The 125,661-nt window shown below is 39.7% G+C and overlaps 3 protein-coding genes across 6 annotated transcripts; 1 reads left to right on the top strand and 2 right to left on the bottom strand.

Annotated features, from left to right (window-relative positions):
- Positions 1–4,875: 4,875 nt before the first annotated feature.
- Positions 4,876–56,087, bottom strand: LOC124258292 (pre-mRNA-splicing factor SLU7-like). Of its 3 annotated transcripts, none has more exons than XM_046692363.1 (15): positions 56,062–56,087; positions 51,122–51,316; positions 50,454–50,604; positions 49,910–49,990; positions 49,375–49,542; positions 49,070–49,126; positions 48,210–48,326; positions 47,238–47,338; positions 45,735–45,802; positions 45,127–45,323; positions 44,022–44,126; positions 36,178–36,285; positions 35,602–35,664; positions 13,000–13,140; positions 4,876–5,575 (listed from the first exon to the last, which is right to left on the bottom strand). In XM_046692363.1, the coding sequence occupies exons 2-15, from the start codon at positions 51,292–51,294 to the stop codon at positions 5,402–5,404; spliced, it is 1,704 nt and encodes a 567-aa protein (XP_046548319.1). In that variant the 5' UTR covers positions 51,295–51,316; positions 56,062–56,087; the 3' UTR covers positions 4,876–5,401. The 3 variants fall into 3 exon arrangements, with proteins under 3 accessions (XP_046548319.1, XP_046548318.1, XP_046548320.1); XM_046692362.1 differs by lacking the exon at positions 56,062–56,087 and adding an exon at positions 55,788–55,942; XM_046692364.1 differs by lacking the exons at positions 4,876–5,575; positions 13,000–13,140; positions 35,602–35,664; positions 36,178–36,285; positions 56,062–56,087 and adding exons at positions 36,317–36,524; positions 55,788–55,942.
- Positions 56,088–59,425: 3,338 nt separating this feature from the next.
- Positions 59,426–78,964, top strand: LOC124258293 (nitric oxide-associated protein 1-like). Its single transcript, XM_046692365.1, has 8 exons — positions 59,426–59,476; positions 62,188–62,366; positions 71,008–71,243; positions 74,849–74,980; positions 75,777–75,893; positions 76,614–76,731; positions 77,247–77,258; positions 78,709–78,964. The coding sequence occupies exons 2-8, from the start codon at positions 62,189–62,191 to the stop codon at positions 78,876–78,878; spliced, it is 963 nt and encodes a 320-aa protein (XP_046548321.1). The 5' UTR covers positions 59,426–59,476; position 62,188; the 3' UTR covers positions 78,879–78,964.
- A 26,027-nt stretch (positions 78,965–104,991) lies between these two features.
- Positions 104,992–118,808, bottom strand: LOC124258333 (sphingolipid delta(4)-desaturase DES1-like). Of its 2 annotated transcripts, none has more exons than XM_046692422.1 (2): positions 118,717–118,808; positions 104,992–107,644 (listed from the first exon to the last, which is right to left on the bottom strand). In XM_046692422.1, exon 2 carries the CDS (start codon positions 107,618–107,620, stop codon positions 106,511–106,513), a length of 1,110 nt encoding a protein of 369 aa, XP_046548378.1. In that variant the 5' UTR covers positions 107,621–107,644; positions 118,717–118,808; the 3' UTR covers positions 104,992–106,510. The 2 variants fall into 2 exon arrangements, with proteins under 2 accessions (XP_046548378.1, XP_046548379.1); XM_046692423.1 differs by lacking the exon at positions 118,717–118,808 and adding an exon at positions 109,257–109,369.
- Between the last annotated feature and the right edge of the window lie 6,853 nt (positions 118,809–125,661).

The following is a 125,661-nucleotide window of genomic DNA, read 5'->3' as shown; positions in this document are numbered from 1 at the left end:
TTACGTAGATCGATGCTCATGCTGTTGATCACTGGATTGTCTAGTCCAGACTCGATTATTTACAGACCGCCGCCATATAGCTGGAATATTGCTAAGTGCTGCGTAAAACCAGGGAGAATAGAAACGCGCTGTAGATTATCCCTGGTAAAACTAAACTCACTCACTCCCATATACCCCATGCAAAACCCGGAACTCCATTGCACTTGCCGCCGAGGCTGTTGTGGGATGAAGGAAGTGATCTAAGATAAGTGAGGTGTAACGGGAACAACCATTTACCAGCATGGAACGGTCCTTGACCTTGCCCCTGTGGCGCTTTGAAGTCCAATAAATTCAGTGTGACAATGCCTGAGAATTGGATCCAATAACAAAGGACAGTTAGCTTTCAAGATTGCAGTCTTTTCGAAGGATTCGCTCTCATATTGTAAGATCAAACGAGATTATTTCTCTTCACTTCTTAATCGCTGTCACCTCAACACATTTACCAAGCAGTACATTAAGATCAAAAACACATAAGGAAAATCACTATGGCATTCTTTACCTCGACTAAACCTCAAACCTTTGAAAAAGAGCCAGAAGTGTGCAGATTTGCCGTTTAAATCATAATCATTTTGGAAAGTAGATTATATATTAACCCATCAATGATGAGAAAATCGCTGAGTGATCTCTGCTGTCTCATTTCATATCAACCTTCAATAATTTTGACACTATTCTGTCAGGATTCTTTTCAGCCTTTGACGCCTGATTTCATTGTGTTTTTCTGGATTTAAGCTGACTTGGTAAGGCAGTAACATGGATCCTGTGAGGGCAGTGAGTGAGTGAGGTTAGTTTTACTCCGCTTTTTAGCAAGATTCCGGCAATATCACCAGAACACGGGCTTCACACATTGTACCCATGTGGGGAATCGAACATGTGATGTTGATTTTAAGGGGGTCAGTAATTTTGTGCATAAAAATCTGAAAAAAATATCCTCTGTGTGTGTGTGTTTCATTGATTGTACATGACATGCAGGGATCACTTACTTTGTACAGACATTTGGGGGGCAGGGGGTCAGTCACATTGTACATGCTTCTTCATAAAAATCATCAACACCCTAATGGTCCCTAATTGCATACATACAAACATGTGTGTGTGCGTGTGTGTGCACGGACGCTTGCATGAGAGTTACTGCATTGATACTGTGCATCTTGCACTTTGAAAAATGCTATCATAAACGTTACATTCAACTTAATCTCGCTACAATCCATACAATAACAGCTTGGTCGCTGCCCTTCCAACTTTATTGGTATCAGGTGAGCTGCAGACCCTGTTGACACATCATCTGAACCTGTCCCTGTACAGCTGCTGACACCAACTATCTGTCTACAGTTTACTGCCTATATTACCATGGCTGAAACTCACAATGGCAAACAGATGGAGGCTTGTGTAGCTGACTTTCATTGCAAATTTAGAACCTTCATCCAGCATGTATACATGCTACCTGTGTAAATGAATACGTTTCCATTCCTCCCGCTAGAATAAATAACTTCAAGAATGACAATCAAAACTTTATACCTGACAAACATGTCATAACACACAGAAAGAGGATATCAAATATATGCTGGATAAAGTTCTATAGCACACGGGCATATACCTATCACACCTATCTCAACATACCACAAGTAACTGAACCTTTGTAAGTTTGTTTAATGCCATACTTCAATATTTAGGCTATATGACTGCAGTTTGTAAATAATCGGTCTGGACCTGAAACTCTAGTGACTGACATCAGGAGGGTCAGTCTATGCTGGGATACGATGACATAGGGGGATGATCCTTAAACACATGCCATCAATCTAATGTTCATTTATGTTAAGAGCAAACGTTAAGATAGTTTCATCTGTGAGAAACACGATTTTCACATTTGCAGTTCACATATACAAGCATACATTTTTTTTCCAGAATCAGGCCTATATGAAAACATAAATTGAAATGACTGGTTCATTACATTTTACCTTACTAATGGGTTCTTCCTGAGCTACACTGCATACAAACAGAACAAGTTCAGTAAACTATGGTTATAACAGACTCAATGGGACCACTAATTTACATTGGTTATAAAGTAGTATGTTTAGATCCCAGTTAGAATTGGTCTTCAGCAACCCATGCTTGTCGTAAGAGGTGACTAACGGGATCAGGTGGTCATGCTCGTGGACTTGGTTGACACTACCATGTATCCCAATTGTGTAGATCAATGCTCATGATGTTAATCACTGGATTGTGTGGTCAGATTTACAGACCCCCACCATATAGCTGGAATATTGTCGAGTGCGGCATTAAACAACAAACATACAATCAAGATTTCTTGTGGATGTGGAAAGGGTTTGTCTCTTCTATTTACATACCTTTTGAAAAAAAAGGTTTGTTATATCTGTCAGTTCTATATGGAGTTCGTTAGAAACATAGCTTACTGTACGTGGACACAATATCAGTCAGGGTGTGGCCAATGGATTCACATTCCTGTCACCTCTTGCAAATAGCACTGGGTCCTGTGGATCTATTCTGACCAGGAAACCCCAAGGATAAAGTAACAACCTTGACAACAACTAAGTACAGGTGAGCTAACACCAGAATGATAAACATGGCATCAACCACATCTGTGAACAACAGCTTATCATGAAAAACGAAAACCTGTCACAAATATAAAATTTTATTCACATTATATATACATCATATGTACATTCTCAGATGAAGTATTATGGACGCACATTGTGTTGACATGATACTGTATGACTAATATAATGAAATAACCATGAATTTTAAAACATGCTAGGAGTGCTGGCTTGACTCCAGCAGAGTAACAACATCATATGTTATGAAACAACTCTATTCTGTTCAAATTCTGTGACTAAAGAAACACAGATGAAACACAAATGACTTTTCCTGCAGCATCTGATTGAAACAAGAGTGACATGTTTGAAAACTGCTACTTGTGGAAGGTATAGTGGCTGTCTGAAGGTGAGTGCGTGAGTGAGTGAGTTTAGTTTAGTTTTACATCGCACTCAGCAATATTCCAGCTATTTGACGTCGGTCTGTAAAGAATTGAGTCTGGACCAGACAATCCAGTGATCAACAGTATGAGCATCGATCTACAAAATTTGGATACGATGACATGTGTCAACCAAGCCTGACCACCCGATCCCGTCAGTGTGGTCATGCTTGTTTTCATGCCCAAGTATCATTGCTCATAAAAAAAAACAATTGTTATTTTCTTGTACTGACTCTAATTTAGTGTCACATAGCTGGAACTTTGCTGAATGAAGCATAAACCAGTAGAGAAGAAACACAAAACAAACACTTCTTTGAGTGGCATTTTTAGAAGTGGAGAGTCAGATAAGGACAAACTTTATAGATGTACAACTTCTTTATACAGGTGTTGTGACGTTTTGATACAGATTCTTGTATCATATTTGCTTGGCAACAATACAAGAATCTGTATCAAAACATCACATCACCTGTATAAAGAAGTTGTTCATCCATAAAGTTTGCCCTTATAAAGGAAACACTTTCATGCTGTCATATATAATCAACACAATGGTCACGATATCATGGTTCAGAGCATATCCCGTTTAACAACTGAACACTGGAACAGTCAGGATCTAAACATTGGTTACAGGAACACAAAACAGAGGTGCTTATATCAGAGCATATCGTTTAACAACTGAACACTGGAACAGTCAGGATCTAAACATCTATTACAGGAACACAAAACAAGTTGGAGGTGACATTTCTTGGTTCAGAGCATATCCCGTTTAACAACTGAACACTGGAACAGTCAGGATCTAAACATCTATTACAGGAACACAAAACAAGTTGGAGGTGACATATCTTGGTTCAGAGCATATCCCGTTTAACAACTGAACACTGGAACAGTCAGGATCTAAACATCTATTACAGGAACACAAAACAAGTTGGAGGTGACATTTCTTGGTTCAGAGCATATCCCGTTTAACAACTGAACACTGGAACAGTCAGGATCTAAACATCTATTACAGGAACACAAAACAAATTGGAGGTGACATTCCTTGGCATTACAACAACATCAATGATGTTGCTGACATCCCTCCTGGCATAGAGGCTGGTTAATGTTCACCTGACATTCAAACATTGCCATTGTCAACAGCCCTGAAGCACCAGCAAGTATTTATAACCAAATCCAGTTGCCACGATTGTCAGTATGGCAGATGGTTCGCTTCAAGCAGGGAACTTTCAAGGGTTGCAAATCTTGTCATTTCAACCTCATAACATTCCTGGCTGTTATTTTCAAGGAGTATAAAGTGAGGCAAATTTAAGATCATTTGTGAAACTCTTACAACAAAACAACATTTGTTGTTAGGCCAACATGATCTGTTTTTGTGGCTTTGTCCAAGAATTGCTACAGTTAACAGCAAGGTAATTTTTTCATGGGTTGCATGCAGTGGTTACAAAGGTGGATAACTGCTGGGCAGTGGTATGTTTTCAATTTAGAAAAGTGTCACCTGCTTGCCATATGTCACTTGTTCAGAGAGCAGATGGTGTACAAAGGTATAAATTACTTTATTGACAGTTTTTCCTTGGAAGAACTTTGTGTTTAATATATTTAATTAGGAATAGAATTTCACAACCCGTTTGTTTGTTAAGGCTTTCAAACTCATTAACTTACAGTAAAGGGGTTACTTGACAGAAATATTGGTAAAGTAACATTTTTCATCTCTGTAGGCATTTCAAAGTGTATATTACATCAGAAATGTATCTTTATTGATGAAGTTGAAAACTTTAATGTTGTGACAGCTTTATATCGATCTCTAGATTCCCTTATATCTCCATTTACTACTTTCAGTCTGTAGCAAAAACACTGCCAAATGTCAGATGCTTTATTAAGTAATGTTGGTAACACCACTGACAAATCATGAAGCCATCTGAAGTTTACACACAGTGTATGCAGTTTTCAAAATTCAGTACCAACAATCTGAAATACATCCTAACAAAGTAAATTAATGGATGACATAAACATGGTTTAGTCACTAATAATTGTGCATTAGCATCACCAAAGTAAGAATTTATCAAAATAAAACCGATTCCCATCTACCCCTTATCCAACATCTGCATGACATCTCCTGCAACAGCTCCAACACTGTTCACACACCCCATTGTCAGGGATTCCTTTACATTCATGACAAGGTCCCCATGAAGCTGATCAGATCAGAAATACTGACACCTGCCAAGTCCTCCTGCAACAGCTCCAACACTGTTCACACACCCCATTGTCAGGGATTCCTTTACATTCATGACAAGGTCCCCATGAAGCTGATCAGATCAGAAATACTGACACCTGCTAAGTCCTTCTACAACAGATTCCTTTAAGCTACAACAAGTGCATTAGCAATCACAAGAATGCTGCCATGGGGTCCTCCTCTCGCTGCCTCTTCATCTTCCACGCCTCCAGCTCATCCTCTGTGGGAGCCTTTGCATCATACATGCTGTTGTAGGGCCGCTTCCGCTCATCCATGGCCAGCAGCCGATCCGCACTGCGCTGGTGCTCCATCTCACGTTGTAATGCCTGGAGACAAAGAATGAAAACTTACTGAGTGCACTTAAAACTCGGTCAAAGAATGTGCTGACTGGATTGGTGGTCCTTAGTCCAAGAGGCCTGCAGAAATAGAAGAGGGCTATCTAGCTGACTGAATTTGGGTTCTTTTGTCAAAAGACCACTAGAAATAACAGTTGACTGCTCAGCTTTAGGACAGTGACCTGGTAGATGTAAATATTGCTATCATGCCATGTTGGCAAGTGAGATTTTTAGAAGCCTGAAAAATTTCACCTAAAATACTCTACTAATGAAAACGACCAGCAAAGGGGCTATACCTGAGCTAAATTTGCTGAGGTGAGGAGTTTAAAAGTAAAGCCTTCTGTGATAGATGTTAGCAATGAGATATTTCATCTCCCAACAACAAAGCCAAATTTGCCCCGGGTATGAAGAGCAGTCAGCCTCTGGTACTGTGATGTGACCCACACATGAGAGTCACTGGGTTAACATCATAGATTTACTTGCAGTAAACTATAGACTCATATATTTCTTGGGGTTCCAGCCTCTGGTACTGTGATGTGACCCACACATGAGAGTCACTGGGTTAACATCATAGATTTACTTGCAGTAAACTATAGACTCATATATTTCTTGGGGTTCCAGCCTCTGGTACTGTGATGTGACCCACACATGAGAGTCACTGGGTTAACATCATAGATTTCACTACTTTGCAGTAAACTATAGACTCATATATTTCTTGGGGTTCCAGCCTCTGGTACTGTGATGTGACCCACACATGAGAGTCACTGGGTTAACATCATAGATTTACTTGCAGTAAACTATAGACTCATATATTTCTTGGGGTTCCAGCCTCTGGTACTGTGATGTGACCCACACATGAGAGTCACTGGGTTAACATCATAGATTTACTTGCAGTAAACTATAGACTCATATATTTCTTGGGGTTCCAGCCTACTGTGATGTACACTGGGTTAACATCATAGAGTCACATGCAGTAAACTATAGACCCACAGCCTCTGGTACTGTGATGTGACCCACACATGAGAGTCACATGCAGTAAACTAAAGACTCATATATTTCTTGGGGTTCCAGCCTCTGGTACTGTGATGTGACCCACACATGAGAGTCACTGGGTTAACATCATAGAGTCACATGCAGTAAACTATAGACTCATATATTTCTTGGGGTTCCAGCCTCTGGTACTGTGATGTGACCCACACATGAGAGTCACATGCAGTAAACTATAGACTCATATATTTCTTGGGGTTACAGCCTCTGGTACTGTGATGTGACCCACACATGAGAGTCACATGCAGTAAACTAAAGACTCATATATTTCTTGGGGTTCCAGCCTCTGGTACTGTGATGTGACCCACACATGAGAGTCACTGGGTTAACATCGTAGAGTCACCACACTATAGAGAGTCACTGTGGTTAACATCATAGAGTCACACTGTGATGTGGACCCACACATGAAGTCACTGGGTTAACATCATAGATTCACATGCAGTAAACTATAGACTCATATATTTCTTGGGGTTCCAGCCTCTGGTACTGTGATGTGACCCACACATGAGAGTCACTGGGTTAACATCATAGAGTCACATGCAGTAAACTATAGACTCATATATTTCTTGGGGTTCCAGCCTCTGGTACTGTGATGTGACCCACACAGTCACTGGAGTTAAGTCATACATGCACACACAGAAACTATAGACTCATATATTTCTTGGGGTTCCAGCCTCTGGTACTGTGATGTGACCCACACATGAGAGTCACATGCAGTAAACTATAGACTCATATATTTCTTGGGGTTCCAGCCTCTGGTACTGTGATGTGACCCACACATGAGAGTCACATGCAGTAAACTATAGACTCATATATTTCTTGGGGTTCCAGCCTCTGGTACTGTGATGTGACCCACACATGAGAGTCACATGCAGTAAACTATAGACTCATATATAGCAGCGTGATCTAATTGACATCTACAGCTGACAACAGCTGACATCAGCTGATACAGCTCCAGTCAGGTTAGTGTTGGAGAAGTGATGAAGGGCATTAACGTTACCACCTTGGAAGCACACAAGCCCTGCTGTCAAATCTAAAATCAACTCGGACAATTCTGGGTTTCAAACCCATAATTTAAAACTGACATGTCTACAGGGGAGGCAACTCTTCAAAGTGAATAGCCAAACAGATGCCTGCCATGCTCCTTCAGCAACACTGAGATTTCCATGGAAAGCAGGTCCATATATAGAACTTAACAACAGCATAGTCCCTCAGTGGTACTGACAACTATTGCAATCAGTTGCTTTAGAAAGGTATTAGATCTAAGCTGACAATGTAGCGAGATGTCAAACAATACAGAAGACTCCTCTTGACTCTGGGAAACCCAGAACAATCCATAGGCTGTCAATTTCAGCTTGGATGAGAATGTGTACTGTCACAACAGCCAAACTTGAAACTTAGGAACCGTTCATAATATATGGCTAAGGAGCGATGATGATGTTTATGGTGATGATGTTTATGGTGAAGCACACACAATGTGAATAACACACACACACTAAGATTTATGTACAGCGTAAAAGCCCCCTCCTTCATGTCTGTAAATCAATGACACCCACCTTGTATATGTGTACAAAATCCATGACCCCCACACACACACACCTCCCCAGAACATAATAGCTGACCTCCCCTTAAATCATCATCACCAACCCCCTTGCCATAAATAATGAATGATCCCTTAAATATATGTCAGATATGGGAAAGTAGAAGCCAAATGGTCAAATTAATTTTAGACAAAGTGATCATGTGACCTAGGAGGGGTACTTGACTGTACCTCAAAGAGGTTGCAAGAGGTGTACAGAAAAGATTGTCAGTCAGTCAATCAGTCAGTAGTAAACTATTGTGCACTTGGGCATGTTTTTCAACCAGTTTAACAAAGAAAATGTTTTGACTGAGTTGGACCCACATCTTTTTACACAAGAATACAGTACATTGCAGTTACTGAAGATATAAGGGGCAAATATAAGTTAACCTCACTACAACATCTCATCTAAGATGAGTCATCATTTCACCATGTGATACACCTGTTCAAAAATCAATATTGTGAAATTATATGTTTTATTTCAAGCATGACTGCACCTCAATGATCTTCTACATGGAATAAATTCTGTCATTGATATTCCTTAATTACACATAATATTTTGATTGTAATCCTTAAAAAATGCAAACTGTGCAATATTTATTTACAATGCACCTAGTACACAGAGGTGTAATGACGTGACATGATTTTTAACATCATGTTTGACATGTGACTCAGGGTCAGCTAGTACTTGTCTTATCAAAGTGAGTGAGTGAGTTTAGTTTCACGCCGCACTTAGCAATATTCTAGCTATATGGCGGCGGTCTGTAAATAATCGCGTCTGGACCAGACAATCCAGTGATCAACAGCATGAGCATCGATCTGTGCAATTGCGGAACCGATGACATGTGTCAACCAAGTCAGCGAGCCTGACCACCCGATCCCGTTAGTCGCCTCTTACAACAAGCATGGGCTACTGAAGATCAATATTCTAACCCGGACCTTCACGGGTGTCTTATCAAAGTAATACTGATTGTAAGGCATGGTAACAAGCACCATCTACGGAAGTCTTTTGGTATGAGATAGCCAGGGGAAGAAACCATTCGTTCTCCAGACAGATCACTCCAGACAGATACAGACAGATATACACTTGCAGAGATTTGAAAGTTAATGTTCTGTTATTATCATCCTATGAAATTATGCTGTGTTATGCCCTTTGTACCTATGGTAGAACACTGATGAGTATGGAAACTGTCATATGGCTTGTATGCCATTCTTGTGATTGCACTAAACTTCCACCCCATAAAACAGCTGGTCATTTCCAAGCTGTCAACCAAACACTAATTTCAAATGTGAAGTCTTATGAGGTCACACTCTAAGCTGCAATGATGTCAAGAAAATCTTCAACAGCGTGGGGGGTGATGATGATTTAAAGAGGAGAGGGGGAGGTAGGGGGGTCATCAATTTTGTACATTGAAATATTAAAAAATTATGCTCGAAAATAATGGGAAAGGAAGGGGGAGAGAGAGGGTAATTGAATTTGAACATGCCATGCAGGGGGGGGGGGCACTTAATTTGTGCATAAATATTAGGGGGGTCATTCACATTGTACATGCTTCTCCAAAATAATCATCATCACCCCCACAGCCATAAATTATGAATGGTCTCAAATGTGTTGACACAAAAGTAAAGCTACATTACAGATAAAGTTTGGCTCAGATAACTACATGTGAAAGGTCAATGTGTGTCGATGAAATTGTGCCAGATATGTCATATAGATCCATTCAATGCTATCTTGGTATAAACTTTACTTCATCATGTGTGAAAACAGCTGTCAGGCCAAATCTGAGGAACAAGACAACTCTGTTTCTGACCATTTAGAATCTGTGACGTCGTAAACATAGCATCAATGATTGAGAACCCAGTACTACATGTGTATAATCCCCTATATTTCAGGTTCACAACTCCCTTGAGTGCAGATTGAGCACACATATACATAAGGATTTGTTGGTTATGGTCATGTGAATATCAAATGTCAGACTCCAATTAAACCGGCTAACAACAACCCAGATAGCAAGTTCCACTTCATTTTCATCCAGTGACGCGATACTGACTCACACAGCATACACTAGAAGTGTGCGAGTTTAGTTTTATGCCAAATGAAGCAAAATTCCAGCTATATGGCATCGGTCTGTAAATAATCGAGTCTGGACCAGACAATCCAGTGATCAACATCATCAGCATCGTTCTACTCAATTGGTATTTAAGTCAGTGAGTCTGACCACCCGATCCTGTTAGTCACCTCTTACGACAAGCATGGGTGGTACTGAAGATCAGTTCTAACCCGGATCTTCACGGGTTCACACACTAGAATGTTTTACAAGTGATCTTAGTGTACACATGTTACACTATATGTTACATGAAAATTACACAACCCAACATAAATTACATAATGCGAACTGCAGTTTTATCGCCGCTTTTAGCAATACTTGCAATAAAAACAGGGGACAAAGAAGGTAAAAGGGGATAAATTCTTATTTTAAGTTATTTAGGGTATAAGTCTGTCTGATGTGTCAGAATTCACATGATAATCACTGCATATAAATATTTTAATTTGTGTCCACATTAGCGTGAGACAGATGTTGTATTGTTCATCTGTGGTTGCCAGCTTGTCCTATCTAAATAGAGAGGATTTGTGGAAACAGTTGTCCATTCATACACCATTAAGCTGTGCTTTCAACTGTGATGGAAAAACCATTATAGAGTAATGAAAGCTAATTATCAGTAGTATCTGATGAGATGCCAGTTATTTGATATATACAAATAAATGTGTTAGGAAAGGCATGATTTCACCATGAATCATGACTGTAAACATACACAAGGGAAAAGGGAATTATTCCTCCTACTCCTGATGAAAATGCTCTGCTGTTTTGAAGCCCGTCAAGTCAAGGTCCTTTTCATCATACAACACAGCAATATTCCAGCTATATGGTGGCGGTCTGTAAATAATCGAGTCTGGACCAGACAATCCAGTGATCAACAGCATGAGCATCGATCTGCGCAATTGGGAACCGATGACATGTGTCAACCAAGTCAGCGAGCCTGACCACCCGACCCCGTTAGTCGCCTCTTACGACAAGCATACCACCAAACTTCCAGGGATTATTGTGGTGAGCGATCTTAGGACTAGGATCAGTGATGATGATCCTAACTCCCAAAGTTTAACCTTGGCTTATGATCATCATAACACTTATTTTGCTTTGTAGTATGGAACCCTTGAGAAGGGCATCTTCTTCCCCTTCTAACACTGCAATGGACCAGAGAGAAAAGAGCTGACCAGTATCTTCAACTAGGTATTTGTCTTTAAACACAGGGGCGGTGGGGTAACCTAGTGGTTAAATCGTTCGTTCGTCATGTCGAAGACCTGGCTTCGATTCCTCACATGGGTACATTGTGTGAAGCCGATTTCTGGTGTCCCCAGTCGTGATATTGCTGGAATATTGCTAAAAGCAGCATAAAACTAAACTCACTCACTCAGTCAATTCTGGTATAATGTCCTTTAACTTTTCAGTGGTTGTTTTTTAAAAATATTTTATTAAGCAATTGGTGATGTTGGGTTTTTTCAAAATAACTTGAAAATCTTGAAAATTTGCTTTAAACACAAAGGTAATGTCATATCTCACAATCAGATTTCCTTTTTGAAGGGACAGCAGCACATTGTCAGTGTTGTATCAACATAATGTAATTTGATAAGTGTAACTGAGAAAGTAATGAGATCAACAACCCATGTCTTCTTTTGAAACACTTTAACATATGTTCACCGCCATGTTTAGATATCCTTCCATGATAAAACCAGTTTAAGACCAACAATGAATGACCTTCAATGTGCATCACACTATAAATGTTCAACATTTTGGAGCCACTCCATTCAGACATGCAAAAAGACATTGACATCATACTAGTTATTATTCAGAGTGAGTGAGTGAGTTTAGTTTAACGCGCACTCAGCAATATTCTAGCTATATGGCGGCGGTCTATAAATAATCAAGTCTGGACCAGACAATCCAGTGATCAAAAGATTCATTTTCAAATTTATTCAGAAAATACACAAAGTTAGGTGTTTATTCATGGGCTGCTCCTAAAGTATGTTGAGGACTGTGTATTGTTAGTAATCCAAGCCTAAATATGTTACTGACCACTGACGTTAAATGAGTTGATTTCTTTCAGATTTTTCAGTAATTTTTGCTCAAAGTTACTTCTTCAATATTTATCGAGAATTATTATTTAATGATGATCGATCTGTATGATCTATATCCAAAGCCAACCCTACCAGTGCATACATCATGCAAACATTTCCAATAATAAGGGGATGGTCTTCCGTTATTAAGTATTTAAATGAAATAATCACTATAAAGTGTAATACTCTTAAACATTTTGCAGAAACAGCATTTCAGAGAAAATGTCACACATGCATTACAAATGAATGATCTTCATCATTTGGGTGACCCCTGCCTTTTACTATTGGGCCACACACAAAGGATGACATCATGCCACACTTCCCTGACCAAGACTCAAGTACAACATCCTTGACCTTGACTCAAGTACAACATCCTCGACATATGATGAGCATTCCAAATATCTGACTTTGTGACCTTAATGGTAAATATGACTTTCAATATCAGAGACAAACATTCAAGAATATTCTGAACAGCTACCAAGCCCACTCACAAAACATGATGTCATTTTTTGGAACAGAAAAAAACAGAGACAATGGCATATATGCTTGTGGAAATAGGTTACAGTGCCCTCCCTCTGAAATCTTAAGATTGTCAGTACTTGTCAGACAACTCACCTTCTTCAACTTGTCTTCCTCATCCTCTGAGTCAGAGCTGCTGCCACTTGAACTGTGGTGCTTTTTGTGCTTCTTCTTTTTCTTCTTTTTTTCTTTCTTCTTCTTCTTCTTTTTCTTTTCAGACATTTTCTCTTGGTGTTCCTGTAAATACAGCGACTTTATAGTAACTGGTCATATTGAGTCAATTTATGTAAAATAAATAAAACAGAAGCAAAAAGGCAAAAGCAAAAAAACCTTTGTGATGAAAGTAAACTTAAAAGGGTCAGAATATAATCATGATGATCTATGTCTTATGACATACTTAGAAATATTCTCTATATAGTGACCCTTGACCTCCATTGACTTGGCATAGTGTTTCAGCTGATGTAGCTCTCATCATGTTTATGGTTGTTGTTGAATCTTACTGTGGTCTTGCATCTGACTGTTTCAAACAACAAGTAACCTGATGAGAATGGTCCCTAGGCTCTTTAAGGTGATAAAGTCTCCGTGGATTGTACACGTATGCTGTGATGTCAGCATCAACCGGAGATTATCAGACATAATCTGTTTCTGCAGCTGCATGCCTGCAGTCCACAACAACCTCCAGCAGACTGGAGTGAAGACATCTGCATCAGGCTGCCAGTGACGTGCTCCACCAAGCTGCCACATCTCACAGCCACACACTATGACCAAGTAGAATTCTCTCACGCAATGACAGATCAAGAGCAACCCACACTTCATATCTCTCAAATATATTTGTCAAGTCATTGTTAAAGGCAAGGACAGGTCCTTGTGGACTGGGTCCATTCTAGAATCCCTCATCAGAACAGAACAGCAACAGAAACCAGAAACTCTTATTGGGTACATTTAGGTCAGCTGAAAGTTGTGTGCAGTGAAATGTTCAGCAAACGAATCATGTTTGGCAGTTGTGAACCATTAAAGACTTTCATACTTATTTTCTGTGAAATGTTTCTTGTAAAAGGACAATCTTTCATAAACATAATGTTTGTTAACAGCGTTATGGAACAAATATTCATATAGAGCATCCTCAGATTTGGCAGAACCAAAGATGTACGTTCATGCATATACATCTTTGGGAGAACATTTTTTACTTTCATTTCTCTACATAGGAAAAAGTGGCTAGACTGCGGAAGGTCATTATGCAGAAAAGAAACAAGAACTTTCAGCTGGTAATTGTCCGTTACATAATGCTTCACCTTAATTCAGAGTAAATTCATTTAAAAATTATTCCTTAGGTGCAAAAAACACAACTCAGTTTTTCATTCTCTTGCCATGAACCAATCTGACACTTCATCATAATTACACTTCTATATATTTATACATGTATTTAGTTTTTTACATATTTATACATGTATTTAGTTCTTAATATATTAATACATGTATTTTAAGTTTTTAATACATTTTTACATATAAACATGTATTTAGTTTTTAATATGAAGACAAACAGTCATGACATCTGTGGCTGGCTTTGTTGTTCTGAAGAGAAATATTTTCAAAAGAGAAGGAAAGACTCATTCAGCGGCATGGGTGGGTGGGTGGGTGAGTGGGAGTGGGAGGAGTGAGGAGTGAGGAGTGAGTGAGTGAGTGAGGAGTGAGGAGTGAGGAGTGAGGAGTGGGTGAGTGAGTGAGTGAGAGAGTGAGTGAGTGAGTGAGTGGTGGAGTGGAGTGAGTGAGTGAGTGAGTGAGTGAGTGAGTGAGTGAGTGAGTTGGGTTTTACGCCGTTTTAGTAATATTCCAGCAATATCAAATATCCCAAATGATCAAAGAAATTCAAGAGCTTGGTGTCACACAATATTTCACCTCTCCCAAATCACCCAACTATGAAAATGCTACACCTCCATTGATCCAACATAATGGGGAAGGGACAGACAATGTAATCATGTCATGAGCAACATGTACCAATAGTCTTGTAAAGACTACACCAGGTATCATCTACCAGCTTACATTCCTTGGGCATGTTTCACAAAGAGGTTTTAGTACTAAGAAAGTCATAAGTCTGCTCTGAAGTCTATGAGTTACGATAGCTTTGTGAAACTGGTCCTGTCCGTCTGACTCAGCAACCCTGCTGCCCTCTCGCTGCCCCCAGGGATACACAACAATGGGAGATGCTACCACACACGGAGGATGTCAGATGTGGAGGCACAGAAAAATCAATGCTTTTCTTCACCATCAATCAAAGTGTCATATGATACATTCTGCCAGTAACCTTGATAAATTGCTAGCATCAGCAGAATAACTCAATATTTGTCTACTCTCTGCGTTACATAATTAATGTCATCTCCAACAGACTCCAACATTTATCTAAGCTTGTTACAATATGGAACTCGTTCCAAATCGTTTGTAGCTGTCTGTAAGTTAGGATCATCAGGAGTGCAGTAATGGTAAAATCATTCAGCAATCAAGTTAGTTTATGCTGCCACTGATAATTTCTCTTCTCTTCCTTCAGAGGAATCCTCAGAGGTCATGATTTATCACAACATGAGTAAGAAAATATTTCCTGTAGTTTTCTAATTTAACAGGAAGTCAGCAAGTGTTTTGGGGTGTTTTTTTGCTGTTTACTTGCCTTTCAGTTGCTAAACAACACTGTTTAACACTGAGATCACAAATCACCATTTAACTGTTCTAAGATCACTAAACAACACTGTTTAACACTGAGATCACAAATCACCATTTAACTGTTCTAAGATCACTAAACAACACTGTTTAACACTGAGATCACAAATCACCATTTAACTGTTCTAAGATCACTAAACAACACTGTTTAACACTGAGATCACAAATCACCATTTAACTGTTCTAAGATCACTAAACAACACTGTTTAACACTGAGATCACAAATCACCATTTAACTGTTCTAAGATCACTAAACAACACTGTTTCAAACCAAACATCAGTAACTAACTCTGAATTTTCCTGGAATTACCAAACAACACTGTATCGTCCTAATATCATCAAACAACATTGTAGTCCTAGCATAACCAAACAGCAATATACCAGTCCCTCCTGGAATCCGCGGTTGCAGAATAAATCATGGAAATTACCTTTTGATGCAAAAAATATCTGGTCAGCAGAAACCGATTTCATGCAGGATACCTGCAGAATTTGCCATTTTTCTGCTGCGGAATTTACTTATTTTGAAAGTTGAATCAAGATTGAATATCAAGCAAACCGAAAAGAAGAGGTAAATGTCAAAAGTATGATTGGTTACACAAAAACGAACATAGACATTTGTTATGACATTTTAAAAATATTCACGAATAAAGATGTTTTATTCATAGAGTAAGCTTTTCTTAAGCACCTTTCAATAATATTACTTGAATTTGACACTGCAATTATGTCCACAAAATCAAAGACGTATATACGTATGTGTATATACGTCTTTGACAAAATCAATCTTTTTGAAGATTAAAATGAATTCGGATTTCGTTTTAGTATTAAGTAGACTTTTACATGAAACAGGAAGTTGTTCGTCTGCAGCAACGTTAGAGCTAGAAAAGAAATCGTTGTGAATGATTGTTTGTAACTATTATTCAGTCACTCATTATGGATGAATTTGTGCACAAAGTTCCAAGTCAAACAGGCTCAAAGTTAGGAAATGTTGAGGCAAAGGCCAAAAGGTCTGTCTAAAGATTTGTATGAAGACAGTGGGAAGTGATTTGGTTGTGTTTGTAATGTCCTTCTTGATCACACACGTAAGAGTATTGTTTCTGATCATCTTTATCGTTTTTTGCAGGGTTTTTGTCAGGTTTTTAACTGCAGAAGTTTTGCAGAATTTTGAAAAATGGGATGCAGAATCTACTTAAATTTGCTGTTAATTCTTAAAAATCCGCTGCGGAATTGAGGAATGGATATACTGTCCTAGCATCACCAAACAGCAATATACTGTCCTAGAATCACCAAACAGCAATATACTGTCCTAGCATCACCAAACTTCAATATACTGTCCTAGCATCACCAAACAGCAATATACTGTCCTAGCATCACCAAACAGCAATATACTGTCCTAGCATCACCAAACAGCAATATACTGTCCTAGCATCACCAAACAGCAATATACTGTCCTAGCATCACCAAAGAGCAATATACTGTCCTAGCATCACCAAACAGCAATATACTGTCCTAGCATCACCAAACAGCAATATACTGTCCTAGCATCACCAAACAGCAATATACTGTCCTAGAATCACCAAACAGCAATATACTGTCCTAGCATCACCAAACAGCAATATACTGTCCTAGCATCACCAAACAGCAATATACTGTCCTAGCATCACCAAAGAGCAATATACTGTCCTAGCATCACCAAACAGCAATATACTGTCCTAGCATCACCAAACAGCAATATACTGTCCTAGCATCACCAAACAGCAATATACTGTCCTAGCATCACCAAACAACGCTGTATTGGTCTAGCACTACCAAACAATACTGTAATGTCTGAATTTCAGGCTGCATTAGGTGGAGATAAGCTCACCCTGTTTCTGTGATGACTAGAATAGGGATCTGTCAGCTCATAAAACATTTCCAATATGGAATCAAGCCATCATGATTATCGGCATAATATGTTGAAAGCAGCTCCTTTTGTGAGCACTCCACAGAATTCACCATACAGGCAAACAACAAAACTAGTCGTCTCTAATCATGATAATATACCTTTAACATAGCAGATTGCTTGGGGCAATATTTTGATGAACCACACATATTCTCACGTACACTGCACTTACTCCAAACTCATTTCCTCCCACCAAAACACAACAAAACAAGAGTTCATTTCGTACCTTGTTTCATCTGAACAAATATCCTGAACAAACAGGACTCAATCCTGCTTCCAGTAGGTCTCATGTTGCAGATGCACAGCTCACTGACTACCATGTCCCCAGTAACTCTCACACGAAAAATATTTTCAAATGTAAAGAAAACACTTGACATATTCCCATCTTTACACAACTATCCCTTGTTTGGAATTGGAAGAGCAATTACATGCTCTAATCAGCAGGGATATTGGTTCCAAGAATGCTGTTCAGAAACTTGTTTACAGTTTTTAGTGCATGCTGTCAATTTTCCAAACAATAATCAACTGTCCTCAGAAAAAATCAGAGTTGCTGGAATTTGTTTTCAATTATCACATTTGAGGAAAAGGAAATTAAAAGAATTAGAAATATTTCAGATACATGAAACAACTTGACAAATAATAGGTATTCCAATGGGTACTACTGGTTGGTGCTCCTCTCGAAAAAATATATTTCTGTATGCGAATGATTCAGAGTTGTGCACTGCTGTAATAAAATCTGAGGAAGGACATGTTACTGAATCATGTTTCCATAGATAAGCAAGTAATGGGAAGATGTATAAGTATCTTCACTTCATCTGTCTACCAGGGTTTGAAATCAAAGAAACATTACAGAAACCATATTCACTGTCCTGTAGGCAAGGTTTAAAAGAGGTATGAGTTTCTAATTGCAAAATGGATCATTCATTCAGAAATTACTCGGTTTACATTCAGAAGAATTTACAAAACATGACATGCTGCTTGGTCATTGTATGATCTTGACAAGATGTCTTCAGTCCTGGCTCTCTGGTACCTGCTTTGTTTACAACACTCAGGCCGCAACAAACCAGAACAAATATGTCATCAGAAGTCGGCAGTTTCAAATGACATGGTCAGTAGCCACTGAATTCAACATTGGTTCCCTGAGACATAGCTGGAGAAATGCGAGATAGAAATGAAAGCCAAAGACATAAGTCTTTGTTACCTAGTCGCGTGAGAAAAAGTTCCAATGGGCCTTTAGGCCCTGAACGTATCGAGGATATGTTTTGTTTTATTCCTTCTCAGCCTTTGTCCTTGAAGGGTGTACTGGATGATCCAGAATATGCATCAAGTTCAACATCACCAAAAGTGCTGTAAATGATGATGCAAGTAAGCAGAAAAGGATTTCTCTGGACTGAAATTGGGACCAATTTCCAAATGGCATGGTGTATTTATAATAAACTGCATTGTGTAGACCTAAATATTTCACACTGAAGCTCCAGGTGAGAACTGGTCTTAAGCAACCAATGCTTAGTGTTGACTTACAGCATCGGGTGGCCAAGTTTGTTGATTCGGTTGATGCATGTCATCATGTACCAAATATTTGAATGTTTGGTCAAAACTTTATCATTAATAGACAACCTTCATATACCTGGAATACTGCTGAGTACAGCATCAGACAATAAACAAACAAATAACTATAAAAGAAATGGTGTCTACAAGCGCTGATACACCAAGTTCATATTGAGTGATGACAACCTTTAGGGATATCAATCATTTGTCAGAAGACTCCCAGTGATATATCAGACGCATCTCAGGTATGAGGTCTTTAACACCTGTCATAAGCATATAGTTGAAGACCAGTTGCTGTTGTGTCAGAGCTCAAAGCAAGCATTTAAACAAACACACTGATCACTCCTCCTGACAGTGGCTACTTTAATACTGGTTATTATCAGTTTGTTCCAACTGAAGGTTAGGTACCAGGTTTGGGGATCGATCATTTCAGGTGGCAGGACACACTCTCTAGAATCAACTTCCACTGGAGTTAAAGGGGAAGTGTACACGATAAAATCACATTTATTCTTATGTAAAACAAAATGAAATTATTTAATATCAACATTTGAAATTATACACTCACTTTTCTTACAATGAAAGTATAACCCTCAAAATAAGTGCTGAAATGTTATGCAATCATGCGGTCCTTGTTTGCCGAGCTAAACAGGCCAGAGTTACCGCCCTTTGATGACGTAATTGGTGCCACTTGATTTTAGACTGGTCTCCAGTCTAGTCCCAAATCAAAAGATAATAATTCGGTGAGAAATTAAACACATGAAAAAAGTTTGTGAAAATACGAAAGAAGCATAAGAACTGAAAATGTAAGCAGCAGGACAGATTGATCGTGTGTATTTTCATTCATAACCTCACGTCAATGAAAATACCAAATATGTGTAACAATGTTGACGTACGTATGACATCAATATCGGGAAGCGACATTCCCAAAATGGCGTGTTCACTGACACGAGTACGCCGGATATTTTGACGGGAAATTTCATTGTTTCAAGCAACGTATATACATAAATGTGACATGTAAGTAGTCCGAAACATTCTGACAATCTGCTGGTTCTTATTTTCTTTTTGTTTTCATTGTGACCAAGGGAAATAGTCAGAAATGAGGAGAACTTCCATCGTCGGTGTGCGTGAATTTTTCATCAGTCATGGCGTCACGCTTTCAGAAACTATAATATGTTGTGATGAATCTCGGAAATCATTGGAATACACCTATTTTATTTAACTATCTCTTGCTACAATACCTTTCCCATGCATGGTCTAAAACTAATGAGCAAGTGTACGTAACAAAAGTAGGCGAACAGATACACAGAGTGAAATCTGAATTCGACTTTGTTTACATTTCAAACAAGTGGTCCTTTCCCAGTGCGGCATCTGATATATTTTGTTAGATTTCACTGAAACACTTGGTATTGGTGACAAAGACCATTTGTCATTTTATTTTTAACTGTATGAGGAATTCAGGGATTCGTGTAAGAGTACATGTGACGTGATTTTATAAACACTCTGCAATATGGCTGAAAATTCACTTTGACGTTAACTGTGTGTATTTCGTAATGTGTCAAAACTGGCCAGATTTACGATGCATGTTATTTTCAGTATATTTGCCTTAAATTGAGTGTATGATGTCAAAGAAAACAGAATTTCAAACAGAATTAAGAACCGACAATTGCATTTTTCGTCGTGATGTATTTGGATATGGTATCGATAGGTGGGAAGAGTGGAAGAGGTCACGATTTATGTAGGAATTAAGTAACAAACGTAGAATGCCGACACATTCACCGATGGCAAGCTAGATGTAGTGCATAAACATTTTAGTTTTTGTGAAAAACGATACTGTTGAAAGACTACCGACTCAGGTTGAATGTTGTTCAATTTGGTTAAGTGGTAACACTGTTTGTACAATGTATACGTTTTTTTCAAACTGCATCATCATCACAGTGTGGAACTGACCACATGCCAGCTGACGGCCAGGCAACAGCTGGATTAAAACAGTAGCCTGCGCATCAAGACACTATAACCACACCTATGCCTGCACCACATGAAATGGGTCTAACAACGTCATTCGTTTATCGGTCTGGCACCAATGACGTCATTTCCAATGTACATAAGCCATGGTGTGTTTATTGTGGACATAGAACTCTTGGTTAATGTGGAAAATGTGAATCGATATAGCGCGCAAAAAATAAATTAGTTACTTCTGATATCTGTACTGTTTGGGCTATAAAACAACTTGACAAACACTTTTTATGACGAAAAAGTGCTAGACAAAAACGTTAATTTTCGTGTAAACTTGCCCTTTAAGGACAATTAACATCCTGAAGATTTTCAAATCTAAACTGAAGACATACCTTTTTAAGAAAACATACAGTGTCTAACTTTTCATTCTTGAGTTGTTCGGAGAGCGCTACTGAGCAGTACTTTCGGACTGGAATTGGCGCTATATAAATGTTTTCATGATGATGATGATGATGATGAAGGATCACTATCAGTTCCTATATTTTTCTGTGTTTTCCAGAACCATACAAGAGACACTCACAGAGCAACTTGTCTTAAGTACATGACCCTAAATCAATCACAAACTGTCCAAATTATAATGTAAGTCCACAAAATTCAAAATCAAATCTAGTCTGCTAGAGAGAACATCCAAAACCTTTACAGAAGAACAGATGCCACATGGACAAAGCAACGAACACAGCTTATTTGTTTCATCACTTGACTGAACATAAAATGGAACTTTCTGCTCGTCTGAAGAAATCAAAACATAAGGAACAGACATTGTAGGAGCCAACTAGTACTAATGTCTTTCCCCTCAACACATGATATATGCTGTAGTGATGACCGGTTGAACTAAGATGGTGTATTAATGCTGATACCAGCATGCAGCCAGTTCTGTCTATCTGGCAGAATTTGATTACTCTGCCGGCTGCAAATGGTGTCACTCAATATATGGTGGTCACTCAATACAGGATGTCTGAAGATGCCCTGATGATCCAGACATAATGGACCAAGCATTACATGTCAGCCGCACAGATGGAAAGATGAGCATGACAAGACTTGGAAGACACTCATCAAAGAGTGAATGGCCAATCCACAGCCCTTCAAGACATCCAAAGTGATGCTAATTTAGGATTTGTTGGATAATATGCTCAGTAGACTTGTTGAAAGCTTTTTGTGTCACACAATGACCTTTGTTTGTTAGTATTGTGTTTAACGCCGCGCTCAGCAATATTTCCAGCTGTATTGCATCGGTCTGTAAATAATCGAGTCTGGACCTGACAATCCAGTGACCAACAGCATGGGATACGATGACATGTGTCAACAATATCAACGAGCCTCACCACCTGACCGCGTTAGTCGCCTCTTAAGACAAGCATGAGTTGCTGAAGACCAATTCTAACCCTCATCTTCGCAGGTCTCACATAATCAGCAGTTTTTACCTACCAAATGGAAAGAATGTAAGTTTCCATCTTTATTTGATGGCTCATCATGTGAGGCTGTAGATTGAGGCGGTGCTCAAGTGGTCCCCAAAACAACAGAGGCACCATAATTGATGACTGACTGACTGAGTTTGGTTTTACGCTGCTTTTAGCAATATTCCAGCAACATCACGACAGGGGACACCAGAAATGGGCTTCACACATTGTACCCATGTGGGGATTCGAACCCGGGTCTTCGGCGTGACGAGCCAACGCTTTAACCACTAAGCTACCCCACTGCCTCCTAGACCTACTTTTCGATGTCACATGCAAACATACTGTTACAAATCGATTTATGACGACATTAAACTTTTGTGGATAACAATTTCCTGTTCAGTGTCCAGTTTTGTACATTGAATTGTGAATGTACAAAGATGCCCTGACCTTACAACATGTGTAAGAACAGTTTACATAACAAAGAAATGTTATCCATATAAGTTTTATCTCTTCATGTTCTGACGAGTTCTAAATGCCTAAGATCAGGTTGATTAACTTTCACTTATAACATAGTCAAAATGCATAGGTTCTTGGACAGAAACACACACTAGAACTTCTAAACATCACCTTTTTATATGTTTTGTATTATTCTTCCCTGTTACACAACAACAGCTCGACCAATGACCTCAAGGATAATGTGGAACAGGAAGGAAGATGGCTCTTTATCCACACATACAGCTTCCGTCTGTCGCCATTATCAAGGCAATGGCAGACAACACCCTCCATTACTCGTGCATACTCTAGAAACTATCATCATATCATCTCCTTCAGTGGAAAATGCAAGCTGGCATTCGTTCTCATCTACAGCACTCAACTGTTCTTTTGATGGTCTACACAGAGACTGAGATGTTAAAAGGCTTTGTGATGCAGTCATTGCCGTTTCCTATTCTTTGGCACTCATATCAATATTCAATAATGTAAGATTATTAGTTTCCAAACTTCTGACCTGTGAAATAACCCATTTGCTCTAAATATGCGGTTTCCTTTAACATCGGCTCATATTTTCATATAAAAATCAATAAAACAAACAGCAAATGTCCTGAGTTTATCTATGCTATTATAACGGTTGTTGGTAAGGAGGTGCTAGACAACTGCAGGCAGAGGTAAGTAGGTTTGTTGATGTAACCATGGTAACCATTGTAGTGTCCAGGTCAGTTCTATTTCTCAGCAATAAAGCGGGACTTCAACAGCCTGGAAACTGCATGTAGACATCAGGAAAAAATATTCTACGTTTATAATATACAATTTCATATTAGCCTGGACACTCCATAATGTGGACATCAGGATAAAACGGCTAGCTTTATAATAAACCATTTCCTATTGGCATGGACACTCTGCAATGTAGACATCAGGAAAAAACGGCTGCCTTTATAAAAAACAATTTCCTGTTAGCCTGGACACTCCATAATGTGGACATCAGCAGCATCTTTATAAAGTATTTGAATGGATTCACTTGCTTGACAATGGTGTTAGTACCTACACCAAAATGTCACACTCATTGCAATAAAGAAGTTGACTATCCATAGAACTTGGTTTTCTTTCATCTTTCTTTCTAAAATGCCTCTCGAACCACATACTTGAATGGCAGTTAGAAGTGATACACATAAAGGTAAAAGTTTGTGGAGTTTTTCTTACTCCTTCATCATGTAAATGCAAACTAGGAAGCAGATAGCGTATACGTTATCTCTGAAACAACAGTGGTAAGATAACAATGAATGCAAACTAGGAAGCAGATAGCGTAGTATACGTATCTCTGAAACAACAGTGGTAAGATAACAATGGTTACTCCTTCATCACGTAAATGCAAACTAGGAAGCAGATAGCGTATACGTATCTCTGAAACAACAGTGGTAAGATAACAATGAATGCAAACTAGGAAGCAGATAGCGTATACGTTATCTCTGAAACAACAGTGGTAAGATAACAATGAATGAAAACTAGGAAGCAGATAGCGTATACGTATCTCTGAAACAACAGTGGTAAGATAACAATGAATGAAAACTAGGAAGCAGATAGCGTATACGTTATCTCTGAAACAACAGTGGTAAGATAACAATGAATGAAAACTAGGAAGCAGATAGCGTATATGTTATCTCTGAAACAACAGTGGTAAGATAACAATGAATGCAAACTAGGAAGCAGATAGCGTATACATATCTCTGAAACAACAGTGGTAAGATAACAATGAATGCAAACTAGGAAGCAGATAGCGTATACGTTATCTCTGAAACAACAGTGGTAAGATAACAATGAATGAAAACTAGGAAGCAGATAGCGTATACGTATCTCTGAAACAACAGTGGTAAGATAACAATGAATGAAAACTAGGAAGCAGATAGCGTATACGTATCTCTGAAACAACAGTGGTAAGATAACAATGGTGGAGACTTCGCAAAGGAAGCCAACAGTTAATTGGCGCTGAATGGTAATAGTGGACAAATAGAAGCCTGGAGTTAATCCAGGTGTAAACAGTACTGATAGGTAATTAGGCACTGATAGGTAATGGACAAAGGGAGGGCAAGAGGGATAACAGCATTCATTGGTAATATAGTGAAGAAATAGAAGCTAGCACAGATAATTAAATCAATAAGACTTGAGCTGTTGGTGCCTCTGCCATTGGAGTGCAAAAGGGTTTTCATAGTATTGTCGCTGGACAAAGTGGCATCTGGCTTTGTTTTTCATGAGGTGGGAAATCTGATTGCAGACAGGTACTGTGAATGGTGATTCTGATGGGTGATCGGGCAGTTTTGGGTTTTAGTTTTATAGAGTATGTGGGCAGGGTAATTGTGGAGTAAAGTGAAGGTTTTTCTCCTTCCTGCAACCTTTATAATACACAATTTCCCATTATTCTGGACATTCTGCAATGTGGACATCAGGTAAAAACTGATACCTTTATAATACACAATGCCACATAGCCTGGAAACACCACTATGTGGACATTCGCAGCAAACAGATACCTTTATAATACACAAGCCTGGAAACACCACTATGTGAAACACCACTATGTGGACATTCACAGCAACAAACAGATACCTTTATAACAAACAGATACCTTTATAATATACACAATGCCACATAGCACTATGTGGAAACACCACACAATGCCACATGTGGACACCACTATGTGGACATTAAGAACAAACAGATACCTTTATAATACACACATATGCCACATAAGCCTGGAAACACCACTATGTGGACATTATGTGGCACGCAACAAACAGATACCTTTATAATACACAATGCCACATAGCCTGGAAACACCACTATGTGGACATTCGCAACAAACAGATACCTTTATAATACACAATGCCACATAGCCTGGAAACACCACTATGTGGACATTCGCAACAAACAGATACCTTTATAATACACAATGCCACATAGCCTGGAAACACCACTATGTGGACATTCGCAACAAACAGATACCTTTATAATAATGCCACATAGCCTTTAGGAAACACCACTAGCCTGAAACACCACTATGTGGACATTCGCAACAAACAGATACCTTTATAATACACAATGCCACATAAGCCTGGAAACACCACTATGTGGATACATTACACAATGCCACATAAGCCTGGAAACACCACTATGTGGACATATCTAACAAACAGATACCTTTATAAAATGCCACATAGCCTTGAAACACCACTATGTGGACAATCGCAACAAACAGATACCTTTATAATACACAATGCCACATAGCCTGGAAACACCACTATGTGGACATTCGCAACAAACAGATACCTTTATAATACACAATGCCACATAAGCCTGGAAACACCACTATGTGGACATTCGCAACAAACAGATACCTTTATAATACACAATGCCACATAGCCTGGAAACACCACTATGTGGACATTCGCGAACAAACAGATACCTTTATAATACAAACAGAAACACCACTTTATAACAAACAGATACCCACATAAGCCACTATGTGGAAACAGATACCTTTATAATACACAATGCCACATAGCCTGGAAACACCACTATGTGGACATTACACAATGCCATAACAAACATTCATAACAAACAGATACCTTTATAATACACAATGCCACATAAGCCTGGAAACACCACAATGCCACATAAGCCTGGACACTATTAACAAACAGATATAACAAACAGATACCTAATTATAATGGAAACACAATGCCAAACAGATACCATATGCCACTGGAAACACCACTATGTGGACATTCGCGAACAAACAGATACCTTTATAATCACAATGCCAAACAGATACCACTATAATAACAAACACACAATGCCACATGTAAGCCAAACAGATGGAAACACAATGCCACATAAGCCTGGAAACACCACTATGTGTTACGTCACTCTCAGCAATATTTGGTCTGTAAATATTCAAGTCTTTGGCCAGGCAATCCAGTGATCAACAGCATGAGCATCGATCTACGCAATTGGGATACAATGACATGTGTCAACAAGTCAGCGGGCCTGACCACCCGATCCCGTTAGTCAACTCTTACGACAAGCATGGGTAACTGAAAATCAATTCTAACCCGGATCTTCACGGGTTTCACCTTCAGATTTATCCAAACAACTAAACTAATTCCCCTGGTATATGGGAGTCATATCTTAATGGATTAACTAAACGGGACTAGATACCTAAGCCAGCTTGCCAAACATATTCAGACCCAATGAGTATTTATTGATCTCACGACTAAATATTCAAAGCAATTCAAAACATGAGACAAACATGTGTAGCGTTACTGCATTCATCAGCTAGCATACTACCCTTTCAAGCAGAACGTTATGATGTTTATACACATTTCCAGCAGGGTATTATCAATATTTACAGTAATTTACTTGCAAATGACCAAAACAAATTGATACAGATTTTCTTGTATGCAATTACTGTGAAGAGGACTCATTTGAATGTTCATTCATATCAAGCAGTTCAGTCAACCATCATGACAGCATGTGTTCCATATTCAACAAAAACACTATCAAGCAATGAGTTAATCAACGAACAGTCATCACTTAACTATTTTGATGTATTTAACAACAATTTGACACTTTAGAGAAACCAAGGGTCTCAACTCCACATAGAGTACTGCAGCGTTTTCAAGTAACTTTGACGACCGAGTCACTCATTCCCTGATGAGAATACAGACAAAAGTGACAGTCAAAGAAACTGACTGACTGTCATCTGAAATATGCTGACGTTTTCTTAGAGTAGTTCCTGTCATAACTTTATATATAATCAAAAACATCACACTGTTTTATTTCTAAATTAATGTGAACTCCTGAAGATGAGCACCAGGTCGAGCTTAGGCGATTTATAGAATAATCGGTTAATCGATCGGTGCGATTATCGATGGGCTCGGGGCACTAACTGATATTCATAAAAAAAGGAAACATCAAATTAAACTTTAGAAAGTATGCTTCTTATTGTTATGTTTGTTAAATCGAGACAACTGATGCAGTTTCCTGAAAAACTGCAATGTTAACAACATACTCGTGTCTCAAGAGGAAGTATCCATGATTGTTGTTTTTATCAGTGCCTGTTTTATTTGCACATGTCATGATTGTGTCCCGTAATTGGCCACATGATTTTTGTGTTGGGGTTCACAATTACAATTGATAATTGATTACTGAGCTCTGACTATTGATCTCCATATTGCGAGTGATAACCAGCACTACTACCAGTTACGTAGGAATGTTTTAAAATCTAGGTAAATAGGATGATAATAAAGAGAAATACTAGACTGGGGGCATGATCAAAGTACATGGCATAACTATTACAACAAAGAAGACAAAGTCATCAATATCCCCTTAATGGCAAAATACTCTTCATGATTATGTCTACGAGTTATGATTATGTCAAATATTTAGGTGTGTATATAGAAATATTTAGGTGTGTATATAGAAAAGTGGAAGGAGAGTATTGAAAGGTTTTTAAAGTTCTGCTCCAGAAAGCAGCACTATCACCAATTTCAGTCAAACTTGTTGCCATGGAAATGCCAAAAATATTTTATTCAAAATTCCAAAACTACCAAAAGGCACCAGTACACCACTAGACCAATCTATGTGCCAAGTTTGGTGAAGAAATATTGAACGGTTTTAGAGTTCTGCTCCGGAAAAGAGCACTACTACAATTTCAGGCTAAGTCAAACTTGTTGCCATGGAAACGCCAAAAATATTTTATTCAGAATTCCAAAACTACCAAAAGGCACCAGTACACCACCAGATCTATCTATGTGCCAAGTTTGGTGAAGAAATAGTGAACAGTTTTAGAGTTCTGCTCCGGAAAAGAGCACTACCACAATTTCAGGCTAAGTCAAACTTGTTGCCATGGAAACGCCAAAAATATTTTATTCAGAATTCCAAAACTACCAAAAGGCACCAGTACACCACCAGATCTATCTATGTGCCAAGTTTGGTGAAGAAATAGTGAACAGTTTTAGAGTTCTGCTCCGGAAAAGAGCACTACCACAATTTCAGGCTAAGTCAAACTTGTTGCCATGGAAACGTCAAAAATATTTTATTCAGAATTCCAAAACTACCAAAAGGCACCAGTACACCACCAGATCTATCTATGTGCCAAGTTTGGTGAAGAAATATTGAACGGTTTTAGAGTTCTGCTCCGGAAAAGAGCACTACCACCAATTTCAGTCTAAGTCAAACTTGTTGCCATGGAAACGCCAAAAATATTTTATTCAGAATTCCAAAACTACCAAAAGGCACCAGTACACCACCAGATCTATCCATGTACCAAGTTTGGTGAAGAAATATTGAACGGTTTTAGAGTTCTGCTCCGGAAAAGAGCACTACCACAATTTCAGGCTAAGTCAAACTTGTTGCCATGGAAACGCCAAAAATATTTTATTCAGAATTCAAAACTATCAAAAGGCACCAGTACACCACCAGATCTATCTATGTGCCAAGTTTGGTGAAGAAATATTGAACGGTTTTAGAGTTCTGCTCCGGAAAAGAGCACTACCACCAATTTCAGTCTAAGTGGAACTTGTTGCCACGGAAACGCCAAAAATATTTTATTCAGAATTCCAAAACTACCAAAAGGCACCAGTACACCACCAGATCCATATATGTGCCAAGTTTGGTGAAGAAATATTGAACGGTTTTAGAGTTCTGCTCCGGAAAAGACAAATGTGCACGGACGGACGGACTGGACGGACGGACGCACGGACTGACGGACGGACGCACGGACGGAGTCCATTTTAATACCCCCCGCAAAACGCGTTGCGGGGGATAAAAATGAGAGTTGCCAAATGAATGAGCCTGTATTTCAGTGTGAGTGCGTGAGTGACTTTGGTTTAACGCCTCTATTAGCAATATTCACCAGAAATGGGCTTCACATTGTACCCACGTGAGGAATCGAACCCAGGTCTTCGGCTGACGATGGTCTTCAGTGGGATGGAGAAATGAAACCTCAAAAACACCTTACACAACACAATAAGTCACCATACACACACAACTCAGGCAGCCACACTCAAGTAACACATGAAGTACCAGTTGTGGTAGTACAGCACAATGATATCCAGCCTGTAATTACATCATGATATCCAGCCTGTAATTACATCATGATATCCAGCCTGTAATTACATCATGATATCCAGCCTGTAATTACATCATGATATCCAGCCTGTAATTACATCATGATATCCAGCCTGTAATTACAACATGATATCCAGCCTGTAATTACATCATGATATCCAGCCTGTAATTACAACATGATATCCAGCCTGTAATTACATCATGATATCCAGCCTGTAATTACATCATGATATCAGCAGCCTGTATATACATCATGATATCCAGCCTGTAATTACATCATGATATCCAGCCTGTAATTACATCATGATATCCAGCCTGTAATTACATCATGATATCCAGCCTGTAATTACATCATGATATCCAGCCTGTAATTACATCATGATATCCAGCCTGTAATTACATCATGATATCCAGCCTGTAATTACATCATGATATCCAGCCTGTAATTACATCATGATATCCAGCCTGTAATTACATCATGATATCAGCCTGTAATTACATCATGATATCCAGCCTGTAATTACATACATGATATCCAGCCTGTAATTACATCATGATATCCAGCCTGTAATTACATCATGATATCCAGCCTGTAATTACAACATGATATCCAGCCTAATTACATCATGATACATCATGATATCCAGCCTGTAATTACATCATGATATCCAGCCTGTAATTACATCATGATATCCAGCCTGTAATTACATCATGATATCCAGCCTGTAATTACATCATGATATCAGCCTGTAATTACATCATGATATCAGCCAGCCTGTAATTACATCATGATATCCAGCCTGTAATTACATCAATTAGCCTGTAATTACATCATGATATCCAGCCTGTGTAATTACATAATTACATCATGATATCCAGCCTGTAATTACATCATGATATCCAGCCTGTAATTGTAATCATGATATCCAGCCTGTAATTACATCATGATACAGCCTGTAATTGATATATCCAGCCTGTAATTACATCATGATATCCAGCCTGTAATTACATCATGATATCCAGCCTGTAATTACATCATGATATCCAGCCTGTAATTACATGATATCCAGCCTGTAATTACATCATGATATCCAGCCTGTAATTACAACATGATATCAGCCTGTAATTACATCATGATATCCAGCCTGTAATTACATCATGATATCCAGCCTGTAATTACATCATGATATCCAGCCTGTAATTACATCATGATATCCAGCCTGTAATTACAACATGATATCAAGCCTGTAATTACATCATGATATCCAGCCTGTAATTACATCATATCCAGCCTGTAATTACAACATAATATCCAGATGTAAGAACAACATCATCACATCCAGGATACAAGTACCACATCATGATATCCAGCCTGTAATTACATCATGATATCCAGCCTGTAATTACATCATGATATCCAGATGCAAGAACAACATCATCACATCCAGGATACAAGTACCACATCATGATATCCATGATATTCATCCGGCAAGACCCAATCCCATGACCCATGTTGAAGAACTGCGCCAGCAATGGAGAGTGGTTGTCCCGACTTTCAACATGTACCATCAGAAGGAGGTTGCGGGTTACTGGTCAAAGGGTACATCATCCAATCAGACATCCCTTCCTCACAGATAGGCACAGGCAGGAACGTCTGGAGTGGTCCAGGCTACCAAAAAGCTGAACTTGTGGACACATTACCAACAGTCATTGCCACAAATGGAGTCATCAAAAAGAGGCATGTGACCAGGAGATGATCACTGGAACTTGTAGCCTTGATCAAACAAGTAGGTGTTTAGCTGGGATTTGAAAGAAGAGACAGTGGTAGCAGTTTTATAGTACCTGGAAGCCAGGTCCAATTAGACGCAGCTGTGAGAGAAAAAATCTCCAAAAGTAGAAGATTAAAATCTGTGAACATAGAAGAGATGTTGATCTTGTGAGTGGCGGGTTCTGTGAGGACAGCAGACTGGTAGTTCTCCCAGGTATGATGGTATAATATGGTTGTTACACTTGTAAACCATGAAAAGGATCTTGAAATCAACACGTGAAGCAACTGGAAGCCAATGGAGTTCTCTTAGAAGTGGTCAAGTATGAGCAAATGTAGACTATCTAAATATAATCCTGGCTGCTGTATTTTGAATTGCTCGGAGTCTGTTTATTTGTTCTTTTGTTACATTGGCCATGAATCTATTACAGTAGTCAATATGAGAGATGACAAAAGTAGCATCAGCCTCACACATGAATCTTGTGTCAGGTATAATGGCCATAGTTTTCCAATATTATGGAGATGGTAAAAAGCTGTTTGGCACACTCGGGTCAAGTGGTGTTTCATGCTGAGCTGCTGATCAAATATCACCCCCAAGTTTTTCATATTGTAAGACAATTGTTTAACTATAATTGCCAGTGGTTAAGGTAATTGAAACCTGTACAATTCTGAAGTCTTCTTTCAGGGCCGATCACAATAAATTCTGTGTTATCTTGGTTGAGCTTAAGCATGTGTGATGTCATCATCCAGTAGGATACACATCTGAGTCATCACACGTGAAACTGACATAGAACTGATTGTCACCAGCATACTGATGCTGTCTCAGGCCTTGCAGCAGCAACACGACCAAGTGACCTTGTGTGTAGTTTAAACGAGATTGGTCCCAATACTGAACCTTGGGGTACAACTTTCTCCAGCTCAGAGGCAGGCAATCTTGAAGAGTTGACAGCAATACTCTGGAACCTCTCAGACAGAAATGAACCAGGCAAGTGCAATGTCACTGATGCTCAGTTCCTGTTCAAGAGTTGTTAACAGTATCTTGTGGTCAACTGTCAAAAGTCTAACAAAACTAGAGCTGAAATCTGTCCTTGGTCAGCAGATGTTAGGATGTCATTGGTGATTCCAACAATGCTGTCTCAGATACTGTGCCCAATCCTTGGTCAGCAGATGTTAGGATGTCTTTGGTGATTCCAACAATGCTGTCTCAGATACTGTGCCCAATCCTTGGTCAACAGATGTTAGGATGTCATTGGTGATTCCAACAATGCTGTCTCAGATACTGTGCCCAATCCTTGGTCAGTAGATGTTAGGATGTCATTGGTGATTCCAACAATGCTGTCTCGGATACTCTGCCCAATCCTTGGTCAACAGATGTGAGGATGTCATTCAGGATTCCAACAATGCTGTCTCAGATACTGTGCCCAATCCTTGGTCAGCAGATGTTAGGATGTCATTGGTGATTCCAACAATGCTGTTTCAGATACTGTGCCCAATCCTGTAAGCTAATTGGTATTCCTCATACACTGTTTCTGGTCAGCTGTTCCTGAAGACGAGTGGCAACTGCTTTCTGTTGTAGCTTCGATAGAAATGTTCGGCTTCATACAGGCCTATAGTTGTTCAATGTGTTCCTGTCTAGTCCCGCCTCCTCCAGCTGGGTCCTAACTATGGTATATTTAAACAACCTTGGCACTTCACCAGATTGCAGTGACACATTCATGAGACTGGTAATAAATGGCAGCAAAGATTCAATACATTTTAATTTCAACTGCATGGTTTTGTATTATCAGCGTAAAATATTATACAGCTATCATTTCAAAACGTGGAATGTGGTTTTCAAAGCATATGCAGCAACAATATATGTAGTATGTCAGGGGTTGATTAATGCTCATGTGTATATTTTGAAGGCTGAATGTCTCATCGCAGTCATTTAGAAAAACATCCCTCACTTTCTGCCTTGATTTTGTAATCATTACGAATACACAAAAGCATGTTCTTGAGAGAACCATTTGAAGATAGTAAAGTATCTCTGCCTCATTATTTAATGTGGTGACACTACACTTTATAGCATATTGTTTCTTGTGTTTAAAAGATGCCATTAAATGGCACAATGACAAAATAAGTATAAACACTGAGAATCTATATGAAATGATTTTCCTCTGAAATCACAATGCATCAACTTGCCATAAATGCCATGTGACTCTGGCACATAAACCTTGTGTTGACAGCTGAGCTAAACAAGCTAACATATACTTTGTTAGTGGTCTTAGCTGTTGCCTTTTGCAAAGATTCCATCAGCCAATCACTGTTTACAAAGCTTAAAATCAGTCAGTATTGATGCTAAACAAGTGTTGGCCACTGATGTGGTAATGTTCCCTGCCGCAAAAAATGGAATATCTATATTTACTATTTATTATTTTTTGGTCACATACAAGATGCCTGAAATGACTGGTGTCTGCATAATCACCCAATGTAGGCTGTCAACATAATTGAAAACATTGGGTGCAATGTTTTATGAGATATCGCGTTTAAATAAATTTGAAATGTGGTCAAAGTGTCGTGGTGACCATGAAGAGAAGGTCACCCAAATCATTGAAGATAATTGAAGATAAGATCAAGGTCACCCAAATCAACTGGTGTCTGTGTAATCCCCCAATGTAGGCTGTCACCAAATTTGAAGATATTGGATACAACAGTGCATGTGATATCATGTTAACAAGAGTTTGAAAAGTGGTCAAAGTGTCTTGGTGACCTTGAAGATAAGGTCAAGGTCACCCAAATCAACTGGTGTCTGCGTAATCCCCCAATGTAGGCTGTCACCACATTTGAAGACATTGGGTACAACAGTTCATGAGATATCGCGTTAACAAGAATCGGGACGTACGTATGTATGGACGTACGTACGGACACCGCTGAATACATAGTCCCACGTTAAAGAAGAATGTATTGATAGTAAAATGGAGGATGCAACTCTTTATCATATTTGGTTTGTCATACTAGTACACAAGAAGTTGAGATGTGAAAAACAAGTGCTGATGCACAAAGCACTGCTTAGGATCCGCCCTTCAGACATGGGTACCCGTGAAGATCCGGGTTAGAATTATCTTCAGTAACCCATGCTTGTCTTAAGAGGTCGAATAAAAGGATCAGGTGGTCAGGTTCGCTGGCTTGGTTGACATATGTCATCGGTTCCCATTTGCGCAGATCAATGCTCATGCTGTTGATCACTGGATTGTCTGGTCAAGGCTCAATTATTTACAGACTGCCGCCATATAGCTGGAATATTGCTGTGTGCGGCGTAAAACTAAACTCACTCACTCACTTCAGACAAGGGTATTACAACATGGATGACAGTTGTATAACTGAGCCACTGTTTTACCATGTAACAATTACAGCAGTGTCTACCATCTCTCAGTATCATGCTGTATTGAGTGTTGGTACTCGTCATTCATAACAATGTCTCTTTGTAGGACTTCTGAAAATCTCTGACTCACGCATGTTAGACTGATGTGATGAAAACCATTGACCATTCTATTTCATCCCCATCCCATGTTGCTGCTGTTTGTACCTGGGAAATCCCAGTGATGTCATTGGGAAACAATGCATATTTTATTTCCAATCTCCAAGACAAATGAGACCAGAGGTGACTGTTTTCATCTAGTGTACACACCAACAGAGTTTCACAGCAAGGAAACTGCAGAAGAAATCCTTACCTCAACAAGTGACTTTGGTGGTTCCTCCATTTGCCCATTCTCTATCGCTATCAAACCACCCATCTAAAAAACAAACAAAATTAGGATGAGCATATATTGTAATAGTATTCAATGGTGTTTTCGATATCACAATGTTGGCAGCAATAATTTGTCGGCCATGTCACACAGAGACCTTGTTCAGTAAAAACATGATAATCTCAAGTATCAACTTCATCCATGTCAATTCAAAGAAAACTGAAACATGGAGAAGTAGTAATGTCCTTACACTTTACAGACATTTCTCAAAGTCATTATTCAGATGATGGTTTGGATTACAAAGGTTTGGTTGTACATTAGAGAGTGGGTAAGTTTCTTACTGTGACAACTTATTCCACAATAAACTAATCATTGTTTGAAATCAAGGATGAAGTCCAGAGATCCATGTCATCATCCTTACTGTTACAAATGACTGAATTGAGAGGTATGTGGACACAACCATCAAGCCACAATTCCAGTAGCTCCCATGACTCCCTATCATTTCTCCCTTGCTATGTGACTAGGTCACGATAACGATTGTTTGTGGAACATGAAACAGACCTGATCTAACTCTTTGCCTGCCTCCCCTGTACAATAAGACTCCTTGATGACAGCGTGACAGCACCGGAAGCCCCATTGGCCGTCTCGCCAGTACGACCCCCACACACTCTGAAACAAAGGTCAAGGTCACAACTATGAAGCCATTCAAACACGGCGGCAACTCATTGATGACAGCGGGACATCACCGGAAGCCACATTGGCCGTCTCGCCAGTATGACCCCCACACACTCTGAAACAAAGGTCAAGGTCACAACTAGGAAGCCATTCAAACATGGCGACTCATTGATGACAGCGGGACAGCACCGGAAGCCCCATTGGCCATCTCGCCAGTACGACCCCCACACACTCTGAAACAAATGTCAAGGTCACAACTAGGAAGCCATTCAAACATGGCGACTCTTTGATGACACAAGACAGCACCGGAAGCCCCATTGGCCATCTCGCCAGTACGACCCCCACACACTCTGAAACAAATGTCAAGGTCACAACTAGGAAGCCATTCAAACATGGCGACTCTTTGATAAGCATAATTTCTTATTTGTGACAGCACCGGAAGCCTCACTTACATCTATAAAGCCTTTCAAACATGTCAAATCCTCGCCCCCATGACAAGTGGACTTTTCATCACGCATGAATACTTTTGAAGGACATAAGGACATATACATAAGGAGTTCTTTTCGTCAATCACAAATTCGCTGTTTGATTGAACATTCTTTAAACTAGGCACGTTTAGTTTTCACAGAATCACATTTCATCTATTGTGTCAGCACCTCATCACATTCCAGGGTGTTGGCATGCTTCTCTCACAGCTGGGACTTCTCTAAGTGATCAATATGGCATGACACTCGAGAATTACGTAATTAATAGAACTCGGGAAAGAAAATCTGTAATTCGCCGTCACGAGTTGGTTATTGTTTTTATTACCCATATCAGTTTTCGATCTAAAAAGAGCTAAAATGAAAACAGCAGCTTCTCTATAAGGACACCCGTGATGTGGGGAATCCCCATATCCCTACACGTGTGATGCAGCTTCATTTCCAATAATTTCATCGCATTACCTCTATCTTAAACGGGTGTATTACGTGAGTCTAAATAGTCCTTTAAAATTTGTTTAACTAACTTAACTCTATAGTTTGTTAAATAGGATTACATATGTGTTTTCTGTACTTCTGAATTTTGTATTAATAAATGCAAACAAAACATATGTTATCACATTTGTGAGTGAGTAACATAGGGCTGGACAACATGATCATGCAGGAATAATCTACAACAAAGTTTCAAAGGTCAACTCAGAAATTGGTTTTATTGGATTGTCAAACTTTTGATCGTCAATAAAAGAAATGACAAGTTTGAAGAAACCGCAAATATTGAAAATTTTATAATAAATTGTATATTTATATACTTATCCTATCTCATGGTATGCACCTCTTCTCTTCTTTACGACCATGTGTGGAAACGTGCTGTAGGCTAAGTTGAATCAAATCTTGCTGGCCTCTGACCCGCCCTGACCTCTGCCCCCACTCCGACATCAGCACCTGTCAATCATCTCTGTAAGCTTGGAGCTCGCTCAGATGATCATGTGACTACCTGTGCCTGTCATTCTCGTCTTGGAGTTTCTAGTAATCTGTGATGTGGGGCAGGTCGGGTGGGTCCTATCGCGTGAGATAGGATATGTATATAAATATACAATTTATAATAAAATTTTCAAATTTTTAAACTATCTCACGGTATGCACAATCCCACGGTTGGTAGGCAGGTCGCAGATTACCCCGTTACTACCACCAGAAAAAACGCATAACCCAAGAAGGCCAGGAGAAAGCACCAACTCCCGATATGCAAACTCCAACCTGAGATGGGTTTCTTCATGTAACCCCTTGGCTTACACAACACAAAAACTCTAGGGAGTGGGTGCTCCTGAATTAATGTGGTTTTCTGCCGCAACTTTTGACAAGCAAAAGGATGCAGTTTGGCAAGTAGGCCCCGCCGGCCCACGATTTATCTGGTGACCCCAGTGAATTAAAGTCGGGGACCTTAATCTGGCCAGTCCCTGCTTCGAAACTACCCCCCACAGACACACGCTGGAAGGCGGTGAAAGAGGGAATAGTTCGGATGCTCAACTAGTTTAACGTTCAGTACCAATCTCCCTAACGTACCAAAGGTGAGAAAGGACTCAGGAGCAGAACGCTTCAAAAACCATGTAGGTAATCGGAAATCAACACTTAACTGACGAGGTGGAGGCAGTAGACAATGGAATGAACAATTTCTTACGCAATCTGCGGCGATCCTGTGAGGCTACGTAAATCCTTAATGCACGCACCGGGCATAAGGACAGATCCTCAGTGTCATCTGGGCCCAAGATAGTGGACAACGGCTGAATCGTGAATGTGCGATCCGGCTGTCCTAGTAACTGATTCTTGGCGAGAAAATCCCACCGCAAACCAAGGAAAACTTTGGCATGTCTTTCAAACCTTACCCGAGAAACATCAAGAGCATGCAATCAGAAATACGAGAAGCCGTAGCCAAGGCCAATAGAAAGAAGGTCATGTTGTAAATCTTTCTCCTCCAAAGGTTCATAATCAGCTGACGTGAGATGAGCAAGTACAACGGAAAGATCCCAAGCTGGAGGCCGGAACTTCTGAGATTGGTCAGCCAGTTTGTAAGACCGGAGGTGAGACTGGAATTCAGGGACAGTGGACACCTTCACACCTGAGGCAGCTGCAATAACCGTGTTAAGAGCCGCCAGATAGGTAGATAGTGTGGAACCTTTGAGTTTTCTGGAGGTTCGGAGATGCTGAAGGTACTCTGCCACCATCTGCGGGGACGCTGTAGTGGGGGATGAGACGCCCCTCTTCCTGCAATACGCTTCGAAATTCTTCCATTTGTCATTGTAGAGTGACCTCGTAGAAGTACGATGCGCTGTAGTAATGGCAGGAGCCACCCGTTTAGAATAGCCCTTCGCCGTTAAAGACTGATGTAGATGCGCCAAGCGTGCAGATGGAGCGTCACCGGGGACCAATGTAGCTGGTCGGAGTGCGGATGTACCAGGAGATCGGGACCCGAACGAAGAGGCAGAACGCGGTATCTGGTTGGCTAGGTCTTGAAAGTTTACTGACCAACTTCTGGCCGGCCAATAGGTCGCGACCGAAAGCAGAGTCATCCCCTGAGTTGCACACAGTTTCACTAATATACGAGGAAGAAGGGCCACTGGTGGAAACGCATAAGCGTTCAGGTCCTCTCGACGGAATGGCTAGAGCATCGAGGTCCCAAGCCAGAGGGTCAGGAATCGGTGACACAAACCAAGGCAGCTGATGGTTGAATCGGGTGGCGAAGAGATCTACTGTCGGAGTCGTCAACGGAAGGCCAAAGGTCTGGAACACCTGAGGATGCAATTTCCATGCCGTTGGAGAGGGACGACTTGGTCGGGACAGAGAATCTGCGATGACATTCTACACCCCCGGAATGTAGGTGGCTCGTACAAAGATGTGGAGAGAGTCCACCAGATCGAAGAACCGTTGGGTCCACTGCAGCAGTTGAGTAGACCCCGTGGACTCCATCCTGTTGATATGCCAAACCACAGCTGCGTGATCGGTCATCCTGCAGTGACTGATTGAATGCAGAACGTTGATGTGACGAAGGCGCGATCGATGGGAGACCACCACCCTGCCGATGAGAAGATAAGCTTCAAACACTATCTCCTCTTGGCGGTGAAGGAAACAGGTGATAGGCTTTGATACCCGTGTGAACAGCCAGGGAGGACACGCTACTGATAGTGGGTGCCCTCGAAGACAAACCGAAGGAACTTGCGAAGAGCCGGAAAAATTGGGATGTGAAGGTACTCATCCTGGATATCGAGACTGACCATGTAGTCCTGTGAACAGCCGGCTTGATGATTGTTGAGAAGAGCCACCGACACCATCCTGGATATCAACACTGAAGTGCTTGATGATTGTTGAGAAGAGCCACCGACACCATACGAAAGTGAGGCGGGGGTTGTAGAACCATTTTATGGAAAACCTTCACATTGAAAATTAGTCTCAACTTGTCCATAAGATTGGCAAATAGAACCCCGGGTCGGTCGGAGCCAGGCCCAGGGCTCGATCGCAAGTTTCTGAAGGAGAGTGTTGATTGTGGAGCGTAGAACAGCCGTCTGAGATACAATACTTTTGAGTAGCCAAGTACCAAAACAGCACTGAAGAAGTGCTGAATGTAGGAGGTTCGTGGCATGGAGATGTCAGGAACGTACACATCGTACACAGAGTGATGAAGGCCATATAAACAGTGATTGTAGGAACGTATAGTTCGCCAAATGAAGTGTTGGTCCACCAGATGGAGTGAGAAAGTTAGTAGATACGATGCATGGGATCGCCAGTCTACCGGAACATTTGTAAAGTTGATGGAATGGCAAAGGTAAAAAAGTCTCTCATGGACCAATCAAATTGCAGCATTTGATTCATCTCAGATTCCTGCGATGTGACGTCACTGGTGTTGCAGGAAAAAGATCCTTGTAAAATCTTGTGCAGTCGTTGATTTCTTCATCAACACTCGGCCTTGTCCGTAATCTCCCAGAGTTGCACGAGTGAACACGTGTACAGCAGACTGAGTGGAAAACGTGCGAAAGATTTCGCCGCATAATACCGATGTAAGTAGACTGTCTCCCTGGCTATTGTCATTGTTTCCTTCTTCACTGAAGATAATGTAATCGTCATCTTAACAGATGATCAGCTGAAGTTCATACTTGCTTAACGCTGTTACTTGTAGACTATAGTCATCGGTCTCAATGAAGCGCCGTAAATACCCAATTGTGTTGAATACATAAAGGTTCTTGTAGAGCTACAAGTTCATCTACGACTCCCATTGCAGAACTTATACATCAGCGTGCTTGACTCTTGTGAGGAAGGGGACAGCTTGACAGTTATCACTGGCCTAGCTCAATACTGAAGCCAGTGAACTATGAGGAAGCACCGAACCGGAACACCATGAGTAAGCGCTGAACCGGCAGCCCCATAAGTGAGTGTTGAACCAGGAACCCCATGAGTAAGCGTTGAACCGGTAATACTGAAGGTAAGCGCTGAACCAGGAAGAGTGCTGAACTAAAAGCACCATGATGAAGCGCCGATCCGGGAAAACCGGAGGTAAGCGCCGATCTGGGAGCACCGGTAATAAGCGCCGAACTGGGAACACCAGTAGTAAGCATCGATCCGGGAACACTGGGAGGAAGCGCCGATCCGGGAACACCGGGAGGAAACGCCTATCCGGGAACACCGAGAGGAAGCGCCTATCCCGGAACACCGGTAAGAAGCGCCGGACTGGGAACACCGGTAAGAAGCGCCGGACTGGGAACACCAGTAGTAAGCACCGATCCGGGAACACCAGTTGTAAGCGCCGATCCGGGAACACCGGTAAAAAGCGCCAAACTGGGAACACCAGTAGAAAGCACCGATCCAGGAACACTGGGAGGAAACGCCGATCCGGGAACACCGGGAGGAAGCGCCGATCCGGGAACACCGGTAACAAGTGCCATTCCGGAGAAAGCGCCGATCTGGAACCACCAGTAGTAAGTGCCGATCCGGATATACCAGTTGTAAGCGCCGATCCGGGCACACCGGTAATAAGCGCCGAACCGAGACCACCAGTAATAAACGCCGATCTGGGACCATCGGTAGTAAGAGCCGATCTGTGACCCCCAGTAGAGAGCGCCGATCCGGGAACACCGGGAGAAAGCGCCAACCGGGAGTACTAGTAGTAAGCGCCGAATTGGACACAAGCGGCGCTCTGAAAGACATCACTTGATCGGCAACAAGCGGCGCTCTCACCGATATCTGCCTGAAAGGAAACGACGCTTGTGAGGCAAGTGGTGCACTAGAATAAAGTGGTGGTCTAGAAGCAAGTGACACATTCGACTGAGACACAGAATGCGAATCATACGAAGTAACAACCACCGTAGACAGATGAGGTTGTGGAGAGGACGTAGACAACACAACAACCCTAGATGGAGACGAGTCTTCCAACGTGATGGGGTTAAGGCCACGCGGTTGGAACAGTTGTCGTAAGTTCTCACTGAGGTAAGAATCAGACGCCTCCCCTAAGAAATCTTCAGTAGGAGACGGGGACCTCGACCGACGGACTGCCAAAGTCTACGACGTTCGGCCGCCTTGGGACGGACCCTCCGATAGTTGACGGCGATCTCGATCGGATAATCGTCTACCAGCCACCCGGCGATATGCCGAGAAATCATCATCATTGAGATCCTTACAAAAAGTACAACGACGCGACAATTCACATGTGCCTAAACAGTCTACACACAAGGCATGTGGATCCGCCGCCGAAAAATTACTGTTGCATTTATCACAATGCTTTTGTTTCTTAGAACTACTGCGATTAGACTTTCCCATAGTTGAAGAATAAACGCAAACAAACTTTCTATAGACAAGCACACGTCCACACGACGTAGCGACAAGAAAGAGAATGACAGGCACAGGTAGTAACATGATCATCTGAGCGAGCTCCATGCATACAGAGATGATTGACAGGTGCTGATGTCGGAGTGAGGGCAAAGGTCAGGGCGGGTCAGAGGCCAGCAAGATTTGATTCAACTTAGCCTACAGCACGTTTCCACACATGGTCGTAGAAGAAGAGAAGAGGTGCATACCATGAGATAGGATAAGTTTAAAAATTTTGAATCTCAAGTTCAGGTCAAATCGGCACTTGTGACAGTCTCAGGCACAACCTTGGAACTTGCATCTCACCTTGCTCAGTTCTCACAACAAATACACTGAACATGTTCAGTGGCTGAACAATATCTACAACTCTTCCCAACATGCTGCCATCAACCTTCACTTTTATCAGCAATAGGGATGACGCCATGTTTGTTTACATCGACAACACACCAACACTCCGGCACAGTGATGACTCAACACAACAGCAGACGTATCGTATTGACTTTTGCAACATTGTATTTTTGAATTTCTATAACTGTTATTTCCAAATGTTTACCTGAAATAGTGATGCATTTACAAATAAACAAAATTAAATGTTTAGTGAGTAATTAGTTTTTGTTTTCATTGTTTTTAACCGATGTTTATTTTCTGAAACAGCCAATCAACATTCACTAAAATGTGTAACCTCCCGTAGGGACTTACAGGAAAAATACTACACTGTGTCCTCCTTCCCATATGGTCCCATGCACCCTTTCAAAACACAGTATGACGAACTTATTATCCTTAAGATTTATTTATTTAGCTTATCTTTAAAAACAAACATTGAACAGAAACTAATGAATGCTCATAAAGGGAGACAACTTATGATGGTGCAGTATATGATAAAAAGATCAAATTTCATTTTTGTTAAACAACAAGTAAAATACAGAAGCATTATATTGCTTTTATATTTTTATTGACACAAACAAATAAGAAATTATGGCCCATCCTTGGTGTTCACATTTTTTTCCAAAAGCCATTGCCTGAGAATCAATATTTTACATTTTGTTAAGCCTAAAGTTTACTGAAGAGTGGAAAAAAACATTGGTAATTCATTCACAATAACATCTGTAACACATACAGATAAATCCATAGCTCAAGTATTGTGGGATTTCAACATCAGGAGAGAACTTGAAATTCAAATAAGTACTTACACATCCTGAAGCATTCTAACTGATCCTGTAAAACATGTCCAAACCTGAAACTTCTGGTAACCATGGTAACATAATCTCTCTCACTTTGGACAGTTCACTTTGCCACTGAAAACATGAGTGCAATTTGTCTGTTACCGTATTGTTTATATTGAGTGCATCTTTCTAGTATGTACACAAGATGCCACTGACGACATGACAGCTACAGCCTACTTACTGTGTGATTATTTATGTAGATATCTTCCTCGTATCTCGACTTGACCTTGGCCCGCTCCATGCCCTTGATAACTGTTCCGTGTCGAGAGTATTCCACATAGTCCTCCTGTTGGTGACAAACAGTGAATGAGTGAGGGAGTTGGGTTTTCATTGGGTACACTTGTAGTGTGTGTGTGGCATTGGAGTGCTGGGGACGATTCCAGATCTCCATAGGACATGTGATGTGTTGTCAAGGTTGTATATCGCCATGAATCACATGCATCACAGTCATTATACACAAACAACATTTGTAATCTGTACTTTACATGTTTTGGAATTGGTAGGGAAGGGTTTCATATTATACACAATGAGGCACAGTAATTTCCAACTTGGATAAATATGGTAATGCTTTAATCTGGAACATAAAACATTCATGCATGAGGCAGTGCTATACATGCTATACCTGATAGTTCCTTTCCTATGCTATACACGCTATACACAATAACGTCCTCTGCTATACTAGCTGTATGTGATAACAGTTACCTACTTATGCTTTACATGTTATACCTGACAGCTACTTTCCTATGCTATACATGCTATACACAATAACTGTCCTATGCTATACACAATACTGACTGACTGACTGAGTTTGGTTTTACGCCGCTTTTAGCAATATTCCAGCAATATCACGGCGGGGGACAACAGAAATGGGCTTAACACATTGTGCCCATGTGGGGAATCGAACCCGGGTCTTCGCCGTGACGAGACAACGCTTTAACCACTCGGCGACCCCACCGGCCCCTATACACAATAACTGTCCTCTGCTATACTAGATGTATGTGATAACAGTTACCTACTTATGCTTTACATGTTATACCTGACAGCTACTTTCCTATGCTATACATGCTATACACAATAACTGTCCTATGCTATACTAGTTGTATGTGATAACAGTTACCTACTTATGCTTTACATGTTACACCTGACAGCTACTTTCCTATGCTATACATGCTATACACAATAACTGTCCTATGCTATACATGCTATACACAATACCTGTCCTATGCTATACACGCTATACACAATAACTGTCCTATGCTATACATGCTATTCGAAGGAGCACAGACCGTCTGGGCCAGCAGGAGTTGTTTAGGTGGTGCCTCCAGATGCTCCTGTCCCCCGTACTTGTCGATGATGCTGTCCTTGGCTGACTGCTTGTAGTCCTCCTTGCGAGTAGAGTATTCCTTGTGCAGCAGCTCCAGCTTTGTGGGATCGGCCTGCAGATGGACATCCGTCCCGCGCTCAAACGCCTCCCACGCAAACACTGGGCATCAAGGCAAGAAAGTTGAAGGGACTTCAAGTCATAATACTATATGATTATACCCTGGGGACACTGAGCATCATGGCAAGGAAGTTGTAGGGAGTTCAAGACAATTATCTTAATGCATTGTTCATTTCAAAGTCAACCAAACTTACTGATAAACATGTTTACATTATTCTGCATTCTTTAAACTGAAATGTTTAAGGTATCAATCCATCTTCATTACAAGGAAATAATAGGACATTAGTGTGATTCATATCCAGTCTGTATCATGCTGAAACAAGAGAAAATATGGAAGAGATTAAACTGATGACTAATGTGTTTGACCTGATATTTTAACTATTCATACAATCCAGGTATCTTATAGCAGCTGATAACTCAAAGTAGAACTTGCACCACACATCAGCTACTCACTCTGCTGTTTTGCCATATCGTGCGCATCTCCCGTCCCCCTCACAAAGTTGTCCCCTCCATATAGAGCACTGTAAGTAGAACATCTGTATAAGTTAAGCTCTCCACATAGCAATACCCGGCCCCCTCAAAAAGTTGTCCCCTCAATATGGAGCACTGTATGGAGAGCATCTGTATAAGTTTAGCTCTCCACATTGCAATATCCATCCTCCTCACAAAGTTGTCCCCTCTATATGGAGCACTATCAGTAGAACATCTGTATAAGTTTAGCTCTCCACATAGCAATACCCATCCCCCTCACAAGTTTGTCCCCTCAATATGGAGCACTGTCAGTAGAACATCTGTATAAGTTTAGCTTTCCACATTGCAATATCCATCCCCCTCACAAAGTTGTCCCCTCAATATGGAGCACTATCAGTAGAACATCTGTATAAGTTTAGCTCTCCACATAGCAATACCCATCCCCCTCACAAGATTGTCCCCTCAATATGGAGCACTGTCAGTAGAACATCTGTATAAGTTAAGCTCTCCACATTGCAATATCCATCCCCCTCACAAAGTTGTCCCCTCTATATGGAGCACTGTCAGTAGAACATCTGTATAAGTTTAGGTCTCCACATAGCAATACCCATCCCCCTCACAAGATTGTCCCCTCCATATAGAGCACTATAAGGAGAGCATCTGTATAAGTTTAGCTCTCCACATAGCAATACCCATCCCCCTCACAAAGTTGTCCCCTCTATATAGAGCACTGTCAGTAGAACATCTGTATAAGTTTAGCTCTCCACATAGCAATACCGTCGTCCCCCTCACAAAGTTGTCCCCTCCATATAGAGCACTATAAGGAGAGCATCTGTATAAGTTTAGCTCTCCACATGGCAACACTTTCTGTGATGAGACAACTCCTCCATTTTCCAGGGAAATGGGCACAGGATGTAGTAATCAGCAATATATTGTGTATGACTGACCATACATCATTAAAACGATTATATTGATTTCATGTATACTACATGGGTATTACCCATAGGATGAAAATGAATCATTCTTCAATTTCAAATCATTATATTTGCAGCAGAAGGTGAAATGATACCATCCTTCGACTTTATACCTTGCATATATATTTTGTATCAACCTCTTAGAACGAATATCCTTTCAAGACAGATGCTAGTATGCTAGTTTGGTTTCATAGCTATTGTCACTGATAATTTGATGTTTTGTTTGTTTGTTGTTAAATGCCACATTCAGCACTATTCCAGCCATATGGCGGCAGCTTATAAATAATCCAGTCTGGACCAGACGGTGCAGTGATAAATATGATGAGCATCAAACTATGTAATTGGGATATGATGACATGTGTAGATAATTTTATGTAAAATATGACCTAACATATGTACTGCTTTCAAAATCATTTCCAGTAAGTCAACAGTCGCCTGAATGTAAATGACCTTTTGTTGCTCATGATGACAGCTGATATGGAGACAAGCCAAATGTACATCACAGACTTACTCTTGTCCATCACTCCCAGCATTCATCCTATATGGGTTCTCTCTCATGGATCGGGTCTTTGGATCATAATACGCTGAATTGGGGTCCAAGTTGTACAAATACTGCAATGAGTAAACAGTCAGTATGACCTCACCAGAGGAACAAGTGAGTGAATTTAGTTTTACGCCGCACTCAGCAATATTCCAGCTATATGGTGGCAGTCTGTAAACAAGAGTCATCAGAAGATGACAAATTCCCGGCCCCCACAAATTTGGAAGAACAAATCATCTCACAGCTACTCAAAGTCCAACTTGATTTTTTGGACTAAGTCACAAATCGTTTCCATGGAAATCAGGAAAAGTATAAATGTCAAAAATCTGCAAATAGCAAAAGGCACTACTTCAAGATCTCTTTGATATATCTGCTAAGTCTTGTAGAAAGGCAAGGAACGATTATCGAGTTGTACTCCAGAAACAAAGCCTGCCACTCCCTTTTAAGACTAAGTCCATAAGCGTTTCCATGGAAACCAAGAAAAATAAAAATGACAAAAATCTGCAAATAGCAAAAGGCACCACTTTATGTTCTGTTTGATATATATACTAATTTTTGTTGAAAAATATTGAACGTTTTTTGAGTTATGCTCCGAAAACAAAATGATCACGGACGGACCGACAGACGAGGCGTCGACTATATCCCCCCGCATTACATGCCAGGGGGATAATAATTGAGTTTCGAGCAGATAATCCAGTGATCAACAGTATGAGCATTGATCTACGCAATTGGGATACGATGGCAGATGTCAACCAAGTCAGTTAGCCTGACCACCTGATTCTGTTAGTTGCCTCTTACGATAAGCATGGGTCACTGAAGATCAATTCTAACCCGGATCTGCACGGGTTACAATTTCAGATTTTTCCAAACAACTAAACTAACTAAACAACTATAGATACACAATTACTCCTCCTTTCATGACAGGGGTACCAAGGGTCTTACCTTGGCAGTGTCCTCTCTGATACGTAAGTTGCGGACTGTGATTCTCTGCTTGGTTTCAAACTTCTGACCTGGCATGTCCATTTCCTCTGCATACTTGTCTTCATTGTCACCTCCGTCCTGCAAGTGGAACTCACATGTCAAATACATGCAGTGGAATCTGGCTAAACACAAGCTGCATCTTGTATGGTTTGAAAATCTGAGTCCAGCAAGAGTTATATCCCTTAGTATCCAACTCATTCAACTCACAGGACATGTATGATTACAGATATGTTTGATGTATGCATTGTTCATGAATGTAGTGTGTATGTGTGTACTGTACATAATATCCATTCACTAGGTGAATGGTCGTAGCCCTAACAACCTCGATATTATTACCCGGAAAACCCAAGCTGCCTGTGAGGCGCTAGAAGGTTAATACCCAGATAGCATTCGGATGTTGGCCCAACGTTGGCAATGTTGGCAAAACCATTGCCAACGTTGGCCCAACGTCTGAATGCTATCTGGGTAGTCACATGACTTATCCCACCAGGTACCCATTCTCTGCTGGGTGAACACAGGCAATTTTCAACAAACTTACTTGCCTGAGGTCAGACCATGAGTATAACATGTGCTTTGTTGTGGGGCAGGATTGAAGACCTAGAAACTCTCAGGAGTCACGATGCCAAACACAGTCACCTATCCAAGGATGTTGCTTAACCACAACTGATTGTCATCTGAGCTGTATACACAGGACCACAGACACCACCACATGCACTGAACATGCATGTAGTGTGTGTGAGTGTGTTGTACATGAACGTTGTGTGTATTTAAATACAATATATATTGGTGATTGTTGGAAGGAAGACACTTTTTCCACTTACTTCTTTGTCATGCATAATGGACTCATCCAGCTTCTGCTCTTTCAGGACACGTTTGGCCTGAAGCAACACAAAATAACCAGTCAGGGATTCCTTTAATTCAAATCATTATTAAACTGATGACACATGTAAGAAAGTATCTGTGAACTCTACAAAACACCCATCACTCTCCTCAGCTCCACTCACGTATTCTTCATCTATAAATAACTGTTCAAAACCTCCAGTTAACACCGGAAGTTCCAGCGACATGTCTGGGCTTTACACACACAAATCTGAAATCCTGAATGATGATACCAGTGTATACAAACCTCCTCAATTTTGTCAAACTCTGTGATCAGTTTGTGCTGATGTTCCATAAGGTCAGTTCCATTCCAGCGATCACGTTTGCCATCGTAGTCATGAGACAGACAGACCTGTATGTACTCATCAGGAGCGATTTTCTCTCCTGTAAACTTGGCACCAACTTTGCGTGGTCTCTGAAAATGGAAGCAGATTAGGAATTCTTAACCATAGTCAGTATTAGTTTCAGGAATGTCCTCATGTTTTGGGTTTTGACATTCATAACAGTGAAAGTATGCACATTCAACTTGAGCTCCTTGTATGCAAAGCACAAATTGTTACCCCAGTCAAAGGGTCAATGTACACTGAAACTGCACTTTCAAAACCCTGGTATTTGCACAATTGAAGCTGTATGTTAAAGACGAGAAGGTTCAACATTATCATATCCTTCTTGCCCAAGGAATTCCCACCTGCTGACCATGTTGAAAAACACAGGCTTTGGTGAGTGCAAGGAGCCCCAGAACTTCTACAAACAGCATGTTCCAACTCTGTACACAAACATACCTCCAGACAGTCCTTCTTCTTGTGTGTCATGGCCCCGCAGTTCTCGCAGGCACCTTTTCTAAACTTTGTTGCAACAGAACCCTGAATACCAAGACAATCAAATAGTACTTCTAGCACACATATTGAATCAGAATGCAATAGATTTGTATTTCAATAGCATATATCCGGAACCATTCAATGATCCTATACCATACTTTATTTCAACTTAGGCAGTAGGTTTCTACTGACATGCTAACAACATAAGAATTAACATGATTAATGTTTTCCAATTCCTAACCTTTATAATCATTCCAAGATACCTTTTTTTTATTTATTTCAGGCTTATACAAAACTACCTGCATCATCGACAATAGGTCCATATACTGAAGATGATAAATACCTTTCTCCTTTCCAGTCACTTGCTAATTTCTGTATCATGCTTGGTATTTTCTAATCTTTAGAAGATACATTATAAGGACTTGAGAATAATACACTCTCTGTGTCATGGGAATGTTGCACCCATTAAACTCAAAGATGAATGGAGAATCTCAGAAACAGTATCTACCTCTTTCAATCCTCTCTTTTGCCATTCCTCCTTCATAGAGGACTCATTTGTCACCTCTCCCTGTTGTCGTTGATGTCTGAGAGTGGGAGCATTGGCACCAAAGTACCAGGGAGCCTGCATGATGTACTGTGGAATGTGCGGGTTGATGTCTCTGAGAAACACATTATTATGATTATTTCAACTACCATACACAATGCAATCAAACACATGCTAAAGAATACAAATAACTTAGATATCAAGGATATCACAAGTTTGATGATGAATTCACTCTCTGTTTGCCCACAAAAAGACATTAAGCTGCATCGGCCAATAAAAAGTGAGACATATATGCACGTGTCTTTTTCACCCCCATCATGGTGAGGTTATAACACAAAATATGATGGATGTCAACTTCTTCTTTATTGCATGCCGTTAAAGGGCTCTTGCTTGCTCCTTCATCACATTCACCTGACAAAGGGACAAGCAAAAGCTCAGACACATTGAGCATACAATAAAGAACTTGACATCCATAATATTTTGTCTTATGCTGATTTCCAACTTCTGCATGCCTCTCATGTACCTCATGATGAGACTAATGCTGATACACACACACACACAAAATAGAACAATCTGTCTGGAATGTTCACAAGCTTAAAGTTTATGCGTGCTGCATATAGGGAGATGCTTACTTTCCCTCTTCATCCTGCATGGCAGGAGCTGTTCCAGCCTTCCTCATCTCCTCCAGTTCCTTCATCTTCTTCCAATCCTCTCGTGATTGTTTCTTTGGCTCCCCCTCTACCGACATCTCGGACTTGACCAGTTTCGTTACCACCGATGGTGGGGCATTAACTTGGAACGACATGGTCACACTAATGTGGTAAGTACTGTAAGGTAATAATATTAACAATTATTAACAATTGATAATGATGAACAAAATGAGCTACTGATTTTAATCAAACCTAAACATGCTAAAGGCATATCCAACAAAGATGAATTGCCATTTGTTATTCACAGATATGTAAGCAAGCATTAATTGTATTCAGTTCTGTATATACTGTAGAATCACTGATGATATTTGTATGTACTTGTACTTAACTACTGAGGTCACTCTTGCCATATTCGTAAGTGTATTTGATTTGTTTTTGGGGCCTGTAAAATCAGATGAGGCAACATGACATGATTTGGTAATGGTCAAAACTACGTTTCTGTAACAGGAGTTTTCAAAATCCTTACAACATGAATGAAAATGAGTATACCGTTGTTCAAACATGGGGATATGGGATTATATTTATAGGGTCTACATAACAAAAATGTCATGTAACAGTGCGGTCATCATAACCTTTCTGTGAACATGGTTAACTATTGACCCATACAATGAGTTGATCACATTTAGTGTAGAGAATTTTGTTGTCCAATAATTTTCTTCATAACGTCACTGTTTACTCTCATTTTAACAGGCAGGTTTGCCTTACACAGATATTGCAAATACTAGGATGAAACCTGTCTTTTATAAGTTAGGGATATGCTTTACAATTGTTCAGGTCACAACCAAAACAACAAGAATGTTCTAAGCGTCCAAAAAAACTATAATGCGATAATATATTAAAATCTTTGACCCCCACAGAGTTGGAAAATTTATGTTCTTTCAGTCTGTCAATCACAGATTTTGGGCCCCAGATTTCTCGTTCCAAGAAAAAAGGAGATTTGAAAATTCAGATTTCCAACAGTGTCCATTGACAAATTACGGGATACACCCGAACCGGACCCAAGCCGAAGCGGCCCCTGGATATTTAACCCAATCCGGCCCCTGGATATTTAACCCAAACCAGCCCTGGGTTAATTTATGGTAACGATGGTTCGGTGGTAATTATGTTTAATGGATAAAGATTACGATATATATTTTCTTTTATATAAAACATAGACATAATTGACAATGACAATACAGACAGATAAAGATTTCAATCAATTTATTATATATATACAGATATAAAGATTTCAATTAATTTATTATATATATATACAGACATAAAGATTTCAATTAAGCTTTGATGGCGCAAGAATTGGACACGTTATCCATGATGAACAATTTATGAATCATGTCCTTCAGATAATGTCTCTTATAAGATTATACGCAAGGTGAAGATAACAGTATACGGTACTTTTGACATTGAGTGAACGCAGTCAGTGTCAAGTAAAAGCATACTCTTAAGTCAACATATAAATTAATTCGCCTACGATAATCCGTTCAAAGAAATATTAAAACAACACATTCACTTCAATCACTCAGTGAGACGTGCGTAAAATAACAGTTTAGTTTTGGAGCTGAAGAATGTTTTAGTTTTCATAATGTTAGCAGCATACACTCTGTGAAAGGTGGTTAATGTGTGTTGAAAATATTAACAAATGTTCCACACATGGAAACATGCGAAAATATGAAGGACAACATTATTATTTGTGAATTCGTTACTGGAAACTTTGGCATAACAAAGGTGAAACGTGAACTCATTATATTGGATTTATGTGCTATTCTTATATTGGATTAATGTGTCAATTCTGTGGATACGATACAACGAAATGTAAGTACACGTTTTATTAGAGTTTAACATAGTATCGTTTTGCAATTGATCTTTTAGATTCTTAAAAGGATGACATGTACATAAAAGTCCTCTACCACGGGATCTCCGTGAACAGCAGCACTTGCATGTTCACTCGCCTCTCAACGACACTAATATTCGCAAATATATTTTCAAAAATCGATATTACATGTAAAGACATACGCCATGATACGGTATGAATAATAATCCTTTAACATAAATGACGAAAACAGGGAGTACTGCACTTTACCGGGCGCACTTTTTCAGATTAATTAGCGCTGCTGGTTGAAATATTTACTTCTCGGGGCTGGTTTGGGTCAAATATCAGGGGCCGGTTCGGGGGTAATTCCAAATTACAGTATCACAGTGAGCATGCAGACAGCGAATTTGTATGGGTTGTAGTCAAAAGGGCCGAAAGACAAAAGGGCCGAAAAAAAAGAGTCAAAAGGGCCAAGGCTAAAAGTCAAATAGGCCGAAATGAAAAGTCAAAAAGGCCGAAAAAAGGGCCGAAAATAAAATAAAATTTAATACATGATAATTTAATAAATTACGTAGTAAAATAGTATGAATAGTGTTTAGTTTGTTGTTTTTGTTTATTTTCAATGGAATTTGAACATGAGACTCAATGTCATGACAAATCCGTGTGGGATGTTTGTTTTTTGTTGTTGCTGTCGACTCAGTGTCTTAACTAATGAACTCACTTCAATTGACAACATGGTATATAACCTGCTTCCCAACATACAACATTCACAACACTAGCCATGGCTGTCCAGTGTGCACAGTGCCCTAAGACTATAAGAAGAAATCAGCATGCCTTAGCGTGTGATCAATGTCAGTCATGGACACACAGGATTTGTGGGACAGGGATGACTCGTGTCGGCTACCTAGACTTATGCAGAAGTGGAGAAGAATTTAATTTCTTGTGTCATTTATGCAAGACATCTATTCCTAACTTCACTCTCCAGTTCGATTCTTCAATAGATGCTCCATCCGTTGCTTTCGATGACACTCTTGAAGTTTAGGAAGTGTAAGTATATTTAACATCATAATATATAACATATAACTTAATGCCGATCAAACAATTATATATATTATATATTTTCAAGTTTATGAATTTTAATAACAACATTTTCTGTTGACATAACAGATCAATGGAGGAGGATATTCTTGCGGAGGAGCGGGAGGTGGAAGATCCTCCATACACGTTGGTATCGGACGGCTCACAGAAATCAAAACCCAAGCTGGTAGACAGGAATGGACTCACCTACGTAATAAAGGTATTGTTACATCTTAACCCTATTATATCAACCATACTATACCTGGATATTTCTATATTTAATGTTATTGTTTTTGACGTTATATTAACGTTATATTATTACATCTTTCAGGAGGTCACTCAGAATAAGATTTACTACAGATGTAGCAAACGTCCCTGTAAGGCAACTGTTGCCGAGACCAATTCAACAGGAGACAGAGTGCCAGGCATACATAACCACAGCCACACAGCAGAGGCAGGCAAAATTGTTTCAGTCGTAGTAAAGGGGTCAGGTGAGTAGTACTTTCTATTGATTGATTCCTGATTAGGATTAGTTAAATTGTCAATTGAACATCCTTAATTGTTAATTGGTAGATGTTAACGAATTGAATTGATTCTTAATTGGATCAATCAACCTTGTTGTTATAGGTGAAGAGGACTGCAACGCAAGACCTGTTTAAGTCTGCCAGGTCAATAGCTGAGGATGTCACCAGCGATATGTTAGATCCAATACTGCCATCCGGGAGCAGAGACAACCCTGAATATTTAGCTCAGACGCCAACAGGTGTAGAGAAAAACCTCGACCAAAGAATCCGAAGATTTGGAATTTGAATTTGAAAGTCATACGAAGATGCTCCACGCCCCTACCCCGTCCACCCCAAGTCCGATGCATTATGATGGATTTGAAGCTGCCACATGGAAGGTATTTGATCGACTCCTCCCCGATGTCAAGCTACGCGGCCTTGTTTTCCATCTTACACAAGCCATCTGGCGACATTGCCAGGAACACATTCATTCATTCGTATAAGCATCATATTCATATAGCCACAGTTTTCAAAGTCATCTTCTGTTCCTATTCTTGTCTTGAGAGCGTCGTCACAGAAGCTGGTTGATCTCTGTGACTACATGGAGCGACAGTGGATGAGTCACTCCATCTTCACAGTGGTCAGTTGGTGTGTATTCAACCAGTCAGTCCGCACCAATTATGAAATTGTGTGAATTATGAATTAATGAACTTGTGTGAATTATGAATGAATGAACTTGTGTAAATTATGAATGAATGAACTTGTGTAAATTATGAATGAATGAACTTGTGTAAATTATGAACGAATGAACTTGTGTAAATTGCCATAATGTTATTTTTGTTAATTATGTGTTGATTAAATATATGTATTGCCATTACATGAAAACTTGGCTACATGCTTTATTATTGTTATGCTGATATTATGCCACATGTGTCAATAAATAATGTAAAACCTTTCTAAACTTTTTTTCTATTCGGCCCATTCGACTTTCACCTCGGCCCTTTTGACTTTCACCTCGGCCCTTTTGACTTTTTCCATCGGCCCTTTTGACTAGGCACTTCTCGGCCCTTTTGTCCTTCGGCCCTTTTGACTAGTTCCCATTTGTATCATCGTGTTATGTGTTTTCGGAAACTGATTTACGTCTACGATGTTTTGCACTATCGGTTCTGCTACAGGAAACATAAAGAGCAAACTACTACACCTCTTCGAGGATATCTGGTCCAACTGAATCCTTGTTTATCTTGTGTCAACAATAGGCTTACAGAATATGAGTAAAATCGTCTTCACATCGTTTTTCGTGCGACTGATTACAAAAACCGGAAGTAAACATCAGATAGTGCTTCTATCAATGAACAACAGTAATATTTTCTGCTTACTAAGTTATTCGAATTTTGAAAATATTTCAAAAGCTACAAATGTCTTTTATCATAGTCCTCTTATTTCCGGCATATAAATATTTTTTATGCATATATTACATTTCTCATTACTTTGATGTGGTTGTACGGGATGTGTGGTGGCCCCTGAGCTCGAAGGGGAGGTAACTCTCAACACGTGCAAGAACATTGAAACAGTATGATGTTTTATTTGAAGCTTTGTCAAACTGTCATGCCTTTTTTCGTCAGAAAAAGTCTTCAAATTCAATCACTGAATAAAAGGGCATTTTCATATTCTCGGCTTGTGTGTGAAAGAAAAGAAAAAAGAGATACGAAGCAACAAAAGTTGTCTGAGAAGCGGCAGTACAATGACAGTAATATTGACAAACATTCAGTGCCAGTGGCCGTACAAATGCTGGCGAATAAATTTCATTTGGATTCTAAACCTGAAGGTATTGAGAAAAGAACTGTAAGTCCACAGAAGGAACTTAAAAACGTGTTGGTAGAATTATCTTGGGACGCAGAAGCATCTCTGAACAAAGCTAACTATGAAACGTCAACAAATGACATTGTTGATGAGGACGTCGATGAGATTGATGAAATGGTTGATGATGGATATTATGTTGAAACAATAACCCTGGAAGATGATAGCATTGAATCAACAAACAGAAAGAAGACAAAGAGACAAGTGAGAATCTCTGGCCACCCAGATCCATCAGTGCCCAAGAGTGACATTCCCTGCTCTGGATGTGGAGCTGACCTTCATTGTCAAGACAGCATAATTCCTGGATACATGCCAAGTGAAAAATTTAAGACACTGACGAGGAATGAGCTAAAGCAGTCAGTGTGTCAGAGGTGCCATTTGATGACACACCACGAATTATGTTTGAATGTCAAAGTTGATGCACATGATTACCCACAAATTATATCAAAAATCAGACAAGAAAGGGGTTTAGTTATTGTTATAGTTGATCTTATGGATATTACAAATAGTATATTTCCTAATCTTCTGAAATATATCGGAAGAAATAGGCCATTATATATTGTTGGTAACAAAGTTGACCTGATTCCTAAAGACCAAGCAGGATATTTAAGGTCTGTTAGACAGACATTATTTGCAGAATGTGAAAAGGCTGGACTCAACTATAAAGGGAGTAACATAAAGCATGTGTGCCTTGTCAGTGCCAAAACTGGATATGGAATAGAGGAACTTGTGACGAAGCTGATGCAGGATTGGAAACGACAAGGTATGTTACCATGGTAATGTGCACTGAGTAGTGATGAGTTCTTCTTGTCTCTGACATATTGTATTAGTGAGTGAGTGAGTTTATTTTTACGCCGCTATCAGCAATATTCCAGCTATATGGCAGTGGTCTGTAAATAATCGTGTCTGATCCAGACAATCCAGTGATCAACAGCATAAGCATTGATCTACTCAATTGGGAACCGATGACATGTGTCAACCCAGTCAGCGAGCCTGACCACCCGATCCTGTTAGTCGCCTCTTACGACAAGCATGGGTTAGTGCAGATCAATTCTAACCCAGATTTTCATGGGTCATATTGTATTAGACTGACATGACATCACGCAAGCAAACATTGTAAGCATGCTGAATATGTTTTATAATGTTTTGAATGTCAGTTCAAAATATATACTTTTGCAAGATACATTTTCAGACGGTCCCTGGGACTGAGAGTCACACAATTTTCCAGCCCATGGTGAATTTTACCTGTAGATAAAATTGTAACTACCAGTTAACATGAACACTTCCTTCCTCACAGACAGGCACAGGCAGTAAGTCTGGCATGGTGCAGGCCCTGAGAAAACCTCTAACTGAATACATGGTGTAGGGTTCATTTGTCTGATGAAAATACATATGGAGATGTTGCTACTAGGCATATCACCAGGAGATGATCCATGCAGCTGAACCCTTTGGTGGTGGTTCAGCGACACTATGGGGTTGGGTTTCATTTGACTGAAAGGGAGATCTCATTGCAGTACCTGGAATACTCAATGGTCAGTGTTCTCAATAGGACGTGCCGGGTACCACCATCAGGACTGACTGACTGACTGAATTTGGTTTTACGCCGCTTTACTTTAAGCAATATTCCAGCAACATCACGGCGGGGGACACCAGAAATGGGCTTAACAAATTGTACCCATGTGGACATTCGAACCTGGGCCTTCAGCGTGACGAGCGAATGCTTTAACCACTAGGCTACCCCACCGCCCGCCACTATCAGGACACCTTTTGATAACCCATCCCCTTGCCAGATGGTCAATATTCATGTATTATTGCTAGACTTCACCTCGAGCCATTATTGCCCATTTGTAGAACATCATTAAAACATTACCATGGCACACAAGGAGCCCGAATATGAACCCTATCAACATGTTTGGGGCTATCTTGGATGCCAAGTTCAAGCTAGAAATCCTCCAAATCTGCAGGAATTGGGAAACACCCATTCAATGGGAAACATGGGAAATGACGGAAGATTCGATGCTGAAAATTCAATGTATAGGGAGGAGAAAGACAGATGTTATCTGTGGCTCACCAGTGGTGGCTCATAAAATAACAATCATTATGTAAGAACTGTCTGACAATCAGATTGATGGTGCAGTCATGGTATACATACTTTCTGTCATTGATGACAGTCAGGGTTTTGTGTTTTCCTCTAAGATTGCAGACTGCCTCCGTGGTGTAGTGGTTAGAGCGTCCGCCTGGAGAGCGGAAGGTCGCGGGTTCGATCCCAGACCGCGTCATACCAAAAGACGTTAAAATATGGTACTTGTTGGTCCCTGCCTGGCACTTGGCATTAATGGGTACAGCAAGGACTGGTCTGCTCGGAGTCAGTATAATGTGTCTGAGTGGGGTATTCATGCTTCACTGTGGCATGGTATCTCAGTGGGCTAGCACTATAAAACCAGCTTCAGTCTGGCTAGTACAAGCAGTCGCACATACACATACACACGCATGCACGTCGTCATATGAGCGAAATATTCTCAAGCACGACGTTGAACCAAATTTCACCTCACCTCACCTCGTGTATATTATTATTTTGGCTTTGATTAACTTTGGTTTCTGATCCAATCAACTGGCACAATGTATTAATGATTCAGCAGAGACGATGGGGTAGCCTAGTGGTAGAAGCGTTCTCTCATCACACCAAAGACCCAGGTTCGAGTCCCCACATGGGTACGATGTTTGAAATCCATCTCTGGTGTCCCCTGCCGTGTTATTGCTGGAATATTGCTAAACACAGCATAAACCTCACTCACTCACTCACTTGATCACTCACTCACTCACTTGATCACTCACTCACTCCAATCAACTGGAAATTGGTATTTTGTCCAGAGATTTCTTGTTTTGGTTTTAGCGTCGAGTCATGCATGGACTAATTAAAGAACCACTAAACTTTGTTTTTTGTTACATCTTTAACCATTACATATGAAAGATTTGTCAGTCTGACTACTGCAAGGATCGGTCGAGACATCATCCAGCGTGCCACCATCTCAGAACACCAAATCTCCCTATTCAATTTAATAAAACTTGTATTCAGAATCAATTTAAGCTGTTTAAACTTTTGTTTTGTTATAACCATTACATATGAAAGATTTGTGGTTAGTCTTATTAAAAGTGGCCATTAAAAGTGGCCAAAAGTCGCCTGCTTCCCTCTCACCGCCAACGAAACCACAGACAGGTTACGAACTCTGTCGCCAGAGCACTGCAGTGACGCCATATGAGGAACGATTTTCAGTTAGTTGTATAGAAAATGTGTAGCACGCTCATCATTTTGATGATTTTCGACATCAATAATCTATTACATGCCGAATCGCTGCTTTGTCGTCAATTGCTCCTAGGGTCGGGCGATGGTGTCCCCATGCACAGATTTCCACAGGACCCCGCAGCAGTTCGTGCTAAATGGGTTATGTTTGTGAGTGCGGTTTAGCGCTGTGGAAGCCTGAAACGATATCTTACTTGTGTTCAGATCGCTTCACGGAAGTTAAAGAATCAAAACTACTTACTAGTTGTAGTAAAATATGCATATGATTGATGACCATAAAGATTTTCTATGACACAACTTGTAACATAACGATTTCTTCCTCGAAGTGAGGTTGTGGTCGAAATAACAATAATATTGTAAGTAGTATTATATTTGACACCCACCTCGCTGCCACGAGAAATTGTTATGATATACGCTATGTCATGCAAAATCCTATTATTATCAATAAAATACATATTTTATTACCAGTAGAAAGTAGTTTTGATTTTGTAACTCGGGTGAAAACAAACCTAAATACCATTTATCCTCAGACTGGCGGATGTTCTCACAGGGCCGCCATTTTAAAAATAAAAAATCTGTTAGAATTAATGAGATTATAGTTTGTTTTCATCAAGTTAGAAAATCAAGACTACTTTCTACTCGTTGTTAAATATGTATTGGAATCATAACCAAACGGATTTTGCATGACACAACTTATAACATAACGATTTCTTCCACGGAAGCGCAGGTGGGGGTCAAGTCACAATACTGCGCGCGATAAATTTCTTGCTACATTCCCATGGTTAATGTCCACTCACCAGTATGTAGATACTAGTCAATGTGCTGCCTTTATATTTGGTCTTATAATCCTAATTAGTTTATTATCACACTTGTATGCATTTTGAAACTAAATAAAAGCAGACGATCTGCTGATACTTATAGTGAATTTATAACAGAACTGTAATATCTAGACATTTTATAGTTTGCCAATGTGAATCATAATTCGCACACACACCCTAGTGCATGTTGTCTGTCTCATTACACTTCACGGCGAAAACAATGATTCTGTTGAATGCTACGACAAATGAATAAAACAAAATGCAAATATTAAAATTAAAACAGATTAAAGTTATAGGAACAATATCAGGCCATTACCTTGTTCGAGGAATGTATCCATCAATATCCACAAAACTGTTCCAAATGATGTGTCTTTTAACAGTTTAATATACGAAAAAGTGATAAATCTTTTCAGGTATTGGTGTATAGTCTCATTGGTCACCCAAGATAGCACACCTGGCAACTAATTGCATAATGTCCGCCTTTCTTTAAAAACAGTAATTTAGTTAGCCAATAATGGGCAATCAATCAATGTATTGCCGGTTAATCCTTTGAAAGAAGGACGTTGTTTTTACGCAGACACCGACACGACAGAGTGTATTCAGTATAGATTAGTAAATCTACATACATAAACACTACCTTTGACAATTCCGCTGTGTAAGATAAAAGTAATTAATCAATCAGCGTGTTATCGGTTAATCCTTTGATCGATGTTTATAATGTTGAATATTTACTCCAGACACAAGAAATGCCAAATGGGAACCTTTGTCGGTAATCTAAGTGTGTTACCACTAATTATACCTGTTATAAATTCATTAACTGACCATCAAGTGAATGATGACAAATAACATGTGTAGGTTTATACCACCTAACACGGGTTACAACGAGGGAGTATTAATTGCTGTATTGCATGTGAAAACTTATGGGCCGACACTGTTTTGAGAATACAAACAGATTTTTACATGACATGATTAAATATCGAGGTAAAACAACACAGAAATGGGATCAATTTGGATCAGTCATTATACAAATAGGGCCTAACGACACCAATCGATTTTGACAGAATCGCCTATGAAAACAAGTTGTAACTCGAAACTAGGCAAAGCAGGAGACAAAATTAAATGACAGTAGATTGTGAGAACATATAGCTTTCATTTTCCACAACAATTGTCACGATTTCAGGTTTATACAAGCCTGTAAACACGATAATTTACCCCCTAAAATGTAGATGAATTCTGCATCGGCTCTCAAAGCTATTCCCTCATATGACGCCACAGAGGCGCCGCCTGATTGGTTGAAATTTCGCTCATGGGTGAGAATTGTGCACTGTTGTCAAAAAGGTCGATTTAAGTCAATTAAAGGTCGAAATGAGTAGTTTTAATGACGGGTTTCATTTATAACGATGCCAGTTAGTGATTTATGTATTTGTACCCCTAGGGTTTATGTGACCTTTAATGCATTGAAAGCATTCATGGAACACACTGAATCATTTGGTTTCATCATTAGTCATATGTCAGTTGTACTTTCAAGCTTTAGGATTCACCTTCTATTTTGTAGCAACGTGGGTATGTGGGTAAGTTCTCAGTTTGTCCTCATTCTGCAGTCATCACCTTACATGTATTGTGGAAATGTCTTCAGGAACAACTCTGAATCTCTTGAAGTTCCCCAGTATCCAGCCTGATGGGTGGCGAATCCATAAACGTTTACAGAGGATGCAACAGACCAGGTCAGAGCATGAGGAAGAGATGAAACTGCAGAGGACCAAATTGAACGAGAAGGGTCTGCCGAAATATGCCACACTCAAAGGTCAGGATATTTATTCTACATTTTTCTTTCCTAGACAAGGGGCAAGACCATACAAAATGCCATGCCGATTTTGTGTACATGGACTGTCTAGCATAATGAATTTGCTTCTACTCATCATCTATATCACATTTATAACTTCGTTTGACGTGTTGGAGAATTTCATCGTAATAATAGCATGCTTGTAATGCGCTGTTCTCCATGTACAACATGCTCAAAGCGCAAGACATAGAAGTACATACAAACAGACTATAGCAGAGAATAAAACATTAGAGAGATACATGGAAACAATGCAATGAATTATCGTTTACACTCATAAGCTAATCTGAAAAAGTGCGTCTTTAGTAAAGATTTAAAATTAGAAAGTTCTGTACAGTCACGTAGATATTGAGGTAGTTGATTCCAGGCTGTAGAGGCTGCATACGAAAAGGACCTTTCACCATACGTAGAAGTCCTAACAGTGGGGATAACGAGGAAACGTTTAACCTGTGAACGGAGAGAGCGACATGGGCGGTGCTGTGTGAGGGACTTGGCCAGATACGAAGGGGCAGATCCAGACAGACAGCGGAAAGTGAGGCACAGAAGCTTGAATTGAATCCTATAGTGAATGGGCAGCCAGTGTAAAGAATGTAGGAGTTTCAGAGCATCATCAGATTTTACGTGACTGGGTCACTATCGTGCAGCAGCGTTTTGCACATGCTGAAGTTTCCTTATCTGTGTCTTAGTGGCACCAGCGAGAAGGGAGTTACAGTAATCAATCCTGTTCATAACTAGAGACAGGACAAGAGTGGTGGCAGATTCGGTGGTGAGATATGGTCGGATATGTCCAATAGTACGCAACTGAGCAAAGCAGCTCTGGACTAGATGGGAAACGTGATCATCCAGTGACACATCTGAGTCGATAATCACACCAAGGTCTTTGACCTTGTCAGCGATTTGGATGTTTGTATTATCAAACCTAAAACATGTAAGACCACACTGTGATCTCCTTTTCTGTGGCCCTAGGACAATGCATTCCGTCTTGTCACTATTCAGTTTTAGCAGAGTCAGGTCTTAGACCGCCACCAACTTTGAACATGAACGCTAGTGACTTGAGTAATGAATTCAAGTTGTGGATGGAATCTTACAAATTGTTTGAAATAGCCAGTGGAGTTGATGAAAAAGAAGATAAAGTGAGAAGAGCAACGTTACTTCATTGTTTGGGACTTCCATGTCAACATATACCTGGTGAAAAGACTCTTATGCTTCAACTGTAACTAGGTTGGAGGGTTATTTCATTCCCAAGAGGAACATTGTTGCTGAACGTTACAGATTTAGGTCTAGAGCACAGAGTTCTGATGAAAGCATTGATATTTATGTGACAGATTTACGTGAACTTGCTAAAACATGTGAGTTTGGTACTTTGAGTGATGAAATGCTTCGTGATCAGATAGTTGAAAAGTGTTATTCCAAACATTTGCGAGAGAAACTTTTATTACAAGATAATTTGACTTTGGAGTCAACTTTGAAGATAGCTAGATTATATTAGATGGCTATGGAGAATTCCAAAACATTTTGTGGAAATTTAACTACTGTGAATAAGGTTAAGGTGTCTTCGCAGCCTGCTAAACCATTCCAGTGCTATAGATGTGGTTATTCTGATCATCATCCATCTGAATGTGGATCTATTGGTGCAACTTGTCTATCTTGTAAAAAGAAAGGTCATTTAGCTAGAGTGTGCAAAAGTAGAAAGTGTAAGAAGCCTGAGGCTAGTGTTTCTGTTTCACACAGGTCTAGAGGTAGAGGAAAGACTTAATCTAAGCAGCATGGTTACAAGCCAAGGTTAAATTCAGTCTCGTAGAGGATGGTGATTCTGATTCATTTTCTGAATATGCAGAGTTTGTACACTATCTTGACTCAGATTGTTCAACTACTATTGATGTAAATGAATGTAACATAACCATGTATGTTGATTCTGGATCACTGAACAGCATTATTTCTTCAACAACTTATGATAAGTGTTTCAAACATTTTCCTTTGTCGAGAACTGCTAAAATGTTCAAAGGATATGGACAGTCCAAACCATTGAACTGTTTGGGATATTTTGTTGCTACACTCAGACATAGTGGTAAAGAAGTTTCTGACAGAATCTATGTTATGTCTGGTAATGACGTGTCATTACTGGGAAGAAAATCATGTTTGGATCTTGGTGTGATAAGCATTAACACTGTTCATTCACCTGTTGATATTGACTATCTGTTTGATGAATATGAAGATGTGTTTGATGGTATAGGTATGATCAAGGGTTTTACTCATACTATCAAGGTAGATGAATCTGTTCCTCCAGTTACTCAACCTTTGCGTCGTTTGTCACATTCTATGGTTGAAGCTGTGAATTCAGGATTGGATCTAATGTTGGATGATGACATTATAGAACAGGTTCATGGTGCTACACCTTGGGTATCTAACATTCATTGTGTACCAAAGCCCAATTCATCAGAGATAAGGGTGTGTTGTGATCTTCACGAGGTGAACAAAGCAGTTGTTAGGGAGAGATTTCCAATTCCTACGATTGATGATACACTTCATGCTTTGAAATCGGCTAAGTACTATGCTAAGTTGGATTGTAAGCGAGGGTTTTGGCTAATTGAACTTGCTGAAAATTCCAGAGACATTACCAGTTTTGTTACTCATAGAGGATGTTACAGATTCAAGAGATTACCATTAGGTTTGAACTCAGCATCAGAGGCTTATCAGAAAGCTATGACTTATGTTTTTCAAGGTATAGAAGGTCTTGAGAAATACATTGATGATTTGATCTGTTATGCAGAAACATTGGATGAACTAGTTCTGAGATTAAGAAAGATTTTTCAGAGGTGTAGAGACTACAATCTGAGGTTGAATAAATCAAAGTGTAAACTTGGACTAACAGAGATTGAAGTGTTAGGACATGTTGTATCACCTTCAGGAATTAAGCCTAATCCAAAGAAAGTACAAGCAGTAGAATTAGCTTCCCCACCAATGAATGTGTCAGAACTTAGATCATTTCTTGGTACGTGCAACTATCTCATGAAGTTTGTGCCTAATTTTACAGAATTATGTGAGCCATTGAGAAAGTTGACTAGAGCTAGTATTCCGTGGAAGTGGGATGCTCATGTTGAAACTGCATTCAATGCTTTGAAGAAAGCTATTAGTAAAAGTGCTTCTTTAGCATACTATGATTTGAATGATACTACAGTTCTCATTACTGATGCTAGTCCAGTTGGTCTTGGGTCTACAGTGAAGCCTCGTTAATCCGGACGGTAGTGTTTCTCAGTAAATTCGTCCGGATTGCGAATAGTCCGGACTACTGAATCAAGACCCAAGTTGCTTCCCTAACTATTACAAAAACGACACGAATCTGGATAAAACAAATAAGCATTTAATGTAAAGCTTAATTCATCACATCAGTAATTTTACCGAGTGACATCCGCATGTTGATCCGACGTGTCTGATCACGTCCTTCCTCAGCACAGGTGAGGTAATGTCTAACAAGCGATCTATTGTAGTATGCCTTGAATGTCCGAACTATTCCTGCATCCATCGGTTGTGTATGAGACGTGGTATTTGATCACATTTTGCAAAGTTAGCGAAGCACACTTGTGACTTGCAGCATTGTCGTAAAGCAAAATCACTTTAAGTCCACGTGACCGCATCTGTCTGTCTGCCTTTGTATTGTGGTGTCAATCAAAGTGTAAATGTACAGCATCTTCAGTCGGGAGCTTTTAATGTCTAATTAAAACAACAACCCAGTTGGCCAGTTAATTAAGTAAACATCGCCAGGAGGTGTTGTTACGGTTCGTGAACACGACTGACAGCATCCGGACTGTGAAGCAATTTACTGTTTATTTTACTGATTGGTGACAGCTACTTACCGTCCGGTTCCGGAAACCGAATTTCCGGATTATCAAGGCAAATTATATAGGCATAGATTGGTAACAAGCTGAAATCGTCCGGGAGGCGAGACATCCGGATTATCGGAGTCCGGACTAACGGGGCTTCACTGTATATTGTTACAAGAACAGTCAAGTGGTCCCTTGAAACCGATAGCTTTTGCAAGTCGTTCTCTCACTGAAACAGAGAGGAGGTATTCACAGATTGAACGTGAAGCGTTAGGATGTGTTTGGTCAGTTGAACATTTTCACAAATATCTGTAGGGTAGGAAGTTTGTTTTGCAAACTGATCATCGTCCTTTGATTCATATGTTGACTCAACAGAAAACTGTACAGTTACCTCCACGCATTCAGAGATTTGCTTGGAAATTGCAAGGGTATGATTTTGACATTGTTCATATTCCTGGCAAGAGTAATATTGCTGACTTTTTGTCTAGACAACCTTTGTCATCAAAGAAATCTGAAAATGTTGCAGATCTTTATGTCAGGTCTGTGGTTGATACATGTATTTTGGATTTGAATTCAGTTTCACTGAATGAGTTGAGAGATGCTACTTTGCATGATTCAGAGCTTGTAAAAGTAGGGAATTCAGTTGATTCTGGAATTTGGAATTGTGAAAGTGAATATTTTAGATACAAAGATGAACTCTCTATGTTTGAATCATTATTGTTGAGAGGAGAAAGAATAATTGTGCCAACTGTGTTGAGAAAGAAAATTCTGGACATTGCACATTTTCACAAATATCTGTAGGGTAGGAAGTTTGTTTTGCAAACTGATCATCGTCCTTTGATTCATATGTTGACTCAACAGAAAACTGTACAGTTACCTCCACGCATTCAGAGATTTGCTTGGAAATTGCAAGGGTATGATTTTGACATTGTTCATATTCCTGGCAAGAGTAATATTGCTGACTTTTTGTCTAGACAACCTTTGTCATCAAAGAAATCTGAAAATGTTGCAGATCTTTATGTCAGGTCTGTGGTTGATACATGTACAGTGTACTCTGTCAATACCGGCATCAGTCGGGACCAAATAAAAATGCCGGTTTTGACAGAGTGCCGGTTTAGCTAGGTCCGCTTATGACGCCTGCGCTAATTAAAATTATAAACTATTTTTCGCAATGTTATTGAAAACAACGATTCTTGTTTATGCTTCAGCAGCGGGTCTACAATAGCATTGTCAAAGAGCAAAGTAACGATGTTTCAAACATCGAGGAAATCATTAAATAAATTGAAATCAACAATAACATTCATAAAAGTTGTCAAACGTGCATATAAAATTACTATTTCCATACTTTTGTGCGATCATGCAATGTAAGTCAAGTCACTGACAAGTTACATCTCGGCTTTCACCGCCTCCGTCTTGACGCCCGGACACGATGCTTAATGTGAAAATATATGCTTGAAGCATTGATGTCATAAGCCGTAACCTAGCACGATATGTCCAATATGTTCCATAATTTTTCGCTTACAGGACGGTATCCATTTCCATAATATGATTGGCTGCTTAGGTCACGTGTCTGATTTTGACCAATCACGAGCCTTCTAAGCAGAGTATAGTGAAAAAGCGTCGTTAGAAACCAATCTTTATCCAATAAAATCGCTTCTTACAAATGTGAAAATACTCGCAAGAGTACAGTGATATTGTTGATGTTCAGAGCTTTAAACGATACCGCCATCAAACGATTAAGCCTCTATGTAAGTGACACGCGTTACACTCACTAATTAACAAGAAACTGATTGACACTTCCGCTTCTGAATAATCTCGAGTCAATAATTGCGAATCAACAAAATGTAAACACTTGCTTGTTTATACAGTCAAACTGCCCACTACATGTATTAATTACTCAGGGTAAGTGTTACATTACCACTCACTGATTAACAAGATACTGATTAACACTTCCCGTTTCTGAATAATCTCGAGTCACAGTTTTAATTGTGTTGTTACATCATTTGGACCTAATTGCATCAAAGGGTTACGCCGTCTTTCATGTGCCGGTTTTTACAGATTGGTTTTTATAACAACTTGTTCGTTGGGACTGAAAAACAATGCCGATATCCTGAATAGACAGATGCCGATGTTTACAGAAGTTTCTAAATGATAATAACGTGCATTTCTGCCGGGACTGAAACTTTGTGCCGATGTAGACAGAGTGCCGGTGTTTACAGAGGCCGGTATTGACAGAGTCCACTGTATTTTGGATTTGAATTCAGTTTCACTGAATGAGTTGAGAGATGCTACTTTGCATGATTCAGAGCTTGTAAAAGTAGGGAATTCAGTTGATTCTGGAATTTGGAATTGTGAAAGTGAATATTTTAGATACAAAGATGAACTCTCTATGTTTGAATCATTATTGTTGAGAGGAGAAAGAATAATTGTGCCAACTGTGTTGAGAAAGAAAATTCTGGACATTGCACATGAAACTCATCAAGGAATAGTCAGGACAAAACAGTTTCTACGAGCAAGATTCTTCTGGCCGAAGATGGATTCAGATGTTGAACATTTAATCAATAACTGTACATTATGTGTATTGAATCAAAAGCTACAGGATGATACTCCGTTACAACCTGTTGAACAAGCGCCTGAAGTTTGATCGAAGATTGCCATTGACATTGTAGGACCTATTGGATCAGACTATTTATTAACTGTGATTGACTTTTATTCGTCATATCCGTCAAGCAGTTGTGATTAGAGACATTACATCATCTTCAGTGATTGAGAAGCTTGAAAGAATATTTTCAGAGCATGGATTTCCTGAAAGCATTGTTACTGACAATGGCCGACAGTTTGTTAGTTCAGAGTTTTGTAAATATCTGAAGATGGCAGGTATTTCACACATCAGATCTTCACCATATTTTCCTAAAAGTAACGGGAAAATTGAACGTTTTCACAGATGCCTTAAGAAATCTTTCAGAACTGCAACCAGTGATGGAAAGGATTGGAAAGTACAACTTCCAAGAATTCTGCAAACTTACAGAGCTACAACTCATTGTGCAAGTGGAGAAACTCCAGCTATGTTATTTCTTAACAGGGACATTAAAACAAAATTACCTGTGTTGAAATCTACAAAGGTTGATCCTTTATTATCTAGGAAATTGGAGTATGCAGAGAAAATGAAGACCTATGCTGACGAGAAACGTCATGTAAAACATCATACATTTGATGTGGGCGATATTGTGTACGTAGCAAACATTGTGCATGGAAAGTTAGAACCGACATTCAACAATGTGAGACATGTTATCTTGCATAAGAAACAGAGAGACTGTTTCCAGATTGTTAATTGCAACACTGGAGTGATCACTGTCAGAAATGTGAAATATCTTAGACACGTCCCATGTATGGAAGGTTATTCAGAGATATTAGAAGAAACCATCCAGGAACTGGTGCCTCGAGCTCCGAATATACATGTGACACTACCTGCTCCAGAGCAACCTAAACCTGTTGACGCTGGACATGGTGAGACAGAACATTCAGATGTTGGTCCAGAAGTACCAATATCGAACGATCTTTAGGTTAGAGAACCACGACGTTCGCAGAGAATCAGAAAACAACCTGAAGGATTTCAGGACTATGTCTTGAAATGAACTTTGAACTGTCATCGAATATATCTGAATGACTGAGAGCATTGAGAACTAGGATACTCTTAAACTGTCTGTATAATATGTATATAATATATCAGGAAATCAATTCTTTGATATTGGGCTGGTGTTATTTGATATTGCATTATTTCGTAAATATCTTGTCATTGGTGAATTGAATGTTTGGTATTATTTGATATTACATTATTTCGTAAATATCTTGTCATTGGTGAATTGAATGAAAGTATGTTCACTGTATCAGGTATCTAGTAAGCGTAAACAAATATGTATATTAATACAACAATAATTGATAAGCTCTACAAATGTTATATATTTTCATATTAACATTTCACAGTTGTTGAGAGAATGATTAGAACCAACTCGTTTGTGAAACGTGTGAATGATTAAACATGGGAGGAATGTAGCGTAGTGATATTATACATCATGTGATGTAATGCGCATGTTCGTGGCAAACCGGATGCTCTGGCACTGGGGAAGTAAAAGGCATATCGTAAACACTTAGTTGTGTCGTCTCTCCTCCTAGGAACAGCAAGTCATGCAGTGAAGGACCCAGAACACTACATACACCCTGTCCAACTGAAAGATTAACATTATAAGAATGATTATATTGTGATAACTATCATTTAGCATGTAACATGATGTTGATACAGACTTTATGATCAGATGAAAATATTATTTGAGTCATTTTGTCAGATTTGGGTGGCAGTGTGTTTACTCCAACTATAACAAGGTGTGTTGCATCATAGAGATACTGTAAATACTTGGTTAATGGCTTGTTTTTAAGATAAAGCTGGCTTTTATGAGTCTGCAAGATGTTTTACAGTTGTTCATATGATCAGAGAGAAAACAATGTTTCATGTACAAGATGTTTTACAGTTGTTCATATGATCAGAGAGAAAACAATGTTTCATGTACAAGATGTTTTACAGTTGTTCATATGATCAGAGAGAAAACAATGTTTCATGTACAAAATGTTTTACAGTTGTTCATATGATCAGAGAGAAAACAATGTTTCATTTAATTTGAGGATATATACGTTCTCAACAATTCAAACCTTCAAATATATGTTGTTGCTCAAACTATTGTACTTAAAATATTTTTATCCAATTCTCAATTCCAAACCTTTATGTGTAGGTTACCGTGGCCTGACTGATTTCCGTGCAGACCGAGAAGTGAAGAAGAAAGAGGAAGACATGGGTTACGAAGGTCAAGAACTTGTTAGCTTCTCAATGTCAAGGTCAGGAAACCTACAGGAACTGTCTGGACTCGGAGAAAACAGAGAAAGACCATTCCGTGACATGTCTGTGCTTGGGAAGTTGTCACAGAGCAGATGGACGTATGACACACCAGGTGTGGTCAATCAGCAACAGGTGGGTCACAATGGTGAAGGGTCAAATGCAAATTCCTCAGCTAACATTTCCAAATTCATTACTTGGAGGCTGAAATTCTGCAAAACGCTTGACTGGTTTGTGAGTTTATTTGCCAGATTGATGATTATTGATACCTTTGTCCAACTATTAACATGGAATGAATGGATCATGTTTGCCTTCTGGGTTTATCAGGGTTTTAGAAGAATTAACATTCGCCTGGACTATCAAATCATTAACAGAGACATACAAGAATTAACATTTGCCCGGACTATCATATCATTAACAGAGACATACAAGAATTAACATTCGCCTGGACTATCAAATCATTAACAGAGAAATACATGAATTAACATTCGCCTGGACTATCAAATCATTAACAGAGACATACAAGAATTAACATTCGCCCGGACTATCAAATCATTAACAGAGACATACATGAATTAACATTCGCCTGGACTATCAAATCATTAACAGAGACATACATGAATTAACATTCGCCCGGACTATCAAATCATTAACAGAGAAATACATGAATTAACATTCGCCTGGACTATCAAATCATTAACAGAGAAATACATGAATTAACATTCGCCCGGACTATCAAATCATTAACAGAGAAATACAAGAATTAACATTCGCCTGGACTATCAAATCATTAACAGAGACATACATGAATTAACATTTGCCCGGACTATCAAATCATTAACAGAGAAATACAAGAATTAACATTCGCCTGGACTATCAAATCATTAACAGAGAAATACATGAATTAACATTTGCCTGGACTATCAAATCATTAACAGAGACATACATGAATTAACATTCGCCCGGACTATCAAATCATTAACAGAGAAATACAAGAATTAACATTCGCCTGGACTATCAAATCATTAACAGAGACATACAAGAATTAACTTTCGCCCGGACTATCAAATCATTAACAGAGAAATTCATGAATTAACATTCGCCCGGACTATCAAATCATTAACAGAGACATACATGAATTAACATTCGCCGTGACTATCAAATCATTAACAGAGACATACATGAATTAACATTCGCCCGGACTATCAAATCATTAACAGAGACATACATGAATTAACATTCGCCCTGACTATCAAATCATTAACAGAGAAATACAAGAATTAACATTTGCCTGGACTATCAAATCATTAACAGAGACATACAAGAATTAACATTCGCCCGGACTATCAAATCATTAACAGAGAAATTCATGAATTAACATTCGCCCGGACTATCAAATCATTAACAGAGAAATACAAGAATTAACATTCGCCCGGACTATCAAATCATTCACAGAGAAATACAAGAATTAACATTCGCCTGGACTATCAAATCATTAACAGAGACATACATGAATTAACATTCGCCCGGACTATCAAATCATTAACAGAGAAATACAAGAATTAACATTCGCCCGGACTATCAAATCATTAACAGAGAAATACATGAATTAACATTCGCCTGGACTATCAAATCATTAACAGAGAAATACATGAATTAACATTTGCCCGGACTATCAAATCATTAACAGAGAAATACATGAATTAACATTCGCCCGGACTATCAAATCATTAACAGAGACATACATGAATTAACATTCGCCTGGACTATCAAATCATTAACAGAGAAATACATGAATTAACATTTGCCCGGACTATCAAATCATTAACAGAGAAATACAAGAATTAACATTCACCTGGACTATCAAATCATTAACAGAGAAATACAAGAATTAACATTAAGTTATACAGGAATGGATATGTGTCATGAGTCTTTGTGTCCATGTTATTAGCAGCTTGTTTTAAGGCCAGCCAGTCACAGTCAAGGGAGATAACTCTGTGTGCCTTAAGAAGATTGTAATGTTCTTCCCCAAAGATTATCAGTTTGACACACAAACAGCTGATTTCTGCCCGGACACCCTTTGGTGAAGATAGGCAATCTTGCGTCCTAGAAACAATGTTTTATCAGTTTGACACACAAACAGCTGATTAGGCACTGATTAGAGGGTGTCCTCTCGGACACCTCTGCAGACACCTTTGGTGAAGATTATGGCCTGTTTGTTTTTTGCATATCTTGCTCCAACTTTTCTTCATTAACTTCAGCCGTATACCGTGACTCAGGAAACAATGTTAGTGTCAGCCCAAAAGAGATTTAGGTGGTGAGAAAAATCATTTATCATTTTGAACCTTGAACTTTAATTAGGCACCCTGATTGAGACCCATAGTTCACCTTCTTTTGACTCTTTGTTGCTGTTTGGGTTCCCAAATGGGAGATAACCATTGAGAGCAATTCATTTTGACTCTTTGTTGCTTTTTGGGTTCCCATGGGAACATGGTTCTCTGTTGTTTTTTTGTTTTATTTAGAAACTGCACTTGCAAACTTCACATCCAGTGTAAAATGATGCTACTTGTTACTAAGAGCAGGGTATGAAACTCAAAAAACTTTCAGCCAGAGCACAGGGCTGGTTAGATGTAAAAATTGCCAGCTCTGACCGAAACTGACCTGCCCACAAAAGAAATACTAATAATATATACATGTCTAAATTTTAACCTGACCGTCGGGCAGGTGAGTTTTCAAATCTGGCAGTCCATGTTATAAATACCCCGTCCCAGGCAGTCGGGCAGGCAGGTATTTCGAACGCTGCTAAGAGATGACTAATATATCATGAACATTAACTTTCTGGAGTCTTCAAGAAATATTCTGTCATAATGTTTCAGTAAGTGAAGTGAGTTTTCTAAGAATTAAACATGTTTTCAGGCCCTGACAACTTCTAAGATATGTTCCATCGTCAAGTGTTTAAAACACTAAACAGTAGTTCCAAAATTGTTTGTGTTCGATTATGAGAAAATGTGATTGATTACTTGGTCGTTTGGTTACTGTGACCAATCTTTGATTATTTCAATTCGGAACACCACTACCTAGTAGATACATATTTACCTGAGTGAGTTTTATCCCCCCAGCATATAATGTGTCCGTATGTCTGTAATCAGTTTGTTTCCACAGTGTAACTAAAACAAGGTTCAATATCTTTCAACAATAATTGGTAAATATATCAAACAACCTAAACTGATGCCTTCTGCAGTTTGCAAGTGCTTGGAATGTTTACTTTTCTCAATTTCCATGGGAACAATTTGGACTTAGTTTCAAAAGGGAGGGTGGGCACCGTTTTCAGAAGGAGTACTTGAAAACCGTTCAATATCTTTCAAGAAAACATTTGAACCATCTGGGATATTTCTAAGTAATGGTATCTGATGCTCATACAATTGTAATATGCGTGGTTCTCAGTAAACTACCAGTGACAGCTGAGTTAAGCTAACGTAGTATTTAGGAACATGGTGTTGAATCAACCTTTCTTGGACTTTGCGTTGTGTACTTGTACCAGAAATAGGCTTCACACATTGTACCAATGTGGGGACAGGGTCTTGGGCGTGACGAGCAAACACTGACAACTAATTAGACCGAGTGTTGGACTGGCATGTTGGAGCCATAGAACAGTACCCTTTAATAAAGTTGTCTCTCAATATGAAGTTAAAGCATGGTGGATGTATTGTTCTCCTGTTTTATCTCCCCCTGACCTGTAGATCCTGAACCTGCTGACCCCCGAGGAGTTGAAGGTCGTCCTACACAAGGTGGTCTCGGCACCTCGCGTGTTTGTGCTGAAGCAGTCTCAGACGCTCTTTGTATCAGGCCTGGGCAGGATTGACTATTGTCAGGTTAGAAACGCATCTTGTTCTATGTAAATCAAACCTCTCTTATGCAGATACTTATACATGAATTTTCAGATTACTGAAAATCTTCTCCACTGACAAGAATTACCTCCCCTACCTGATTTCTATGGATTCCTTAAACCCCCCTATTGTATGAAGTATATGACGTTTTCAGATTATTGTGTCCAGCTGCAAAATGTTATGACATCCCTTCAGATGATAACAAACTTACTCCATAAAATTTGCGATAAACAATCACAAGACATGCATTTCCTGTTCTGCATGGCATTGTATTGTATGCAGGAATGGATGCATTTTCCTCAAAATTTATTTAGTTGTAGTTGAAGTTTAATGTGCATATTTCTTTATTATATCTGATTTTGTGAGATTTCATCACTCAATATTATATAGTTTTACAAACTGACAATCCACAAGGTCTTGATTGTAATGATTGATTGAACTCACCATGTATATCAGGAGCTAGTGGTTCTGTGTTAGAACTCTTAAGTGAACACTAAGAGCTTGAAAAGAAAATACCAGCTTGTAGTGTTGCTTGATTGTTCCCTTTCACATCCAGTAAAATCTTATGTCAAGTATGAATGTCTTTTGAACAAAGTCAATATTTAGAAGGCATGTTTTAATGCATCCAAATAAAGTCCAGTTTTAGAAACATGTACATGAAACATGGGTGTTTGCAGAGCCAGGAGTTCCTTAACTTTTACTTTTTATTTTCATTAAAGTTTCTGTGTGTTTGAACTTGTGTGTACAGTGTTCACATCATAAGCTGCTGTGGATGTTCCAGGGCGAGCGGTCAATATTCCTGACGGTGCACAGCTCCCCAGACCTCCCTGTTCACGTGAAGGACACAATCGATGCGGACAGCTTCTATGAAGAGAGGATCGGGACTAAAGCTTTCGCTGTAAGTGTTCCTGAGTCTTCTCCCGTGAAGATCCGGGTTAGAATTGATCTTCAGTAACCCATGCTTGTCGTACGAGGCAACTACGGCATGAAGTGGTCAGGCTTGCTGACGTGGTTGACACATGTCATCGATTCCCAAATGCATAGATTGATGTTCATGATGTTGATCACTGGATGGTCTGGTCTAGACTCGGTTATTTATAGACCACCTCCATATAGCTGGAGTATTGCTGAGTGCAGCGTGAAACTAACTCACTCACTCACTCACTCCTGAATCTCCTTCAGCCAGTGAGGTCAGTTTGTGCTTTAATCAAACCTGTCTTCATTACCCCCATATTCCTGAGTTTTGTTTGTGTGTAATCACTGAAGGCCAAAGCTGTGCACACCCATGTCCCCTTATCTGGCGATAATCATGACTGGGGAACATCTGCTATGCTGGTTACAGCCCCCCTGGAAATACAGTTACCAATTAACTCCTGCAGTTTTACCTTCACAGATATACTTGGCGAGGAAACAATAGATAAACAAAATTTCCTTGTGTACTATGAATGTTCTACTTCGAGGCATTTTTCAGGAAATATAGTTCTTGTAGCTGACAAGAGGGTTAGAAACAAAGCATGTGAATAGTGACATTGTCCTTTCTCAAGTTTTTGTATTTTCTGATCTGACTAGAAGTGGGTTTTGTGAAAGGAATGATAGGATTAGCATTATATGCCACCAGGTGCCAGCACCTGACAGTGATTGGATGGAACGCATACCAGCTCTGATTGGACAAGAGTTCATTATGACAGGAATTGGATGGGATACAGCTGTTGCCGACCTGCAGCTCTCATCTCTTGGTAAGAGCTGTGACGTGGCAGGGATTATGTGAATATAGGGCCCTGAAGTAGGTCACGGCACTTTGCGAGACTTTAGTACTTCCAGTGACAAACAACATTTCATACCTTTTCGAATGCTCTCATGGTTGTCACTTGACAGTAAGGAACCGATAATCCTTGCAGGAATAACACATTTCTGATTTAACCGTCCCCAAATTAGCCAACTATTAAGACTGTCAACACCTGCCAAGCATGGATGTACACTTGGTTCGGCCTAGTAAAGTCATATTTGGCAGTCGCGTAATTTGGAACTTCAACTGCTTCTTGTATATATGCTTGTCACTGGTAATCTTGTACCGGAAGTAAGCTGGGTCCTGTCTCGTATATTGCAAGTTGGTGCACTCAATGGAAGCCAGGAACCAGCTTAGTACCAGAAGTAGAGCCTCTTACAGAGACTAACAGGCCCTATTTCAGACTGGGTGTCTGTGCTTGTTGTATGTTTCAGGCTGGGTGTCTATGATGGTTGTGTATTTCAGGCTGGGTGTCTGTGATGGTTGTATATTTAAGGCTGGGTGTCTGTCATGGTTGTATGTTTCAGGCTGGGTGTCTGTGATGGTTGTATGTTTCAGGCTTGGGTGTCTGTCAGGCTTGGGTGTCTGTGATTTCCAGGCTGGGTGTCTGTGATGGTTGTATATTTCAGACTGGGTGTCTGTGATGGTTGTATATTTCAGGCTGGGTGTCTGTGCTGGTTGTATGTTTCAGGCTTGGGTGTCTGTGCTGGTTGTATGTTTCAGACTGGGTGTCTGTGATGGTTGTATGTTTCAGGCTGGGTGTCTGTGATGGTTGTATATTTCAGGCTGGGTGTCTGTGATGGTTGTATGTTTCAGGCTGGGTGTCTGTGATGGTTGTATATTTCAGGCTGGGTGTCTGTGATGGTTGTATATTTCAGGCTGGGTGTCTGTGATGGTTGTATATTTCAGGCTGGGTGTCTGTGATGGTTGTATATTTAAGGCTGGGTGTCTGTGATGGTTGTATATTTCAGGCTGTGTCTGTGATGGTTGTGATGGTTGTCTGTGATGGTTGTTGTTTCAGGCTGGGTGTCTGTGATGGTTGTATATTTCAGGCTGGGTGTCTGTGATGGTTGTATATTTCAGGCTGGGTGTCTGTGATGGTTGTATATTTCAGGCTGGGTGTCTGTGATGGTTGTATATTTCAGGCTGGGTGTCTGTGATGGTTGTATGTATATTTCAGGCTGGGTGTCTGTGATGGTTGTATGTTTCAGGCTGGGTGTCTGTGATGGTTGTATATTTCAGGCTGGGTGTCTGTGATGGTTGTATATGTTTCAGGCTGGGTGTATATTTCAGGTGGGTGTCTGTGATGGCTGTATTTCAGGCTGGGTGTCTGTGATGGTTGTATATTTCAGGCTGGGTGTCTGTGATGGTTGTATATTTCAGGCTGGGTGTCTGTGATGGTTGTATATTTCAGGCTGGGTGTCTGTGATGGTTGTATATTTCAGGCTGGGTGTCTGTGATGGTTGTATATTTCAGGCTGGGTGTCTGTGATGGTTGTATGTTTCAGGCTGGAGTGTCTGTGATGGTTGTATATTTCCAGGCTGGGTGTCTGTGATGGTTGTATATTTCAGGCTGGGCTGATGTCTGTGATGGTTGTATATTTCAGGCTGGGTGTCTGTGATGGTGTGTGGTTGTATTTCAGGCTGGGTGTCTGTGATGGTTGTATATTTCAGGCTGGGTGTCTGTGTATATTTCAGGCTGGGTGGTTGTATGGTTTTCAGGCTGGGTGTCTGTGCTGGATGTATGGTTGTATTTTTCAGGCTGGGTGTCTGTGTGATGTATATTTCAGGTATGTTTGAGGCTGGGTGTCTGTGGTGGTTGTATATTTCAGGCTGGGTGTCAGGCTGGGTGATGGTTGTGTGTTTCAGGCTGGGTGTCTGTAATGGTTGTACATTTCAGGCTGGACATGGAGGTGTGTCTGCAAGCATAATGGCCCACAGGGACATGGAGGTGAGACTGCAAGCATATACCCCTGGTGGGCGTGGCTGCCACATAAGGATACCAGCTCTCCTCCCCAACGTCCTGGCTTTCAGAGGGAAGAGGACTAGGAAGTCAAGTCCAGCATATTCCACCAGGAAGCTCAAGTTCCCAGGATAGACATCAACTTTACGTGAACAAAAGAGTAGTGGCAGCATTGTTTTGTATATAAATAAAAATGTCTGAGGAACAGGTCTCAAGCAAAACACGGATTTTGACATTTTTTTTGTTGACTTAAAGCTAAAAGAAAATACATAAAAGATAATGGTCAACAGGTCTAGAGGATTAGAGGGTTTGTTTTATATTCCTCCTTCGGTTCTTCGCTAGAAATATATTTATTAGCAGAACAGTGGTTAGTCACGTCACTAATTTTGGTCCTCACTGGTCATTTGATTAGAGCGATGGTGACACAGTACAATGTAATCTGCAACATTTGATTGAAGCGATGGTGACACAGTACACTGTAATCTGCAACATTTGATTGAAGCGATGGTGACACAGTACACTGTAATCTGCAACATTTGATTGAAGTGATGGTGACACAGTACACTGTAATCTGCAACATTTGATTGAAGTGATGGTGACACTGTAATCTGCAACATTTATTGAACTGTAATCTGCAACATTTGATTGAAGCGATGGTGACACAGTACACTGTAATCTAGCTGCAACATTTGATTGAAGTGATGGTGACACAGTACACTGTAATCTGCAACATTTGATTGAAGTGATGGTGACACAGTACACTGTAATCTGCAACATTTGATTGAAGCGATGGTGACACAGTACACTGTAATCTGCAACATTTGATTGAAGCGATGGTGACACAGTACACTGTAATCTAGCTGCAACATCTGGTTCAAGCGATGGTGACACAGTACACTGTAATCTGCAACATTTGATTGAAGCGATGGTGACACAGTACACTGTAGTCTGCAACATTTGATTGAAGCGATGGTGACTCAGTACACTGTAATCTGCAAAATTTGATTGAAGCGATGGTGACTCAGTACACTGTAATCTGCAACATTTGATAGAAGCGATGGTGACGCAGTACACTGTAATCTGCAACATCCCACGTCATTGCAGATATTTCTCACTTGGTCATTTTTTTTATACAAAAGCAGTTACCGACATGAGTTTAGAATGAGCATGTAACATTTTTAGTCTGATCGATCTCCGACACACCTGCATCTTTATTGCCTGGCTACACCTTGAGAGAACAAGCTGTGATCAAACCAACAATGTCTTTGTATTCAAACTTTGAATGTTCATGATGTGGAAAGTGAAAGTGAGAAATGAAACAGCTACTGAATAGAGAAACGTACCTGGGGTACACATCTGTAGTACCCGTGCCTACACCGTACCCTTGAGCGTCGTTAGGCATATTACAATCACGAAATGAGCATTTTCATGCCGTTAATGTCAATGAGAATCATTATTGGCTCCAAAATATTATAAGAGATATCTCATAAAAGTATTTAATTCATAAAAGTCAGCGTGAAATGTATGTAAACAGCTAGTGAGATAGGGGAGGCCACTTTACTGTTGACAGGAATAAGTGTAACGTTAAGATTGGTGGCCACTTTACTGTAGACGGGAACAAGTGTAACGTTAAGATTGGTGGCCACTTCACTGTAGACGGGAACAAGTGTAACGTTAAGATTGGTGGCCACTTTACTGTAGACGGGAACAAGTGTAACGTTAAGTTTGGTGGCCATTTTACTGTAGACGGGAACAAGTGTAACGTTAAGATTGGGGGCCACTTTACTGTAGACGGGAACAAGTGTAACGTTAAGATTGGTGGCCACTTTACTGTAGACGGGAACAAGTGTAACGTTAAGATTGGGAGCCACTTTACTGTTGACAGGAATAAGTGTAACGTTAAGATTGGTGGCCACTTTACTGTAGACGGGAACAAGTGTAACGTTAAGATTGGTGGCCACTTTACTGTAGACGGGAACAAGTGTAACGTTAAGATTGGTGGCCACTTTACTGTAGACGGGAACTAGTGTAACGTTAAGATTGGTGGCCACTTTACTGTAGACGGGAACAAGTGTAACGTTAAGATTGGTGGCCACTTTACTGTAGACGGGAACAAGTGTAACGTTAAGATTGGTGGCCACTTTACTGTAGACGGGAACATGTGTATCGTTAAGATGACAGCGACGTGACTGGGAGAGAGTGCTCTTTACAGATGAACCGTTCAGTCGCTTGACGCATGCCATCGTATCCCAGTTGCGTAGATCGATGCTCATGATGTTGATCACTGGGTTGTCTGGTCCAGACTCGATTATTTACAGACCGCCACGACAAAGCTGGAATATTGCTGAGTGCGGCGTAAATCTAAACTCACTCACTCTAGCCATCCCTCGTCTCCTCCTCAAACTGACAATCAAGCATCAACTTATTAGCATTGGATTCCTCTGCCATTCCCCATGGAGAGCTTGTTTCCATTCTTCGTTTTGAACAGGAGCTCAAACTCGAACTTGTCGTATAAGATGTTCCTCAATATGTTCAATGGAGTTTATATCGAGGCTCCTTGCGGGTCATGGTACATTTTCGATGGCATTGTTCTCAAAATGGCAATGTCGGGTCGAGAACGGCGAGGCTTAGCGTTATCATTCATGATTATCGGACGATTGGCAAGGTTTTCAAAATGTGGCGCCATATGCATCCAGTACGTTGACCATTGTGTGTACTGTAATGAGATCCAACTTGCAACCATACGAAACGCAACCCTATGCCATCACTGATCTCCACCAAAGGGTTCAGCTGCTTGGATCATCCCCTATCGAGACGACGTCTCCATACGCGACAAGAGCCTTGGGTAACGTGTAGAAGATAGCGACTTATATCAGACCAATGAACCCTGCGCCATTTCCTAAAGTTGCAGTTTCTTGGAGTTTGCACCACGCCCGAAATTTGTTCCTATCCGTGAGGAAGGGACGCCTGATTGGGCGATGTGCCCTCCGACCCGCAGCCCGTAGAATCCTTATAAGTTTTAAAGAAGGTTATAATCACTGCTCGACTTATTTCTTAATGTAAACTGTCACATTCTACAGGGTGTTACTACAAGTCGTATGTTACAAGTTGTTACTACAAGTCGTATGGTACAAGTTGTTACTACAGGTCATATGCTACAAGGTGTTCCTACAGGTCGTATTCTACAAGGTATTACTACAAGTCGTATTCTGCAGGGTGTTCCTTAATGGTATTACTACAAGTCGTATTCTACAGGGTGTTACTACAAGTGGTATTCTACAGGGTGTTCCTTAAAGGTATTACTACAAGTCGTATGTTACAAGTTGTTACTACAAGTCGTATTCTACAAGGTATTACTACAAGTCGTATTCTGCAGGGTGTTCCTTAATGGTATTACTACACGTCGTATTCTACAGGGTGTTACTACAAGTGGTATTCTACAGGGTGTTCCTTAAAGGTATTACTACAAGTCGTATGTTACAAGTTGTTACTACAAGTCGTATGTTACAAGTTGTTACTACAAGTCGTATTCTGCAGGGTGTTCCTTAAAGGTATTACTACAAGTCGTATGTTACAAGTTGTTACTACAAGTCGTATTCTACAGGGTGTTACTACAAGTGGTATTCTGCAGGGTGTTCCTTAAAGGTATTACTACAAGTCGTATGTTACAAGTTGTTACTACAAGTCGTATGGTACAAGTTGTTACTACAGGTCATATGCTACAAGGTGTTCCTACAGGTCGTATTCTACAAGGTATTACTACAAGTCGTATTCTGCAGGGTGTTCCTTAATGGTATTACTACAAGTCGTATTCTACAGGGTGTTACTACAAGTGGTATTCTACAGGGTGTTCCTTAAAGGTATTACTACAAGTCGTATGTTACAAGTTGTTACTACAAGTCGTATTCTACAAGGTATTACTACAAGTCGTATTCTGCAGGGTGTTCCTTAATGGTATTACTACAAGTCGTATGCTACAGGGTGTTACTACAAGTGGTATTCTACAGGGTGTTCCTTAAAGGTATTACTACAAGTCGTACTACAAGTACAAGTTGTTACTACAAGTCGTATGCTACAAGTTGTTACTACAAGTCGTATGCTACAAGGTGTTCCTTAAAGGTATTAGGGTGTTCCTTAATGGTATTACTACCAGTCGTATGTTACAAGTTGTTACTAGAAGTCGTATGTTACAAGTTGTTACTACAAGTCGTATTCTACAGGGTGTTACTACAAGTGGTATTCTGCAGGGTGTTCCGTAAAGGTATTACTACAAGTCGTATGTTACAAGTTGTTACTACAAGTCGTATTCTACAGGATGTTACTACAAGTCGTATTCTGCAGGGTGTTCCTTAAAGGTATTACTACAAGTCGTATGTTACAAGTTATTACTACAAGTCGTATGCTACAAGTTGTTACCACAAGTCGTATGGTACAAGTTGTTACTGCAAGTCGTATGCTACAATTCGTATGCTACAAGTTGTTACTATATGTGATATGCTACAAGTTGTTACTACAAGTCGTATGCTACAAGGTGTTACTACAAGTCGTATGCTACAAGGTGTTACTAGAAGTCGTATGCTGCAAGGTGTTACTAGAAATCATATGCTACAAGTCGTATGATACAAGGTGTTACTACAAGTTATATGCTACAAGGTGTTACTACAAGTCGTATGCTACAAGGTGTTACTACAAGTCGTATGCTACAAGGTGTTACTACAAGTTATATGCTACAAGGTGTTACTACAAGTCGTATGCTACAAGGTGTTACTACAAGTCGTATGCTACAAGGTGTTACTACAAGTCGTATGCTACAAGGTGTTACTACAAGTCGTATGCTACAAGGTGTTACTACAAGTCGCACCGTGAGAATGCCTTAGCAGTAAGAGAAAATCCCACTTACTGACAGACGAGGGAATGATATACAAATTGCAAACAAGTCATATCTTAAACTCATATGGCTTGAAAATCCTAATGAGCAACAAAGTAAAAACAACTGGTGGATTGTACATACTTGGATTATACAAGATCTTCATTACAGTTCATGAAAGATACCTTCACCATTGTGATCCTGCCAACACGCTATCACCAGTATTAATTAGAGTGGTGGAATCCTCGAATTCACAGCTGGCATCACACTCCAATACATTGGAACATGGTACACAAGCATTCAGGCTTTTGTCCGGCCGTGCACATACCTAGTATTATATATACCCCTTATTAGGTACCCCTAATGAACGCTATCAAATGTCGTATGGTATGTTTCTGGGCTTGACTCCTATCTGGCTAAGAACAAAAACTGTGTCAAGAAGTTTATACCAAACGTTATATAAAGAAGCCTGCATACACAATGGCAACCCAAACTGGATAAAATCTGTGGAAGCCATTTTGAATGAAACTGGCTATAACCTTTATTGGCTAAGACAACAAGCTGTCTTTCCCAAAGAAATTAAAACTATTATCGTCTTATGGTTGCATGATATAGCAACTCAAACATGTCTCGTAGAGAGTTCGAATTCTTCTAAGGGTACCACTTATCGCGTTTTCAAAACTGAACCAAAACGTTTTTCACAGATATCCCTTTCTCCTCGGCTGTTAAATTTCTCTTGTTTACAACTTCCTGTCTTCCTTTTACCTATAAACGTAGGTAGGTGGCACAAAATTCCACCCGAAGAAAGAATGTGTAACTCTGCGACACGTGTGATGTTGGGATCAATTTCATAACATTTTTCTCAGCCCTTTCTTCAAACATCATCGGACAACTTATATCCCAAACCATTATGTTAAAAACATCAACTGTAAACGAATTAGTGTTTAAAAAAACTATGTATATTGTTAATGCCATCATGAAAACTGTACAATCTTCCATGTAAGCCATCCCGCCATCCCATGTATTCTCAACTGTTAGTATATTTGTATCTCGGCGTACCTGAGCGTAAAAAAAGTTCTGTTCTGTTCTGTCAATCACAGAAGCCTTTGTCGGGTACTCACTGGACTTGTTGGATCAAATGTTGCTCCATACTGAATGGAAATCCAATATGATGCTATAGGAAATCAATTACAATCTGCTAGGGACAGGTTGTAACACTTATTCTGTGACATCTGGCTCACAGAATCAATGCAATCAATCTGACCTACATTTCAAAGTTGGCTCGGCTATGATGAACCATCTACAAGTTCATTCTCAAATATCTACTGTATCTGAGAACGGTGGGGCCTTATGGTCTATGCGGTCGTTCGTCACACCGAAAACCCGGGTACCATTTCTGGTACTGGAATATTGCTAAAAGTGACGCAAAACTAAACTCCCACTAAAAGCTCATATTAAGTTATGTAAATATGTAGCACTGTCTTACATGTTAAAGGATGTCTTGCATGCAATACTAGCCCCATGATTCCATCCAAACCTCTTCTTGACATGGCTGATACCACCAGAAACATTCATCAGGACCATTCTTACTTCATCAAGTGATATAACGAGTGGCATGGATGATATACTTGCCACATTGATGATATACTCGAGACGTGGATGATATACTTGTATCATGAATGGTATACCAATGCCTGAGTGATATACTATATATAGCCGATCTTTGCTGTTACATTTATGATGCAATTTCTGATACGGATAATTTATCATATCCTCTGACATGGATGATATACTTTGTCACACTGATGATATACTGTGTGACACGGATGATATAATGTGTGACGTCATATATCGGCATCAGTGATGTATGGATGATGTAATTGCTGCATTGATAACATACCAGAAACATGGTTGATATACTTGTTGCGTGGAAGATATACTATGAGATAAAAAAAATTTAAAATGTGATATGAATCATATACTTGTAGCAGGGACGATACACTGTATGTGTCACGTGAATGTTATTCTGTGTGGCGTAGCTGATATATTCTGTGACAGAAATAATATACCGTCTGAAATGGATGATATACCTCTCTCAGGCTTGTAAAGGTACTTTCATACACGGCTAAGACCTCGTCAGTGACAATATATACCTTAACGCCGGGTGTTTTTTGGTCTTTCGATCCCCTGTGGCTGACTTCATCTCTCGCCTGGAAAATGCAATTGTCATTTGGCAATAGTCCAACAACTGTTTGTATAAGCCCTGACATCATCCGTAGTTTTGCGGAAGCTAGCACGATTATTCCGCAAAACAAGCGCCGATGTGCAAAAGCACGATGCGGAAGAATCTGTGACTGTTTCCAAATTCTCCCGATGTCCTTTTACCGCCATCTCTACTATATCAAAGTAATACATTTATTGACATGTTTCCATCAAATAAAACATTTCCTGTTTTAAACAAGGAAACGTAGCATGAGGACAAGTCAACTAGGATATATTGTTTATTACTTATTCACGTCCGGGTCTTTCATATTCGTGACCGACTGGCGTTATTCCGGGAGCAAAGGGGCTTGTAACGCAAAAAAAACAGGCATCAAGGTATATACTGTCACTGACAGGGTCTTAACACTATTTATTATACAGGCATTCTTTTAATCATTCCATAACGAATCACGAATTACACGTTTTTCTTTTTTTCATATCCCTGAATAAAATATAATCCACTATTTCGGTATTCGTCTTTCATGTATCATCAGCGGGTGATGCATCAGTTTCTCGTTCTTAGTTTAAGCCTCTGGCATGCGAACACATATTTATCATTCAGTAATTCCAAGATAAGTAATAACATGCTATTGGCCCAAAGTCCCAGAATAGACACAGACCGTCACATCGCTTCTCTATATTTGTAAGTGAGTGAGTGAGTGAGTTTAGTTTTACACCGCGCTCAGCAATATTCCAGCTATATTGCGGCGGCCTGTAAATAATCGAGTCTGGACCAGACAATCCAGTGTTCAACAGCATAAGCATCAATCTGCGCAATTCGGAACCGATGACATGTGTCAACCAAGTCAGTCAGCCTGACTATCCGATCCCGTTAGTCGCCTCTTACGACAAACATGGGTTACTGAAGACCAATATTCTAACCCGGACCTTCACGGGTCTCTATATTTTTAAGAGTCCTTAAATGTAAGCTGTATCCTCACACACTGCTTTAATCTGGGTTACAACAGGATTCGACACACCTTAAATACCTTTCCTCGAGACGAGGATTGTTTTTTTATAAATGTAATAAAATTGCACCTCCAAAAGATATGTTATAGCTTTCAAAATATACGTTTTTGACTTTGAGCTTACGTGATTGAAAGCCATCTCCTGACTTGCCTATCCGCCCCCTCAGAAGAAACATTCCACCAATAAAACTAACATGCTTGTCCACACTGATAATGACATCTGGTTTATTGAACGGTTCGAGTCCGATTTATATTTTCGTCTGAAATGGCTACTGTTTAGTCATCAATATCCATGCCAAAACATTGGAATATCAGTGCAAGCAGCAACTATTGAGAATGAATACACAATGACATTCAAAAAGTGGTGAAATGTAATATGTGTTATATTTGGTATTACACTTTCTCAGTAAAGTACAAGTTCTAGTTCTTATGTTAGGTTGAACCCACACTCTCAGAATCAGGCACCTAGTCGCCAGTACACAAGGTCGGCGATCTAACCCACTCAGCCAGCGAGACTTCACTTAGAAAGAGTAATGTGAAGTGGCTGCATTTGCTAACATTGTACACTGCATATCCAGGTGAGCTACAGTGCCGCTAAAAGTGTCGGTAAGTGATGCATATGCATATATTGATATGCAGACCCAGCCATGTGTAGATCCACGAGTCGGTTTACTACAACAGCGTGACATGTATCACACTGACATGGCCTTGGCCTCTCCCGTCCCGCCTATGCACGGATGCTTGTTTTGTTTTCCGTTCAACGCCGCTCTCAGCAATAATCGATCTCTGTAACAGCGTCCTATAAATAATCAAATCTGCACTGGACGGTCCAGTGATTGACATCACAGACATGTATCTACACAACATAGTTCGATTACTTCAACCAAGACCACGGGGTGCAAGTATGCATAATATCCACGTTAAAGAATAGGAGTTAATCTAGTTTGTTTGTTTGTTTGTTTGCGGGTTAAGCCAAACTCAACAATAGTCAAGCTTTTGTGATAGCGGTCTGGAGAGAATTGATTCTGGACCAGATAAACCGTGTCAGTGGGTTACATTATTAGCATCGATCTGTCGTGGTAGGATGACACACCATTTAACTCAGGGATCAACATGGTCAGTTTCATTATTACTTACTTTATTGCACATTTACGATCTGCAAATTTAGACATATATTTAAGTGATATTTAATTTTCTGTATCTATTTGACAAATTTCGCCTTTACGTGATAATCGAAAAGTTTACTGCCTGTAGAAAATGCACAAATTGGGTCAACTTACAACGCCCCGACGCACTGCACTGCACAGGCATGTCACAGTGTCCTTAAAGATACAACAACGCTAGGTATGCTGCGTTGACGGTATTAAACCACCGACATTCCACTATCCAGGGAGAAGCTCGAAATGGACAGACATATACATGTGTGTACCTTCCGAGAGACAAGGTATCCCTTGACAATGGGAATATATTGGTGGTATCTTCTAACGATTAAGATATGTTCTTAGGAATAACAAAAAAAAAACGCTATAATCATGACCTTCAAATCTTTGAAATTGCCTTAATTATTCATATGTATGAGCGAGATTGATCTTATGTGATATGCACGTCAGGTTAATGTGGGAAAGTCTGAAGAGACTCACGGTTAATCTGGGATTCGAACACACGATCAGCGGATCTACACACGACACATATATGTACGGTGAATCAAGCGCAGGCTACGTGAGATCTGGCATTCTACTCAGATATCTAGGAGCGCCGAGATCCCAAACGCATACTTCTCGATACAATCCATGGTGTGAAGATAGGACGTACTCCTGGAACTGAAGGCGTAGAGTGAAGTCTGATATATGCCAGATAACACTATGACGTCTACTTGTCATTAAATGACTGTAAGATAGACAATACCATGACGTCTACACATCATGTAATAAATGTAAGATAGACAATACCATGACGTCCACATGTCATTAAAATGAACTTAAGATAGACAATACCATGACGTCCTCGTGTCATTAAATGAATATAAGATAGACAATACCATGGCGTCTACGTGTTATTGAATATATGCACGCCAGACAATACCATGACGTCAACATGTCGTTAAATGAATGTACGATAGATAATACCATGACGTCTACATGTCATTAAATTAATATAAGATAGACAATACCATGATGTCTACGTGTCATTGAATATATGCACGCCAGACAATACCATGACGTGTACTATCATTAAATTAATATAAGATAGACAATACCATGACGTCTACATATCATTAAATTAATATAAGATAGACAATACCATGACGTCTACATATCATTAAATTAATATAAGATAGACAATACCATGACGTCTACGTATCATTAAATTAATATAAGATAGACAATACTATGACGTCTACATATCATTAAATTAATATAAGATAGACAATACCATGACGTCTACATATCATTAAATTAATAAAAAGATAGACAATACCATGACGTCTACTATCATTAAATGAATATAAGAGAGACAATACCATGACGTCTACGTGTCATTAAATTAATATTAGATAGACAATACCATGACGTCTACTATAATTAAATTAATATAAGATAGACAATACCATGACGTCTACGTATCATTAAATTAATATAAGATAGACAATACCATGAGGTCTACTATCATTAAATTAATATAAGATAGACAATACCATGACGTCTACGTGTCATTAAATTAATATAAGATAGACAATACCATGACGTCTACTATCATTAAATTAATATAAGATAGACAATACCATGACGTCTACGTATCATTAAATCAATATAAGATAGACAATACCATGACGTCTACTATCATTAAATGAATATAAGATAGACAATACCATGACGTCTACGTATCATTAAATTAATATAAGATAGACAATACCATGACGTCTACTATCATTAAATAAATATAAGATAGACAATACCATGACGTCTACTATCATTAAATTAATATAAGATAGACAATACCATGACGTCTACATATCATTAAATTAATAAAAAGATAGACAATACCATGACGTCTACATATCATTAAATTAATATAAGATAGACAATACCTTGACGTCTACTATCATTAAATTAATATAAGATAGACAATACCATGACGTCTACGTATCATTAAATTAATATAAGATAGACAATACCATGATGTCTACTATAATTAAATTAATATAAGATAGACAATACCATGACGCCTACGTATCATTAAATCAATATAAGATAGACAATACCATGACGTCTACGTGTCATTAAATATATGCACGCCAGACAATACCATGAGGTCTACTATCATTAAATTAATATAAGATAGACAATACCATGACGTCTACGTGTCATTAAATATATGCACGCCAGACAATACAATGACGTCTACTATCATTACATTAATATAAGATGGTAATACCATGACGTCTACGTGTCATTAAATATATGCACGCCAGACAATACCATGACGTCTACTATCATTACATTAAAACAAGATAAACAATACCATGACGTCTACGTGTCATTAAATATATGCACGCCAGACAATACCATGACGTCTACTATCATTACATTAAAACAAGATAGACAATACCATGACGTCTACGTGTCATTAAATATATGCACGCCAGACAATACCACGACGTCTACTATCATTACATTAATATAAGATAGACACTTGGTCCTCGTCAACAGTAACGTCATCGCCAGTCACACTTTTAGACTTGTTCGCCTGTTTACCATAAAGTGACCATCATTCTCAAAAGCTGCACGTGGTCACCGTCAACAAGCTGCTGGCCACTAATCTATACCTTCCTCTTGCAGTCGTCTGGGATGACGCAGTGTATTGTTCAGAATTACCTCCCTTAGGAACGCCAGAAACCTTTGATCGTGGGTTCGAATCCTGGGTTCGTTCCAATTATGTTGATACATCTTCGAACTTTAGGACGTCCGTCTTTAAATAATCACGTATGGGCCACACAACCCAGGGATTGATGCTCTGAGCATTGGGATACAATGACACGAGACAACCATCCAGACCACCCGATCCCGTTACTCGCCTCTTACGACGGTTGCTGAACTCCTGACCCGGATCTTAACGGGACTTAAGACTATTAAACTAGCCGCGTTTGATACGGATTTTATTAGTAGTAGTGTATTTAACATAAACGATATATTTCGGGGACGGGAGTATCTATTCATTTATTACTCTCTTTGCACATTATCAAAATTCACATCTGAACCAAAAGCCATTGTTGGTATATTAGCATGACGTATGAATTCATTTTTCCCTGATTCGAATCATTGTTTTTTTCAAGATATCCTGACAAAGTGCCCAGCTCTCTCGGAGATCGATCAGATTAAAAACGTTAAGATGCTGATTCCGTAAAAAACAGCTCTTGAAACATCAGCAATTTGGAAACATCTGCATTCCTCGGAGAGGTGTATGTAAACCCCGTACATCAGGAATCGTAGCTGTGCACAAATGTATATATATTTGAGTGAACTATGGGGCGGTGGGGTAGCATAGTTGTTAAAGTGTCATTCCAATGACCCGGGTTCGATTCCCTACATGTGTCCCCCTCTGTGATATTGCGGGAAAATTGCTAAAAGCGGCATAAAAAACATACTCACTCACTCGCGCACTCATTGAACGTTTATAATTCCACGAGCTTGCATTACGACAATACAAAATTACGGTCTGTAAGAGGTCAATCAGAAACATACTTATCTGCCCTTGACTTGCATGCACTGAACCTTAGAATTTCGGGCGCAGAAAGGACGTAGTTATATATGTTGGCCGGTGGAGAGCGGCACCAGCTGCTTATTACACAGTTCGGGTCTAGTGCAGATAAGGTTGTTCATTCAAGTATTGTTATCGTTCACGAACCTTTTACTTGATGGCTTCAAATCTTGAATATTTAGCCTTTTAACTAATGTACAGAAGTCTCGTGTCACATGAAACGTGGCCAAGACCAAGACCCGCTATGACGTGATATCTCGCCATCAGACATTATTATATTACTGAAGGGCATGATATCTTTTTTCTTATCGGTTTGGCATTAAACAGATGGTGTTAGTTTGGAGGGAAGAATGGTATTGTTTCATGCTTTATATATACCAGTTTGTTTGTGTGATTTTGTAGATGTGATAACCTGTTTAAATATAGCTGTACCATAGATCATATGTAAATACATGTATAGAAGTACCATAGATTATATGTAAATATAGCTGTACCATAGATTATATGTAAATATAGCTGTACCATAGATTATATGTAAATATAGAAGTACCATAGATTATATGTAAATATAGCTGTACTATAGATTATATGTAAATATAGCTGTACTGTAGATTATATGTAAAAATAACTGTACTATAGATTATATGTAAATATAGCTGTACTGTAGATTATATGTAAAAATAACTGTACCATAGATTATATGTAAATATAGAAGTACCATAGATTATATGTAAATATAGCTGTACCATAGATTATATGTAAATATAGCTGTACCATAGATTATATGTAAATATAGCTGTACCATAGATTATATGTAAATATAGCTGTACCATAGATTATATGTAAATATAGCTGTACTATAGATTATATGTTAATATAGCTGTACTATAGATTATATGTAAATATAGCTGTACCATAGATTATATGTAAATATAGCTGTACTATAGATTATATGTAAATATAGCTGTACCATAGATTATATGTAAATATAGCTGTACTATAGATTATATGTAAATATAGCTGTACTATAGATTATATGTAAATATAGCTGTACTATAGATTATATGTAAATATAGAAGTACCATAGATTACATGTAAATATAGAAGTACCATAGATTATATGTAAATATAGAAGTACCATAGATTATATGTAAATATAGCTGTACTATAGATTATATGTAAATATAGCTGTACTATAGATTATATGTAAATATAGCTGTACTATAGATTATATGTAAATATAGCTGTACTATAGATTATATGTAAATATAGCTGTACTATAGATTATATGTAAATATAGAAGTACCATAGGTTATATGTAAATATAGCTGTACCATAGATTATATGTAAATATTCAACTGTATGTGTTTGACTGTCTGGCGAACTCACAGCTTAAAACAAAAGGAAAACCAGCAACAAAAATTACGCACTCGAAAAAATAGTTCAGTACCCAGCTTTCCACTCCTACTCAATTAATTTATTGTTCATGTATTTTTCTTATCTTAAAATAGTATCGATGTTCCGAGTGAGTATGGTTTTACGTCCCCTCTAGCAATATTCGGGCAATATCACGGCGGGGGACACCAGAAATAGGCATCACACACTAATTAATTGTACCCATGTGGGGAATCAAACCCGGGTCTTCGGCGTGACGAGCGAACGCTTTAACCACTAGGCTAACTCAGCGCCCCCTATGTTTCGATGATGGAGACACAAACGTCTTACTCTTCCATAGATGGAGACCATTTTGATCACATGTATGGTTTAGTTAATGTGTGCGTGTCCTCCTCTTCTGATCCTATCTGACAGTCCCTGTGGAAGTTTAAAGATGCACAACACAACTTGGGCGTGTCCTCAGTGGGAACAGTGATACTGACAAAGTATTTATAAGGCTACTTTACAATATAAAGGTATTCCATTATTTGAGCAACTTACAATCCCCTATCTTGAAAACGTGCCACTCACTAAATAAGTCTTAATGTATGGTAACAAACCATTAATTTGAACATGTTGTTCGTGCAGTTTGTAAGCAGGTCTCAACACCCAAAGAAACAGAAACTAAAATATCAAATGATCAAAGTTTTCATTGTCACGGCAAACAGGACAAACAAATATTTATAATAAAGGTTTGTGAATAATAATGTTTGTAAAAAGGTTTTACTCACCATGCTGAGATCTAAACATAATACATTCTTCACAATACATTTCCCCATATTTAATCCATAAACATTTCATGCTACAGTGTGGCAAACAAACAGCCGTTGTGTTATTGTGGTTTTTATCTTTAAACCTTTCCAGTTGCATGCTCGTCCTTATGGGGAAGTAGTCACCAAAAGGCCGGGGTCACAAGAGACTAATTACTATGTTATTCATTCACAAAACAGAATGATCTACACATCTGCCGACAAAGAAAACGTTAGGCAAAAACAGGTTAATGACATAATGAGCAACTGACGACGTTAAGTTATGTTTTCATGAAATCCGTCTCGCAGGTGTGTTGTTTGATCTGGATTGAGAGTGGGATTTTCTCGAAAAGCAAAGAGTAAACAATTAACGCTTCACCGAGATCAGATACTTTATCACCTAGCCCACATGAGCGTATACATTGACTTACGCCACAGTCTATCTTTTATTACAATATTCAAATGCAAATACACTCGCAAACTGTCACGATGCATATGTTTCATCATGAAAGAGACTTTCTGAGTTTCAATGTCAATACACCTTTCTTTCTGTAAGGTCGCAGTGTTCAAGTATGTCAATGCGCTCTCTTACCGTTATAGTCCTTTTGGCTCAAAAGCGGACCGATGAATTGCAATCTAACTCTAAATTATCAAGTCTGGACCAGACAATCCAGTGATCAACAGCATGAGCATCGATCTGCGCAATTGGGAACCGATGACATGTGTCAACCAAGTCAGCAAGCCTGACCACCCGATCCCGTTAGTCGCCTCTTACAACAAGCATGGGTTACTGAAGATCAATATGCTATCTCTTACCTTCACGGGCCATATATATATATATAAATATATGTATGTGTGTGTGTGTGTGTGTGTGTGTGTGTGTGAGAGAGAGAGAGAGTGAGTGTGTGTGTGTGTGTGTGTGTGTGTGTGTGTGTGTGTGTGTGTGTGTGTGTGTGTGTGTGTGTGTGCGTGTACTAAGCAGCAAAAGAAACGTCAGTTTGGAATTTTCCTCAGCAAAGACATTCCTTCCCAAACTCAGAATGGAACCCAGGAAATGGTCTCAAAAACGCAACCTGATCTCGGAAATGGTACGGTGTTCTCCATTTTTTTCATGCAACTCATGCTGCACGTATAGATATACAGAAATACAGAGAGACAGAGAGACAGACAGACAGATAGACAGATAGACAAATAGATAGATAAATAGATAGATGAGGATGTTATATATATATATATATAGTATATGGGTATCTTCACATCACGACAGATGTGTTGCCCATATACCCCAGCGGTTTGTCTACTGTACACAAGTATGCACGGTACGCCGGGTGACATATTGCTGACGCTGGATTTTAACATTATTCATCAACATTCGTTACTTGTAAAATACATATCATGTTACTGGGTCACAGCCAAGCATGCATATTGTACATTTTCCGACTGAACAGAAAATAAACTGCTAACATTGTAAATTGTATGGAAGCGTATTAGTGTCACAGTCTAAACGAATTATCTTCTACGTAGATGGAGGTATCTTCCACGTAAATGTAAGTATCTTCTACGTAAATGAAGATATCTTAAACGTACCTGTAAGTATCTTTTTCTGTGTAAATGAAGGTATCTTCCACGTAAATGTAAGTATCTTCTTCTACGTAAATGAAGGTATTTTCCACGTACCTGTAAGTATCTCCTTCTATGTAAATGAAGGTATTTTCCACGTAAATGTAAGTATCTTCTTCTACGTAAATGAAGATATCTTAAACGTACCTGTAAGTATCTTTTTCTGTGTAAATGAAGGTATCTTCCACGTAAATGTAAGTATCTTCTTCTACGTAAATGAAGGTATTTTCCACGTAAATGTAAGTGTCTTCTTCCACGTAAATGAAGTATATCTTAAACGTAAATGAAGTAAGTATCCTGTGTAAATAAGTATCTTCCACGTAAATGTAAGTATCTCCTTCTACGTAAATGAAGGTATTTTCCACGTACCGGTAAGTATCTTCTTCTACGTAAATGAAGATATCATAAACGTACCTGTAAGTATCTTTTTCTGTGTAAATGAAGGTATCTTCCACGTAAATGTAAGTATCTTCTTCTACGTAAATGAAGGTATATTCAACGTACCGGTAAGTATCTTCTTCTACGTAAATGAAGGTATTTTCCACGTACCTGTAAGCATCTCCTTCTACGTAAATGAAGGTATTTTCCACGTACCTGTAAGTATCTTCTTCTATGTAATTGAAGGTATCTTCCACGTAAATGTAAGTATCTTCTTCTACGTAAATGAAGATATCTTAAACGTACCTGTAAGTATCTTTTTCTGTGTAAATGAAGGTATCTTCCACGTAAATGTAAGCATCTTCTTCTACGTAAATGAAAGTGTCTTCTTCCACGTAAATGTAAGTATCTTCTTCTACGTAAATGAAGGTATCTCAACGCACCTGTAAGCATCTCCTTCTACGTAAATGAAGGTATTTTCCACGTACCTGTAGGTATCTTCTTCTACGTAAATGAAGGTATCTTCCACGTAAATGTAAGTATCTTCTACGTAAATGAAAGTGTCTTCTTCCACGTAAATGTAAGTATCTTCTTCTACGTAAATGAAGGTATCTTAAACGTACCTGTAAGTATCTCCTTCTACGTAAATGAAGGTATCTTAAACGTACCTGTAAGTATCTTCGTCTACGTAAATGTAAGTATTAGCTTCTCAGATTAACGTATCTTCTTCGTAGAGGTAAGTAACGCAGATGACAAATGTAGTTCAGACTGTGGCACTAATACGATTACATAGAAATGTCTAACACATTCCTAAACTGTAGTTGGCAGGGCATGGCCATTGGGGGAACTAGGAAATCGAATCAGTATGGCGTTTTAAATATGATTTACATTAAAAGAAATACATAAATATATTTTACATACAAAAGTCTGAGCTTTTAATGTCAACAGTTATCGTCATATGATGAACGCTATTTCATTAACTGACACAGGTGGAAAATACTGGACTACAAGTAGCAGGAGGCAGGTGACATGATATCGGTAAGAAGCACAGGCCCTTGTGTCTTTGCAAGGATTAAAGATTTTTACAAAATATATAAAAATTTGAGATGACCCCCAACTCGAAATGTTTCACAGATACAATACATTATGATTATTGTACTGTGAAGCCTTTTTGAGTCGGGGGTCATCTCAAAAACAATTTAAAAATCCTCACAAAGACACGAGGGCCTGTGGGGAGAAGGCCATAGGGTGTTCCTCAAGGCAGGGAGTGCTAGTGTTTGTGCTTTGTTGCCGTGGCACTCAGCAATATCCCAGCTGTATGACTGTGGTCCGTAAACAGTCGTGTGATTAACAATCCGGTGACTGGCATTATAAACATCACTACAACTGGGACTCGATGGAAAGCATCAACCCTGTCAGCGAGTATGAGAACCTGCTAAGGTAAGTGAGTCAGTATGTTTAGTTTTACGTCGCACTCAGCAATATTCCAGCTATATGGCGGCGGTCTGTAAATAATCGAGTCTGGACCAGACAATCCAGTGATCAACAGCATGATCATGGATCTACGCAATTGGGAACCGATGACATGTGTCAACCAAGTCATCGAGCCTGACCACCCGATCCCGTTAGTCGCCTCTTACAACAAGCATGAGTTACTGAAGACCAATTCTAAACCGGATCTTCACGGGTCGATCCAGTAAGACGCCTCTTACGACAAACTTAGTGTGATAACAAAAACCTCAATTTTCACAACGGTACACTCGACGAACACATTCTGCTCATGTTGCAATGCCTTGAAAATATAACACATTTGGTATATTGTATATAAAATCGATAGTCTGCAAGAGTGCAGTAACACTCTAGATAAGAATTACTTTCAGTCTAGGTGATTGACACTGTAGTAAATATACAATTTAAGACATGCGTTAACAGTAGGAAAACACTTGGCCTTTCTTGTCAAACAATATGCTTATCAAGTCACATGAAATGAACAAGGGGTCATTTCAACCATTGGGTTCCTAAATATACATCTTGTCATGTAACCCCATCTTTTCAGTTGTCTGCCATGTGTGCACTGGAGTGTGTTTATATATCACATGCTATGTATCACATGCTATGTAGAGCAGACATCACTTTCAACATCAGTCACCTGTATCTATTATTCAGTGGTTTCCTGTTGAGTACATCTAATGCATTTATCATTGGTTTAATTTTAAATAGCACGTGTTATGCATTACTCAGTGGTTTAATGTTGATATCACATGTTAACTATTAAGCAGCTGATGATGATGATGTAAAAAATCATGTCTGTCCTCTGTCTGCTTGATATTGATAACTATTACCCTGAGGGTTTGTGTTGAATATCACATGCTATGTGTTACTCATTGGTTAAATACTGACTACTACATGCTATCCATTACTCATTGGTTTAATACTGACAATCAATCACATGCCTCTTATATTATTCATTGCTTTAATACTAAATATTACGTGCTATGTGTTACTCTTTGGTTTAATACTGAATATCACATGATATGTATTACTCTTTGGTTTAATACTGAATATTACATGCTATGTATTACTCATTGGTTTAATACTGAATATCACAGGATATGTATTACTCATTGGTTTAATACTGAATATCACAGGATATGTATTACTCATTGGTTTAATACTGAATATCACATGCTATGTATTACTCATTGGTTTAATACTGAATATCACATGCTATGTATTACTCATTGGTTTAATACTGAATATCACATGATATGTATTACTCATTGGTTTAATACTGAATATCACAGGATATGTATTACTCATTGGTTTAATACTGAATATTACATGCTATGTATTACTCATTGGTTTAATACTGAATATCACAGGATATGTATTACTCATTGGTTTAATACTGAATATCACATGCTATGTATTACTCATTGGTTTAATACTGAATATCACATGCTATGTATTACTCATTGGTTTAATACTGAATATCACATGCTATGTATTATTCGTTGGTTTAATACTGAATATTACATGCTATGTATTACTCGTTGGTTTAATACTGAATATTACATGCTATGTATTACTCGTTGGTTTAATACTGAATATTACATGCTATATATTACTCGTTGGTTTAATACTGAACATGACATGCTATGTATTACTCATTGGTTTAATACTGAATATCACATGCTATGTATTACTCATTGGTTTAATACTGAATATCACATGCTATGTATTACTCATTGGTTTAATACTGAATATTACATGCTATGTATTACTCATTGGTTTAATACTGAATATTACATGCTATGTATTAGTCATTGCTTTAATACTAAATATTACGTGCTATGTGTTACTCTTTGGTTTATATCACATACTATGTATTACTCATTGGCTTAATACTGCATATCACATGCTATGTATTACTCATTGGTTTAATACTAAATATCACGTGCTATGTGTTACTCTTTGGTTTAATACTGAATATCACATGCTTTTACTCATTGGCTTAATACTGCATATCACATGCTATGTATTACTCATTGGTTTAATACTGAATATTACATGCTATGTATTACTCATTGGTTTAATACTGAATATCACATGCTATGTATTACTCATTGGTTTAATACTGAATATCACATGCTATGTATTACTCATTGGTTTAATACTGAATATCACATGCTATGTATTACTCATTGGTTTAATACTGAATATCACATGCTATGTATTACTCATTGGTTTAATACTGAATATCACATGCTATGTATTACTCATTGGTTTAATACTGAATATTACATGCTATGTATTACTCGTTGGTTTAATACTGAATATTACATGCTATGTATTACTCATTGGTTTAATACTGAATATCACATGCTATGTATTACTCATTGGTTTAATACTGAATATTACATACTATGTATTACTCATTGGTTTAATACTGAATATCACAGGTTATGTATTACTCATTGGTTTAATACTGAATATTACATGCTATGTATTACTCTTTGGTTTAATACTGAATATTACATGCTATGTATTACTCATTGGTTTAATACTGAATATCACATACTATGTATTACTCATTGGTTTAATACTGCATATCACGCGCTATGTATTAATTACTTATTGGTGTAATACTGACAATCACATGCTACATATTACTCATTGGTTTAATACTGAATATCACATGATGTGTGTTACTGGTTGGTTAAATACTATATATTACTCATTGGTTTAATACTGAATATCACATACTATGTATTACTCATTGGCTTAATACTGCATATCACATGCTATGTATTACTCATTGGTTTAATACTGAATATCACATGCTATGTATTACTCATTGGTTTAATACTGAATATTACATGCTATGTATTAGTCATTGCTTTAATACTAAATATTACGTGCTATGTGTTACTCTTTGGTTTAATTCTGAATATCACATGATATGTATTACTCATTTGTTTAATACTGAATATTACATGCTATGTATTACTCATTTGTTTAATACTGAATATCACAGGTTATGTATTACTCATTGGTTTAATACTGAATATCACATACTATGTATTACTCATTGGCTTAATACTGCATATCACATGCTATGTATTACTCATTGGTTTAATACTGAATATTACATGCTATGTATTACTCATTGGTTTAATACTGAATATTACATGCTATGTATTACTCGTTGGTTTAATACTGAATATTACATGCTATGTATTACTCATTGGTTTAATACTGAATATTACATGCTATGTATTACTCATTGGTTTAATACTGAATATTACAGGCTATGTATTACTCATTGGTTTAATACTGAATATTACAGGTTATGTATTACTCATTGGTTTAATACTGAATATCACATGCTATGTATTACTCATTGGTTTAATACTGAATATTACATGCTATGTATTACTCATTGGTTTAATACTGAATATCACAGGATATGTATTACTCATTGGTTTAATACTGAATATCACATGCTATGTATTACTCATTGGTTTAATACTGAATATTACATGCTATGTATTACTCGTTGGTTTAATACTGAATATTACATACTATGTATTACTCATTGGTTTAATACTGAATATCACAGGTTATGTATTACTCATTGGTTTAATACTGAATATCACATGCTATGTATTACTCATTGGTTTAATACTGAATATTACATGCTATGTATTACTCATTGGTTTAATACTGAATATCACATACTATGTATTACTATGTATTACTCATTGGTTTAATACTGCATATCACGCGCTATGTATTAATAACTTATTGGTGTAATACTGACAATCACATGCTACATATTACTCATTGGTTTAATACTGAATATCACAGGATATGTATTACTCATTGGTTTAATACTGAATATCACAGGATATGTATTACTCATTGGTTTAATACTGAATATCACAGGATATGTATTACTCATTTGTTTAATACTGAATATTACATGCTATGTATTACTCATTGGTTTAATACTGAATATCACAGGTTATGCATTACTCATTGGCTTAATACTGAATATCACATACTATGTATTACTCATTGGTTTAATACTGAATATCACATGCTATGTATTACTCATTGGTTTAATACTGCATATCACGTGCTATGTATTAATTACTTACTGGTGTAATACTGAATATCACATGCTGCGTATTACTCATTGGCTTAATACTGAATATCACATGATGTGCATTACTGGTTGGTTAAATACTAAATATCACATGCTATGTATTACTTATTGGCTTAATACTGAATATCACATGCTGCGTATTACTCATTTGTTTAATACTGAATATCACATGATGTGTGTTACTGGTTGGTTAAATACTATATATTACCCATTGGTATAATACTGAATACCACATGCTATGTATTACTCATTGGCTTAATACTGAAAATCACATGATGTGCATTACTGGTTGGTTAAATACTAAATATCACATGCTATGTATTACTCATTGGTTTAATACTGAATATTACATGCTATGTATTACTCATTGGTTTAATACTGAATATCACATGCTATGTATTGCTCATTGGTTTAATACTGAATATCACATGCTATGTGTTACTCATTGGTTTAATACTGAATATCACATGACATTTTACTCATTGGTTAAATACTGAATATCACATACTATGTATTACTCATTGGTTTAATACTGAATATCACATGCTATGTATTACTCATTGGTTTAATACTGAATATCACATGCTATGTGTTATTCATTGGTTTAATACTAAATATCACATGCTATGTTTACTCATTGGTTTAATACTGAATATCACATGCTATGTTTTACTCATTGGTTTAATACTGAATATCACATGCTATGTTTTACTCATTGGTTTAATACTGAATATCACATGCTATGTTTTACTCATTGGTTAAATACTGAATATCACATGCTATGTTTTACTCATTGGTTTAATACTGAATATCACATGCTATGTATTAATTACTTATTGGTTTAATACTGAATATCACATGCAATGTATTACTCATTTGTTTAATACTGCATATCACGCGCTATGTATTAATTACTTATTGGTTTAATACTGAATATCACATGCAATGTATTACTCATTTGTTTAATACTGCATATCACGCGCTATGTATTAATTACTTATTGGTGTAATACTGAATATCACATGCTATGTATTACTCATTTGTTTAATACTGCATATCACGCGCTATGTATTAATTACTCATTGGTTTAATACTGAACATCACATGATATCCATTACTCATTGGTTTAATGTTGAATATCACAGGTTATCTATTAATCAGCTGATAAAGTAGAATTCATGTCTGTCCTCTGTCTCGTTCCCAAGGTCAGAAACCTGTATCTACATCGTTGATAATGTGCATATGTCTTTGCACATCTCCATTGATGATAACGTCTTGGGACATTACCTCAGTGATAATATGATAGATATCTATGTACAAAAAAGGCCCGAGAACGACGAGCAAGTACCATCACCAGTAGTCTTACAAAGTGGAGGTGATAGGACCCAGCTGTACCTGCAGTGTTGTAGGTAAAGCTTGTACAGGTAGATTTGACTAATTCAGTCTATTGGCAGTGGACACGGATGTATACTTTTGTTGATTAAAGCCACTGAATGAAGCCGGGGATAAATATCTATATATATACAAATGGTATACTATAATTGATGTGTGTGTTAATATGCATGAACGCAAGCGTCAGTGTTGTTAATACGCCTAACGCAAGCGTCAGAATGTGTTCATATGCTTGAACGCAAGCGTCAGTATTGTTGATATGCTTAACGCAAGCGTCAGTATTGTTAATATGCTTGAACGCAAGCGTCAGTATTGAAGCCTCCAAGTGCATACTTGTCATCTCACTTACCCATTGGTCGTAGAGTGAGTTTCTTTTTACACCGCTTTTGGCATATATTCCAGCAATATCACGGCGGGGAACACCAGAAATGGGCTTCACACATTGTACCCATGTGGGAAATCGAACCCGGGCCTTCGGCGTGACGATCGAACGCCTTAACCACTAGGCTACCCCACCGCCCCACATGTTGAGGAAAGTACTGCAGCCTGATGCTAATTAAGTGCTGACACTTTCCCAACCACCACGATGTAAAGCGGTGGCACAGACTGTATTCCAGGCATAACATACAAAGCAAACTTCACTCATGGGCCAGATTTTAATTAAGGTCACAATAATGACCACCCTGTGAATTAAATTTATTCCATTAAGCAGAAATACTTCAATATTGTTGGAAGCTCGTGATACCTCCGTGCTGTGTAACTGCATCCGGACGCTGGTAACAATCTCAGAATACGGCGGTGGGGTAGCCTGGTTCGCAAATCATGCTGAATATCTGGGTTCGAAACCTGTGATGCCGCGTGCATTCATATTGCTTGAATACTGCCAACGCGTGGTAGATCCACACTCCATGGAATAAAGATACCTTCCATATAATCATGCTTACGAAGTTTTTTACTAAAATGTACGGAAAATGCTCATCTTCCGCATTCACATTATCCAAATAAGTTCATGATATTTAAACGTGACATGCATTGACAGAATATTTTGCATCTGTGTATGTTGAACAATTCATAGGCTGTGTTCCCAGCAACACGTGATTTACTGGTGACTGCATAGGTGAGTGAGTTTAGTTTTACGCCGCTCTCAGCAATATTCCAGCTATATGGCGGCGGTCTGTAAATAATCGAGATTGAACCAGACAATCCAGTGATCAACAGCATGAGTATCGATCCACGCAAATGGGATACGATGACATGCGTCAACCAAGTTAGCGAGCCCGATCCCGTTAGTCGCCTCTTACGACCAGCATGGGTTACTGAAGATCAATTCTAACCCGGATCTTCACGGGTCCGTGACTGCATGGACGTTAATCACATGAAATACTGGATGAAAATGGGTTTGGTCCATGGGTGAGAGAGATTAGTTTAGCACCGCCGTACTTCATTCACATCACAGGGTATCAGTTTAGTGTGAAAACAAAAAACGAAGTATTTAGGTTCCACTACACTAAATCAGAATCACATGCTCCCTGAGCGAGCACCGTATGTAAATAACAACTGAAGAGACAGAGACATGTGACAGCTGTGATTGGATGAAATAGTGTGAGATGTTTATGCTTTTAAAAGCACATCCATCCAGTATTTAAAACTTACCACAATTCAGTGCTGTCATTTTTATCATCATCACTTATGCTTATTGTGTGTACAGATATTTTCCAGTAGGTGATATTTGGTGCGGAACTTGGGTTGTTGTGTTCCGCTTTCTGTGCTCGGAAAATGAGCCGGTCAATTTGGCCAGAAATTGTGTTTTATTGTAGTTTATGGGTCTGACTGTACCCATGTGTACCTGGAATGGCTGTTGATAGCCTGGATAATTTAAAAAAACATTAAAAGGTTACTAGAGAAGTCTATGGGAAAACATTTGGTGTTGTGTAACCTTTACAGCTGCCGTGATACCGGAACGTGTGGCGCTGACACACAAGCACGGGAGGCAACTCTGTAGTAAACAAAGCAGAAGGAATGGGTGCAAATAGGCCTCTTATTGGCCCACGACGCCCTAAAACTATAAAACCAACCAGGCAAAAGGAAAACAATAAACAGTTGTGTTTTTCCTGTAATTAGTTTACTGGACAAAATATAACACAGGATGTAGAAAACAATATTTATTAAATTTCATAGTCAAGGTAATCATAAATTAGCAATTAGTTTGAGTGAGATCTGTGTATAGATCATATGTATATGATTAATTCAGCATGTATTCTATTACTGTAATTGTACACATTGCAAAATATTGAACATATATAAGTTATATACACAGACAACTAAAAAAGCAGTCGAGACTTGTGAAAACGTGATAGGGCATTTGCGTAGATGAAGTGGCATTCAACAAAGAAATAAATAAGCAACAAAACTAGCTGGACACGACAAACTGAACAAGGCACGACAAACAAAACAGCAGTTATGAGGTAAAACACTTCTTAAAGTGTAAATAGCTCTCAATACATATACATGTATACACAATACCACAAAAAGAATAACATAACACAAACTTGAATCGTATGAAACTGTCCGTGATAACATATTTACAGACCGTAGCATACCAGGACATTCATTTATTAAGGCATGGGGTTACTTGTCACTTTGTTTCTAATTATGCCCGTAAGAACCAGACAGAGTTAAGGAAGGCGATCGCTATGACTGTTTATCGTGAAGTCATCTTGCAGTTTGCAAAACCTATGACAAAGCATTGGAAAGGTGCTGGGAGGAGCAATGCTCATTGCAAGGGTTAAATGCATCAGCTTACATTTTGAAACAACACTCTTCTCTTTATATATTATCAACCTAGACGCGGTTATTCACAACACGCAGTCAAAATAGCACGTGCAAGTATTGCAGGCATACCTACTCCGACAACGCCCATTGTTGTATTCTGATCAAGTACAACGTTAATGGCAGTTTTATCAACCGTAAATCTCAGGGGGTTAGGTACTATTGACCAAACGGAATATTTATTCGCTTGTTATAAATCCTGATTCACATCGAGTCGACTTATATATCTCTGACCCGTGGGACGCCTGGATAGATTTCCTCGTCTATGCTGAACGACTATTACTTCCTACAGCATCCCGGACTGACAGCTGTGGTAATGTTATGGCGCTTTTATGCTCAGCGAGGACAGTATTCAACATTCCACCCGTCAACCTAACTACAAGGTGTTTGTACAATAAGTCTGTTATCTCTTTCACTGGCTCAATACAGGGTCTAGACAAAGTGACAATCTTACTCTGACAATAACAACAAAAGACAGGACGTTTTGTCGTTTAGACACTTTGGTCGGTGGTCACACACATTACGAACATCATAATTGCCGTTACACAATCCAATGGAAGTCGAACCGCTAGGTAAGGCCTCGATAGAAGCATATTCGAGGACAATGTATCGCAGTCCACATAACGAAATGACTATTGACTTTAGTCTGCCGAAATCTACCGTCCTGATTGACGGTCTGTTGATAGCATTCTTGAGCTATGAACACTTTAACATTATTTTCAGAACACTAACGTAAACGGTTGGACTAAAAACACGTAACCGTATGAAATATAACATGCACTGTCCATATCAGGGACATGTTATCAAATAAATATTGTTGTTTGCCATTTGAAGATATCTCATGACGATTTAACCTTGAAAACACCATTTTGCTCGATCTTGACGCTGCCATTTTGATCGGCCTTGACACTGCCATTTTGATTGGCCTTGACACTGCCATTTTGATCGGCCTTGGCCTCGGTCTTCTCATCCTTCAGATACCCTACTCCTCTCGCGTGTGGCCCCATGTAGTCCTTAAAGATGAAGTCCCAGACAACCTTGCACCAAGACGTGTGGTAGGGAAGATCGTCATAAAACTCGCCCGCTATCTTCTTAACTTCCGGTAAGCGAGAGTACGGAATGTAAGGAAAGTCATGGTGTTCAATATGATAACCAACATTAAAAAGAACAAAGTTAAGAGGTCCATAGTACGAGTGAGTCGCCTGTCCTCCGTTGAAGAGATAGTGTTCCGAGATGAAGTGCCCGGCAAGCGGATGAAGACCTAGGGCCATTAGTGTTCCGGCCAGAAGGTATACGAGGGACTTCACGCCGAACACTTTCAGGATGACGAGGTCGAACGACAGTTGAACAGCAGTATTGATCATCTCCCATCCTGTTAGTGGTTTGGGGCTCTTGTAGAAAGGCCGTATCCCATGGATGATGGGATGCAATACTAGCCATATCATCTTAGTGATCGGGTGTCTGAACAGATAACTCTCGAGACGAGTGGGTATGTCCACGTCTTGGTACTCTTCTCCGAGGTACCGGTGATGGTCAGAGTGATACTTCTTGTATGTTACTGCCATGGGGACTGCCATTGGCAAATTACACCATATACTGAGAATCCTATTGAGAGCCGGACGGCTGTGTCCAAATGCAAGATTATGGCCAATCTCATGTATAGCACTTCCCAGGGAATGGTTTAAAACGCCTCCAAAACAATACGATAGAATGAGGATGCTAGACCAGTTGGCGTCCTGTAGAACCCAGCACATGAACATCTGGACCAGTACTTCTACCGTGGTTATGTAGGCGATGTTGGAGTCGTAGCCCATAAGTTGTTTGATCTGAGGGTACTTCTTGAGGATCTTCCGCCTCCTCTCCGTGTGGGGCTCCTCAGTGAACTCCCAGTCTTCATCCTTCCCAGCTGCCCTGGTCGCTAAACTCAGGAACTTGTGGAACCAACTCATGGCCAAATAAGGATGCGGGCTCTTCTGTAAAGAAAGGTGCAGATGTAGTTTGTTATAAGAAATTTAAATCCTATCTTATATTATCTTATATTCAAAACATTTTAAGACCTAAAGCGTCGTTATATATACAGCAATGCACACGGTCGTTATGTATGCAGCAATACACACGGTCGTTAAATACTACAATATACACGGTAGTTATGCATACAGCAATACACGCAGTCGTTATGTATACAGCAATACAAACGGTCGTTATGTATACAGCAATACACACGGTCGTTATGTATACAGCAATACACACGGTCGTTATGTATACAGCAATACACACGGTCGTTATGTATACAGCAATACACACGGTCGTTATGTATGCAGCAATACACACGGTCGTTACGTATACAGCAATACAACTACACATGGTCGTTACGTAGACAGCAATACACACGGTCGTTATATATACAGCAATACACACGGTCGTTACGTATACAGCAATACACACAGTCGTTATATATACAGCAATACACACGGTCGTTATGTATACAGCAATACACACGGTCGTTACGTAAACAGCAATACACACGGTCGTTATATATACAGCAATACACACGGTCGTTATGTATACAGCAATACACGCGGTCGTTATGTATACAGCAATACACACGGTCGTTACGTATACAGCAATATATACGGTCGTTAGAGTAAATATATCAACGAATCGTTTATGGGGGATCTTTGGACAGTAACTGTAATAATAATGTGAAGCTGTGGTGGACCTTGGAGACAGCATTCCTGTAACGGTGTAGCACACCACCTGCGTGGTATTAATCCTCATTCTTCCGTAGTCCATCAGTCCACGTTCTGCTTACAGTTTCCATGATAATAAAGCAGTCCTATGGGAGCTTTCCTGCAATCTTCGTTGACTTCTTCCATTGATCCGACCCACAACGGCCGTTCGACCGCACTATACTGCTGAATCATTAATGTTGATTTGCACCGCCCTTAGACAGGTTAGACCAATATTTGTTCTATAATTTACATTTTACTTCCGAATGAAACAATTGTTAAATCCATTCTCTAGTGCATAGCAAACCCAGCTTTGTATAAACTGTGCCTGGCTAGGTATGCGTGCGGCTCGGAGACCTGGTACCTGCGTCGGTTTACTGTTGCGCAATCGCCCACCCCCCACCTCCACCCCCAATGACCCAGATGGTGTCCACTCATGCAAAATGATTGACAATTTACTGACCCCCGACAGAGGTATTGCTATGAAAGCCGTGATTAAAAGGGGGATCCTATTAACCCTAGTAACAGAGTTGGCGATCTAATTTGATTAAAAAGACATAAGACATTATAAGGTGGCAATGTTTATACCACATAACTAACAAAGAGAAATAAATATATTGTTCCATAATCTCCTTATCAAACATGACAGCTAATAAATCTAAGTATGTAACGTTGTACTGAATGAACTAAAATCTAGTTTAATTTCTACCACCAACAAACTAGCTGGATAAGTAAACACCGCAACAATTTAAGAAATCCCTTCCTCTCGGCCCCATCTCACCCCTCATCTCCCTTAAGGACAACCAACATGGATGAGAAGAAAATGTGAAAGCATGATCTTTTGCTAAGATCTTACCACGCAATGTGAATGCAAGGCCTCGAAAAATGGGATCCAATGGGCTGCAATCCCGACAGTGGACAGTCACAAGTAAGAGTGAAGTTGCCACGTCCGTCAGGTACCAACAGACTTGGGACGATCTTGGCCCAGATGTTTATCCCTACAGATAACTGACGCTATCAGAGTGTGTTTTGCTGTCAACCAGGGCCACACATGAGCGTATCTGATAATGCCACCTTAACTCCATGGTAACCTGCCCCATCGTCAGTCTGCTAGAAGACGTAGTCCAGCTGGAGGCCCTACTCTAAAATACCCCGAAGCAAACATATCTGCGCTACACTCACAATGTTAATTATGACCAATTGGCAAAAACATATGTGATTATATAAAGCTATTAAAGACGGCCACAAGTTGCACAATACGGCCAGGCTGTATCGGTTATCGTAGTCAATCACACTCCACGTCCTGCAGACACGAAGCAGAAACTGCACGTCGCCCGTTAGCAGCTATCATGCATATTTAATTCATCTATTCAACTTAGGAAGTACTGTATTGACATATGTCGTATTTTATTGATAGCCCTCATGCTTTCGGTGTGTGTCCGGGGTGAAGGCAGTTGACTGTTTTCCATGTGAGAATAATAACTGCAACAATCTTGCCCAGGCCAATGCTAGGTGAATTCCAACCGCGCAAAATATCACGTATGCTGATTTACAACCTGTGGTATTTGAAACGATACTCGTTTTACGATTAAATTTTATTTTTGCTTTAAACATATTGAAAACCCACCCTCAAGAGTAGAGCAAAGCAAATGAGGCTTGTACCCTCATTTTTGTACTAACTGAATCCGGTCAGGGCCCCGATCCACAAAACGTTCGTGGCGCTACGACACTCGTAAGTCTATACTAAACTAAAGAGTTACGACAGGTCGTAACGTTACGAACGCTTTGTGGATCAGGCCCCAGAACCCATGAGTATATTTAGAGTAGACTAATGCTTAGTCTCTGAATATATAGACTGTAGGCTAAACGTGCAAGCGTCGAAATGTCTATGTGTTGTCCGTTCACGTACGTGTATGATATAACCTCACTGTAACCCGAACACATCTATTGATTGTATCTGGAGAGAATAACCCAGAAACCCGTGGACGTGGTTTATATTTACTGGTTAATGATCCATCGATCTTAATACCGTTGACGAACGTCGCCTATACGGCCAGATGTTACATTACTCATGCACCCTGAAGGAGAATTCCAATACTTGAATATGCAATTTTCGTTACGATTTCTGTCAGTGTTTCAAGTCACCTCGTTTGTAAGAAGAAGAAACCCCGATCTGTCGGTAACGAGCGTTTGTCGTATTGGTGAAATCCCCGGATATGGTGCGACAGATGAAACTTCCGTACCGATGCTAATGTATATCCCAGTAGCGTAGGGCGTCAGTTCACAAGTACATGTGTCAGGACCTTGTTTGTAGCTTTGAATCCAACAGTAACTTTGATTATGATCCTGGTTTTGTCGCCAAAATGGTGGACCTGTGAGGACGCGGGTTAGAACTGGTCTTCAGTAACCCATGCTTTTCGTAAAAGGCGACTAACAGGATCGGGTGGTCATGCACGCTGATATGGTTGACACATGTCATCAAGTCCAAACTGCGTAGATCGATTCTCAATCTGTTGATCACTGGGTTTTCTGCCCAGACTCGATTCTTTACAGATCTCTGTCATATAGCTGGAATATTACTGAGTGTGGCGTTAAACCAAAAAATCCCAAACAATCAAATTGTTGTAAAGGTCTAAACAATATGTTTTTTTGGCCCATATAAGCTGACACCCTGTGATATAATAATGGAATAATGCTACAAAACAATCACACCCAAAGCTCACTGGAACCCCACTTTGAGGAGAACGAATTCTGCCTCCTGATTTCTCTTGTATCATTGTGTAGCTTTTGTCTCAACAAGTTGGTTTTTTGTACATTTCAAATAAAATTTCAATATGACACTGCAGGAACGGAGGACATACATTGCAAAGAAAATAACAGCGGGTGTTTTCACACAGAGGTCGAATTTAACGGCTTATATGAGACCGGTGTCCAACAAGGATATGTTTTGCGGAGTTATCTCTTGCCCTCAACATAGTCGTTTACAACAGAAGGTTATGTTATTTGGATCGTCGCTTGTTTCGTTATGTTCAAGTGAAAGTTTCAGGCCTGTACACGATTTTATTTGTATCTATTGCATGCGCTAGTTTGTATCTGACGGTCAACAGCAATGATCCAGAATAGATGACAACATTGTGCAAGTGGTTAACGACGGTTTCAAATGATCAATATTTCTACAGTTACTCGATCGGTTCAATACCTAGCGTCATTGTACCCGAACAAGCTGTAACTGGTCACCAGAACATGAATAGTGATCTCTGATTGTGAGAAAACATCTCCACAATGCATATGGACGGTGTTCGTTCCAGCATTACGCAACCCATTCACAGCATTGGTTTCCACATATGATCCAACATACTGTTCGTGACGAAGAGCTAACTATGGTAAAGAATGTGACAAGGTTAGACTTTAGGGTGGTTTACAGAACAGCAAAATTTTGAAATTAAAAAGAAGTTATGGACATGAGTTTCCTACCGGCATGGAAAGGGATTGTTTTTTTACTCTGATATGTGTATATATATTGTTTCATTTTTAAAATATGGCACAGATATAATGGCCAGTAAATACATACACCAAAATGTCCCCTATCCATCCATTCATCATCAAAATGTAGTCTCACAGATGAGACAGGTGTGTGAAATCAACACCACAGATGAGACTGGTGTATGAAATCAACATCACAGGTGAGACTGGTGTATGAAATCAACATCACAGATGAGACAGGTATGTGAAATCAACATCACAGTTGAGACTGGTGTATGAAATCAACATCACAGGTGAGACAGGTGTGTGAAATCAACATCACAGATGAGACAGGTGTGTGAAATCAACATCACGGGTGAGACTGGTATGTGAAATCAACATCACAGGTGAGACAGGTGTGTGAAATCAACATCACAGATGAGACAGATGTGTGAAATCAACATCACGGGTGAGACTGGTATGTGAAATCAACATCACAGGTGAGACAGGTGTGTGAAATCAACATCACAGATGAGACAGATGTGTGAAATCAACATCACGGGTGAGACAGGTGTGTGAAATCAACATCACGGGTGAGACAGGTGTGTGAAATCAACATCACAGATGAGACAGATGTGTGAAATCAACATCACAGATGAGACAGGTGTGTGAAATCAACATCACAGGTGAGACAGATGTGTGAAATCAACATCACAGGTTGGACGGATGTGTGAAATCAACATCACATGTGAGATTCGCGGGTGAAATCAAAATCCCAGGTGAGACAGGTGAAGTCAACATCACGTCTTCTGCACAAGTAAAAGGTCTTTCGACTCCAACGCTTTATGCGGAAACAGGAAGCAGCATTGTGCAAGACGGGGTGTTTCTATCTTGCTCAGTTTGGAAGGCTATGCGTCCGTACGTCTCTCCAGGAGTGATCAATATGCCCGCACAGTCACTTTACTTTACTTGATTACTCTCTCTTGTACTGTACACCATCAACTTCACTAACTGCAGCCTCTACACAATACAGCCAGAATCCATAATGGGACGCCCAAACAATCAGATGAGTCCAGGTCAGCAGTTTCCTCAACACAGACTCTGCATATCTTCATACCCTAGTTCATCAACCGAAAGTAAACAGGGTTGTGCGTTCACAAGGTAAAGAACTTCTGCAAAAGCCTATAAACTTTTAGCATCTATCTGTCTGGAACTCCCTTCGAGGACACATGAAATCATTACAAAGCGAGCGAGTGAGAGTTTAGTTTTACTCCTTTAGCAATATTCCAGCAATATCACGGCGGGGGACACCAGAAAAGAGCTTCATACATTGTACCCATGTGGGAAATCGACCCGGGTCTTCGGCGTGACGAGCGTCCGCTTTAACCACTAGGCTACCCTATTGTCCCCATTAGCAAAGCCAGCATCATTTCGACGAAAGTTGAAAATTTACGTCTTCCAAACGGCTTATGACATCCTGTAGCAATAACATCGATATGAACAGTCAGGATATATGTCCGTTGTGTAAAGCTCCTGTGGACAACTGAAGCTTTAGGGTCGATTGCAGTGACACGCATCACCTCATAGATGCCTTCATCATATACATAGTCTGTCGTGTTATTAACACACGTTTCCAGACCATAATGCTCACCGGAATTATCTGGCATCAGCAGGCACCATCTGTTTATACGACATTCTGAACAATGTATAATTCATCTACGTGTGGTGTGTATCTCATGTCCAGCTGGCGGTATGGGTGCACGGCGGTGCAGCAAATATATGCGTCAAACTATATAGTTGACAAGGTATATGTACAAACAATTGCTACTTCTCAGTAATGATAATAATCATCTCATGATGGAAACATTCCACGGGTATCGAGGTCAACAAACATGAACTTCTCGTTTATAAAACCAATGAAAGTATATATATAACTAAAATCTTTCGATTCTTTTGACACAAATTGATTTGACAAGATTCAGGAAAAAGATGCCATATGTGCGGACCTTGCTTACGAAACGTCACTATTGCACCCCAAGCACCACGCTGTTCGACACCTCATTGTTCTGGGTGTCTTAGAGTGGGTACCCCCCAATCTGTTGATTTATGCTGGAAGAGTACCAAGGTTTTCTGTCTGGAACACAGTCCTTCTGACAGTCTGGATATTGCAGGAGGCTACAGTTTTGAACATTTACATATTCTAGGAAGAGTCCCTGATAGGTTAGAAATGGCAGTGCTTCCTGGGAGTGGTCCAAGTCGCTGTCTGCTGCGTGTGAAGGGGACAAGGCTACTTATCTGATGATGAACCTAACCAGCCTGACTGCCAGGATCACCCACTTTGCTGCATTCATTTATTTTAATGGTAACATGATTCATATGGTACTGGTAAATGGAAATGATATGATCACATCTGCTGGGGAATATGCTATCATATCTCCAGGGCTCTAATGACTGGTGTGATGAGATCGTAGCACACTAGGTTGGTAAAGAGGTTCGTGTCAAACTTGCATTTACAGCCTTTGCCACTGATAACCGATAAACCGTCTTTGTTGGCTACACACGGTTGATTTCTTGGAGGTATGCATCTCATAAGTCGACTCCTCAGTCAGAACGGCGCCGAGTTCATTGCGAGTTGTTGGTGGTGATGACGGACACGTCAGTTAGGTCCCAGACGAGTTGGGGAAACGTCATGACTGAGTCGTGACATGGCTTGGATATTTTGCTCGCATCTCACAATAATGGCACCGTGAACACGAGTGCAATGATGTTGTCCCCATAGTATTGACCTGCTACTCTGGGCAGTTTGGAGCACAGTTCAGCCAGCCATTGAGACCACCTGCTATCTATTGTCGGCCCGACCCCAGCAGCTTCATATTGTACGACCTTAGGGCGTCTCCAAACTGGATTCCTGAGGGTATTGGGTGAACCTCGATATGTCAGGAAACTCTACACTAGCCCAGTGCTGACGTTACCTCAATCACTGACGCCTCTGATTTACCGGATGCAGGGAATTGTAGGATGCCATCCGTACAGACGATGTCACGATGTCGGACCATCCGGGCATGTACTTATAAATGAGTTGCGTGTTGCAATCGATCCCTGATCGGAGTTGTAGTTTGCAAACATTTCCTTCATATCGCCTGGAGTTGTTGCCCTTAGGCGTCTAGAGCGGCGTCGACCATTGACGTTAGGTGTGGTATCGGGTCACAATTTGCTGGTTACAGATTGAGAAACATGCAATGTTTTGGTAACGTCTGACGTGTGTCCACGTGTGTCCTCCTGCAACATGACCAACGTTCAGCACGCTGGGAACGTCTCATGATAAAAACTCCTACTTCCTTAATGATTGTTGTTAATAAAGTGTCTTTGATAATAGCAGCCAGGTGCCCATATGCTGGTAGTTATCCGAGTCTAGTGCTTCCGGGCCACGTGGTCTGGCTGTGTGGCTAAGCGGAATGGGTGTCATTGTCAAAAATCATTCCTGAATTACTTCCTGGTTCGACTGGTCTGTCTCCAGGCCGTCGTAATGCTGCTGGATCATTGCGGCTTCAAACAACATCCGCTCACTGACTTCAGAGTGAACAGAGTCGAATGTCGAGCCCTTTAAGGAGATAACACATGTTGTACTGTGTGTGCCAGGATGGTGTGCCAATATGAAGCAGGCCTAAATCACATGGCCCCTTTTCACAAAGCAATAGGGCCAGTAAGTAGGACGCCACACTTCGCGAGACCTTAGCACTCCCGGTGACAAACAACGTACACTTGGTCCGGTCTAGTAAAGCCATATTTGGCAGTCGAGCAATTTGCAACCCGAAGTGGTTCTTGAATATACGCTTGTCACCGGAAATCTGGTACCGGAAGTAAGCTGGACCCCGTCTCGCATATAGCAAATTGGCGCGCGCAAAGGGAGCCCGGAACCATCTTAGTACCGGAAGTAGCGCCTTGCGAGACTTACTGGCCCTATCGTAACGCTGTCGTACCTGACGTTCCTCCTGTACTGTAACATAGACTTACGACAGCTCTACGATAGCTTTGTGAAAAGTGAGTGAGTGAATGTGTTTAGTTTTACGCCACACTCAGCAATATTCCAGCTATATGGCGGCGGTCTGTAAATAATCGAGTCTGGAACAGACAATCAAGTGATCAACAGTATGAGCATCGATCTGCGCAATTGGGAACCGATGACATGTGTCAAGCAAGTCAGCGGGCCTGACCACTGGATCCCGTTAGTCGCCTCTTACGACAAGCATGGGTTACTGAATATCAGTTCTAACCCGGACCTTCACGGGTCAGCTTTGTGAAAAGGGGCTCAGGCGTTTCATTAGGGTCGACTCGGACTGTCAAAAACTTATCCGGTTGAGTTGTCGGGTTGGCTCTCAGTTTCTCATGCCTGTGTACATTCGAACACAATTTGACTAATCACCTGTGTCAAAAAGCCTTAACAACATCGATGAACGATAGCCATGTTTCTATTTAGGGTGGTGGATCGATAGTCACCAGTAGGCCTGACCGTATCGCAATCACCCTGCCCTTGCCAAGCCACGGGGCAAGTCGTTATGGGCAAAGTCTATGAAGAACACAATTACCCTTATACAGTGATATTTTCAGTGATTAATGACAATTTAACGAACTGTATTGCTGCAGTAGGGGGTTCTACAGCTGAGAAGGACGTGTGAAATTCCAACCCCACCATAACCCATGGTAGCTCTCTAGCCCCTATGACGGGGCCGGGGTAGGGAGGGTGGTTAAGGGACAACCAAGCTATTGACTACACTTAAAACCTATCTATACCCACGTACCCAAAGCCTTAACGACAGCTCGCACTGTTGTGTATGCAGTAGCAAGTCGTCCAATATACCTTGTCGCCTCACATAGGGTGGTAAGGGTGTCCTATAAACCAGTTGACCAAAACAACTGAAAGCACTTAAATGTGGGCACGTATAGACATGTAAGTCAACAAGCTACCGAGACGTCACGGAGACGTTCGCAGCAGGTGATAACAGTGCTCCTAAGATGCTTGGCGCTTGATCCCAGGAGTTAGATATTAAGCTGCTAATCTGTAAACGTTATTGCCTGTTTCCTCCTCATGTGTCCTGTCTCGTGCTTCATCTCCCACTGACAAGACTAATGCTTAGTCTCTGAATATATATAATGTTGATGGTAACAAACAAGCCCATTTAAATTGAAAAGGAGCCCAAAGGAGATCAGAGATTCAGAACCTGAGGAAATCTAGACTTGCTTCATTTGGGGCTTTAGCATTGCAAGGAGGGCAAGGCTGTAGGGGAAATACTGTGGTTCAGGGACTGTGAGACAGACTACCCACTGACCTGCACCGAGCCCATGCCCCGGCACTCATATAGATATTATACCTGCCACCACGTAGCAGTGTATGCACGTGGGACACGCACAGAGATGGCGGCATGAGCGGTACGTGCACGTAGGACACGCACCGAGATGGTAGCATGTAGCGGTACATGCACGTGGGAAATGCACAACGTTGGTAACATGTAGCAGTACATGCACGTGGGACACATATACCGTTGCACGTACAAATAACTTTGGTAGCAGGTAACATGTTTGTAAAAGTAATCAACATCCCAACAGTCAAACCTGGCCCAGCACACGACCTGAATACCTGAGGACTTCCCTTCAACAACACACGGTGTATACGTGCATTTATCAGCTGAGAGACTTAACGACATCGGCACGCTGTCCTGTATACAACACGTCGTCCAAAGCTCAAACTGACCACTGTTTGGTCATGTATAGCCGCTGCCAGTTTTGCTATCTACAAATTACTGACTGAGATCTAACAAAAATTAGTTCACCTGATGAAGGGACCTGGAATGGTCTCGAAACGTCGTGAGAGAAATTACAAAGAAGTTTAATCCATAAAAATATCTTGGACATCAATGTACAACTTCTAAATGCCACTGAAAGACAAAAAAATAGATAATTAAAATGTACTCATTTACAATTTCAGTGCCACTTACCTACTGAAAAGAAGACAGGGACCCGTCAACACAACTCAGCTCTCACCGCACTCATTACATGTGGGATGATAGTATAGTTTAGTTTCAGGAGTCAGTCACGTACACGCACACACGCGCACACGCACAAAGTCGTCATTTGGGGTTACTGCGTGACGCATGTGCACACACGCACGCACGCACGCACACGCACACACATAAATGTAAAGATATTGTGCAGGATTTAATTTGATTTCAAAGTGGCATTGAGAGTTAATAATACTTCTAGGCAGTTTGCATTTGCGTTATTTGTTAGCATCAATGTTGTACAGATGTGAAAAGTTAACATACGATTGCCCGCGAAAAGCAAAACAAACACAACAACACATTCAGTCATTCATTATTCTTCAGGTAATAAGTTGTTCAGTTATCAAAAGATGCGTTCAGCTTACATGCGTACATGCACACAGCACTGAAACATTGAGCGCGTGGAATGTTCGGGATGCGGGGAAGGATGTCCTACATTGCTAATGATTTGATAGTATAACCCAAAATATCCAATTGTTCGTGTTATATCACCTGTAAATTTCCATCTGTAAAGAGACATTCATTCATGATATATCGCATCCGTGATTACACATCACTGGAAGTATATTTACATGAAACACCTTTTTTCAAGACTGCTTTAGAACAAAACAGCTATAAACCGTTTCTCATGTCGAAATATTTAATACATTTTCTTTCACTTGAGGTTTTCTTCTTTTTCATTACCTATGTTACAATTGACTTAGACACTGGAGAAATTGAGTTTGGTGAAGTGTAAAAAACATTTATTCCTTGTCAGAAAATATTACTTGAAGCTGAATATTCTTAAATTTTACTCACCTGTGGAAACTGTCCAGTAGTTCCGTGTGTCCGTTGCGGGAACGCTAACGTGAATGTGAAGCTTCAACCTGTCATGTGACATGAATCTGCAAATAGCACGTGATAAGTGAAGCGAGGAGTGGTAATTACTCATACTGTTTACCTAACAACGACCTGTATGTGGCAATGAGACCTAAGATGAACCGCGTGTCTCGACAATACAAAGCAATACACTTCACATATCAACATCATATGGCACATGTTGTAAGTTAGAGCTATATGAATATCAAATATAGTGTTAAAATCATTTGTACAAGGCTGCCTCATAAGATACATTTTAGCATGATTTTTCATGCTTTAATACTAATCATTTCTTTGGGAGTTTATTTTTTTATCATACAAATTTAGAAAACACAAAAAACACGTGTTATTCCCTGTATAGCAGGATGCCATTCAAAAGGAAGTTTATGTTAAAATTGAATGATGTCGTTTCACGATCCAACTCTTTTGATTATTCATTATATGTAGTCGTGTTGCTACCACTCGGTAGACGCTGCTGTCGAAAGCATGGAAACGTTGCCATAGGCAACAGTGTGCGACAAACACCTGAACTGGATTGAGGCATTATAAACAAGACTCGGCAGATCAATACAAACAGCTTTGAGAAACGATTGAAATCACATCTGGTTGAATGAAATCGAATTACAAAGCAGATGCGTCCTTATTGATTATCAAATTGGAAATTCACGAACTCAAAATACTACATCTTGTCGTTCCGTTTTGATAGAGGGTAGATGAGATAGATAATTTTTGGGTCCATTGATTGACTGAAACACATCTTGTATAATTGAAACACATGTTGTACATAGCATGGGTCTGTTGATGTCAGGGAGAAGCGCTTAAGCAGGTGACAGCATCACTGTAGAGGTCAAGGTATCTCTCTCTCTCTCTCTCTCTCTCTCTCTCTCTCTCTCTCTCTCTCTCTCTCTCTCTCTCTCTCTCTCTCTCTCTCTCTCTCTCTCTCTCTCTCTCTCTTGTAACCCCACCCTCACTCCTTACTCACAATCAGTTCACGACCATGGGCGGGGGACGTTTGACGATAGATCATGTGCACATTAATTTGAGCCAAATATAGCCGCCCTTACTCACAAGCATTGCAGCCCTTACTCACAAGCATTGCGCAATCCACACGGCCCCTGAAACGGACCAGGTGTTGTAGCATATGGGAATTTTGAGTTAACGCAAACATTTATATTTTATGGGCGCTTTCACTGAGGGATGATCCTTTGTGTAGGTCCTCGCACAGTTACCTAACCCTAAATTATCCAAACAATGACTAAAAAAATTGGGTTTCGAAAGGATTTAATCCCGAATTATCCGTTGTAAACATATGTTGACATTAACCAACTAATCCTTCAGCTAATCTGATGTAACGGATCATCGTACCACACTACCACAATCAGAGGTTATTTAGAAATGTTCATATTAATTTAAGGGGTAAAAGCAAAAGTGTACCCGCTCCTGAAAACACATAAACGACTATTCGTCATTTTGTTTCACGTAGAGCAAAATACAGCATAGGTTTTTTAGACTTTAAGGGAACCCTCTCAGATTTATCCACACAAATATCGGTGGCGTCATTTATGTAACCATTACTTTTGCCTTGATACGGAATTATTTTACAAACTGACTTCAGATTTGATTTATCTGGATGTACATTTTCGAGCATTCTGAACACAGAACACGAGTTTCGCTGTGGCTAACACCTGAATGTCGTAGTAAAACGTGTAAATGGTACATATGGAGAAATCAGAGACCATATAATATGGTCTCTGGTGACATAAACTATATGAATACGTGCATAGGGTGCGTCTCTACTTGTACTCTGCTTGCCATTGTATGTAGAGGGGTCATGCCGAGATGACTACCCTCATAATGAAGGTTGAACAGACGTGTGTAGAGGGGTCATGCCGAGATGACTACCCTCATAATGAAGGTAGAATAGACGTGTGGTTCAAGGTTTCTCCCCAGATTGCGATGGTTATAACACTGGGTCAATTCACTTAATTGGCCGTTTCAATTATTGTTCAAGAAGTCCTAGTCACAATGACTGTGTAATACACATTACACATGTAAACAGACCTGTTGTACGGGCAGGTGTATGGTGTGTATAACGGGTTGGACAAGATTGTCACGCATGTTAGGTACTGTCCGTGGGTTGGCCTGCAAGTGTGTTTAGCCGGTAGCCAGGGGCACTATGTAAATACACCCGAAGTCAGCTCATTAAATTACCACAAAAGCATGACCCTAAATGAACTTTAATCAGCAAAAAGAGAGCAAACGTATTTCGTATATGTTCCAAGACATATCAGTCCAAGATGATTTGATAGGTTGTTGTTTAACGCCGCACTCAGCAATATTCCTGCTATATGGCGGCTTTCGGAAGGAGCATAGCTTAAGCTATGGTCTGGTCAATTATTATGATTTGCGCGCGTGCTCATGATGGAATTAATTTTGCTTGTCGTATTTCTTTTATTATTATTATACGATATTTATATAGCGCACATATCCAGGCAACCAGTGCTTGCTCAAGGCGCTGGTATTTTTCTCTCGATCATTGGATGTCAATTTTAACGGCACATCGTGTTATCAATCTCAACTACCTGGGGAGTATACAACTCTTGCAGCCACTAGGCGCACCGAGTTATTGTGGCTTTAAATTCTCATGCATCCTAACGAGGTACCCATTCACTGCTGGGTGGACTGGGACACATAGCCACAGTACTTTGTCCAAGTTCACTGCACGTTGCTGTACTAGGTGTTTGCATGTATTCATGTGGCCACCATCTGGTGATATACCAACGGATTCGTGGTTTTTTTAAGTGCACAGGGTTGCGTACTGTACACAGGGGTTGTGACAACACTGAAAGAGTCTGCACACAAAGTTGACTCCAAGGTTTTTACACCCGGTCACAGGTGGGCTCGATCCCGGCACCTCAACTTCGCGGGATCATTAGTCTGGCGCCTTAGCCAGCTCGCCCACCGCGCCCCATTTTGTTGTTTGACATTCTCCGGCTCGGGGAATACAACCTTACGAGGGACTGATAAAACCCCGTATTTCCCGAGACACGATGTGATAACGCATTTATCTAGCCGAATGTTTTTACTAAATCAAAAGAAAACAATACGCATCGAATCGACTCGCTGCCATGTGGACAACAGCTGATCGAATGACCTCAATGCAGCGCACATTTCTAAAGGCTTAATTGGCGATGCACGTTTTTCTCACTTCGCGTGGTCACCGAGGCGTGACGGGATAAAGTTGACTTTTGTACTCCCTGCTCGCGGATCGTGACGGGTGTACATGGTATTTTATCATAGTCGCGTGAACCAATCAAAACTCGACATTCTTACATGAGGCTGGATAATGAGTAATGTTCCGTGGTCCAGACTCGATTATCTACAGTCCGCCGCCACAGAGCTGGACTACAGCTGAGTGCGGCGTGAAACTAAACTTACTCACTCGGTAATGTTCCAGTGATTGACATCATGAGCATCTCTCCACGCAATAGGATACGATGACATGCATGAACGAAGTCAGCGAGTCTGAACTAGTTAGCTGCCTCTTACTGAAAGTATGGGTTGCCAGTGACCAGTTATATCCCGGATCTTCATGGAATCCATGGACTGTGAAGCATTGGTCAGGTGGTCAAGGTGCTGACCCTGGGGCAAGGGGTTGTTCAGTATGGCCTGACGTTACAATGGTCAGAGATCAGCGCCGTCAGTCACCCTTAGCGCATTAACCCGATACCTTGTTATAGACAATACCACACTGATGCGTGACACTGGGGAATTTTGGTATGCAGCAACGATGTGTGTCGGAGACAATACCTCTGTTCCAGTTTGGTATGAAATGCCTGATTCTACTTCGTACATACACGTTCTTACGACTTATCGTTCGCTACCCTGGTAATGAATACTACCCGTGCCTTTTAGAGCACAAGTGGTATAACTCTCAAACGTGTGTAGCAGGGCGTGGAGTCATCCCAAAGATGACATCCTTCCGTTGTCACGACCTTTTTGGTCATGTGGACAAGGCGTCCGACATCGGATCAGAAGGTCCCTGGTTCTCGAAAATTGTATGGCCGCGACATTGGCGCCCAACGTTCGTATTTATATTTGAGCAAAATAAGTCTCAGTACCATGCTATACGGCTCGGGACGTGTCTTCTGTTGACGGGGGAGTGTGTAGCAGGGCGTGGAGTCATCCCATAGATGACATCCTTTTCGTTGTCACGACCTTTTTGGCCATGTGGGCAAGGCGTCAGACATGGGATCAGAAGGTCCGTGGTTCGAATCCCAGCACGGGACTCGGAAATTTCATGGCCGCTACACGTGCAACAAAGAAAGACATAAATCTGACCTTTCCAGTTAAATCCACAAACCTAGCAACGGTCTACTCATCGCACAACAGTGGTCAGATGATAAATACTGAGTAAATACCGCCACTCATGAACAACTCGACCGCAGCATACCGCGGTTAATGGGTCCAGCCAGGGTCAACTGCGGACAGCAAGACGTCAATGGGTTACCACAGTGTAAAACTATCCTTGGTCACACCTGATCTGTTCACAAAGGTACGCTAACAATCCTGCTTGACAAGTTTTGGCGTGTTGATTCCTATGTCAGTTATCGGTGAACAACGCCATTGTTCTTCCCTTGAATACTTTAATCTCAACATCACGAAAGACGGTTGTGTTGCATGGTTGTTGGAGATAACCCTTGGTTACATGGAAACTGGAAATGTTTTTGTCAGTTGCTGTGGATAACTGTTGTGTTTGTTAATTGTTCCAACGCATGTTGGTCTTGATGGAAATAGTCTTAGATACTTGTTGAAATGTCTGAATGAGTTCGGTTTTACGCCGCTTTCAGCAATACTCCAGCAATATCACGACGGGGGACACCAGAAATAGGCTTCACACATTGTACCAATGTGGGGAATCGAATCCGGGTCTTCGACGTGACGAGCGAACGCTTTAACCACTAGGCTACCCCACCGCCCCTACTTGATGGAATCCAGAATTTCCTATCCGTTTTTTAGGCATACGATTAACACATGCATATCCAGTACTTTTAGGCGCGAGATCGTCGACGCATATCATCTGACATGTCCAGCACGCGCATGCGTGTACGTGACTGAAGGATGAGTGAGTGAGTGAATATCGTTTTAAGCCGCATCCACAGTAGAGCAGTTATTTGTGGCTACTGATGAACGTGATAAGCAGTCGTATTTAGTTCCAAACTTAAATCCGTGTTGTTGATAACATCAAGGATCTGATCCTTTGACAACTCAAATACCGTCTGTTTCAGTAACGCGCGTGTTATCGTAATGGATCACCCGGGCTATCATGATTTACAGGCCTCTGATTCCGCTAACCACTGAGGTAAGGAGGGACCATGAGGAAACAGCCTTAAGATACGGATGTAAGAGATTCTAAGAAGTGTGAACTTACCTGAAAGGTTTATATGTCTTTTATCCAAAGTTCAAGAGTAAAGACCTAATAAAATATTCTCTTTGCTTCAGGATGAATTGACTGCCAAATTATAGTCCGTTTGGCTTAAAAGCGGACCGATGAATTGCAATCTAACTCGAAAACTAATAAACATATAATACTCAATGAAACACTGATCATAATAAAAAAATCAGACCAACTCTGTGATTTTTTGCAGAATTTATGTCTTAATAAAAAAGTTGTTTAACAAACGTTCATTAACATTTTGACACAGTTCACTATTTGTTACGAGGGAGGACTGCAAAGAGAGGAACAGCCAGGTGTACGCGGAGCACGTGTATAAGTGCCGACTAAGTTATTCAATCATTTACCTGTGATGTGCTGTCTCCATCCTTTCTCGCACATCATGATGACTGTAAAGGATCTTACCTGTATCATCATGATGACTGTAAAGGATCTTACCTGTATCATCATGATGACTGCAAAGGATCTTATCTGTATCATCATGATGACTGTACACGTCTATTACCATGATGAGGATCTTACCTGTATCATCATGATGACTGCAAAGGATCTTACCTGTATACTCATGATGACTGTAAAGAATCTTACATCTATCATTATGATGACTGTACAGTAGCTGACGTCTATTACCATGACGATTGTACAGATTTTTACATCTATCACCATGACGACTTTACAGGATCTTACATCTATCACCATGACGACTGTTCAGGATCTTACCTGTGTGACCATGACGACTGTATAGGATCTTACCTCTGTCACCATGACGACTGTATAGGATCTTACCTCTGTCACCATGACGACTGTTCAGGATCTTACCTGTGTGACCATGACGACTGTACAGGATCTTACCTCTATCACCATGACGACTGTATAGGATCTTACCTCTGTCACCATGACGACTGTATAGGATCTTACCTCTGTCACCATGACGACTGTATAGGATCTTACCTGTGTGACCAAGACGACTGTACAGGATCTTACCTCTGTCACCATGACGACTGTATAGGATCTTACCTCTGTCACCATGACGACTGTTCAGGATCTTACCTGTGTGGCCATGACGACTGTATAGGATCTTACCTCTGTCACCATGACGACTGTATAGGATCTTACCTCTGTCACCATGATGACTGTACAGGATCTTACCTCTGTCACCATGACGACTGTATAGGATCTTACCTCTGTCACCATCTGACCTCTGTGACCATGACGACTGTACAGGATCTTACCATGATCTTACTGTCTGTCAGGATCTTACCATGACTGACTGACTGTACAGGATCTTACCATGACGACTGTACAGGATCTTACCTCTGTGACTGTACAGGATCTTACCTCTGTCACCATGACGACTGTACAGGATCTTACCTCTGTCACCATGACGACTGTACAGGATCTTACCTCTGATCTTACAGGATCTTACCTCT

Source organism: Haliotis rubra, unplaced genomic scaffold, assembly GCF_003918875.1.
Source record: "Haliotis rubra isolate DU_JTF1 unplaced genomic scaffold, ASM391887v1 Scf69, whole genome shotgun sequence".
In the NCBI taxonomy this organism is placed as follows: Eukaryota; Metazoa; Mollusca; class Gastropoda; order Lepetellida; family Haliotidae; genus Haliotis; species Haliotis rubra.
The sequence above is the reverse complement of the archived record's forward strand: the minus strand, read 5'-3'. Positions and strand labels throughout refer to the sequence as shown.

What these genes read in the sequence shown, in the direction of transcription:
- LOC124258292 (XM_046692363.1), bottom strand. Translation starts at nt 51,294, where the DNA reads ATGTCGTTCCAAGTTAATGCCCCACCATCGGTGGTAACGAAACTGGTC. An exon ending in AGTTTGACAAAATTGAGGAG is followed by an intron (nt 49,127 to 49,374) that starts GTTTGTATACAC and finishes GTGTTGCTTCAG; the next exon opens with GCCAAACGTGTCCTGAAAGA. An exon ending in CGATATGGCAAAACAGCAGA is followed by an intron (nt 45,324 to 45,734) that starts GTGAGTAGCTGA and finishes CTTGATGCCCAG; the next exon opens with TGTTTGCGTGGGAGGCGTTT.
- LOC124258333 (XM_046692422.1), bottom strand. Translation starts at nt 107,620, where the DNA reads ATGAGTTGGTTCCACAAGTTCCTGAGTTTAGCGACCAGGGCAGCTGGG.
- LOC124258293 (XM_046692365.1), top strand. Translation starts at nt 62,189, where the DNA reads ATGTCTTCAGGAACAACTCTGAATCTCTTGAAGTTCCCCAGTATCCAG. An exon ending in GTGTGGTCAATCAGCAACAG is followed by an intron (nt 71,244 to 74,848) that starts GTGGGTCACAAT and finishes CCTGACCTGTAG; the next exon opens with ATCCTGAACCTGCTGACCCC. An exon ending in GCAGGATTGACTATTGTCAG is followed by an intron (nt 74,981 to 75,776) that starts GTTAGAAACGCA and finishes TGGATGTTCCAG; the next exon opens with GGCGAGCGGTCAATATTCCT.